We start from the raw sequence: 136316 nt of genomic DNA on the forward strand, positions 1-136316 counted from the left end.
CTTTCTCGTCGGGGAGAGACCTTCCTCCTTGCCTCTTACATTGACATTGCTCCAGACACCCCAAAAGCAGGAGCTGCTCTCCCTGCACTGCAAGGCAGCAGTGCCACCTCGGGGCGCTTCCCAGAATTGGGAAGCCTGCTAAAATACGGGTCAGCATTCACATTTTCGCACTCCTACAGCGCTATCGGGTTTACGCAACCAGGGTAGCTTTCCAAAACTTCAACTGCCTGCTGTGCTTTCTCCAGCTTATTTGTCATGCTCCTTGAGAAACTCTGTTCAAGTCAAAACGCTTCTCCCAGCACCCCGACAGCCACTTGGTATCAGCCAAAGGTGAGGACTTGTGCCATCTTGGTTTCCCCAAGAACATGAGTCTGCCTTCTGGTGATGTGCACAGCTGCGTACAGCCGTGCTTGTTCCTTCATCTAGGTTAGCTCTGAGAACAGGGCCACTGCAGCTGTTTCGGTTATTTAATACTTTGCACTTAAACCACTCTTGATATGTTCCCTTGATTGCTGCTCAGATAGGCAGCAGCTGTCGTCATGAATAAAATCTGTTGTCACTAGCAGCAAGGGCAAACATTTTGTTTGAAGTTTAGAAGGTGAGCGGATGAGCACTGGCTTAAACTCTGTCTAGGGCTGCCATTAAGGCCAAGATTTTCCTTTTGTACACGTTCCAGGTATTTTACATGTTGCTAGTACTGGTACTTCATAGCAAACCAGCACCACATCTGAATAACACAGCCCAAAATAACCACAGTCACGAATCTTTGTTAAAGCCCCCTTCTGTATTACACTGATACCGACTGCTATACAAATAGCAAACTGTGTGGTTTATCATTTGGATGCCATCGATAAGCATTCAGAAGGCTGAACCAAGCAGAATTCATTTCTTGCCCAGAGCCAGATATTCCCCCTGCTCCTTAACAGCCCACCAGCAGAGGCACGATGGGCAGTGCTACACAATTCTCACCAATATTCTGTCTGCAACTCCAGAGGAACGCAGGCATCAAGTCTACTTCTTAAAGCTGCTTTTTTTCTTTTGAAAGTAGTAGCATCAAGAGAACTGGGAAAAGCTTAGAGCCTTCTCCTATGTTTAAGATCTGTTGGGCCTCCTCTTCAACAGCAGACGGTAGACATTTCGTTCTTGCACGCTTAAGATGAGCAAGAGCTGCACAAAACCCGTGCTGACAGAACACCTACTGTGCAGCCTTCATTCACCTCATGCAGGCTGTATCAAGCCTCAGGAATACAGTCTTGGCAAGACACCATGGTGCTTACAGAAGGAAAATTTCCCCAAACTTAAATAAGAATATTGCCTGTGACCAGTTCTAGCAAAGGGCAGCAGCCACTGGTGCTTCCAGTAGCAGTACCTGGCACAAACTGCTCAGTTTCTCGTTTCTTGTCTTGCACTTCCCAGCTGGCTCCAGAGTGAAAATGACAACTTCTGGTCAGCTGCATTTGCTGGGCAGCTGTGTGGACACATATATTCAAACAGGAGAACTTGCTGTATTTCTTTTTATTGTAATAGAAAAAAATCCACAAATAAATCAAAACATCACTTTCTGCCTAAAGACATTATTAACATTTTTTAAATGGCACGGGAGAACCCCAGCAATACAAGACAGAATAGTAAGTGTGGGCAAAAGGGTTCTGTTCCCTTTCAGTTCAGTTTCCCTGCCCCTTTGTCAAACAGCTGGCTCAAGTTTGTCACCTATATACACTTAGGTACACTTCTCAGTCTAGTTTATATTCCTATGAGTAGGTTATGGCTAGGTGGAATGTTGGGGGCACAGTCCTGCAATTTACACGTAACCATCTTTGGAGAAAATGGGTTTCCTAAGAGGCCTACAGGGTACAGGGGTCTCGTTACCCAGTAAGACCAAGCAAACAGGATTCCCTCCTACAGCTCTTTTGCCATGAAACACAGAGTAGGTCCCGAGCCCAGGAGACCCTCTAGGAGCTCCTTGGCTATTGCAAGCAGTACCTGGCAGAGTGAAGTTTTACCCAGTGACAAAGTAGCAGCATTATCTCTGCAAAGGGGCTGCTCAGGAGGGGAAAAAGGCAGACTGCAAAATGCATGGGGTAAACATCTTCCTTTTCTTTCCTGCTTCCTGAAAGCATGTAAAAAAGTCCTGAAGTAGACAGCCAAGCAGAAACCAGGCTCAGGACCTCTAAAGTGGTGGACATTCAAGGGGGGATATCCTCATTGTGCAAGAGTGTGGGGCAGAAGCTGTGGCACCAGTGTTTCCACCATGGGCAGCTTCGCCTGAAGCAACAGTTTGCTGAAAGACAAGCAACCACAGCCAGGCTGCTTGCAGGCACCAAACTACCATACCTAGACGTCGGGCTGCACTCTGTCAGCCTGAGTATACCTGCTCAGCTGAGGAAGCTCCAAGACCTCTAACATGCTACAACATTTTGTGGCATGGTCATGTGCGCAACGAGAGACTAGTTACTCTTCACGGAATAGGTGTGGGAAAAGACTGGAGAGGATATACATACTAAACGAGAAAACTAAGCTACAGCTTAGCAAAACCCAAACATTTATCAATCCTTCCTCCAGGAGCACCAAAAGCCATTTTTAAGTGATTTATTATAGAATGCTTTCTGCAAACAGGATGTTTTTATGGGGAAAGATTGAAAGCTTTTGTATAAACTGATCTGTACTAACTGCTACAGTTGTCTCCAAGTCCAGTCCATCAAATGAAATGCTTAAGGAGAAGCTAGTGGCACAAGCAGAGACTGACGAGGCAAAAAAAACCCAACCTGGGCTACAAGGGCCACTGCTGTGCACTGAGAGCAGGTAAACACAAAACCACACAACGGACTGACAGTACCCTGTTTCCACTTGTGCAGGGACTCCACAAGGTGCAGGGCAACAGACTGTTTTACAGAGTGACTGAACTGCAGTTTTCCTTCATTCCACCCCCTCAAACACATGAACCATTATAGTCCGCACCAAGTAACAGCACGAGAAACTTCTCAAACTGTGTAATCCTGGGAGAAAGAGCCCAGCAGAGGAATGACATCTCCTTTAGGTGTGCAGGAAGTCTCCAGCACAGGAAGTTTGAGATGTAGGACTGAACTTGCAGCAATACTTTTCACGACAAAGCACTGGACAAAGGGCTGTACATTTGCATAGATGCTTTTTCAGCAGCATCTGGGATGTGCAATCCCCATTTATGGAGCATCAGCAATGTTTTGCTGTTTGTCTGATGCGTTTCTTGTGTTCCCTCCTAAATGAAACCGCTATAAAATTGTTCAGGAAAATACTGTATATGCATGCATGAAAAGAAATCAGCATGTCAATTCTTTCATTCCCCTGATCTTTTTCCACTGCAAAGAATCTTGAACTAGAAGATGCAGTATTGATACAATCTAATGTCAATCTAAGGACAGGACTGCTTCTGCATGTATCCCAATCAACTCAATTGCTCCATAGAACAGCTTAATTTTACTCTTCCTCATTTTCTTTACATTTGGGGAGACCTACCACCTATTTGTCTTACATTTAAGCAGAGCCCTCTCTGATGTGCTTGACAGCTTTGGAAAGGATAGCAATATCAAAGAAAGTTGGAACTCCTACTGTGTCTCCAACTAGATACTGAAGGCAGAATTGGTCCACCTTATATTGTCATGCAGTTGCCATGCTATTCCTGTCTTACTGTACTGTAACTCTGGCTTGGTAATGAAAAAAACAAAACCACCAGCTCTTATGCAAAGGTAAACAGTTAACAAGGTTCTGTCTATCTGCCAATAAGCTTACATGCGAGAAAAGGAAGCATTAACTTCATTTTACTGTCACCTGAAATTTGTTTCCACCACTTCTGCTCATGACATTCTGCTCTTTCAGCTGGTTCTTCCCATAACTCTTGGATCTAGCATCACCAAGCTCTTGGTAACCCTCAGTTCCAGTCTCCCTCCCACACACAGCTAGTCCCATTGAAAGTTTCAACTATGGAGTGTGACACGGACACACAATTCAGCCTGATCACCTTTCCCACGCAGCTGTGCCACGGCAAATATTCTGATCAGATGAGTTCAGCTTCTCCCCTGAGCAAATAACATCATGTCAATGAATTATGCAGAAGACTAATCCCAGGACACCTTTGCTTCCTAAGCTACCAATACTTCCTTTGTCTTTTTGCTGCAGACTTCAGCAAAACCCCCCATAATATAGGCAGTGACAGGAGAAAGAGATGCAAGCCTGTAAGGGATGGCTAGGACATCCCCTTATTTACTGTAAATTCTATAATGGGCCCTTCAATGCTCTTGGAATGAATTCCCTCTTACCAGCATGGGAGTTACTCAGAAAGTGTCAGCCTACTCAGACAAGACAGCCTTTATAAATTAGTACAATACTATTAGAAATTATGGCAATCTTTTTGGTAGCATTGTCTTACATGCACCCTGATAAATCCTCTCCCTAAGAAATTTCAAAACTTGTCTTATAACTTCTGTAGAGTTAATTCTGATGGGAAATTATAAAATAGAAATCTGGTAGATTCATGTTTAAAAAGGAAGAGGCCTGGTGAGGCTGGGCACACTGGGTCACTCCTGTTAGCTCTGTCCATTATGTCTGCTGAAGGTATTTCCTCCGGGTGGCTGGATCTGGATGGAGTCCAGGAGGGGCCTTAAAGCTTGTCCAAAAGGTCTGAGAAGGTAAAGAAATAAACATCTCAATTTACTTGATGACCAACTTTTCCCATTTACTGCTGAAGTGCACTCACTTCCTAGAGTGCAGTCAAACCAACATTGTAGAAGCAAATTTGAAGAACAGACTTCTGCTACAAAGTATAGCAATCTAATTTAACCTATTAAAGAGAGTTTACTGTTCAATAACTAAGAATTTTAAACGTGATTTCATATAAGCTAGTTTCGAGTCCTAACATGTCCAGACTGCTGATGTGGTAATACTGTGTCTGAAACTGGCTTTTAGTAATTCAATCTACTTAAGTGCGTGAACGAAATCCCTGTTATGCAACGGCAGTGCTCCATTAAGATCAATATTAAAGACTGCTAGAACAACAGTCTCTATCTCCCTTATAAGGCAATGGTTCAACACTCGGAATAATTTCTGTTGCAATCTGTATAGCACCTGGTTTATCTTTCAATATGACTCACTTTGTTATAGACTTTATCTGATTTTGAGATATCTGAAGCTATAAGAGCCCAGGGAAGAAGACAAGCGTCTCCCAAATAATGTGGTATACCATTGTTACAAGAAATAGGACCTAAATGATGGAGCTCAAGTCATCCCACTGGGATCCTCACTAGCTGAGTTAAAAAAAAAAGTTGAGCTGAACTACCAGGCAGGAATTTTTTATATCCTCTTTTTACATCTAGTCCTAGCTTTAAAACTGCAGCATTAATTTTAAAATTACATCTCCCCTGCCTCTTCACAAGCAAAGCTGACACCTCCACTGCAATCACAGTGCTTAGAGTAAGAGAAGTGACCTTTAACAGATACTGGTTTCCTAACACAAAAACACTTGCACCATTTTCTGAAACTTTCTATGCTTGTCTGGTGACACAAAAGAGACCATCACAAAATAACTTAAAGGCAGAAGAATAACCTTCGCCTGTCGTCTTAGTGACAGTCAGCACTTGTTGCACAGTGTTGTAAGTGTTGAAGTAAAGCAAACAGCATCCACTCCTTAATCTTATGCTGATTCTCAGAGACAGCAGAAACCGGTACCGCTGGCTCTAGCAAATGTTTAAGCGTCAACATGAAGCAGGACACTAGAGAGGAGCAGCACGCGTACTCACGTGGCAAGAACTTCAGCTGGGAGGTCAGTGATGTAGGAAGGGATTTTTCTTCCTGTCAGGAACTGTGCCACTTCATTACTGAAGGTGTTGCAGTTATGTTCAAAGAGGTTATAAGACTCTCCTCTGTGCCATGGGAAAGGAATTGAAACTTAAAAAGACAGACTCAGCAATAAATTTAACAAGCAGAAAAACTTAGACCCCTAATGAGGAACATCTGCTTACATGAGCACTTTTTTCCCCACAAAGAATTCTAAGGCAAATAGGTAAAATGCAGACATCAATTCACCTTCAAATTCAATTGAATCAGGGTGGAAAATGACATCTCTGCATCACTGACTTTATACAATGCTTTTTTGGAGGATAAGTGAGGTCAGGTTTGGCCAATTAAAACCACAGAAGGAATAACAAGAAATCACAGAAATTACTGACATTGAAATATAGCCAGAACACTAAATGCTACTGTTTCCTATTCTTGTGAGAAGGAGACTAGACTTTTTAACAGTCAAGGCCTTGCTTTTATTCATCTGAAAGCTGGCAGCTTTACTGCAACACTTCACCTATGACTCATGGGGCAAAGCACTGTTTACTGAAATATTTCATACAGTGCCTTCATTTTCCCTGTGATTCTTTCAAAGGCATTTCAGGCATTATTCCATTTTACGAAAAACAGTGTGAAAGACTTCCTGGCAGAATGCTTTCCCAGCCTAGCTCAAGGCTTGCACACCACAGGGTTGCCTAGCTGGCAGCTCCTTGCATATCGGTGCATCAGTTCCAGTTTCATATCCGAAGAGGACCAAATAATACACTCGGCAGACAAAGCTTTGTGAGCGGGATTGGTTTCACAATACCTTCCCCTCCATTCTGCACCCCTTTCGCTAAAGGTTTTTTGTTATACAGATTTTATAGTACAAGCTGCTACTTACCGGAACATGGATTCCCCCAAAGAGGAAAGATATTCCAGAAAAATTTCTTCTGTGACTTCAGTGTTCCCCAGGTCAACAACAGAGTCTGGGGGGCCAAGAAGTGTCCCTCCCTGTAAAGATTAACAGCCAGAAGACAATGTTAAATGGACAGACTGAATTATTTTGGAGGACTGTATTGAACAGAGCTATCATGGCTTGTCCAGGCACAAAAGGAGGAACATTTGGTACTTTTGTCAAGCAAAAAGCCCTACTGGCCTCCCCTGTTCTGCACTCAGAGAATGAGAAATAACGTGCCATTTCCATTTCAGCTTGTATACTTGGCTCTTTGTGCTGAAAGCTCTACGCTATGGCAAAATTCTGCTTTAGAACGGTCCGTCAGTTTTGCCTCTCCAAGAACAGAAAGGTCTGACAAAGCATCATTAATTTTTTTATTAATCTTAAAAAAGATGCCTTGATTTGACAAGTTTGCACGTAAAACCTACTGATACAGAATGAGACAAGGTGTCACTGGCAATGCAGCTGTAGAAAGTGTCTTGGATAGACAGACTCTACAGGCAGAAGGAACCCCCAACCTGTATTTCGTTGGGCTTAAACCCACTGTTTGTGCTCCCTTTTCCTCAGATGCCCTGGGCAATCACGGCAAGCAGCCACATCTGGCTGAATTCAGAAGCCTCTTGCTGCTTTTCTAAAAGACAGTGACACAAGCAACTCCAATCCGGTAACCCTATCGCAAAACTATCTTATCACAAAAATAAGTTTAACTTACAGGTGCACAGCTGGAGATTCCCCCACTGCCATAGAAGAACTCATCCTTATGGACTATTATGGAGGTATGCCTGCCACAGAGAACAGAAAACAGGTGAAACAAAGGAAATATTTAACCTAGCACATAAATCACTGGTAAATTTATGTGCTCAAGGACATCATGAAGTGCATAACCGAAAGAAAAGGTTAATGTGTTTCTGTGAGTAGGAACAGGATCTGCTGGGACATGAATGCATATGGAAGCAACGATTATCACGCCTACTGTAACTCTGTAAGCTGTTGGGAAAGGACAGGCTTAGCTAGGTGCCCAAGCATGAAAGAACATCGGAAGAGAGGGACTTCCACACCAGTATGAGATCTCCAGCAGCCTCTTTGAGCTAAAGGGTCGAAGCTGAAGTCACAGAAATAGAGAGGCAGAGTTAGCCCTGCTACCACATTGACAGAAGTGCATGTCTGATAGACACCAACTGAGAAGGTCAGACAATCACTACAGATGGATCAATAGAGAGGAACATGGATGGAGAAGGGCTTGGGGTTTTTTTGCCTTTTTTTTTTTTTTTAAAAAAAAAAGTCTTGATATTAATTATAGCAAACTGGGGGATGTTTTGTAATCCAATGCAGTAACTGCTCTTACATGCCAGAAGGCCTGATTCTGTAATACCTTCTTCCCACCTACTCTTTTACTCTCATGTTTAGTCACGCCTGCAATTAGCAGACAAAGTGCTTGGGCTAAGGACAACATCCTACCCTTGAAAAAGTGTACAACTGCACTAAACCACAACGAACTACTACCAATACGTTTTTTCATGGGGTCCACTGAGCTTTGAATGGAGAAGCTCATACATCATCTTACTGTCAATCTGTATTCAGGAACAAAATGTGCCTTGGTCTCTCTTCAGCACCAAAATGTTCCTAAGATCTGAAGCATACACAATCTCATACTGAAAATACTTCTTACACCACACAGTGTTTAACGCACATTATGCAATTTAAATCTAGTCACTTACCAGATGCCATCCAGCTGCTTCCCTGTATGCAGAGAAAAGAAGAGTTATTAGCAATGTATTTTGCAGATTTCAGCCTACTTTGTGTCAATCACTTAGGAACCATGATTATTATTTCACCATGACTGTAATACCAAAGATTTCATCCCAGAGTTGCTTCTAAAGAAACAGAATGTTTGTCTTTCAAATGAACTACTCCGTCCACACTACTGCTGTACTTTTTTCCTCCTGCACGCAGAGGTGGCAATGCCATCCTATCCTGCCAGTGCTTACCTTCCTTGGGCTTTTGTCTACAGAACAAGGAATGTAACCTTTTTCTAAAATTAGAGTCCTCAGTCAGGACCAGAAGAGTTGAATTTTGCACTGATTTCCTAACTGCAGACAGTTCACCAGCACAGAGTATTCATTTTCTTTTCCAGTAACTGATCAGAGTTCCAACTTGAACATATGATCAGTGGTGACAGTTTCTGTAATCTATTCCATGGTTTCCTCCTTTCCCTCCCTCCCCCTGCCCTTAAAAATTATCAGTTTAAGTGGGAGCTGGGTGGGGGGAGAAGCGCAGGGTTGAAATTTATGCAAGTTATAAAGACGTGTGTTTTGTAGAACACAGCAGCAAACCCTTGCTTCAGGCACCACTAAACTGATAATATCATTGTTTCAAAGTCCCTTCTAAAATGCTTTTCTAGTTCCCTAGAAGTGGGAAACCTAAACCTCTCTCTGTTCATGGCAGGATTTCAAGATCAGACCTCTCTTCAAAGGGTCACCAGCTGTTACTGGTCTAGGTTCAATTATTTTATCCACCATAACCTAAAGGCTTGGTCCCTGGTATCATACCCCTTTGTAAACTTGGGGTTTGAGGGGGTAAACTATGACAGACGCACTATAACTTTATTTTGCCAAACAAGGTGCACAACACCCAGAAAAGTAGATTTAGAACAACAACAACAAAACTGTGTGCATACCAACATTTGGTATTCTCCTGAACCCAAGCAGCAGACTGAGTGCTTCTCTACCATAGCTTCTGCTTGCATGCAGCAGGCTCCTGATCCTTTTAGTCAGCTTCCACGTTTAAGTGCTCTTCCCAGCAGTCCACTTCCCACACCACTATCCTTTATAACCAAGCAGCACCTCTTCCAAGATGTTTTGTTGTTATCATTCAACTTTTAGATACCAGAATGCGATGTGATTATCTGCTAAGGTCATCTGCAGGTTTCCCAGAGCTAGATAAAAACCACTGTAGACGTGATAAAAAAAGCCACCTGAATAAAAAAAGCCACCTGAACAAAAAAAGCCACCTGAACAAAAAAAGCCACCTGAACAAAAAAAGCCACCTGAACAAAAAAAGCCACCTGAACATGGAAGGCACTGTTCTAGTAAAAAATTGTTCAGAAAGCACTGATGGGTTAACTCCCGGCCAGCAAGCTTTGCTCTGGTTTGGACACCATCTGTTTGCATCACACCAGCCTCACGCCTCCCAGAGCTAGTCACTGACCTTCTTGCTTCCTGAATTCTGGGGCATTACGTCTAGATATTATTCTGCTCCTTTAAACACAGCCTCAAAACTGTGGTCTTTTTTTTTTTTTTTGATGTTTTACTCAAATGCATGTGACATTCAGGCTTTTCTTTGCTACTGGAGAGAGTCCAGCGGAGGGCTACGAGGATGATGAGGGGACTGGAGCATCTGTCCTACGAGGAGAGGTTGAGGGAACTGGGCTTGTTCAGCCTGAAGAAGAGAAGGCTGCAAGGGGACCTTATAAATGCTTACAAATATCTGAAGGGTGGGTGTCAGGAGGATGGGGCCAAGCTCTTTTCAGTGGTGTCCAGTGACAGGACAAGGGGCAATGGGCACAAACTGAGGCACAGGAAGTTCCGTCTGAACATGAGGAAGAACTTCTTCCCTCTGAGGGTGACGGAGCCCTGGAACAGGCTGCCCAGGGAGGTTGTGGAGTCTCCTTCTCTGGAGATATTCAAGACCCGCCTGGACAAGGTCCTGTGCAGCCTGCTGTAGGTGACCCTGCTTCGGCAGGAGGGTTGGACTAGATGACCCACAGAGGTCCCTTCCAACCTCTACTATTCTGTGCTATTTTGAGGGCCACTGCCTTAACTGACCTTAACTCAGGATTTGGCTGCGTACCTTACCACCCTGTCAGCCTTGCCTCTCCCTAGCAACTATACCACCCTGCTTGTATTCCCACAGCTTATGATGCTGAAAGCGCTCTGTGACTGCTTTTCAAAGGCTGGAATCGGATACTCAGACTAACAATAAATTATTCCACTCATTTAAAAAAATGGTTGGTCAAAAGGAAGCTCAGCTCCTTTGCATTCCCTGCTCGTCCCCCACGATTCCCAAAGAGGAGGCAGAACGCCACACACTGGGCCCCAGTTAGTGTATCAGGGGCCTGAAGCCAAACGGTACTTTGACAGAGCAGTATTTTGTCCCTCAGCCTCCAGGATGCCATCTTCTCTGCTGAAACTTTAGGGGTCACTTCTCCTGTTGGTGTCCAGCTTCTTCTAAGACACCTGGTGCGGCAGCAGTGATGGGGTACATTGTCCTTCCACAGGACAAGTGGAACTGGGACATTCTCCGGTTGTCCTTACTTAGACCAGTGCCATGGCATCAACGGCCTACAGGGAGGCAGAGGCACTGCCTTTCACTTTCTACAGGCAGAGGGTCTTGGGGTATTTATCCGCTCCTACTCCTCTGTCACTGCTGGTTTGGTCTGCAACTGCCAGGAGTGAATACGCTACTTCAAAGAAGCAGTAGATCTTCACGAGTTCTTTCTCTTGGTCAAAACCAACTTTCTGTCATCATCAGGACTGGGTGAAACAGAGGAAAACAACTGATGACGATAATCCTTCAGAAAGAGTTCTTTGAAAAGGATGTTTATGTGTGCAAATCAGGACTAAACAATCCCTACCTTATTTTTTCTGCTCAAGTCTGAAACAAAATAGACATAGAGACAGATACCCACTTCAGATCAGGGTTGTGTAAGAGTGGAGGCAGAGAAAAGGTTGTTGTGACAATAGAGACATCAGTCGAAGCGAGCACACGCAGTAGTAGGTGGACTGATCTGTCACTACCATGGATAACAGCCAGACAGCGAGCATATTCACTGTCAACCCGTCGCACAGAAACATAGACATGGAGTAGGATGAAGGCCAAAAGACAGTAGCAACGAGAGAAATGGAGCAATGTGTTGCAACATCTCAGGAGCATTTGCTGCCCTTTTAGTGTGTCCCACGCTGTTGTGCTCCTTAATCCTCCAGCCCTCGTTCCACACCTTCCCCATCAGAGCTTTCACCTTGTGCTCTAGAGCTGCCAGAAACCACTGACACTGCAGGCTCATCAGCAATACGTGGGGTAGGGTATAGTGCACTGCCCTAACTTTAGCAGCTGGCCTACGATAGGCTCTACCGCTTGGCTTTGCACAGTTAGTGTTCTGCGTATCTGTTAATAAATTACTACATATTTGTTCACAATAAATCACTGTTTTCCACTAGAAACTTGAACTTTATCCTTCAGGGCAGAGAAATGAACCATTGCAAGGCAGCACATACTAGAATTATACCTGCCCTTTTGCACACTAAACGGAAAAAGAACATCTGAATATTTACTGTCACACACATTTCCAGCAACACTGAAGAAAGGCTTTCCACAAAGTTGCCGCTTTGCACCTAGATTCTGCGTGCAGGTAAAAGAGCTAAAGCAGATGCTGACAATGTCACAGGTGCCGCGGGGAGCCTGCTCGTGCAATTACAACACCTGCTTGAAAAATCCTTGCAGCAAAGGCTACCACACATTGGGCTGTTCTAGCAAGACTGCGGCCAAAAGCACAAGGGAGGTGACTCTTTCCCCCTATTCCACACTTGTGAGACCACATCTGGAGTGCCGTGTCCACTTTTGGATCTCCCCAGTACAAAAGACACCGACATACTAGGCTGGAGCACCTGCTGTATTGAAGAGCGGCTGAGAGAACTGGTCTGTTGAGCCTCATAAAGAGAAGGTTGAGAGTCCTTGTTGCTGTCTGCAACTACCTAATGGGTATGGAGGAAAGGGAGCCTTGTTCTGCTCAGAGATGCACAGTGAAAGGCAACAGGTCCTAGCTGGAAAATGGGAAATTCCCAGCTTGGTAAGAGGAGAAAAAAAATCACCATGAACGTAGCCAAACAGTGGGGCAGGGGTCCAGAAAGCATGTGAATTTCTGTCCTTGGAGATACTCAGAATTCAGCTGCCCAAGGCCCTAAAGAATCTGCTTTCACTGGATCTACCTTGAGCAGGACCTCCAGAGGTCCCTTTTCCACCAATGCACTTCTCTGGTTGTATGAACAAAACCCAAACAGAATTCAGGAAAGGGACTTTACATTAGACTACGTTCCAGCCCTGGGGGGCTCCTGTCTGGCTGCTACAAATGCAAATCCGTAGCCAACAACAGGCAGCAACTGCCAGGGCAATAACAGAGCAGCTCTTGGCAAGAGAAGCTGCCTTTGTTCACAAGGCAGGTCTGTCTGAGGCTGCTCAGCTAGGTCAGTTTGTGCCAAGCACTGGTGTGATGATGTTAACAGAGCTGCTGACCTCCTATTTTTGCTTGGCTCCTGTAAGACATTAACCAGGCTGGCACTGTGGAAAACGCACGCCAGATCTGCAACGCTGATGACAACAAGGCACCCATAGTAGCTCTCCAGCCTGCTGCAGACAAAATAAAATGCCTTTCTGCCACTTCTGGACCGTGCTTGGTCAGAGGCAGTGCAAGCCTTTCCAACGAGAACACCACTGGGGAATCCCATGTCTAAGAAACCTGCCATTATAGGCCACAGGCATCATCCAGAGACATCCAAGACCAAGAACTTCTGGTATGCTGCTGCAGCTTCCCATGCTGCACAACTGGCTGTTGTCATCTCAACTCCTGACTGACTGACAGAGGAGTAAAACAACAGCCACCAGCTTCTGTGGAACATGGGCAGCTCCCTTTCCTGCTGCTCAGCAAGAATCTCAATGTTGTTTGTTGCATCGTGTAAGAGGTTCTACACAGACCTTCATGGACATCATCTTCCTTTTGAAGTTTTGCCTCTGTTGGTGATCCTCCTATATGAATCTTCTTGCCCTTCTCTCAAACTCAGACATCGCACAGAAGAGGTGACAGCTCACAACCACTGCCACTCCTGACAAGCCCATGTAAAGCAGCTAGAGCAGCCCGCACTAAGGAGTTATGGCTTGCCTTCTGCTGGACTTTGTCCACTATGTACAAAATACGTTGCTCACGGCCTCTGCAGGCTTCATACACACACCAGCCCCAACAGTGTGACCAAGCAAGGATAAGAACTGCTCTGTTTCCACAGCCAGCTGCCCAAATGAGAGCATGAGTACAGTTCTGCTGCAGCAGTGCTAAGGCACAAGTTGTATCCAGGCCTTGCAATGACACTTTCCAACAAAGCTGCTTCTGGCAGCACTGTCCAGCTTAAAAAAACCCAGAAGGTCAAGCTTGCCAACAAGCCTCCCAAATAATCCTACAATGCAATAGAGCTTACATCACGTAGTCAGTTGAGTGGTCTAGAAGAAGGGACTGCAAATATCACCTGGGATACTGGCAGGCATCATCACGTTTCATGCTCTTCCACTCCTCGCCTCAATACTCCAAAGCCCCGCAGCATGCTGCAGCGTGGGCAGAACTATGTGCTGGTACTGCCACTGAAACCAACACATTTAGTCATAACCTGAAGCTGTCTATAACTACAGAGAAAAATCTGATTTCCATTTGAGCTGGAAAAGCTTTTAAATTGCAGGCACTAGCAAAGCTAATCCAAATGATGCACACGCATAAAATCCAGAACAGGAATGTCCTGATGGGATGACACTCTTCTGGGCATCTACTGTTCATCCAGGTAAAACAGAGTAACAGCAAGATGCCGAAAGAGTTTAAATATTTCAAGGGACAGAGGGATGCTGAGCAGGAAAGCGTGTTCCACATTTAGATGTGCACAGTCATACAACCATTAGTGTACATGGTCAAGTTGCTGGGTACCAGCTGTCCCACAGTAATTGCCTGTGTGCAAGCTCAGCCTGAGGTAAATGTGAAGCAATTCAGCTTAATTCGGTCCGCTTCCATTACGAGCTAATGCAAGCCAAGCTACCTTGCGCTTGTCACAGACATGGACATGAAAGTTACCGTGTTTTATCTGTGAGAGTTTGGGGTGACAGCTTGTCAGTCTTTGGAAACCTGATCACATACCTGATCTTTAAGGGTTTTTTTGTTTTTGTGGTGTGTTGGTTTTTTTTTTGTTGTTGTTGGTTTTTTTTAACTTGCTGAAGTGCTTATATGGATCTTTCCTAAAAATACTCACTAGAACTCAGGAGGAGATGCCAATTCAGCACAGATCTGTGTGCTTCAGCATCTCAAAGATTCACATTGTTTGAATGAGGCAAAGTATCATCTGGCAAGTAAACAAGTTTTTTTATTTGCTGTTTTTTTTCTTTATAACATTCATAGCTCAAATACCTTCATGGTGCTTACATAAGCCAGAAACCTATGAGAAAAACACACAACATTCAAATGCATTGAACAATTCCAGGACCCTCAGCCTAGTCACAGAAATGTGGAGAACAAAGCAGTTAGATTTGTTTGTTGTGCAACTGATTCAGGAGACTGTCACTGTTAGGACATGAGGGTATTTTGAAAGAAGCAAACCAGCCCATATAGTTTTAGAATACAATCAAACAGGATTATTTCCATGCTTGGATTTATCTGGAAGGCCAAGCAGAAGGAAGATTAGGTGCTTGCCAGTCTATTTTACTGGCGCAGTTCATTTGTTAATCTTGAGGGCCACGCGATGTAGTTTATTCCCATGCATTTTAAATATCAAATGAAAGTAGCATTTGTATATTAATCCAAATTATTAGACTGAAGGGCAGAAGAGTTCTGAGACATGAAGGAATTACATAAGGAGACAGGCACTTAGTTTACCCCATTCAGAGCTTACGCCATCCATCCCTCAGCACAAGAACAACACCTGCTCCTGAGCCATAAAGTAAAGAAATAATAGGAAGTTTAGTATTTTTAACCACAGATAGGGCTTTGCATTGGCTATACAGGCCCCAGAAGACCCCAGAAAAGTAGTGAACTGGTCTCCTGTGGAACTGGAAGTAGCATAATTTGGTCAGCCGGCATGGGTATTTCTAGCAGTGCATTGCTTTGCATAAGGTTGCAATTTCCTTAGGCCAATCCATTAAGATTCCTGCCCTTTTTGAACTGAAAATTATCCTAATTAGTCAAGCACTTGCTCCCATGTGTTACCCAAGGTGCTCAACTGAAGTGAAAAAATTAACAGAGAGGGAGGAGCCTGCTTCAGTTCCCTTCTCCTTCAGGTGCCCTGAGAGACCAAGAAGTAGGCTAGACTGGGGGAGGGTAATGAACTTGATTTTCATGAAATCCCTAGCAAATGCTCTGGAGCAAAGCTGATGGAATCTCACGCTGGAGCAATTCAAAAGTCTTCAGAACGGGTGGAGGAGAGGCAGAGCAATGTGCTGGGTCTGGAAAAAAGGAACAGAGCAGAAGGTACCTCCTTTCAGCAGTTACCTTTTCCTCCGATTCCTTCTGGGCTGTTAAGTCCCTACACCTGAATGCACGGCTTAAAAATTTCAACCAATACATACTCCCAGTCAACTCACCATTAATTTATACTACACTAAGCCAAAGCTGCTGTGGTAAACTAAGCTCCTGCCCATTCTGTGAGTCATGTGAGCAATAACTTCAGTCACAGGACATGAGAACTTTGAGAGCTGTAAGACATTTTTCTTTAAGTCCACGATGCAATAGGATTTTAATCTTCCTTAAAGATTTTTCTGCCTTTGGACAGCTACTTGAAAGACAGCACTGCAAGGTGAACTATTCTGTTTTCCTCTCTACCTTCCACAGAATCTGGTGGATTACATTTTCTGTCTTGAAACCACAAATCTCATTGCATTCAGGTTAACATTTATTATTACTAGATCACATAGCTGGACAGACAAATGTAGTCTCACAGACTGAGAATGGGGGAGTGGGAACAGTACCTGTAGAGAAGATGCAGGTAGAGCAACAGCACATATCCCGCTTCTGATATCAAAGGCAACTGAACTACAGTATTTGGTCATGTATACTTTTGAATAGAAATATTTACTGAAAATTTACAGGAAACTCACTGAAAAGTAAGCAGAACAAAAATAGTCTGGGTACAAAAAGAATAAACTTGCCAAGGAAAGTGAATGTGTGTCCAAGGGGCACGACTCAGTCACCCTAAGGCCTGCTATGAACAGTGCTGTATAGCTCTGCCTTCCAGGTTCATCACTCAACAACAGAGAGAACGGATATTGAAAAAGTTTGGCTAACATTTAGTAGCGACAGCTGATCCTTGAATGCTGTACTGACATAATCCATAATACCTCTGGATCCTATTAGCACAATCGAAGACACCATGTGGCGACGCTGTCGCAGTGGTCAGCCCCATGAGAAGGGATTCACCCCCCTCTGGCAGGGGGATCTCAGCTTCTGTTTTTGAGCATGCTAGGAATTGATTTCAGAGCAATCAATTATCACATCTGTTTCTTCTAACACACATGCATTTCAATGTAGGTGATGTTATGGAATTACCACTCAGAGCAAAAGCATTGTTTCAGTCAAACTTGGCATCTATGGAAAGAATACCGTTAAGTAGAGATGACAAACATTTAGCATTAAATCATCTCATAAATCCTTTCCTCTTCAATTTCTATGGCTTTCCCTAACGATGTACAGTTTATGAATGTGACTGAAATAAAGGAAAAATAGCTATTGACCATCTGCAAGTTGATGTACAGAGAAGTTTTTGTTGTTCTTCAAGAAAAAAAAAAAGGCGCTTATGTGAGGCAAGAGGAGTATTCTCTCCATCACTTTGCTCTTGGGAAGGTTTCTAAAATAATTTGGAAGTACGACAGAGCTGAGCGAAAACGCACAGAAGACACTTAAGTCGAAAGAAAAAAAAGGAACAACCAATGACTTGTTTTACAGACAATCCAGTTGCTGGATCCACACAAACCCAAATACTCTGCAGTCTGCGTTGTCATTGTGACCAGGCAGGCCTAGCTGGCCCTGTTCCATGCACATGACTGAACTCAGCTAGTTACCAGGCAGTACTAGTGGGCAACACTTCCTACACTACCGAGACATGTGTTCAGATTTTTAAGTTTTCCTTTTCGTTACTCAGACTCCTAGAAACTTTGCACCAAGCTGTCTCTCAAGCACAAAGTTTTTAAGCTGCTGTTTGGATAGCATAAAAAGCACCAAAAATTAAGTCACGCACTGTTTTTTATGCAGAAATTCAGAAAGCGACAAGGTCCCAAGGTTGATTTTGCAGGTAACAGGAGAGCTAAAAAGCCATCACTTGATCTGTGCAAAGATCAGCATGGAGATATGTACAGAAATAAGTTGTCACTATATAAGTCTATGTCTGGACTAATGCTTTGAAGTAAGACTGGTTAAAATCAGCTCAACTCAAACCCAGGTAAATCATGCACAGGTGTAATCAGTATCTTAAGATTTATGACTCTTAGCACAAGATAAAACATGGGTGTTATGAACTAACAGGCAAAAAGTTACTTCCACGAGGGCTACAACAGAAGCCACTCTGACCACATGAAAAGTTTTGAGGTTACCCAGTGTGGGAAACACACATCTCCCAAAGCTGTTGTTGCTGTCTGGCTAACAACAGAGCACAGCACGTACAATCTCTATAATATTTTCTTCTCAAATCTGCAAGCCTATCGTTGACGTGTACAAAAGCTCACGCTAAGAATTCTTTGGACTTCCGTTTTAAGCTTGCAAGGAAAGCAAAGAGTCTCCCTGTAGAGCAGACGAGCAAAGTGAATGCCAACAAACTGTAAACTGAGATTACACGGAGCCATCTGTCCAGAGACTGAGCCTGTTGAGCAGCCTCATCTCACACAGATGACGGTCTGACATGGCCCAGAGCCTACACCTAACAGGTATAAACCGCTCTCTCGATGCATTCCTACCTCACACTTTCAAAACTCCAAGCAAAACCTACGCCTCCTCCGCACCCCGGCCCGAGGCTCAGCTGGAAACACATGCATTCCCGCTAAGACACAGAAGTGGCCTTCACCGACTCTCTGGAAGGAGCCGGCGGCCAGCCGCAAGCCGCGAGCCGCGCATCGCCTGGACCCGGCTGGCCTCGCAGCCCCGTGAGCCTCGCCGACGGCAGCCGGCCCTCTCCCAGCCCAGCCCTCCTGCCGAGGCATCTGGCAGCACGTGGGGTGCCGGGAACCGTGCTAAGCGATGCTTCGAAGGAGCAAATTAAATAGACGAAGCGGCAAAGGGCTGACCGGGGGGAAAGCAGCCGGGCCCCGCTCACCCGGGGCTGCCCGGCCGGCAAAGCCCGTCCCACTGCGGATGGAGGCCGGGAAAACCCCGCTTTGTCCCCCCGCGCCAGGCCCACCGGTCCCGGCGGGCCGCTCCCCCGGGAGAGCGGTACCGGGCGCCGGGGTAGCAGCCACCCCCGAGGCTGGAGGAAGGGGGGGGGCTGATTTCGGCCCCGCTCCCCGGCCGTCGGCCGGGGGACGCGAAGCCCCAGGCCGGGCCATGCCCCCCGCGGAGGCGGCGATCCCGGCGCGCTCTTACCCAGCATGAGGGGGCTGAGGCGCCGTGCCATGCCCTTGGACAGGTCGTACACGTAGAGCTTCACGGGGTGCAGGGCCAGCGGTTCCTCCATGGGGGCTGCGGCAGCCGCAGCCCTGGCAGACACCCGCCGGGAAGCGGAGGGGAAGGGGCGTCCCCGGGGCCCGTCTTGCCGCCACTCCCGGGTGAGGCGGCACCGACCGTGAAGTGACAGACGGAGCGGAAGGGGCGACGCTGCCTCTGCGCATGCGCAGCAGCCGGCGGCCGGCCGCGCCGCCCCGTCACTGCGCCGTTATGAGGCGCGGGCGGTTCCGGCCTGGGGCGGGGGTCGCCTCGGGGGCGGAGCTAGAGGCCGGTGGGCGGGGATGGGGAAGTCCCCCTCTAATTGTCTGAGGCTCGGCGCCTCTTCCGGCTTGCGAGCCTGACCCACGCGCAGGGCGGGAAGAGCTCCCGCCTTCTTTTCCCCTCCGCAACCAATCCACTCGGAGGGGAGGCGCGGCTTCTTTCGCCATTGGTCAGAATGACTAAGGGAGGCGGGTCCCTTGATGGTCGGCATGCGGCGAGATTGGTTGAGCGCTCGGCGCGGGTAGGAGCGGGCGGCGCCCCTCCCCCTCCGCCGTCGGTTCTGCGGGTGCTGGGCCTCGCGGCGCGCCGGCAGCCATGTCGGAGTGGGTGTCCTACTACCGGAGCGAGGGGCCGGCGGAGGAGGAGGACGGGGAGCAGCAGGAGGAGGGGGCCGAGGCAGTCGGTAAGGGCCCACCGCCCCCCCAGGGAGGGCAGCCCGGGGCCCGCCGCCCGCGGGGGTCGGCGGGGGGCGGAGGGAGCCGCTGCTAAAACCGTTCGTTACCCCCCCCCCCCCGCCCCTTCCCCTTTCTGTAGCGGACTACAGGTTCTCGGGTCGAGACAGCCTGATTTTCCTGGTCGACGCCTCCGAGGCCATGTTTGAGTCCGCCGGGGACGGAGCGGCTCCCTTCGACATGACCGTGCAGGTGAGGTCCCAGATTATTTCTCCTGGTGAAATTTAGCTTAAAGCATTTGCTACAGTGTCTCTGCTTGTATAAACTGCTGATTGCCAAAGGCAAAACTTTTGCATCCTTAATACAACTGATGTTCTGCATATTTTGACCTGTGTGCATTTTTTTCAGTGCATCCGGAACGTGTATACCAGCAAAATCATTAGTAGTGACAGGGACCTGTTGAGTGTCGTGTTCTATGGTACAGAAAAGAACAAGAACTCGGCAGACTTCAAGCACATTTATGTTCTTCAGGATCTGGACAATCCAGGTAAAGGCAGTAAAGTGGTATGAAGGTTATGTGGAAAGACAGAGTAAGGACATCTGTGTAGTAGCATTGGTAGTAACTGACCTCTCTGAAAACAAAATGGTATCAGATAAATAAAAATGTTCCTGTTACTGAGAAGCATTGGTGGGGGGTAGGGGGGATAGTTTCAGAAATATACTGAAAGCTGAGAAACCTTCTAGGAGCTTAGCTTTTTGTGTTGTAGTTGGTTCAGATCCCTTTCCTATGTCTTTTCTTCTATTTTAACGTGGTGGTTCACTTGGTGTAGGCTAAAGCTAAGAGGATCTCAGCAGAACTCTTGAAAGCTGGTTGTGTCTCTGCTGTGGTTCAGAAAAGTGCATGTACGTGCGAAGGCACCACGAATTCCAGCTGATGGAGAATATATCAGAATGGCTGAGGTTGGGTGGGATTTCTGGAGGTCATCTTGTCCAGCGCCTCTGCTCAAGCAGGGCCAGCTAGAGCAGGTTGTCCAATATATTACCTGTTTAATGTGTTGTGTCTCTTATTTTCATAAGAAGTTTTGCAGTTCTTGAATTTAGCTCTTCTGTTTTCTTAGAATTTCTTAGAATTGCCTAGCGTGTGCTTGATAAAGAGTGTCAGTTGCTGAATTAGAAAAGGGAGGAGGAGGAGGAGTGCAAAGAACGCACACTAGTGGTGACAGGTTCTCTGACAGCGGAGAGTCTTGCGGGGGTTTTTGTCTACAAGCTTTTAATAGCAGCTGGTATCTCTGAGGAGGTTTTATTTTATTGTCTTAAATAGGAGGTGCAGGTTAGTGTTCTTGGTGTCATGCTTTAATAATGCATGGGATTATCCTGTAAGAAATGTGTCTTGTCCTAGTTTCAGAATTAATTACGATGGGGACCTGACAAGACTGCCCTAGGTTCTTCTGCCTTTTCTGTCAGCAAGCGCCTTAGGCTTCTCACTCATCCTTTTTCCTCCTCCTTGCTTGCTTGCCCTTTTCATTGCGTTAGAGGCAGGAGTTTTGCCATCCTGATAAAGGCAGTGCAGGTGAAAGGTGGGTGGTGTTAAAAAGGAAGAGAATTTGCTGCCCCTGGAGAGCAGCATGCTCTGGAGAAGGAAGAAATACTGTAGCTAGTTATTATGTGATACATAATTATGAACACTTATGCTGTTCGTTAAATGACACCCGAGGAGATGAAAATAAAATAGTAAATGAGGGAGAAGACATTTTCAGATGAGATTTCAAAAGTGCTGTAGAATTTGAGTGAAGGACAAAGGAAGAAGCTCTGCAGAATGCAGTAGCTGAAAAGCGAAAGCTTGTCTCCCTTCGTAGAGTTATGGGAGAAGACAGAGAATCTGGTGTTAGACAGGCAGGGAAAGAAGTCATAGCTGGGCTGGAGTAATCCGCAAAGCTTTAAAAAGGCCACGGATACCTGCCCTGAACGTTGCTGTGCTCCATGTGGTGATCTGTGGGCTGCATCTGACCTCTAGGTTGATTCCATCGACATGAGGGGCAAGGGAGCAGGAGGAATTCTCCACCTTCCGGATGTGCCGTGGAGATGCAGGATGTATTTTGAGCTCCTTTCTCTGGTGGCACAGCAGACTGCCATGCCTCTGCAGCGGGTGCAGCTCTGCCTTTCCCGCCGAGCGCTTGTGCCTTCGTTGCAGAGGGTTTGTGATGCTTTGATCCCTGCCCGTTTCCCTTCCGCAACAGGAAGAGCCCCACATTGGTGCCAGGGCACTTTGTGTCCTCTGAGCCCTCGTCGGTGCATTCAAAGGATAAGCAACTTGCAATATTGCAAATGTTGGGCTATGCTGAGCAATTTTCTCAGCCAGGTGTTGGATGAGCACCGCCACAGAGGTGCTAGGGGATGTTACTCAGGCGCCAGCTGCAAGGGACTCTCGCTACATGTTTAGAAGAGTTTGCGATGGTACTTTCAGTATTTCTAATGTGTGCAAATGCTGTTATCGCCCCTAGGTGCAAGACGTGTTCTAGAGCTGGACCAGTACAGGGGAGATGAAGGACGAGTGCTTTTCTGTGAAACCTTTGGCCACAATGCTGACTATTCGCTGGGTGAAGCACTCTGGGCCTGCTCGAATCTCTTCAGCGATGTCCGAGTCAGACTGAGCCACAAAAGGATCATGCTCTTCACCAACGAGGATGACCCTCATGCCAATGACAGTGCTAAAGCCAAGCTGGCCAGGACCAGAGCTGGTGATCTGAGAGACACAGGTCATTGTCTTCTCCTTTAATTTCAGGCAGAATAGAAGTGATGTATCCTTGCAGCAGATGCTAACTGCATTGCAAGTTTGTGATGGGAAGAGAATGTAAAATCATCAGAACTGGGGAATCTTTCTGAAGCTTTCGAAATTAGAAATTTGCTGTCTAATGTAAATCAGAAAATCTGTTATCCAGCAACTAACACTTATTTTCTAGGATCTGTTTTTCTACTCTGATAGCATAAATCAGAACTTGAGAGGGTCATGGAAAACACACCCTACTTTATTTCATTGTTCTACCATTTTCCAGGAAGGGAATAATAAGGCTAAGTTAACACAAAAGGAAAATTACTTTAATGACTCCATTTTGAATTAGCTGAAGAGCAGCAACCTGGGCTCAGAGACTGGGGAACAAATGCTTCTTTAGGTCAACTATATGGCTGAGATAACCAGTGTTTTTGGAGTTCAGCAGATGTGCTGAATCTAGAAGCTGTGAGGCTTGCGTAGCCCACTAGCCTTTGTAACTGGGAAAGGGGAATTTCTGAACGTACTGCTACCTTCTGTGCCTGAGGTAAGATTAGGTTTTGTAGGAGCGTGTCAGACCTGTTTCATACACAGTGTTGTCCAGATTCTTAATTAGGGAGGGAACATTTTCTGTGCTAAGTTGTTGTGAGAGAAGTTGAAGAATGTCTTTTGCCTCTTTCCCTAGAAACTTTCACATCTGGTGCAGGTGACAATTTGGAGCTTATTCTTGCTTAAATTCTTTGCTTAGATAGAGAAGTGCGAGAGTGCTGAGGAACATGCCGATGTGAGAGAAAAGCAGTTTCTGTGATTCTCCTCCTATCTCTTACTTTGTTTTTAGGTATCATCCTGGACTTGATGCACTTGAAGAAGCCTGGAGGGTTCGATATCTCTTTGTTCTACAGGGATATCATAAACATAGCAGAGGATGAGGACCTTGGGATCCAGCCTGAGGAGTCAGGGAAACTGGAACATCTCATGAAGAAAGTACGAGCAAAGGAGACGAAGAAACGGACTTTAGTCAGGTTTGTGCCTAGTTACGGTATTTCTTTCAATGGAGGCACCTGATGTTACTTTTAAACTGCATCTCGCCTCCCTCCTCTGGAGTGATGGGTCTGTAAAGGCATCAGTGCTTACATTCCTCAGTCTTAATTCCTAAGTCCAAGATTGTTGTTTCTTCTGTAGATTCCAAGGATTTTTCTCCTTGGTGGGTGAGAAGAGCGGAGAGTGAAGCCAGGCCTCCTTTTTTGCCTCTGTGTGACATCTCCTGTATTGAGCTTGGCCAGAAATGATGATTTTTTTAAAAAAATGACATCATTGCCAAGTAAAATACTTACCAAAAATCTGCAACATGTAAAATGGTTACTTTATAGTGAGATCTGAATGAAATGAAGCTTTTCTTACTAATGTTAGCTTAGAAAAATTTCATCTCAATGTGACTGATAGGCATTTCGGCCTATTATTAAATGGTTATACGCAGCCAGTCCATCTGGGCACTTGGTGTGGATTCACACAGCCTTGATATTTCTGGTCTCCTACTGAAAGATGAGAGATACTTACAGAGAGATTAAAGGGGTCTTGACAAAGCAGATAGAAGGTATTTTTGGAACCACGTACTCCGTAACAGTTGTTTTTTTTTTAATGAATGAGTTCAAAGCAGAATGATGTGGAAGCACAGTAAGGCAAAGAACTTCACAGCCTAGTGTTTTTTTAATGTATATTTTAAAAAAACTCAACCTGAGCTGTTGTCGCTGAAATTCTTGCTCCTGCTTGAAGCTGTATTTTCCTCTTCTGGGAGTGTTCCTCAAGTTTTCTAATAATTGAGGAGGAAGAATCCCATACCGGTGATACCTTTTAGAGAAGAGGAAGTAACATTCACAGTAATTCACTCTTCTACTCTCGGAACTTGAAGATTACCTCCAATTTTAAACCTTTACTTCTGAATTTTTCTCTAACTTCTGATTATTTTTCGAATTAAATCATGGTATTGTTTGTCATGATGAGGTTCTTTTGGGGAATTTTGCCTTCTGGGTGAACAGCTGCGTGAATTCAGAGGTCACATTGCATTAAGCACAAGTGGAGTGTCCAAATGTGATCTTGACCTGTGCTCTGCTTGAGTGTAGCTTCCCTTCGGAGTGAAAAAAGGTGAAAGAAATATGGTAAATTATTTGTGTGTAAATTATTTTTATGACCAGAAGTGACAGCATTGTAAGAATGTTTTTATACAAGTGAGATTATGAATCAAGTACTTGTATGTTTCCAGAGATAAATGTGATTTTTGGGGAGAGAAGAATAGGAGAAGGTCAGAGAAAATAAGGTATCTGGGGAGGTGACTTTCTTTTGCAGAAGTGATCCTTTGGAAGTCTGAAGTCTGTATCTACTTTTTCACACAGGTTAAATCTGTATCTGAACAAAGATCTGTCGCTTGCTGTTGGTGTTTACAACCTTGTTCAAAAAGCTCAGAAGCCATATCCAGTGAAGCTTTATCGGGAAACTAATGAACCGGTTAAAACAAAAACAAGGACGTTTAATGGAAAAACAGGCAGCTTGCTCCTGCCTAGTGACACAAAAAGGGCTCAGGTAACGTCTTGATTATGTGCCTGCTTTTTCCTGCCTCTGTGATGTGTGGGGGAGATGCTGTTTCTCTTGCTGCTTTTGTTTGTATTTCACTTTCAAGATCAGATGCAGAAATATTTACATCTGTGTGCCCCTAGAGATAGCCTAGTCACTTTGTAAGCTGTGCAGAGTGAGAGTGGGCTGTTTCTCTGGCACAGCTGTCAAGGGAAAGCATTGCTGCTGGTGGAAGTGCACTCAGGAAGACAGGTCGTTTCTTTCTGTGAGGCAGAACCAGGTTGTCGGAGCCTGACCTTATGTGGCCTTGTGCTATTGCTGCTGGTGTTGTCTTTCGATTCATTAGAAATAGATTTTGTCCATTTTATTAAACATACAAGTGTGAATCATGGGGGGAGGGTGTTGGACCTCTTTTCCAAACAAACAAAAAAAAGGCTTATTACTTTTTTTTTTTGTTATTTTGTTCTTTGTTTTGCCTTCCTGCTTGATATTTTGGCTGATGTAGATTGAATGTCACATTCTGTTCAGGCACAGCCTTATTTCAAAGCAGGATATGCAGTTGCTAGGTATATCGTCACAAGCGCAATTTGCGTGTCCTTCCATGACAAAGGCTCTTAAACTTGTGGTCTTAGATTAAATATTAAGTTTACTTATACTGGACATCAGTTTCTTGAAATAAGGTACAGGAACTGGACAGAAAGCTGAGCCCTAAGCCCTGATATCTGACTTCAGCAGCTGGACCACAATATGTTTTCGTTTTTGTGACAAAGGAGTGGTGCTTCAAAAGCATTGTTTCTCGGTCAATGTTTCTGCCAGGAGTGGGTAGCTGATGTGCTTCTGCTGAAGCAAGTTTAGAATCAGACAGGACCTCTAAAAACATCTGGTCCAACCCAGCCCAGAGCGAGACTCACAAAACCAGATCAGGTTGCTTGGGATTTGTGTGGGGCAGCTCTGAAGAACTCCACAGATGAGATGTGACAGCCTCTCTGTGCCAGGGCTTAACCATTGTCTTAGGAAAGTGCATTTTGCTAATGTCCAGGTGGAATTTCCCTTGAGGTAACGGTCACAGACTGTGACTTGGCATTTCATTGTGCACTAATGATGAGAGTTTGCTCTGTCTTGACTATAACCCTCTTTTCAGTAGTGGAAGACAGCAATTGCATCCTCTTCCTGCCCACTCCCCCCACTGCCTGCAATTTTTTTTTATGCTGGCAGCACAACTATCTGCTCTTCCCTGGTTTAGACATATGGAAACCGCCAGATTGTGCTGGAGAAAGAGGAAACAGAAGAATTGAAACGGTTTGATTCTCCGGGCTTGTTTCTGATTGGCTTCAAACCACTATCAATGCTAAAACAGCACCACCATATCAAGCCCTCCCAGTTCATCTATCCTGAGGAGTCCCTAGTAAGTGGTAAGCAAAGATGGCAAGAGAAGATTCATCACCTTACGTTGGAGTAACCAGCTGATTCATAGTGTGTTTGAGTGGGGATCGTTGAATGTAAAATCTTTGTCTAACTTAAAAACTCGCTAATGTTAAAAAATGTAGAATTAACTGTTACTGCCCCTCTTAGCTGCAGTTAATTCTTGTTTTCTTCACTAACAGAAGAGCTGAGTTTCGTGTTTTATCCATCATGATAAGCAGCTACTCAAACTATGCAGTAGTCCCAGAATATTTGGTTGTGTCACTCATGGAGGTGAAAGATCCTAGTACCTGGCAAGAAGGCAAAGGTGGTTAAAAAAAAACAAACAACCCAAAAGAAATGAAAACCAGACCCCAGACCAGTGAAGATAATTGCTGGTTTTAAGTCCGTATCAGCTAGAAGTGGAAACACAATACTCGGGAAGTACAGTTGAATTAAGCACTTCATGGGCTTGTAAAGAGAAGAGAGGATGCTTAAGACTGCTTTTTCTCCCCTTTTTGTGTGTATATTTAGGTCTACTTATCTAGAAATACACGATTAATCCATCCCAAGCTGTTATAGTAAAGAAAAAGCTCCAGCTTCTCAATCTACTGGTGGATAAAGAGGGCTGAGTTATGACCAGATGCTTTGCAGTGTCTGACTAAAGAAGAACCTTTACAGTAGCTTCTCCAGCTTAGCAGTTTCCTGAATCAAGCACCTTTATATGTCAGTCTTTTCCTGACCACCATATCTGGTAAAATACAAAGCAAATGTGTGCCTTGAGAGGAACATTGCAACGTGAATTCTTAGTGTGTTACTTCTGCAAAAGGTCCTGTGATGGCTGCTGCTGTAATGTCCCACCAGACCAGAAAGAGGCTTTGTAGATACCTGTTTCCAGTTTTCAACCATATTTCATTGCTTCAGATGCTAGTGATCTAATTTCTTTCACCAGAACTCTCACTGCTCTGGTCAGAAGAGACATTAACATTGTAATTTTTGAGGGCTTCCCCTTCCAAAAGTTGCTGTTTACCTCTGGAATATTGCAAGTATCTCAAAGAAGTCACAGGTATTGAAACTGTAATATCTAGGGTTACGTTGCTGAACAAAGGAGCAAAGCTGTCAATCTGACCCATACAGTCTTTACTTTGCAGGGAGCACAACGCTATTTAATGCCTTGCTGATGAAATGCTTGGAGAGGGAGGTGATGGCACTGTGCAGATACACAGCCCGCCGGAACACTCCCCCTCGCTTCGTGGCCCTGGTTCCTCAGGAGGAAGAGGTGGATGAGCAGAAAGCGCAGATAGTCCCTCCAGGTATGGGAAGAGATGCTGCCTTTCCCTGCATGACTGGATGCAGTCAGCATAATAGCCTCCTGTATTGCGTAAAAATATTCTTGGTGCTGCTCACCTTAAAACTGGGGAGAGTGCTTCCCAACATCCCTTTTCTTCAGTTTTGTCATTGGAAGCATCTGATGCTGAATCTGTTTGTACAACTCCAGTTGCATCAGTGTTTGCTCAGGTGTAAGACCGCTGCAGTATTTTCCTGCCACCTATGTGTTTTTAGCAGATTCAAGTAACTGACCTAAAAACTAAAAGCCCATTTTTCTGTTTGCTGACTAGATGGAATGTTTTTATCTGAATTTTATTGTATCCTTGGATACATTTGAAAGCCTTAAATAAATAATCTCACATACCGAGCCTCACACTGTAACAGCTGAGTGGGGAATGGTCAGGGAGCAAAGGCAGACTCTTGCTCTTTTCCATTTTCTTACCTCCTTAACTGGAAAATCCTCTTCTGGGAAGGATGTAAAGTAAGGGAATAACACTGCTTGTGTGCAATGTAAAGCATTTCAGAAATAAAATGTGGGCATTAACTTAATTTTCAAACAAGCCTTTTTCAAGCTCATATCCAGTGAGAGATGAGGAAGGTGCACAAGCTGATCTCCTGTATAAAAAGCAGGCAACAAGTTTCCCGCTCTTAGCTATGCATGTAGTTTGAATCTCTTTCAAAAAGCCAGTAGTGATGTTGGTTATATACATTGAGATTGGGATTGAGTGTCATGCTGTGGATTCTAGGAGGTATTATGGATTGCCGTTGGTTACAGCAAAACAGTAGCTAGTTTGGGGAGTCATCAGACCTAGCTATTAAGCATCTTGGTCTTTCCCATAAGTTATTGTTTTGAGGCGATGGTTCTGTATAACTGTTCCCTGCTCCCTCCCTCTTCTGCATAGGTTTCCACATAATTTTCCTGCCTTACGCAGATGACAAACGGAATGTTGATTTTACAGAAAAGGTGCCAGCTAGTCGAGAGCAGGTGGACAAAATGAAGGAAATAATTCAAAAACTCCGGTTCAAATACAGGTACATGGAGATAAATAGTGTACGCGTGGGAGGTGGCACGGGGAAGAAAACACAACGCTTTTGCTTGCTCTGTTGTGTATGTTGTTCAGCTGTGGTGCCCACAAGATGGGATTTTGATGCAAATTGCTTCCCTTTGCAGTAGCTTTGTCCAAACATTGCTCTTAATCATTCTGAATACCCAGGCAACACGTGCAGTATGTAGCACGTTCTGGGGTTCTGCATAGAATTGCTCTTGCTCTCTGGGCTGTTGTCATGTGTTGCAGAGGTATTACATTTTATTGTGGTTCTGCCAGTCTACTGCAGATCCAACCTGGATCATTTAAATTAGAGCACTTTAGAAAGAACAGTTAGGGCTTTTTCATTATAGATAGGATAAATTTTATGAAGTGCTTTTATGGGAGATTTTTTCCTAGGTATGTGGGAAGTAGCATAACTGGTATTAAAATAGAATGCCACTGTCTCCATTCGTCTCGCACAGCTTTCTAAGTCTCACACAGCTTTTGAACGTGGTTGATGCATGACGGGTTAGTGATTCAGCAGGTAAATTGAAAAGAGGAAAAACAGTTCTGCTGATGGGATGGATTGTTATGTGGGAAAGAGGGAAGTTTTACTTTGAGCTAGGTTGGTGGCAGATCTTGTGTATCTTGTCTGTCTTCGTGGCAGCATGCATTGACATTTTGGGGGATTCTTGACAGGACTGACAGCTTTGAGAACCCAGTTTTGCAGCAGCACTTCAGGAATCTGGAGGCCTTGGCACTGGATATGGTGGAGCCAGAACAAGCTGAGGATCTTACAAGTGAGAGTTACTGGTGGGTGCGAAGGGAGGTGGGGTAGAGGGCTCTTGACTTTGTTCTGTCAGAGATGTGCTACTACAGAACCAAAAGCCTTTTAAAAAAATATTTCAGTTGTGTGCACTTCTAAGCTGAAGAATTCTGGATGTATCCATTCTGAAATATTGAAACCTTTCTTTCTAATGCTTTCTCTTTTAAGATAAAGGAAAAATTGATCACTTTACCCTCCAAAATTAAAAATGAACTACCTTTTTTCTGTGGTGACAACTGTTTTCTCTAAAATTCCTCTCTTCAAGAGTCTAATTAATATTTCAGTCTGATAAATGGACAGAATTACTTAGTGAATTATTCTGCTAGGACGTAATGATGCCACCCTGTGGCTGAGAGTTTCTGTATAAGAATATCTTGTCGAAGGATAGAAACCTACTCCTGATGGAGAAGTTCCATTTTTAAAATCGTGTTGTACTCCAGGAGTAGTGTTAGAGTTACTATTTCCTAACAAATAATCTAGATCCCTGTGCTAGATATCATACAAATACATGACAGAAACAAGCTGTTCTGCCTCAAACTACTCACAAGCTTAGGTAGTAACCTGTTGTATTTTAAAATGTCTGACATTAGACTTGGGTAACAGTGCAACCAGGTAGGAGATCTTTTATATCACTTCCACATGTCAGTTTTGTTCTGTGTATATATTTCCTCTTCAGGGATATGTGTGAGTCCATTACGTACTTAGAATACAAACTCTTGGTATTACCAAGAGCTGTGTGTTTCTTATTTGTGAACATCATAACACATTTTTTGCATTTTGCATGCTTGCAAGACACTTGCGTGCTAGTTCTGTTGATGGCCTGATTTAGACTTTCCTGTGATTGCTTTGGTTTTGAGAGAGCAAATTGTTCTCTTTTACCAGTGCCAAAGGCTGAAGAGATGAACCGCAGGCTGGGCAGCCTGGTGGAGGAGTTTAAGCAGCTGGTTTATCCCCCTGACTACAATCCTGACGGGAAGGCTGTAAAGCGAAAACAAGGTAAGTCATGATGGTGCAGACATGCAACATGGTGTCTGCGCCCTTTGTTTCGAGGCTTCTGTGTTTTCAGTTTGTCTCACAGCTGAAAGAAGCTGCTTGTGCAGTAATTCTTTACTCGTCTCCACAACAAAGTTGACTTATATCCAGTGGTGATTCTTAGAGAGTAGAGGATATTGTGGTATCCAGCTAGAGAATCATTGGAATGAGAAACTGCATAGTGAAAAAACAGACAAGTATAGGAAGAAATTTGGGTAAATTACTGCAAAATATGTGTTTATTAATAATTATAAAAATAATAATAAATAACTTCAGGTTTTCTACAACTCATGCTTTCAGTTTGTGTTCTTGGTGAGGAAGCATGCTTTTATGCGTGGACTGTTTAGCAAGTCCAAGATATGCTTCTTTAGGGCTAAATGTCAAAGTAATGCTGAAGTACGCGTGTAGTTTGGGAGTCCACGAAACTCTGCATAAAGTGGGAGTGTCAGTTAGCTGAACTCCCTGTGGAATAGTTGCATTTTCCTGCTTAGATGAGAATCCCTTAAAAGTTTCGTTTGGGGGTGGGTGATCTTTCCATCAGAATGCAAAGTCATACTTGAGTTTGAGATCACTCCTGTCGATGTAATATACTATATGGCTTACATAGCGAGTGACGGCTACTTCATAAAACAAAATATGGAAACTAGGTCTGTCAGTGTGTAGATAACTGTTAAAGTACCGTGTGCTAATGGCCATTTACTGTGGCATGTATAAGAAACATTGATGTCTTTCTATTAAGAAACTTTGTAGAATCTTGGTGATCTAAAATTTATCTTTCTAGCTTCCGATGGTCAAACTGAGAAGCGGCCCAAGGTAGAGGTCTCAAAAGATGAGCTGCGGAGTCACGTGCAGAAGGGCACTCTGGGCAAGCTCACTGTACCTGTGCTGAAGGACGCCTGCAGGGTTTGCGGGCTGAAGGGTGGGGGGAAGAAGCAGGAGCTCATGGATGCGCTAACTGAATACTTCAGTGAGCACTAAGCAGGAGCGGAAGACCCTGGTTGACTTCCATCTGCTTAAAGTTTTGGTTGTCTTATGTGGATGCTGTGTCTGTTTAATCTTGCTGTGGAGGAGGAGGCGACTAAATGTTGCTGACTAGCAGTGGAGAAACTTTTTACTCTTAGTTGTGAAACATCTCTGCAAAGTTGGACTCTGTTCGCAGTAGCCAAAGGCAGCATTAAATTCCCTGCTAACTCAGGTCACCCACTGCAAGTAAACACAGCTGTGCCTTCCTGGTTTCTTAATAAAAGTTATTTTGGACTTCTTTCTTACTTTGCAACATTGGCTATACCGTCTTTGCATCATAAAGACAGCAGCCCTTACTTCAGTGTAAGAAAACAGAAAGATCTGTGTTAATGGCACCGCACGAATTCAAGCAGCAGGTCAAGTCTGTGTGCTAACAGAGGGTAAAAATGTGGTGTATTACTCTCCTGCTCTCCACAATACTCAGTCGGTATCAGTACTTGTAATCAAGTTGGGTTCTTTTCCACCATTGGCGTTATAAAGATTACCGGCAGATCATAAAGGAGAAAATAATTTCTGGGAAGCAGCAGACAATCCTTTGGGCAAAAACCCAGCACTTCAGAAAGCTGCACAGCCGGGTCTCCCATTTTTAAATGGCAATAGCAAAATCTGGTTTTAAAAAAGGGAAAAAAAAAAAGTTATGTTCCCTGGAAGGCTGCACGCACTTACCCCAATTAAATTGCTGAGATGGCATAGAGCTTCTCCACCTCTGTAGCGAGTATGAGTCAGACTATTGTGCAGGCTTCTGCACTCAGATCTGTGCCTTAAAACTAGAAAAATAGCAAGTTGTGGAGAGTAGCCCTTCTTTCTTCCAGCGTTTTTATTTTTTTAATCATACTTCTGGAGGGTGCAGCTGGAGCTGTCTATGTTTTGGCTTTTAAACTTCCACCCCTGGCATGCCCCACCTGCTTGCAGTGCAAGATGGCGAAAACCAATAAATAGTCATTGCCCTTGCTCTAGGAAACAGTACTAATTTTTTAGCTAAACTGTAGTTTTGTACAGGATGCAAACATGGGATACACGAGGTATCCATTTTGGTCCATACAGTGTTTTTTGTGTTCAGGAATTCCTGTGTTTGGCACGCAAACTCTGAGGCAATTTGTTGAAGAATTAGGTGATATATTACAGTTGTGCTGCTGCTGTAGCGTGGCACACGTGTCGGAGCTGCCTGTGACCACTCTCTTGGCACTGTGGCTGCCCTGGCCATGCCACCACGCTGCTCCTTTCCACTCCACAGCTCCTCTGGGAAGAGCAGCCAGCCCGTGTTGAGCTCTGCAGCGCTGAAGCTACGTAGTCTATTATACTTTCAATCAGCCTGCATTACAGTAGTTATTTGTAATAAAGATTTGTCTAAGCAATCATTTATTTGCCCTTAGGCAAAGGAGTTACTGTAGATGCTTCTGTTAGCGAGACTTGAATGCAATAAAACAGCGAGACTATTCTGTCCTTAATTCTGTGAATTTTCATTCCCCAAATGCCCTTGTTAACTTCTCTCCTGGCTTGCTAACCCCCAGGCACAGTATGTTCCAGGCTTTGGATGATTATGGTATGTTTTGTCTAGGTTATTAGATTTTGCTCCTGGCTTTTTTTGGGTTTTTTTCATAGCAGGCTATTGCATTAAGCTGAAGTTTAACAGAGATAGTGATGGAAGTTTTCAGAGCAGAAAATCGGACAGTTTTGCTTGCTCAAGAATCCTTTATTTCTGCTTCTTATGTGCTCTGTCTTACATCAGCCGTCTTGACATGGTACCATAGGGCAAGTCCTTTGTGAAGTTGTGGTTACGAATGTGACTAGTTAAGTCAGTATCGAAGGGAACAGCAGCCTTTCTAAACCTCATACAAATGGAAGGACTCTAAATAAGTTCACCTCAGCAAGGATGTTAGCATCCATTTACAAAAACAGGTAGAGACATGATTTCAGTCTTTGGTGAGTTGATTTCACCTGCCTGGGATGTGCTTACTGAAGTTACAAAGTCAGTACCTCTGTGGAAACACTACAGAACTTATTTTCCCTTCTGCTGTTGCGCCTGTTGGTCTTCCCATGCTAGCTTTGCTTTGGCAACTTGCTACATTAGACAGGTTTGGTATGACCCATCCCAACATAACAGCGTAGACTCTTCTGCTCAGAGCAGTAAGTGGATTTATTATACAGTATGCATTTAACTAAAGTTAGCTCCATAAACCCACCACTAATCCAGAATGCTGGTGGTGCTTCATGCTTTTCCAGAGCATGAGATTATCTGACACTCTCTTCTTGAGGCACAAGTTTTACCTGAAAAATGACTTGCTCTTTGTTGCCTTGGCCATGATTGAAAGGGTTTAAGTCAGATGGCCACAGTACAGCAGCTTCCCTAAAAGCATGAGATAGCTACTTGTCAGCCACAGCAGGCTGCTCTCTACCCTGTGTTTTGTAAACACTGTAGGAAGCCCAAGCTCGTTGATGCAGCCCACACAAAGAAAGCTGAAGGAGTAAGAACTACTACACTGCAGCAGCCCTCAGACAATCTCCAAGCAGTTCTGCATTACAAGCAGGAACACTTCAGTTAGTTGCAAATGCTTCCCCGAGGGAAATGACAATTATATTTAGCTGTGTTAGCAATTTTATTTTTCTTTAAAAGTTAGTATTTAAAAATAAGTGAGATAAGAGATTTCCCCTTATGCACTGCCGTAAGATTTCTGCTCCCCATTACACCTCTTAACAGGAGTCTTGTCTGGTTTCAAGAAAAAGGGTTATGCTTGGTGTATGACCCTGGCTCCATCCGCTGCTACAGAGGAGCCGCTGCCTGCCTTGTACCTGGCCTACGCTGCTCCACCATTAAGGCAGCAACTCCAGCAGCCTGCACACACACACCGAGCGGGGAACCGGCACGCCTTACCCGCAGTGGACTGAACCATCCAGAAACGCAGTGTTGCTCACACCTGTTAGAGGCTGAAGCTTAGCAGAAATACTGCAAAACACAGAGGAAGCTAACAGGGGGGTTAAAAAAAGCCCTAAGCAAGCAGACATGGAGATAAGGGCAGGGTAGATTTTTTTTTTTAAACATCAAACAGGAAATACAGTTGTACAATCACTTTTGAAGAAGTAATACAATGAGAATGAATGTGTTGGAGTGGAGTAATACAGAAGAGGGGGAAGGAGAGGCAGAAACACTAGAATTAAGCCATTATTAAACAAAAATGTGGTGGTTTGAAATGAAACACTGATATCAAAATTATCATCTCAACTGAAGCTAGACATTAATTCCCCTGACTGCAACCTTCCTATTCCACAGACACTTAAACTCATGGGCAGTTAGACCAACAGTCTTTCTATAGCTTGCTGGACAGACTGGATCTGAGGCTTTAGCTGTGATCCCTCCTTGATGGTGATGGAGCAGGCGATGACCGGCCGGGAAACACCACAGGCCCGGCCCAGGGCTTGCTTGGAGCGCACAAACACGTAAGGTACGTTCTTGTCCTCGCAGAGAAGAGGGAGGTGCAGGATGATCTCCAAGGGCTCTGCATCTGCCGCCATCACAATGAACTCCGCTATCCCTCGGTTCAGTGTTTTGGTGGCTGTAGAAGAAACCGAAGGGTAAGTCTAGGCCTTTCTGGAAAGCACATCTAATGAAAGACAACATTAGGAGATGCCGAAACTGGCACGAGCAAGGAAGAGATCTAGTGGTAGCAGGACAGGCCAAAGGAAAGTGGCAGCTCCAGGGCCAAGGCGGTGGTTATTCACAGGGCTGCCCCTGGTGTTCTGAGCCCAGCAGAGATTCAGAAGGGAGCAAGGCCAGCCCAGGGCTGCTGACAGGGAGGGGACTGGGGCACAGCACAGGGGAGGGGAGACTGAGGGCAAGTTTTGTTTGTTTAGCCTGGGGAAGAGAGCCAAGGTGGGAGCTGGGGGGATGTGGCTGCTGTCCTCTACTCCTTCAAGGGGACTGTAGAGAAGACGGACCCAGACTGTCCTCATGAGCGCATTCGAAAAAGGACAAATTGCAGACCGACTGCTGCCTCCAGGAGATTCTGGGGACACGGTGGAATTTTATATTCCCCCTCCCCCCTTATGAGAGTGGTTTAAGCCATGGGAGGTAGGTCCTGAGAGACTGTGCAGTTTCTATCCTTAAGGATTGCTTTTTAAAAAGTCTGACCAGGCAAATTCCTGAGGAACCTGATCCAGCTGCGAAGGGAGCCACTCCCTGAGCAGGCTGCACTACAGACCTCCAGGGGTCCCCTCAAACCAAACCTTTTTGATTCTAAACTGGCTAGGCATCTGGTAATCCCAGTGCCACACCACTAAAGTATGCATGATCACAGGACACGCACCAGGAACACAGTCTGGGCATCTACCAGAACTGTATACAAATGTTGGAAAAGATTACAGCTTAGTTCTGTCCCTGAGTATTGCTTAAGCAGGGTAGGAGAGGGACACTCGCAATATCCAGATCCATGTAACATTAGTGGCCCACCACTGGAGAGAAGCGACAATCCCTAGCCACAGCTTCTCACAAAATCCTCACTACGATTTCTAGCACGCTTCGCAACACAGAGGTCTCACCTTCATTGGCTCCCTTGCGTAGCTGCTTATAGTTGCAGGATTGCTGCACAAGGTCCAGCAGCGTTTTGGTGAGCTGCGCATCAGCCAGGGGGTAAGCTTTGGGATTCACTTCGGCCTCACTCTAGAGAAAGTAAAAAGTAGAGAGTATTAGAAGAGGTGCAAAGGGGACTTTGTGCTGAACAACACTGCATAGGCATCATGGCCACCACATACTGACTAGTGGAGTCACATTCTTGGCTGCTCTGCACACACACTAAAAATCCCAGTGCATTTTATTTATAAAAAGAGATTCTTCTCATATTCAAAGCAGACAGCACCTCTGCTCACACAGGCAGCCAATTCTGACCCTACAAACCAGTCACAGTGAACTTACGGGGCAGTCTCCAGACATTTGCCACCACGGACGCTACACAAAACGAATTGCTGCGGTGCACGAGGAACAAGCTCCTGACAGCAGCAGACCGCCAAGCTCAGGCGCAAAGTTTTCAATAAATCCCGAGAAGAGCACGCACCGGGCTTATTTCCCCAAAGCACGAGCAGCTTATAAAGGCTCACAGCAACGAAGCCACAAGCAGCGTGACGGACCAGCACCGGCCGAACGGCGGGGGCACGGCGGGAGAGCGGGGTCCCCCCCACCCCGGGCACCGCGCCCAGCGCGACACCCGCAACCGGCCCCAGCCCTGCCCGCGGCGCCCGGCCTCCACGTGCTCCCCGCCCCACAGCCGCCGCAGAGGCAGCGTCGCGGTGCGGCCCGGCCCTCCCCTCCGGAGCGGCCCCAGCGCGGCGGCGCCTGAGGAGGAGGAGTATGAGGCCGGCGCCCGGCCGCACTCACCATGGCTGCGGCCTGGCCCGGGCGGCGCGGCCAGCTGCTGCTTCCTGCCCGAGCGCGCTGAGGGTAAGGAGGCAGGAGCGCCGCTGCGCGTTTTGTCGCCGCCGCCGGAAGTCAGGCGTTCGCGCGCTCGGGGGCGGGGCGCAGGGCGGGGGACCCTATAGCAGCGCGCAGCCACGCGTGGGCGGGGCGCAGCCTCCTTGGGCTCCCGCCCCCGGAGGAGCGGGAACCCGGCCGCCGCCGCGCATGCGCAGGGCGCGGCGGGCGGGAGGGAGGGCGGGCGATGGCGGCGGGGTGGGTCGGTCCCTGCGGCGCTCACGGGCCGCGCTGGGCCCTGCTGCTCCGCCCGCCGCTGTGCCTCGCCTGCGTTGTGGAGACCCTGGGCGACGGCACGGCCTCGGTGGGCAGACGGAGCGTTGGGCCCCTCAGCGCTCCCCACCCCGCCGCCTCGCCTGGGCCGAGCTTGGGGCCGGGGCCATCACGGCGCTCGGGCTGGCGTGTCGCCGCCCGGGCTCGGTGGCCCCCTGCCCCGGGGCGCTGGGAGCGGCGGGGTGGCTGGGCCGCAGCGCTCACGGTGCTTGCCTCTGCTCCGTAGCTGGTGCGCAAGAAGCACGTCCTCTCCCGGCTCCACGACGCCCTGGCCTGGCAGGCGCTGCCGGTCGTCCAGCTGCTGGCTCCGGACGAGAGGGTCTGCGGCCGTTTGATAGGGACCCTCTTCGGTAAGGGCTCGGCTGCGGCCTCCCACGGCTGCTGCGGCCTCCCACGGCTGCAGCGGCAGGGGGAAGGCGGCTCCCTTCTTTTCTGAGCGGTTCTGTACGTGTGAAACTTATCCATGTTTGAAGAAAAAACCCCAAAAGAATACTGAGGTATCCAGTTCCGTACTCCCAGCCTTCTCTGTTAGGTGTGTTATTGCTCCCTCTGGAGAACGGCCTGGCGTTCGATTCAGAACAGGTTAATGAATTTCCTTATTCCCCAAGAAGTGGGACTGGCACGTTCTTAAAGCCCTTGCAATTTTCCAAAGTATCCTGACATATCTTTAAAGTCTTTTTGGAGAACAGGGAGTGCCCGTATGGCTCTTCGCAGAATGCCCTGCATTTCATGCCTTCGTGCTCTCTCGTCTTGTTCAGCTGTGGCATTGTATGAAGATTCATACAGAAATGTGAGCTTAAAAAGGTGTTGCTGGATTTAACAAGTGTGCAAAATATGAATCTGCATAGTGGGTTTTTTTCACGCCATCACCTTTGTAGAAATCCCTGTAGCCACGGGACTGGAATACGTGCTTCTTTCTGGTGGGTCAGCCTCACAGCAGAATACAATCTTCATCGGGATGTCAGAAAGTGCCCTCACAGTAACAGTGTCTGTGGTCTTGAGCATCTCTTGCTGGTTTCTGTTTGCATAGCAGTGCTGTGGCAAAGATCTTCAAAATGTCAAAAATCTTAACAGAGAAGAAATAATGGTCTAAATGAGGGGACAGTAAGGCAGGAAGGGAACGGTGGAGAATATGAACGCGAATGCCTTCAAAGAGCAAATATACTGGGTTCTTTTAATTCCGTGATCTCAGTTGCACATCGCATATAATTCCTGTTCTTTGGGGGAAAGTGACTTACAAGTCCCTTCCCTGCCTTCACACGTTGAATAATTCAAACACTTTTCCCAGTTCATTTCTCAGCACAAACTGTGTTGTGTGCGTTTCGGGAGCAGCTTTATTAGAAACAGAAATTTGTGCAGGTTTAGTTCGCTCTGTTGCACAGATTTTTACTGAGTGCTATCTCTGCACATAATCCTGTACAGATGCGGAGGGAATGGTGCTTATGGCCAACTCAGTCCTGCACTGTATGACACTAACACAAAATACCCTAAAAGATGGGAGCTGTGCTTGCATTGCAGTGCTCTTGCCTGTTTTTAACTAGTAGTTCTGTCTCTCTCTGTAAGAAGCTTTACAATCAGATGGTTTGGGGACAGCTTTGGGATTTTACTGTACTAGGTGTAACTCCTGGAGCAGCTGGAATCCCAGTCTAAGCTTGGGCTACGAACATCAACGTACATTTTGGATAGAGCTTGCATGAACTAAAGATCGTTTGGTGCACAAGTATAAGAGGGACCCTCAAAGGTTTGAGCAATGCTGTGAAGGAAGTGTTCATAATAAATTCAGGAAGATGTGCTAATTTTTGAAGAGAGAATACTGGGACCAGCACAGGTAGAAGACAGAGGATTAGGAGGACAGAGGTGTAGTGTGGAGTGTTACACATGAAGAGGTGGTGGATTTTGGGTAAGCCAGAATTTCATGCAGCGAATATTGCAGTGTTCACTAATGCTGTATGCAAATCTGTTCCAAAGTGTAAGGAAGTTACTGAGGATTGGACAGGTGAGGCAGGATATAGGTGATTTCTTCACCTGCAATGTCGTAACATTGCTTTAGTTGGTCAAATTTCTGAGAGGTCATAGAGTCTCCGAATGGGAGGTAATTTGACTGAGTATGTTGAAACGACTGGTTTGGTGTGGCAGAAGTGGGAGTCTGAACCAGATGCCTGATGCTGCGGATACCTGAAGTTGGAAGGAGCTGGGAGGTAGAGTTTCTCCTCTGTTGTGGTGTAGTAGAGTGAGACAGTGGCTTATTTTCATATACCCGATCTTACGCTCCAGTTGTGCAAATGACTTGTGAAATGGTGCCTTCAGGTTCTATTTAACATTGGAATAGTTTCCATATGTTTTAAACCTGGTGTTTAAATTTAGACTCGGGATTTTCAGTACAGTGGAAGGACAATTCATGGTAACTGTTATGAATGGAAGATAGGCAGGTAGCTGGGCTCTGACTTCTGCATTCTGGAGTGTTGTAATTCACTGTATGTGTAATATTGGATACATGCAGTGAGATGTGGTGATGGTAGCAGTTACATATTTACTTACATAGGTGGAGCCATTGACTTCAGCTATAAAGTATGTTAAAAATTTGCAAGAGAACTGAATGCCTTCATGTCCCTGTGTCCTGCTTATGGAGGTGCCTTTTCTGATACTCCCTGAGAGTATCCACCTCACTCTGACAAAGTCAGGCTGGCGTCACATGAAGCAGGGAAAAGAAAACAAGTTCTGAAAAAAATTTGCAGCTCTTTTTACAAGAAAGCATTACAGCACTGATGATCACAAGCAGGAATGAGTTCCATGACTGATAGTGGTTTATCTTTTAGGAATGTTGCATACTGTGGAAGACGGCGGTGCCCTCGACCTGTTCGTAGAAGGTGAGAGACAGATGCCACGTCTCAATTACTGACACTTTGTGCAGGGAGGCTCTGTCTTGTCTGATAACTGTAGTGAAATGCTCAGCTTTTACACAGCTTGAATTGGGAAGAGCATCTTTTTTCTGTCAATGCAACAGTGATGAGCAGACTGCTCCAATATTTTGGGGCAATGGAGTGCATGCAGGTTTAAATATTTAGCATCTTTCTCACGGGTTCTGTGTGTGCCATGAATGTAGTGTCAGCTGGATAACAGTGGTAAACAATGCCTCATCTTTGGCATCTTTGGACCTGACCGAGGTATCAAAGCAAATGGAAATCTTCCTGTAGGCTTCAGTGAGCTTTGGGATGTACTGCTTTCTCCTCAGGAGAGACAGTATTTGGGATCTACTTGTACAGGCGGCAGATTCCTCTTGGTGAGCAGCCTTTCATTTTAAATCTGAAGGAAACGCCTGCAGAGCTGACAAAGGAATCTCTGCAGTGCAGTTAACCTTGGGCATCTGTGCTGATCCTAGTGATATTAGCAATGCAATGATTTTCTCCCGTCCAGCCATGAAAGATGAAAGGAGGTGTGACCAGCTCCTTCCAGAGGGGTTTCAGTTGTCAGGTACTTGCTTGAAATGGTGTTGAAAAGGTGAGAAGTCTTTCTGTCATATTACCAGTCTGTTGAGAGATGGATGCTCTCAAACTGAGGAATTTTAACTTAGTGTTCCCTAGCTCTTGAAAGTTTTTAGAGATTGTGAGAGTTCAGGGCGAGAAAGGGCCATTAAACCATCTATAAATCACCTGTCTCAAGATAAGCCTCTGCTGAGATGCGTAGCTCTTCTGTTAAAGTAGGTCTCCTAGATAAACCTCTGGTATTGCCCTGGATATACCAAGACATGGTGAACCTAGAAGTCTCTGGTATTTTTTTTGGTGATGCTTTTCTAGAATACAAATCAAAAGAGTGTGTTTTTCAGACGAATCGTGCTATGACAGCAAGATACATCCAAGACAGCCTTACCAAATCTTGTGGAACAATGTTCTGCACAGTGTCTCTGTGAGGGGGTCATTGCCAAAACTTTATCTGCTGAACATTCAGCTGCCCAGGTTCTAAAAGTACGAGAAGAGGAACTTTGCTTCCTGAAACTGGTCCGCCGGTATACATGTGGAGGCAGAGGCAGCCTGCCAGCATCAGGCAACCCCCTTGTGATTCTGCTAGGGAAACCCCAGGTGATGTGCAGCCAGTGCCTGGTAAACATAATTTCTTGTTGATTCCTTGTATTAGGACAGAGCGGACAAAATTCTTAAAGTTGCAGTGAACCAAGAATAACAACACTTACTTGGGGCTGAGGAGGTGAACAGTGCCACAGAAGTGGCTGGCAAGGTATATGGCATGACTGCGGTGGGGAGGAATGGCTGGTAGACAGCTCTGTTACCTCAGGCACAGCAGCAGATGGAGAGGGAGCTCTCACTCTGCAGCTAAGGATAGGCAGCAGTTTCAGTTCTGATATCGTCTCTGGAAAGAGATGTTTTTAAAGGCCAATTTTCATACAGTAGGAAGCCTGCTCTATTCGATTACCAGAAATTTTTATGCTTTTAAGCTAGGGCTTTGTTTCTTCCCTTCATGGTTCCTTATGTTTGCTTGGTGTCCTGATGCTTGGTTTGTCGCTTGCAGTTCGCTTCCATGCTTGGTTTGTGGTGCAGGTAGAACAGGGCTGCTGTAACGTTGCTGCAGAGAGCTGGGGCTGGGCTATCAGAAGTAATAGTGCTGGGAATGCTGGTGCTACACCTCTGTGCTCATTTAATTTCTAAGCTCTTTGCTCACTGGTTTGCTGAAGCCCTGTGGAATATGGATTGTGAGTGCTCTTGGGTGTGAATTACTGTTCCTTTTTCTTCTGCCTAGTTCTGGTGCGGCTTGTAGTGGAGCTGAAGTCAGAACAGTACTTACGCTGCATTTTGGATGAAAGCCAAAAAGAGGTCAGTGAAAATGCATTTCCCTGCCCTTCCTTTCAATCCCTCAGAGGTTGAGGAGATGGGAATGAGTGGCCCTGCAAGACTGCAGCTACTGCGCTGGGATGCAGCCTCTGCTGCAGTGGGATGTCCTAGTGCCAGCTCCCCTGCTGCGATTTTGGCAGTGTTGGGGGTCTACCCTGGAGTTTTCCTATAGTTCCCATGATGTCTGGCAGCCACATGGCTTTGTGATGCTCTTGTGAAGCTGTGTGGATTCCTCAGATTCTTCTTTTCCCACCTTACTGTTTCATTGATATGAGCAGTTTTCCGAGCCTCTGCCGTGGGCTCTTGCTGTCTTCATTCCTAAGTTTGTGATGGTCCCATGGGGTACAAAACATTGGGAAGTAGTGAAAGTGGGGAGAAGTTCAGCTGCTTCATCTGCTCGTGTAAGAGCTGGTAGAGAGAGACAGGAAAAGGAGCATCTAGCAAGAGATTTCTTGGGTTAATTAAAAGGCATTTTTGAGATTTAGTGGTGTGTTCAGTGTTTTCCTGTGGTTTATACTAAGTGGTGAAGAGGACCCAGCTTAGGAAAAGATCCTATTCTGGAGGATTCTGCATCACCGAGAGCTTGTTGGTTTGGGTGCATTTTTGCCTTTGGACTGTGTCTTCACCAGCAAAACATTTTCTTTCTCTGTCTCCTCTACAGCTGTGCAAAGCAACTACCATGAGAGGCAGCCTGCCCACATTCATTCTCTTGGGCAAGCTGACAGATGCCATCCCAGGCTTTGCTGATGTACTGGTGGTAGAGCATAGTGAGTAAAGTGTCATGCCCCACTGAAGGGTGCTAGCTGCAGCCCTAGTACACATATGCATGTGTGCTCTCTCCTGTCCCCTGTGTGAATTCATGAAGGTCACAGAAGAAGCCTGTTCAGAAGTCGGAGTGGCATTCAGGCCTCCTGGGTTGCAGGTCAGCCACCTTCATAGCAGGCTGGTCATTGTGCGCTTAGCCAGCCTGACAAAACCAACTTCTGTCAACTGGAGTTGTGAGTCTGTCTCACAGGCAACATAGATTTAGTTTTTCTTTCCTTGGTCTAGCCGCTGGCGGTCTGGTGAGCAAGCTTAGCTTTTGTGAAAGTAGCTGGGATGATGGATCTTCACACGGTGAACAGCGAGCTCCTCTAGCCGTTTATTACTGTACCTCTGCTCAGAGGGACAGATGGTGGTGAGCACATCACCTGACTGTGGCATTCATTAATCTGCATACACCAGTCTGTCCAGTGGGCTTTTGCAAGTTTTCAAGGGAAGTAGGTTGGTGCTTTTAAAAAGTCAGTTCATTGGTGTGAATGTTTGCTGTTTCTGTTCCTCATGCTAGGTAATTTAATGGACCATCTGCTGATGGGCTTGATGTACCCAAATGAAGGTATAAAGGCTGCTGTCTGCTACTTGTATGGCAAGCTGTACTCCTCTCCTGTTGGCACGGAACGGCTCTCAGCACACTTTGAGGAAAGGCTGTGTGGTCTCTTCTTGAATACCTTGGGGCGTGCGCAGACAAAGGAGCTGCAGATTAATTGCTTGGGTAAGGCATTGCCGAGAGAAACTGCAAGGTGCAAGGGAAGGCTTAGAATGAGGAAGAAATCCTTGGCTGGTTTAGATGCTTGAATGTGAGTTGTTCCCTAGAGGAGCTTGTTGCTGCTTGTCTGAAGCAGTCGATCCTTTCTGTTACTCTGTAGCAATCAAATGTCAGACTTGCTGCTGAGCTCCCCCAGCCCTCTGTTGTCCCTCCAGCCTCACATTTCCCTAGCACTGACTAATCTTCAGAGCTTGTGCTGCGGCCTGGCCTGTCTCAATTTGATTTTTCATCCTAGGAACAGACCATCACTCAAAGTGTTTGAATGCAAACACTGTGCACAGACAGGTGGGTTTTGTAGAGCAGTGGGATGAAGTCTGACAAATACGGTCTTCAGATGCAGGGCATCATGTTATATAGGTTAGAAAGCCAATGTGGAAGTGGTGCTTTCTTGCATTTATGCTTCCAACTGCATGTATCAGCTGTTGCCAGGGAGCACAATTTGCTTGTTTGTAAACCATCCAGGGAATTCCTTTTTCTTGTAGGAGGTAAGCAGGAACTGGATTGCTCCTCAGATCATCTATGCAGCTGCTAGAAATGGGTGATGATTCCTTTGAAAGTAGAATTCTATACCTCAGACGATACCGCTTGTGAATTTGTACTGACATGTACTGATAATTTGCATCAATACCTGTGGCGATACTCTATACTTTTATATTGAGCTTTTTTTTGTGTGTGTATGTCTTTTTGCTAAACACAGCTGTTTCAGTAAGAACCTCTAAAAGTACAAGGGGAAGATAAATGTCAGTTCTCTAGGAAGTATTCCAGGGAAAATGTCTGGTTATTGTTGGGTCACTGACTCTAGCTTGGAGAAAAATGCAGGTCAGGAGCTCTCCCAAGAAACAGTTTAACGGGTGGGTACTGGAGCACAGAAGATGATGCAAGTAGAGTGCTGCTGAGATCATGCACAAACGCACATGTACGTCTCTGAGCGGAACAGCGAGCAGATCAGACCCAGCAAAAAGCATCAGCAACAAGGGGTTGCAAGACGTGGGGCCAAGGCGGTATCTGGGGACACAGTGAGAAGCAGCTCCCTAAACTGGAGGTGAGGGCCTTTGTTAGGAGTGCAGGAAAGGGGAGGAAGTTGGCAACAAGCCTTAGTCTGTAAATACTCCTGTGTTAATATAACCCTTCCCATGCCCAGCACGGTGCTCACCCTTGCTCCCCCTTTTACAGGTTTGCTAAAGGAGCTGCTGAAATCTGACCATTTGGTATCCATTCTTATGAATAATTCAAAGACTGAGGAGGAGTCTGAGAACCCTGACTTTTTAGAAGGGGAAAATCCATTGCCACTTGTTCTGAAAAAGGTGATTGCTGAAGTAGTAGTGAATTGTCGGTAGACGTAAAGAATTTGCTGGCCTGTATTGAATCTTTATCTGAGGGACTTGAGTATGCTGTTGCCAACACGAGCAATAGAGGCTGCAGTGGTAAATGGGGACATCCCCATAGATCACCTCCTTGTTCATTCCTGCATCCTGGAAGGGGGAAATTTTACTCCTGGCCTCAGCTGATTTTACTCACTCACACCTGAGGTCTGATACAGCACTTGCAGTGCCAGCGTGGCTAGGCACAGGGGCAGAGCTATTCTTACTCACAATCTTCTCTGTTGTGGTTCTCATTTTGCATTTTTTTGAGTGTATTTGGTCCAGTGTTTTATGTTGCCTAAGCAGGTGTAATCGGTGAAATGCATGCCAAAAGAGAGATCTTAATTTATGTTTTAAGTTTGAAAATGTAGAGGAAACTGTTTCCTGCTTATATCTGCATAGCTGACTTCCTCTCTCATTTTGACTTTTGTTTTCCAACAGCTTTTGTTGACCAGAGATGAGATGTTACAGGCAGCAAGTTCTCACTGTGTGGCTGCAGTGCTGGTTCACTCTCCCAGCAGATATGCTCCTGCTTTTATCCATGCGGATGTCCCAGGTGAAGAAATGCAGTAGCATCTTACTGTTCATCTCCCAATATCAAAGCACTCTCTGGCTGTTTGTTTTAGGAATCAGTCTGGCTCCATGAAATCCACTGGTGGCATAATGTGTACGGTGACCGTTTGGTACCAGTAAAAATGGCTAATGGGATTTTAGGAATAGGAAAGTAAGTTTTCAACTGAAAGTATAGAAGCAGCTGTCAACAGGCAGAATGGAGTTTTCACAGCAAGAATTTGGACAAGTCCTTGAGGTCAAGGTCCTTCTTGCAGGACCTTAGATACAAGCCTAAATAAACTGGGGTTCCATCTTATCCCAATAAATATTGTAAGTTTGCGCAGAATCTGGTTTATTATTTCTCTGTAATCCCAGAGGACAGAAATGCTTTCATTTTACAAATTCTTTGGGAGATGTAAAAGTTCTGAGGAAAACAAGGATCACTGCATCTGTGGTAAAGCTTGCTTTGTGGCTTTTCATTTGTGCCAAAGGCTAGAGCTACACTTCAGCTCTAGCCTGCTGAGTTTGTGCTGGGAAGATGCCTGCCTGCGGGACTCTGCTCTCCAGTCACCTTGTTTTGAAGACTCGCGTACCCCCAAGCACCCACTCCGTTCTCCGTTCCTGCCATTTGATAATACAGCCGTTCTCCCTGTGGCTGTTGCTACGCTTCCTCGTTTCCTCCTCCTTCCTCTGCTCTGTTCTAGGAGCAGCTGTGCCATGCTGTGAGCAGACTGCCTCTTACCAGGGCGATCTTATTTGTGTGTGTGCGTGCGTGCCTTTGCAGAATTCCTGTTTGAGTGCCTCTCGTGCAACAGTGAAATTCTCATCTGGTCAGTGTATTGCTGCCTGCTGCTCCTAACTGAAGAGCGTCTTTTCTTCTCGAAGTGTCACACTGTCTATGGTGAGTCATCAGCCTTTCTGACAGAGTGACTGCAGTAATACTGTGGGCATTTGTTGTGCCTCTAGCTGAATTTCAGTGCTTTACGCACAATCACAATTTCCAGTCAGGGTGGATAAAGGACTGAAAATGAGTGCCTATCAGATATGTTTATGATGTCCAACATAGCTTGAATTTACAGTGTCACTCTTCTAATGAGTTCCCAATGAGCATGCATTCGTTATAATAACCAGTTATCATGACTGACAGTAGCTAAGTCACTATTACATGTTTCTGTGGACATGCAAAGAGTGGATATAGGAAGAAAGGCTAAATTCCTTCCATTATTCTGGACTTACCTCCAGCAGTAGAGGTTGGGTCCTGCTATTAGCGAGCTGAGTGAAAACTCAGCAGTTTTGGGCAGTTGTCTCTGTCAGTGGCTCAGAAGAATAGTTGTTCAAATCTTCCTTTCTTTTAAAAAATAATTTTGCGTCCATTCTGGAATTTGGTGTGTTAAAAGCCCTCTCTGTGACTTCTCTTGAACGTGTGCAGGCATTGAATCTCTGGTGAGGAGTCTCCGAGATGTCCTGCAGCTGAACAATCTGGAGCTGCACAAACAAGGACTCCTGCTCTTCACCGAAATACTGAAACGGTAAGGGAGTACTCCCGTCAGGCTTGCACAGGCAGAGTTTGATGCCCCAGAATTGAGGCTGTGGTGCTTTTGTTTATTAGGTTTTTGTCTGAGAGCAAATATCTGCACCTCTAGAGCCTCTGCATATGAAAGATGTTGCTGAACAAATGCATCTCCCTTATTCTTGGGAAGAAGGGCCTGATGGTTGATTCCGAACCTCCCAGCTTGTCCTCTTGGCACGTGCATCCACCAGTATATCTGCCTCTTCCTGCTTCCTTCCCCGTCTGGGAGGTGAAAGATAGACCAGGAGGGAAGGCTAGGAAGGTCCAGGCATATGTGCGCAGGCCAGCTCCTGCTAAGTGCACCTCTGTGACAAAACAGAGCTTGCAAATTCCATGGTTTCTAGTCTTGTACCATCATCTGAGCTAAGTTCAAACAGCAAAAACAAATTCTAGGCTGAAATATTAATGTCTTCTGTCACTTTTTTCCTCTTGCTTTCTGCTGAGGAATAACATACCCTGGCTTGTTTTTATTCTGTGCTTCCTGTTCTTGCCTCCATGATCTTGTTCCCATCCTGTCATGCTACTGACAGAGTCTTGTTTTTGCTACTTAATTCCCCCAAGAGAGCCCTTGAGCTGAATTTTGGAAATGTCATAGTCAATTCTGTAGCAAGTGGCAGGGTAAAAAGGAGAAGGAAAAACAGCAGTGCTAGAACAGTGTGATGCTGCCAGTGTGGGATCTGTCAAAAAGAGAAACCAGGATGTGGGGAACACTAATTACAGCATTTATGCTTGTAAAACAAAGAGAATGCTCTGTGCAATTACTCTCATTATCTAGCACACCCGTTTTGTTTCTCTGAGCTTTGCCTTAGAAATGATGTTTTATTTAAAAGTATCTCATAGTGGGGAAAGGGGTCTCGACCTGGAACCTCTCCTTTTGGTTTTTCCTTGCAGCTGGATTCTCTTGTGTAAGCGAGACCCACACTCTGGTGTTGTGCAAGCAGGATGTGCTGCTCCCCATGGCAGTATGTCAGGAATGGTGGTAGCTCTCCCTGGGGTGCCCCTTGTCTCTCCCAGCACAGCCGGAGTGGCAGGCACAGTTTGGGGCTCAAAGACGAGAAGCTGCAGGAAGCTGCAAGAGTGCTGTCCTTCACGCTTTTCTCTCAGGCCCCGAAGACAGCATAGTACACCATATTGCAAGTGGGTTTGTGCCTCTTGAGTGAGTCAGCAATACTCCTCCATCCCTTCCTCCCTGCATGAGTCAGTGAAGACTTTTTTTTTCCCTGAAGTGTTTTAATTCAGAAGGTCAGTGATTAAAGAAAGGAAATATAGAGGATTAATAGAATTACAGTATAAGTAGAAACAATTTGGGAGTTTAGCACATCACTCATGGCTTGGGCCAGAGGCTGCTGCTGGTGCCCGGGTTTCACAAGGCCTTTTCCTTGCCTTGCACACCTCACAGCTTCTTCTCACAGCAGAAAGTGAGGTGACTGCCAAGCTGGGTTTCATCCCACTGAGTGACTAAAAAGAGTGGTTCTGCCTCTGTTCACTTTTTGCCCTGTAGCTGGGATACTAGTATAATTTCTACTGAAGTTCGCTTTCCTCTCCCATTTGTGCATGGGAGCATGTGCTCCTATCTTGCTTTAGTCAGGCACATCTGTGAAAACTGAATAACAGGGAATACTTTTGGCTCATGGGTCTGGCTCCTGTCACGCTGTGCTGCTTTTCTTGTTTCACTTCGGAGGGGCCCTCTGGCAGGCCATGAGTGCCTCTTGTCTGCTTGTAGCTGCCTGTATTCCCCCTGCCTTCCTGACTGCACCTGACTTGCCAGGAGCCAAATGAGGACAGTCTGCCATTTACATAGCTCTGTCCAATAATGGGATTAACGGCTTGTCATCCTTCCATGCTCTCGTCCTGAATGCTCAAAGGTGTTGGGCCACAAGGTGATCAGACGACCAAAATGGTCATTATCAAGAAGAATTGTCAAAAGAGTTGGGTTGTGTTTATTTTCCTGATTACATTTCAAGTTCATGAAAATCCTTGTCCTTCTGGCGGCATCTGGCATTAGAAGTGCCATAGGACTATGAGAGAAGCTGTTCTCATGGCATCGTCCTTGTTCTAGGATGGTGGTGTTTACTTGTTTACTCAGAAATGTGAATTGCTAGATGAACCTGCAAATGCAAGAGCAGATGGCCTCAGCATAAAGTCCTAGGCAGAGATCACTGTATTTTGCAAAGCCTGTTTTTCTTGTGCTTTTCATGTCAGTGTTCACTGGTGCAGTCACATAGTTACCCAGACTGTGGGGTTTTTTTTATCACAGTGGGGCTCCAGACCTGCTGAGGTTCACTCTTTGTAGCAAACCCTCCACCTGCTCAAGTTTGAGACTACCTTCTTGAGAGCAGCTGGCTCTGAATACTGAAAAGCATGGCTGGAACCACATGGCTCAGTAAAATGAGGAGAGGGCACTATGGTTACTTAACTCTGACAATTTTCTCCGTGTTTACTGTTTCCTCTTTGCAGGCAACCAGTGGAAATTAAATTATTCACAAACCGAGGTGTATGTATAGAAGCCATTGAAGTTTTGATGGAGACAGTGAACTGCCCAGTGCTGGAGGTGGTAGTGGAGGCTGTGAGAGCTGTGGCAGCTTTCCTGAGGTAGGCAGGGAAGTATTTGCAGGCTTTTCTTCAGATAGATCTGTTGAGACCGTGCCGGTCTCTGTGGCTCCCCTGTGGCTGTGTGGGTGAGTGTGCCGTGTGGGAGGGCTTCTGGCTGAGACAGGCGTGGGTACAGCAGAGCTAGCTTCCCACCCGCCTCAAAAGGCTGCCAGGGCGATGAAGCTGTGGTAGGAAGCAAGTCGCTGCAGCAAGGACCTAGCGTCCCAGGCAGGCTTGCACTGCGGCTGCTGTGGCTTTGTCACTCCGTGCCCCGTCTAGATAAGAACAAGCATAAGGCTCTGTACGGTCGTCTGCTTCCTGACTGTAGTGGGAGCGGACAATGAATGCAGTGAGGGTGTGTTTGGGCACACAGGTGGAAGAAGGCACCGTTCAGATACTGTGACCTTAGTATGCTGTGCTGGAGAGAAGTGGCAATGGCATATTGCTCTCAGAAAAGCAGTTATTTCTGCTGGTGTTGCCCTCCCAGTGGAATGTCCCCAGCAGGGAATGTGCATGCCATCTTCCTCTCCACCTGTTCAGGAAGGACCATCTGAGCTCCCCTCCGGTCCCATATGAAGAGCTGCAGAAGCTGCTGGAGGCAGTGCTGAAGCGGTGTGCTGACCTTTCCCCACCACAGAGTAGCAAGAGGCATACAGTAAGTCAAAAGTTGTTGTTGCTTGTTGGTAGGACCAAGCAGGACAGGGACGATCCTCCTAGCACACTATGTAGATGTTGTGTGTATGTTCCGTCCCTTACCCTGGGGCTGTTGTGTTCTCTGGTGCTTCTTTTGATCCTCATGCCTTGAGACGGTTCCAATCTTTGTCTTTGAAGTAGCTGAAGATGGATGCTGGTGAGTGTTGTCTTTCTAAATCAGTGAAGATTTGTGGGGCACCACTTGAGCACGCTGCTCTCTTTATGCGTCCAGTACTCCAAAGTCATTTCAACTTCCCCTTCTTCAGGCCCCCACCTTGTATGCTGTGTTGGTCAATCTGTTTTTGTGGCAGTGAACATCTCTTTCTGTGCCTTCAGACCAAGAAGGTCATCATATATGCACTGTGATGCCTCAGCAAGGGAGCTGTTAGCCACTCTTTGAACTGCAAATCCTTTCCTGTTCCTGGGATGAGTAGTTAGTGTGATGCGCTGCTGGGACCTACGCACTTCTGAGGAGAGCCCCCATTACAGATGGCTAGTGAAAAGACAAGGGCTGAGCCTTCTTGCTCTAGGGTTAGAGCGACATATGTTTAGATCGTATGTCTGTAGTGGCAAGAGCATCTTGCTGGAGTACCAGAACTCCAAATGCCTGATGAACTATCTTTAGGCGCAAGTTCTGTGGTACCAGATGTCTGTCTTCTCTGCCTGGAGAAGGCAGAACTGCTTTCTTCCCCATAGGCAGATGTTGGTCAGTTTGCACACACACAGAGCTTGGTGTCCCATTCAGAATAAGGAACATCACAGGAAGGGAATTAGGCAGATAGTAACGACATCCAGGTTGTCTTTCAAGGGAGAAAAGGGGAAATGATTGTACCTGTACTAAGATATCTAAGCATCAAATGGAGGAGGAGTTCTGAACTTCCAGGCACCGATGTCTCGCCGTGCTCTGCTCTGGTAAGATTTGGAGAAGACCACTGCAACAGGTTAAGGCTTAAAGGCAGACTTGGAATTCCGAGTGGTTCCCAGTTTGGGCAAGTGATTAGCTCTGATGCTGCAGTTCACTTCTGGCTGAACTCAGTAGGATGCTGTGTGGGAACAAGAGCTAGTACATGGATAGTTGCTTACTAATCTGAGCCAACGTAGAGAACTGCTAAGATTTCAGTACTGAGCAAGGAAGGGAATTCTTCAGTGTTGTCTGAAGAGTAATTGGAAGAAACAAAATTTTTAAAAAATGCCAAATTTTCCTAGAAAGGTTTGAAGATGCATTAGCTGAGCTGTTTAAAACTCAGATTAAACCAAACCATGGCAGTACTGACTGTAAAGATAGGGCAGTGCAGAACTAGTAGCTCTGCAACTCCATTCTCCCTAGGAAGAGCACAAAAACTCCCTAACTGCCTTCCCTGGCGAAAGCACAGTAGTGAAAAAACAGTTATGTGAAAGAAGTGAAGTGAAATCTGTTGTTCCTCTTGCTGCTGGTATCAGAGAAGAAAGCTATTTCTCCAGCAGTAAACAAAGATTTTAAAGACTTCTCTCCTTAAACAGAGTGATCGCCTATTTTCAGTGTCCCAGAGTCACCCAGCAAACAGAAATCTCAGCAGAGTTCCTCAGAGACAGGGACAGTTGTTGCTCAACACCCTGGAAAGTTTCAGAAATGCTTGCAGGTGAGGGCAAGTTGGGGGGGGGGGGGATGGGTGCTGTGTGTTTGTCCCTGTCCATCCATCCTTCTGTCCTTGTAACTGAGTACCTCTACACAACCCACCACTGAAATATCACAGGTGAGTTCAGTGTATGGCACTTGTCTGCGAAACGACAGAAGGAGGGGTATGTAGTGACAGTGAAAATTTTGTGACACCTGTGTGTCTCCCAGTAAATTTGCCTGGGACCTATCAGTTAATTTCATGTCTTTGGCCTTTGAGGAACAGCTTGAAGATTAGCCCAAGCTACTGGCCATGTAAGATCTGTTGGAAGGTATGTGTGAAACCATATTCCTGTGCTCTGGGGTATGTGGTCTCACTGTCAGGGGGAATTAACCATTTTACAAGAGTGTATCTGCTCCAGATACTGGCCTTGGATTTGCTCAAGTCTGTGACCTGTTTCTGCAAGTGGGTTTATAGGCACCAACTTTTCCTGTTTTGCTGGAGGAGAGCTGTCTGTCACTCTTAGCTGCACAGCAGACGGTGGTAGATGAGTTTGTGTGTGAATCTGGATGTGTTGATAGGGAGGTCTGGCCAGCTTAGTTATTTTGCCTTGCATTGCTTGCATTGGCTTGGCTGAGATAATTCCGTCAGCAGCAGGTGTCCCTGTCTGCACTGATCCAGTGTCTTGGGGTGGTGTTAGAGGGCACTTGGGTTCTGTCATGGTTTTCAGATCAGCTGAATGGTTGCCTGGCTGATTTTCACGACGTTTGCTGTGTTGTGCTCCAGGCACTTTGACCTGGCTGAGAACCTAGCCACACTAGGGCTTCCCACAGCAGATACTTTCTTCACAGAAACTAAGCCTTCCTTTCCCAACTTGTATTGTTGTGCAACATTGCTGGCTTCTAATAGCTTCACTCAAGAGGTAACTCTGTGTGATTGCCAGATTCCTGTATTTCCAAGCCATCAAGTGTTTGTGGAGTCCTTAATGGTGAAAGTTGTGATGGAAATGTAGTATCTCCTGACTTCCTTTACAGAGTGAGGATAATTCCTCACTCCTCTGGTATCCACTGTGTGTTTGTAGGTTAGCTGTGGAATTCCAGAGTGAACCCATGGCCCAGGAGAATGCTTTCACAGCCCCCAACTCTGAGAGTAAGGACACGCTGAGCAACTTCTCTGAGTTCCTGTTGAGGATTTGTGACAGTCTCCTCATCCCCATGGTCGTGGTAGGGTTTCTTTTGAACTTGGTCTGTTCCTTGGGTACCTAGAAAGGTGCTTTCAAGCACCAAGAGTGGGTTGCACAAGTGGGGTTTTTCTGGGGGAAGAGAGCACGTAGAGTAAACCAAGAACAGCTGTGGCATTTGCCACCTCTTCAGAGCCAAATGTGGCATTATACAATTCACGCAAAATGGGAGTGTATGGTCTCAGAGGGTCGAGGAATTCATAAAGCTTCCATGTAGGTGGCAGTGTCTTTCTTCAAACTGTGCAATCCCCGTAGCCTACCTGCCATGCTATCTATTCCATGGCAGTTCTGGATGGTGCAGAAAATGAAGAGTGCCTGAAGTTGTTTCTCCTTCTGCCACTTTTTCAAAACTTGCCTGTGTCCCAGGCAGCAGCAGTGTTTTGTGCCCGCAATTTCATTTTCACAATTCCTTCCAGAAGGCATTGAGGAGGCTGCCCAGTCTACACAGCCAGGGCAGTACTAAGCATTGTGCCTTAGTAAGGCCAGGGACACGGTTTAAAAAGCAGCCATGGAGAGTTGTGTGTGCTTTAGTGCTTCATGCAGACCTGTCACTAAGGCACGTTGAGCAATTGTCAAAACAATGGGGCTCTGGTTGTGGTTCTAAATGTTGAATATATTTTGCTTGTGCTTTGCCACAGGTTCAGGTGTATGGATTCTTGCAGTTGTTGGGAGCTTGGAGATGTTTTGTTTTGTATTTTTTAACCAATCTCTTGGTAGGCAGCTGCAGTGGCATTGGTGTTTTCCTCCCTGAAGGGAGAGTGCAACGCATGTCCAGTTTCGCAAAGCTGGAGTCAGTGTGCTGTTTCTTGCTCGTTGAACTTCAGTAAAAATTAATGGGCTGTGAGAAAATTGTCCAGTGACCTTCAACAAGAGTGGATTGAGTCGTTCTAAACAGTTTAGGGCTGGACTCTGTAGAGAGCTAAAAGCCTGTGTTAGCCACTACTCAGTAAAATGGTGTTAAGTGTTACTGAAGTCAGCTGCACTTAAGCATATGTCCTACGTTGCATGCCACGCTGGAGAATTAGCCATCTGACCTGTGAGAGCAGTTATGCCCAGGGTAGTACGGGCAGTAGTGCCAGTTGCTGTGCATTGGGGCCTAACTGGTTGCCAACTGGAATCGGGAAGAAGTTGCTTGTTTGATGTAATGTCTTGCAGAGTTAGCAGCACAGCTCAACACTGGCAGAGGGGAGTGTTGGTTGCTTTCAAAGTGCTCTGTAAGCCTGTGTATTTGCTGCCAGGCATTTTGGTAGAAGAACTGTTACTCCATTTGCGTGGATTTAGAAATCTAACTTTCTGGATGGGCAGGAGGCTGAAAGCAAGCTGTTGCTTTCAGTGTTTGTTGTGTATCACGCACCTGATTCTTTTCTTCTCTCCACAGATCTACCTGGAAACGGCTGTCAGCCCGTCAGTGATGGAGGTTTTCATCTCAACGCTTAATACCCTCTTTACAGTGGTGCCAAACATGCGGAATAAGTTCTCCAAAAAGCTGGGTATGGGGGTAGTGTGGGATCATGTCCTCTGTGCTCTGAACTGATGGAACTCGCTGCTACTGCATATTATTGAGGCAGTTATCTTAACAAGACTTTATGTGGCACATTATATTACACGTTTATATGAGTAGGAATAGAGTGCACAGTCATGTTTAGCTGGATGAAAAAGTTATTATTTGGTCTCGCAATGGTGATGGGACAGATTTTATCTGAGATCAGTAAATGGTGTCAGCTTTACCCTTGCCTCTGCAATATTCAGAACTGTCTGTTCCTGTAGACAGGGATCATGCTGGAATTGTTCGTAGGATTTTACTATGCAGAAATCCTATTTACTCTGTATATCCCTTACTCTTTGCACGTCAGAGAGAAAATGTATAGAATTCCTCTATTCTAAACAGGGAAGCTGGCAAATCTTCCCTTCTTCTCTGGAGAAAACAAACGAATCTCAGATACTCCCCTCCAAACCAAACTCGGAGTAGTTTGCTTTGGGAGAGAAAGCCTAACAAATGTGTTCTTACTGCGATGGCCTGCCCTGTTCACCAGGTTTCCACGGAGATGCGTGAGGGTGGTTATGGGACCTGCCTACTCTTTTCCCTCACTGTACATGTTCCATGCTCCTTCGACATTTCTGTCTCGCTTTCTGTCTAGCATCCTCCTCCTTCATCCGACTGACTCTGGAGCTGAAGGCCAGATTTTGCTCTGTACAAAGGTATTGTGATGTGTGTGTATTGTGAGTCAAAAATTTCCAGATGGGAAAGCAGATCGTGCCTTATCTAATGCACCTGATTAGGCAAGACAGGAGGCTGAAAGATTCAGGAATGGTTGTATCTTACTGCGAAATGTAAATGGTAACTGGCAATGGAAAAGCTGGATGTGGGAGAAGGGCGAAGCAGTCAGGTAGGAGGCAAGTGGATTTACACAGTGTTGTGAGAATTCCGTGCTCCATTGTCAGATGTGCAGATCGAGATAAAGCAGCCTGATTTTGGAGTAGTCAAGTCAGTGGGTGTTTTGAAAAGAATTAACAGTAGCATCAGTTCCATCTGAGCTCTGGCTTCCTAGGCACATATTACCACTGTCTTTTTTTCTTGTAGTATGATAATGTGTAAGAAATGGGAGGGAGGAGGAAGACTTCAACAGCAGACATTGCAAAGGGTCTTCTGTAGCAGAGGCTATGATTTCTAGGTTGAGGAGCACTTGGGGAGATTCTCTGTGGGTCTCCAGAGATGTTTTACCTCCTGTTTCCTGTGACTGCATCTCACTAAAAGAGTAAACAAAATACACGGCACCCCTAGTCCATGTTACCACTGTGGAACTTAGAGTGGGGATGTTTGCGCCTGTGAATGATGTGTAGGAGTGATCTTTGCCTCTGAATACAGTAGCGTGAGGCGCCAAGGGTGGTGTGTTACAGTGCAAAGAGGTTTGGTTATGTCCTATTCAGCAAAGAAATCAATTGGAGAGAAAGAGAAATACCTGGAAATAGAGCTCTTCTCCCCCTTTTAGTTAACATTTTGGCATTCTTCATCTTCCTCCCTGAAAACACATTGCTCCAAAATCTCCTTATTGGTGTTTGCCAGTGGAATCAGGTATCGGGAGCCACCCCAAACCCCTTCCATCCTCTGGACTGTTAGGGGTCCCGCCCTTACAGGACTCCCTTTGTATACCAGGCATGATGATTGTGAGAGGACCCCCCTGCATTCATATTGTCCCGAGGTATGTGGACACGCTCACTGTCGTCATGGCGCCTGCCCGCCACGTCTGTGAGCTGACTGTGCTTTGAGAACAACTCATTTTCCTGCAAACCCAGGTTGGTTCCTGGAGTCTTGTTGCTTGTATGTGATCATTCAGTAAATGGAGGTTCTGGCAGAGAGCGTGTGATATTAGAAGTATGAAGAGGATGCTTCAAGCCTTCATCACTGTATGTTTCTGCTCTTCTTCACAGTAATCCTGCCTTGAATCAGGCCTGTTCCAGCTTCCTCTGCAACTTGTGCCTGAGCCTTTACTCTGCCACAGAGAAGGAGAGAACTTCTTCTCAGGAAGGCAAGTTTGGGGAAAGAGACAAGTTGCTTCATTTAATTTCAGGCCCTCCCACCCTCTATTTAGGCAGAAGGTGCAAAAATAATTAAAAAGAAAAGCGACAAAGGAGAAGGGAAGAGAGGACAAACATAAGCTTTATTTAGAGATATTTTTTCCCAGCTTTTTTTTTTTTATGCTGCTCCACCAAGGAGATGACACTCAGAGAATGCCTTTCGAAGAGTTTGGAACCCTACCTGCAAGAATGTCTTGCATCTGCCTATGGTTTTGTTTACATGGTGACATTTATTAGCACAACTGTGCGTGGCTTAATTGAAACAATATTACTTGCCACATGGTCACCCATATCTGCAGATTAAGGTAATTTTTTCCTCTGGCATACTCTATAAAACTTTCCTGTCTATACCGTAACTTTCCATAATAGGTAAGTGCCAAACAGATAAGATGAAAGCTTCCACATCACAAAAGCCACTTTTCCCACTGGCAGTGGTTGGTCACCATACAGGCAGCATAAGCAAAGAGCTGGGAACCTCAAACAGAAGTGTCTTTTCATCCTCAAAGCCAGCTCCATTAAATCAGATCTCACACCTCTGTTCATGCCTAATCACAGAGGTGCGCTTGCTGTATGCAGAGTGTGGGGTAGTAGGCTGGCTCTGATACTTCTTACATTAGGAGCTTCCCTAATTTAATGTGCTTGAGGTAGGGCAAGCAGAGGCTTCCATCCCCCTGTTCCACTCTGCTTTGTCATAGACATTCCACATCACTGCCTGCCTGCTCATATTAGTGTTATTTCTAGAGCAAGAGATATCTGAGCTCCTGCAGAAGGATCTGCCTCAATTAAACTACACCATAGCTGAAAGCGTTCTCCTCCTGGCTGAAACCCCTGAGCCCTTCTCTTTGGATCAGTCCCTTTGCAGTCACCAACACTGCTTCATACTCCTCTTATACTTTGCCTACACCCTTGAGGACAGGTGAGCCAAGAGTATACAAGACAAGTAGTTTTGTGGCCATTATGTACCACGTATCGGTGGGTAAGGCATGTCTAATGTTATTGTTTCCACTTGAATCTCCTTGAATGCAGGTTTGTCCCAGAAGCAGAATTATTTTTAGCCATAAGAAATTTCCTCCTGTCAGCACAGGACTGTGGAGACTGTCCACCTCCATACATACTCAGAGCTGCGCTTTACCTCCTTGCTGTCTGTCAGGACAAAGGCAAAGCCCTGGACTCGGTAAAAGAAGATTTCATTCCTACCTCTTGGACCTTTTTTGTAGAAACTAAGGTTTCTCCCCACTCCCATAAACCCTCTTGCAGAAAGTATTTTGACATAGGCGGCGTGGTGAGCAGTGAATGAGTGAAGAGTGTGCAGTGCATCCACACTCTGGAAAGTTGACTGTGAAAAGCCACTAGGGAATATAGATTTGACTGAGTAAACTTGTGTATGTGTGGGAAGTGTAAATGCTTTGGATAGGCTGTGAATTCACGTACGGAATATAATAAAATTCATAGCTTCAGTCTCCTGAACACATCCACAGCCTCTGCAGCAGGCTTTCTAGTGTTCTCATATGGCTCTTTGCTACTGCACAGCTTTGAGCACTGTATAAAGCCCACAAGTTTCTTAGCCTTTGTGATGCAAATGGGCTTCACAAAATGATGTTTAACTGATATATTTGATTGTCTACTTAGAAGGCAGTGTGACTGTTTCTCACAGTAAACTCTCATCGCTTCAGCTTTTCAATATTCCGTATCTAGTGATTATTTTGTTCTCTCTCCCCCTCCCCCTTTCCCTCCCACATACTTACACAGAGGTCGTTGTGTACCATAAGGAGGATCCTGGATAATCTTCCCAGTCTGAGCTTGGTGTACGTTCATTGTCCTCTCCTGGTGAAATTCTTCCTGCGCTACCCTGAATTTATGGGGAGATTTGGACACCAGGTCCTCCAACTCTGGTTTTCCTGGGGAGACTGTGAGCAAACTGAGACTGAAGAAGCTGGTTTTGGTGTGTCTGATCAGCTGAACAGTGCTAACCCGTTACTTCCCATTCTGAAGAGCAATTCCAGCATTTTACTTATTTTACTGGTACGTGACACTCACAAGAACGGGATGCTGTCCTGGTCCTGATTTAGGGGGATTTTTGGTTCTTAAAGCACTTAGTACTGTTATGAGGCCAAGGATTCTGCCAGAAGGGCCTGTGGGTCTTCCACCTCCCAAGGAAGCCTGACATGGAAGATGGGACTGTGTACGTGTGTTAGCTCTTTCTCTGTCATCCATCCACTGCAATAGAAAGGGATCTTTTGAGGCTTGGCTAGGAAGGGATCTGAAGGGTGCTACCAACGCATGCCATGAAAAACCCGTTCCTTTCTCTATCCGGGTATACAGCTGGGTACTCCAGATTCGTCTGTGGCAGCCTTTTGAGAAGCTGTTTTGCTAATTTGGGAGCCATGGTTTACTACTGATAGATGAGAAGGGAATGAGGAACAAAGAACTTCGAAAAAGCAGCGTGCAGAGAACAGGTTTTGCAGGCACAGCTTTCTGTTTGCTTGGGGTTTGATTTTTGTTGATTTTTCACTGGAGAGTCTTGTCGGAGATTTTTGCAGTACTCTTGAGTTTTCAGGACTGCAAACAGCACGTTTTATTGCTCTTAAAAGATAAAATAAAAATCTTGGGACAAGGAAAATTAGTGCAGGGGAGAAAGGGGCATGGAAGTCGCAGGACTAGTGTGTTTGACTTTGGCTGGCGTAATGAGCTCTGCTAACCTATGTAATCCTGACAGAATCCAGGTCCTGATGGCTGCTCAGAGGACTGCTCTCACTTCCACCTCTCCCAGCTGCCCCATCACCCTTCCCCATCAGTGGCCACTTGTCCCGTGACTGCTCAGCCAGTCACATAGTAAATAGTTGCTAACATTGCCACACAAGAAGGTCAGATTTGCCTGTAAGCACAAAAGCTAAGAGCTCTGATTTTTCGTCTACAGCCTGTTAGAGAAATTAAAACTATGTATCATTGAGAACAGAAGCTCACGTCAGCAGACAGTGGAGAAGCAAGGTCTGATTCTGAGTGGGCAGCCGCTGGGCGTTACAGACTGGCATGTATTTGTTCTGAACTAAGAGGCTGTGAAGTAAATTTTAATATCCCAGGTTACTGAAATGACTGACAGGAGGGCTGTCGCGTAGGGCAGTTCTTTCACAGTTAAGGTGTTATTGCAGAGTAGGTAGCAACATCCAGGCATTTGATACCAGTGCAGACCATTAGTAAAAGTGATCAGTGAATTGAAATATAAGGACAAACTAAGGAGAAGTGTCCCATGAGACTTGCCTATGCTGTTACCTTTGGCAGTAGTTCTGGAACCTATCACTCCATAAACCAAAGCAGATGCATACATCACAGGTCTATCAATAAGCAAAAGAGAAACAGTGGCTCCTTCCCTGAATGGTACAGCATTCCCACTTTCCCTTTTCTGTCTTGCTGTGTGCTCTTGCAGAAATAAACTAATTTAGCTCTGTCCCGGTCTTTAAAGTGAGTTGTAATAAATCACAGGCTTTGACAATTCACCTTTCAGTTGGGGAAGCGCATAATCAATCTGAATTTAGATGGGCAAATAAAACAGTGCAATGTCCTGGGATAAATGTACTGTCAGATATAAACAAAACTTACGAGGTGAATAACCTCAGCCTGAGAATGCACTAGTAAAATGGAAAGGCCTCTGCATGGTACAGTGAAACAAGAATTAATGTCCTTCCAAGGATTATTTATTTGCTTGTCTGCTTTTAATAATTGTCTGGATTAGATAGAGCAGATGGTTAGTGGCTTCGTCTGAGACCTTGAGGTCTTGAGTAGGAAGGAAGATGTTAACACAGCGATGTATTTACCAGGACCAGGAATGCTGTGGCCCTTCTTTAGTGCCATTTTGTGCTGTGTGTTCATCTGGGTGTGAATGTGCTCGTGATCACACACTGTCCCACTTGTCTTTGCCACGCTCCAGATCTGAGCTGCTCTCTCAGAGAAAGGAGACAGGCTGACTGACGTTAGGTTACATTCCTGAATGTTATATGGAGCAGCTCTATGTCAGCAGAGCCGACTGTGCAGACAGCTCCCTGCCCCTTCTTTCTGAACATCTCAGGTGTGAGCAGGAATCAGGCTCAGAACTAGAGAGGTTTTTCTGGCACAGGCAGCCTGTTCTTACCTTAACTGCTTTCCTTATGTGTGGGGTCCCACAGCCACTTCCCCTCCGTGATCCCAGTCTGTATGCGTGACTGCTGTGTGATGGGGGCAGGCAGCTGGAAATGGCTGTAGGCTGTCCTGGCAGGCTGTAGGCTTGGTTGCTGAGGCCTGTTTTCTGTTTACCTCTTTGAGCTGTACCATTGGCAATGCAGTAGCCAGGACTACCGGAGGAGGAGAGAAAAGGTATTGCTGATCTAATATGCTGTTGAGACGACCATATTATGTCAGCACTACCAGGCATTTTCTGCCTGATCTTTATGGAACTGCATCTGTACGTGCTGTGCAGATGAATTTAATATTACACACTTTAACAACAAAAGTGTGCCCAAATTAAGGCTACTGGCTGTGGGATTCAGCTCAGAGACTCCAGGCAGAGCTCTGTAGTCAAGAGGCAGGTTCGTGGGCTGAATGCTGTGTACACGACTCTTCCATTTTCTGTGACTGAGTGATTGCTTGTCTGGTTTATGTACGTTTCATGCAGTTTAGCTGTTATGTTGCTACTGCAGATACAGGGCTGCCAGCCTTTTGAAAATGAGTAACTATGAACTGACTCATAAGCTTGATTTTAGGTAAGCATCTTCAGTATGCAACATGATTTTTCAAAACAACAAGGAGAGAAGAAGTGCCAGAGGCTCTGTCCTCTTGGAAACAGGGTCCTGGCTTTAGGATCTCACTTCTCCAAAACCTTGACCTTAAATGTATGTTACCCCTACAACTGTGTGCTGGATGGGAGTTAGACAAATGCATTCTTTAAATGGGATGTTACTCAGAGGCGCCTATCAGATGAGAGTTCAGTATCAGATGAGCTTTATTCAGTTCTGTATTTAATCAGGACATACTTCGTCTGAACGGTGCTTTATTAGGCTGTTTCCCAAGGCACCAGATTAGCAGAATAGTATTAAATAGCAGTGACTTCTGCCTGATCAGAAGGTAACAGATCAGAACAGATCTGCCTGATCAGAAGGGACAGAAAGGTAATGTGTGTCCTTCTTCCCTCACAGGACCTGGTCTGCTCAGGCTCTGTGGAGGTGGCTTGGAAGGTGTTGACAACTCTAAAGACCTTTCTGGAAAAAAATGAAGATGTCCTTGTCTGTGACCTCCTCCGAAGTCAGTTCCTACAGATTCTGCAGCAGCTGCTGGTAGAGAGCAGCTCAGCCTCTTTACAAGGTGACTGTCCTCTGTGACTTGGTCTTGCTGTGAGATCAACTAGCAGAGTAGACGGCTGAAGGGATGCAGTCTGGGATAAAGTGGTTTTGAACTGCTGATGAAGCTTCGGTACTTATCTGCATGAGGAAATTCACGGGCAGAACTGTGATGATTTAGTTTCCTGCTCCAGAGATGCTTGTTCTGAAGTGAGAGAGTCCTTTGCTGATTTAGGTTGTTCTGGCTTCAAACTGTGATTGTTAAACCAAGGCAAGGTTTTCTCATACTGTCGTTAAGTGTTCAAGTGGAGAGCTGTGCTGGTAAATCTCCCAGCTGGAACAGGGGCTCAGCTGGTGACTGAAAGACATCCTCCTTTTTCGCCTCTTCTCTGTGCAAAACGGTTCGGTGTGTCTGAGTACACTTGGTTCCCAGGGCACAGGGACCAGAAGACATTTTCTGGAGGCCATAGTTGCTTGCTGTAGGTATGGCTATATACAATGCAAAATCTTTACCTGTTTACCATGCTGCAGAAGAGTGAATAGACTAGGGAAGGGCTTGCCCTGGGGAATTGGTGGTCTGAGCTGCTTCATTCTCCTCACGTACAGACATGCCATGGGGCTCTCACCTCTACTGTCTCTGCTCTGCCCTGTGGAGCGGGATAAGATGGACAGCATTTTCCGGGCGCACAAGATGCTGGAGAACAAATGCTGTGCAGCTGAGCGCTCTGAGGTGCTGGGCTGCTGTCAAAGCATGGGCTGCTGGTGATGCTCAAGTAGATGGGAAGAGGGCAGTCTGCAAAGGGCCCGGTGGCTTCTAGCTTGTTAGAGCTGTCAATCTGAATGTGTGGTGACCATGCCCCTTATGTGGTTCACTAGGGGTGTAAAAGACCTTAGCGTCCTTGTCTCCCCCTCTTTGCTAGTTGTTCCTAGAACGGTGTTGGTAGGATCCAGTGTGTAACTCAGGCCAACCGACGGTGGCAGAAAGAGGTCCTGATCCAGAGGGGACTGTAGAGATGAGAATTAAGCTGGGACTGTGTGTGTGCTTGTGTTTAAAGGGGGAATACTTCCTCCCTTAACCCACCCTCATTCCTGAGCTGGAAGATGAACAATTCTTGGCATGCTTTAAGGTACAACAGTTTAGAGTTCACTGACAACCTAAGCTGTCTGCGCCCTTCTTAGCTAACAGGAACCTGCCTGTTTTGCTGAGCCTCCTTTTCCTGGTGCAGCTGCGGAGCAAGGGTGTGAGGGAGCTGGACAGCACAGACTTCAAGCTACTTCACCAGGGTGAGTCTGTGCATCCATCTTCTCCCAGGGGGCTTTGATCTGTGTTTGTTAATTGTTCCATGGGATCATTAGGGGCTGGCTCTTTGTCCTTTGAGAGAAGGCGTACCTTGCATTGCAGTTATGGTTGCTTTGAGATACTTTAATAGCCAGAGCATTGTAAAGAGCCCTGGTTACCACCTCGGTCAACAAAATGCAGGTCTCTGCCTCTTGCTTTTACAGTACATTTGTTGTCTGAAACCTCACAAGGTGGCCAAAGTATTCTGCTGTCGTGACATGATTTCAGGGTTTGTGACTGTTGTTGACTTGGCACGTGACAGTATTGCTGATGTGCTTCCTGAAACATCCTTCCCTGTCCACACTCGCTGACGGGGTTCAGGCCACAGGGGTGTCCTGTGAACCAGCCGTCAGGGACCAGCAGCCTAGTAAACCTGGGCTCTCCCTGGGGTGTGAGTGTAGTGCATATGGGTCTGAACCAGCTGCAGGACTTGCCTGCTCCACCCCAAAGGCGCAGAAGAGCGGGCTGTGTTTGTTTACTCACCATACTGTGACCTGCTCTCTTGTCTGGTGATCCTTACTCGGAACTAAGAACTTAGAATCATAGAATCATTAAGGTTGGAAAAGACCTCTAAGATCGTGAAGTCCAGCCATCAACCCAATACCACCATGCCTGCTAAACCCTGTCCCAAAGTGCCACATCTACACATTTTTTAAACACCTCCAGGGATGGGGACTCCACCACTTCCCTGGGCAGCCTGTCCCAGTGCCTGACCACTCTTTCAGTAAAGAAATTTTTCCCAATATCCAATCTAAACCTCCCCTGACGCAACTTGAGCCTAAGAAGGGACTTCTCCTTTCTTACTTGGCTATTGGAGGTTCATGCAGGCTGTGAAAAAAGAATTGATACTAGAGGGAAGTTCTGCTGATCCATCCTCTCATCTCTTCCCTAGTCTGACAAGTTGATCTCTCCAGCAGACTTTGAAGGACTGTCCCCTTGAAGTTGAAATGTTCCATGTCTTGGGGCTGCCTGTGTTGCCCTTGTAAAGAAGCAGTGTTTCTCAGACATTCATTAGCCAAGGGAACTGGGGGTTTGGAAGAAGCATGTCCTCTTTATACCAGCCCTTTTTAGCTGCTGTGGTTTCAGAGCACAGCTCAGCTGCTTCCAGGAGTCACAAGCTCCTTCTGCTCTTGCTTTCTGCTCTGTGTTTTTCAACACAACTCTCTCACTGCCCCAGCCACCCACCTGTATTCCCTGGTTGGCTCCCCAGGCTATGTTCTTCAGGGGTGGGTGTGCAGGGCGCTCTCCTTTGATGATGAGAAACCAGCTTGTAGATGGAAGGGATGGGGGGAGGGGTGTTGATATGTGTTTTTTTGAGAATTGCTCACTCAGACTTTAAGATCTTCAGAAGATCTTCTGTGACAATTTTGCTGAGTCCTGCAGTCCTGGATTTCCCTCCCAAACTCTTGCTAAACACTGTTCCTAAGTGTTTGGTGCTGACAAGAAACATGGCGCGTTTATTCCTGGTGCGAGCAGCGTTGGTGAGAGTGGAGGAGCGCAGCTCTCCGTGCCATTCCCCAGTCTGGTCACCATGTGAGACAGGTGTTTATGGTGACCTAGTATTAGGATCAAACTCGCTCTGTGGAAGCAGGTAACTTACAGTCTGTTGCTCTTGGATTCATTACTGCCCAGTGTGATATGTGCCCTTTAATATACCCTTCTCTATTCCCCCCTCCCCGTTATCATCCTCCCCTGTACTGTCTGGTCTAAAGCAAACACTCTAGGGCAGATGCCTATTGCTTTGTCTGTACCATGCTCTGTTTATTTTCACAACAGGTTGTGTTGCTTTTGTGCTAATTTTCTCCCTGCTGACTGACTTCTTTCTTGTGCTGAGGTGCTCTGTTATGTTGGTGTCTGTGTTATGCACGTTCTTTTGTTTCCAGTCAGTAATCTCTGTGGGAAATGCAGGCCGAGGGACACTGACCTCCTGCAGCCATCCTTGAATTTTCTGTACTGGAGCCTTCATCAGACAACACCCTGTAGTCAGCAGAGAGGTGAGGCAAGATTGTATTGATTGCTAAATTAATCTCAGCGAGATTGTAGCTTGGCCATCAGAGACTGTATTCTAACTGTCTCAGCAGGTAAGGTGGATTTTTCCCCTTCCAGACACAGCATTACAGTTAACAAAGGCTATTTTGTATTTGGGATGAGGTTTTTTAGGTTGAGAGATTTGGTTTGTTTTGTTTTGGTTTTGCTGCCTTGTGATGATTCAGGAATTGGCTGCTGAGAGACAGAACCACTGTATTTTTCTTGTTCATAAAACACAGCAGTGGGGCTTTGGTGCGTTGTTTGAAATGTCCTGGTATTGCCATGGTTCAAAAAATTAACAATAATAGAGAACAGCTCTAGCCAACCTTCCAGCTGTGTTAGCTGAAGGCTGGTCATTTTATTAGCTGGCCGAGCGGTCGCTTGTGCTGTGGGAGATGAATACCAGTGTAGCGGGACAGCCTTACTCTGATGAGCCGTGGCAGCTGGGGCTGCCTCACTGCAGCAGGGGCGCGCTCTGCACTTCTCTTCTGCTTGTCAAGCTGGTTTAACCTGTGCTGACCCATCAGCCTCTCTGTTTATGTTTCTCCCTCACAGCAGTGGCTGTGCTGCTCTCCAATGTGTCCTTGCTAGAGCTCCTGCAGAAGGTTTTGGAGTGCACCTGGTTGCGGTCCCCTCCCTCTGAACCTGCTTGCCTGTCGTCCGAGGATGCCTTGCTGTGCTCTGCATGGCTGTTGGTTGCGTCCCTCTTACTTTATCAGCATCGCTACAATATCGAGGTTAGAACCAGTCTAGTGTTCAGATCCAGGGAATGGCTAAACCTTAAAAAAACAAAATTAAAAAAAATAATGATTATCAGAGGAAAGTGGTTTGCTTTGGTCTGGAATCTGCTTGCCTTGGTTGCTCTTTTGTTATTGTCCGTGAGTTATTCCCTGCTACACTTCTCCAGCAGGACTGGAAGCTGGCATGTTGCTGAAGGCTGAGACCCACATCATTGGAGAGTTAGAGTGGGGCAGAAATCCTGGGGGTAAAGTGCATGCCCAGCCCTCCTGATCCGAATCACTTTCCCCTTCAGGACAGAGCTAAATACATTTTAAGGCCTTCCTTAAGGGAAGGCTGGGAGTGGGAGACAAGGTCCTATGTTGTAAACTGCTTTTTTGATACTAAAATGATCAATAGTGGAACCGTCACAATCCAAACCTATTATCGGCAAGTCGGTGTTCAGTATTAGCAAGCCCTTATGAATGTGGGCAGCTGTCATTGTATTTGATGCTTTGCAGTCCGACAAGGAGCTAAGCTGGAGTTGTCAGCTGATACTGGAATTACAGTTTTGAGGGAAGCACTTTCTAATGCCAACACAAGGGCACAACGTTCCCTTTTAGAGTATCCACCCAGGCCTCTGTCGCTCTCTTGGTATGGAGTTGAACAGCATGTCCTGAGTTGTGAGCTCTGCTCTTCCAGTGATGCCCAGCACGGTATGTGCTTTGGGAGTCAGTGCACCTCTTTGCAGGTGATAAAATCACATCAAGGACATGCGTGCATCTGCACAGAGAAGCAAGGGTTGGTTTTCTAATGCTGAGGGAAGACGTTTTCGAAAAGGCCAACCCAGACCATGTCTACACCTGTTACTTCACAGGTGTGCTGCCTCTGCTTAGGTCTTACAGCATGGGACTTGTACGGGCTGTCACCTGTGTGAATGCATAGCAAGACCTGCCTGTCCCTGCTCTGTTAACTGCTAAGCACAATTTACCTGCTCAGCTTCCAAGGCAGGGCTGTGTCTGGGTGGTCAATGTTGTGCCAGTCCCTAGAAGGATTCAATTCTAGTGGCTAGTGTTGAGCTTCATCTTTTGGGAGTGGCGCTCTCAGCTCGTATTGACCCTTGAAATGCAATCATTTAGTGGCTTATAAACATGTTATTTGGCTTCATCAATACCTTACTGGCTCGGCATGCTATGATGTGCAATCCAGAATCCTTCTTGCACCAGAGGTGGGGAAAGAAACTACAGATACAGGTGGCAAATGGAAGTGGTTCAGGGCTGCTTCAGCGTTTCTGATCTTCTGCTGAGAGGGAAGGAGAGGCAGTAACAGGAAGACTCACTTCTCTTGCTGCTTTCCATTGCTCAGTATAGCTGAAGCTGCACAAAGCATCCTGGAGGCCCTTGTAGCTCAGCGTTTGGCCTTTGTGGCTGTGAATGAGAGCTGATGCCAGGCTGTCTGCCCAAGCCTGTGTTTTTTTAGAGGGGAGCAATGGCTCCGAGAAATGGCCACATTCATCTCAGGCTGATGTTAATAGTGAGGACTTGTCTGGCAATAGCAAGCATGCATCTTAACTGTGTTGCTGCTACTGGTTTTAGCACAAGCCTGTGGATAAACGTGGGGCGTGGATGGTAGGCTATTGAAGGCTTTGGCTTGTCAGTTCTTAGACAAGTACCCACTGCCACCCTGTTGCAGCAGGTAGTCCTAGCTCTCCCGTTGAACATTTCAGAAGATGGTTTGAAGGAATCAGCCCTGTGGCCTGCCCTCCCATGCCGAGTCTCTGCCTTACAGAAAGAGCTTGAACCCTTCTGAGGCTCTGTGAGGCCTCATGCCGTCGTTGCTGGATGGCTGCTCTCCGAGGGAAACAGTGTATTGCAAACTGCCCTCTCAAGCCCACGTTTCCCGTTTCCCCTAGCTCCCAGGTCCCTCACCTCCTCTGCCTCCTTCACCCCTACCGTAGTTCCTAGCCCTGGGCTCTCTGCAGGCTTCCCAGCCGCAGCAGGCAGGGACAGATTCTTGTCACTGCTGGCTTTTGGCTGCCTGGCTCCTCAGTCTTGCTGACTGACTGTGTGGCTAAGGTACGGCCGTGTTTGGTGGTGGCTGTTCCCGCTGCTGCGAGTGCCAGAGGCCCTGCAGGGAGCGGGGACAGAAAGACAGGCAAATGGCTTGCACTGTGGTTTGGAAGCTGCGCAGGGCTGGTGAGTGAAACTTGAGGGCCCAGTGGTGTGACTCTCCTGTTGCTGTTCCCGTGTATTTCAGTGGTCATCATGGGGTAGTGTCTGAGGACTGAAAGTATGTAAAGGAGCTTTTTACCTGGTCCAAACCAGCACCGTTTTTCCCTCTTCTATTTCATTCTCCTCTAGGTTCACCAGACGCTCTCTCTAGACCTAACAGAAGTCCTGAATGCAGTCATCTTCAGGAAGAAGCAGCCGATCCTGCTGTTAGGTATTTTGCATCCGTTACAGGGATTTGACTGGAAGCAGCTGCTAGTACCAGGTTACAGGCAGCGAGGGAGAGCTGGTGACTATGGGATGGATGGGATGGTGGAGGTGCTGGTGGGAATCTGGAAGCTTTGGTGCGTTTGGCTTTGAGAGTACGTAACTGGTGGTGAGAAAGGGCAAAAGGGAACTGCCTGGAGTCCTGCTGTGTTTGCACAGATCTTCCTTGTAGGATGGTAGGGACATCTGGAACTGGGTGTGAGCTGGGATACTGTCTCACAGGGAGGAGATGAACAAGGGAAATCATGTTGCCCTTCCTGCCTGCAGCTGTTAGCAGCTGCTGGGCAACTCCACCGGGCCCTGAAGTCCAAATTCTCTTTCCTCGCTTCTCCTGTGCTATTGCATAGGCACCAACGCGTGGGGTAGGGGGGACAGAAACCCTGACACACGCTAATAAGCGGCTCCCTGTCTAGTGAGCATCATGCAGTTCCTGAGAGCTGTCCTGCGACAGAACTTCTCCTCCTCTCTGCTGGTGATTGTTGGCCAAAACTCAGCCCAAGGTGCTACGCAGCCACAGCCATCGTCGCTGCAGGATGCTGCGTTGCACCCGCTCTCCACGCAGCAGGTCTTCTCGATTGTTGTCAGTCTGCAGAACCTTTTGGTGCATGTCCAGTTGCAGGTATACAAAATACGACTTTTTGGAGTAACACTAGCGTTGGGCTTCAAGCAGGTACACTAACCTGAGGAGAAACCACCCTATTGCAGAACCTAAGGAGCTGCCTTTTTTTTCTTCTTCTGCGTGCATTTTCCACCCCTTACAGACATGTGATGAGGGGGAGGGAAAATGCTCTTGCTGCAGCATGGTACAGTGAGAAGGAAGGTAAATCAAGCTATGTGGTACTCCCTGCTGCTGAACTGGATAGCTGAAATTCTGTGTACTAATGATGGTCTCTGTTTTCCCATCTCTTGCTCTGCAGGAACACCACACCCGTTGGGACAGAGGTGGGAAAAGTGTAACAAATCCCAGTCCTTCCCCCACGCCCCTGGCAAGGTGCTTTTGGGGGGTAGTATGTCAGCATACATTTAACTTGCTCAAGTGATGTTGGGCTCCAGGGGTAGTACGTTGGTTTACATTTAACTCAAGCGATCTTGGGGTCCCAGCTTTGTTCTTTGGAGGATGTTACTTAATTATTTTATTTTTAGTCTCAGAATAAGTAGTCGTGTCTTTGTCTGGCTTCTTGATGTGGCAGATAATTTGCAGCATGTTGCATCCCGTGAAGGAGATGAAGGGTGTCATTTGCCTGTGCTGCATGCTTTTCAGATCCTGCCACTTTATGAATTTTCCTCTTGCAATAGCTGTTGACTGGAGTTTTTTTTCCCTTTTTTTCCCCCCTCTTGATATTCCAGAAACACTTGCTGCTCTCTCAAGCTGTGGTTGCCTGCCTGGAAACCTTAGTGGAATACCTCTATGTGAAGAACCAGGATGTTGGTAAAGTCTTTCTGCTCTTTCTTCTCCTGGGTTTCCCTCCTGCAGTGATTTTGAGCTCTTTGATGTCCATCCAGTAGTGCCCTGGAGCAGATGCTTAATGAGTTTATGCCCAACAAGAAAAATTATTTGTGTGCCTAAAGTTAATCATGTGCTTTGTGGCATGAAGTCACAGTTCTTGGCTCCCCTGTAGGCATGAGCCCTCGCTTTGGCTCTGGACACCAAGATGCTTTCCAGACGGAAAAAAGTCATTCCCCACCCCCTGATATGGTAAGAGTGAAAGTTTTAGGAGTGGAAGGAGTATAGGAATAGTCTTTCACTTCGAGGCCATTTGCAGCAAACCTTTAGACCATAAATATAGGGGAGAGAGGATCTGAATATGATGCGTCTTCCACACGGACAGCGTTGGTCACAGTTTGGCCCTGAGGGACGGGAAGGGAGAACAGGGTCCCAGGCAGCCTTGAGGAATGGAAGCAGGAAATTCTAGATTTCCAGGGGCAAATGCAGACCTTGGTTTCTGGGAGTCCATGTCAGACCTAATGTATACCATGTTAGCAAAATAACATCATATGACAGTGTTTTACAGGCAGAGGGAAGAATAAACCCTTCTGTTTATTGTCAGCCTCCTGCCACAAAGTCCAGGTGCTGGCTCTGATCTTAAAACAGACTGAAAGTGCTCTGTACCCTGGCCTGTTCAATTCAGTCATTTAAACACTAAGAGAGAAGGGGATGGAGTGAATGAACACCAGACAAAAGGGACACTGGTGGGAGAGAGGAAGCGGTTGAATGAAGATGTAATACTGCAGATGAATGACAGCCAGTAGCTGAAGGGAGGCTATTAAAAGGCTGGGTAAAAAAAAAAAAAAAAAAGAAAAAAAAAGGTGGCATGTGGAAGGAGGTTCTGCTGATTTGGGATTAAGCTAATGAAATGCTGCTTCAGCCAGAGCTGAACCTATCGCTTTGGCTGCCTTAATTCTTGCTGTGGTGCAGAAGTTCACAACAACGTTAACAGGAGTCTCCTTATCCCAGGCAGAGTGAGGGTTGTAGCTATGTTTAACTGAAAGATGCAAGAACACTGCAAAGAGTGTGGCCTGGACTCTGCCTCTACGAGTTGCCTCATTTGAGGCTTTCTAAAACCCTCTCTTGGTCCAGAGATTTTTCCAGATGTGCAGAGCAGGCTCAGTGCACAGTGCTGGTACTTTCTCATTTCCACCAGCTAAAAGATTGCCTCCAAACATTTTACATGATTATTTTTTTTAGTGTCATTTTCCCATAGAAAAGATCCTTGTAGTGGCAATAGGGAGGTTACGTGACTGCCAGTGGAAAAGGGACCTTTCTAAAACCCTGGTGAGTTGCCATGGTATAACAAGTTATATCAGCTGACCTGTTGTAGTTGTCCATCCCATGCTCCTAACCTGCAATAAATACAAGGTAGTAACACTTAACTTTAGCGTTCAGTGAGACTTCATGCTGTCACAGATGGTGACCTTGAGCCTTGCCTCTGTCGTATGTGTTCCTTATTAAGAACATTTTCTCTGCTGATGGTTTGCACTGCTGCCATCAGCCTGGCTGGTCCCCATAGTACGTGCTCTGATGCAGATCCAGGCTTGGTTTGTGCAGCTGATGTTGTAAGGCTTTCTTCATTCCCCAAAGGGTATTCTGCAGCTATATAAAACCCGTAGTCTGGAAACTTGTCCTCATATTGAAACCAGAGGGTATTATTTTTAAAACCCTAGGCTAAATATATCCCCTTACTGTTTTATGACATGCACCCCAGGAGAAGGTTTCTCTTCGCTCTACCAGCACAAAGATGGACAAAATCTATTTTCTGCTTTAAAAAGCCACGAAATTTTTGTCCTCGTGACTAAACTCTTCCCCAAAGAGTGACAGATTAGAAAGCAAGTAAGAACAGAGCAAAATATTCCCTTAGTGTTTCACAGCGTGGGGTATAGAAGAGAAAACTCGGGCTCACTGTTAAAGACTGTCCTTGTCCGGGTCCAGCCTGTCACTTGGCCAGTTTTAAAGCTGTCTTCTATTGGCTTCTCCTTCTCTCCCAGCTCTACACGTTGCTTCACAGCCCTGGCACCGATTCCTGCTCTTCACGCTACTCAATGGGGGCCAGAAATCCTTTCTGCAGCCAGAAGTTCTCAGGCTGATGACTTTGGTGAGCAGGGGAAGGGCAGGGTGTTCTCCATTTTTTCCAGTGTGTTGGTACAGGGCATGTGGGTCGGTTATTGGGACTTACCCCCTACGCACATACCATCTCAGATAATGCCGTGGCTTTGTCTGTCAGCATATTCGTGGCCTGTAATAGTGATACTTGCAAGTGAACTTCCCTTCCACGCCCTGCAGCAACTGGCTGCTGTTAGTGAGCACGTCCTGTTCTTCTGGTGTTTGCAGCATTTATTTATATCATCTAGGACCGCTGGGGAGGAGAGGGGAAACCTGCAGGGAACATGCAACTGCTGTTGCCAGTCAGGGAGCATGCTGCGGCTCCCTGGAGAGCAGAGCTCTGCTTGGCTTCACAGCTCGTCTCCCCGTCTTTGACCTCACAGACCTGTCTTTTCAGGGCAAGGAGTACTGCGACCTTCTGCCCTGCTGTACCTGGGGCCTGTGAGCAGGAGATGGAACGTGGTCCTACCCGGCAGAAATACTGGACATAAACCCCTTATGGGAGTGGATGAGAGGAGGGGGTTGTTAGCGTCAGCCTTCCCCCTCCAAATACATGATGGGCCTGTGAATCTTTATTTCACTTTTTAAAGGTTACCTGTTCCATTTCAGCTCCTTCCAGACCTAAACCAAAATAAGTCTGGATATAAATCAGAGCACTGTCAGCCCAGATATTTGCACTGGTTCTATTAGAAGTGATATAAAAATCAGGCCTGTGGTTAAGGTGCTGCAGCATCCCATTACATAGAAGAGATCTTTCCAGGAGATGAGTCACTGTTGGAAGTCTGTGGGTCTTTCACTATTTAATGCCTCTATTTTTTCCTTTGTTCAAGTTTCTGAGGTATCAAAGCAGCAATATTATTTCTCAAAAAGAAATTAGCCAGATTCTGCAGGAGGCAACAGAAGCCAACTTAGCAGAGCTGCCTGAGGCCACGTCTCGTGCTCTTCACCTCTTCCTTTGTCAGGTAAGAGAATGGCGACTGCCTAGGAGAATGAGAAGGGGATCCCTGGGGGGTTGCTTTAGCCTTTGATGGGGAGCCATAAACTTCCTTTGAGGAGATTGTAGTAAGATGAAGAGGAAACCTGCAGCTGCTAGCTTGGGCTACTGCCTTGAGGGATGTATGGTGAAATGGGAAAGAGAGTGATGCCAGCAGCTGCCTACACTGTGTCATCGTATTGGGCGGCCTCTTGATTGTCCCCAGATCAGAGTTTGAAGGTCTTATTGCCCTGTGTGGAGATGAAAGAGAGAGGTGTGAAGGAACAAGCCCAACAGTTTCCTGTTGGTCTGGAAGTCATTCTTTCTTCTGACTGACTGCTCAGGTTCAGAGCAGTGGTTGCCAGGTGGAGCCGGTGCAGCCAGGGACCGTTCAGACCTTGCTGGAGCGTCTCCTGGGACAGAGGAGCCCTTGTGTCAAACATCAGGACGTTGTGTATCCTTTGCTGGGCAGATGCCTTTGGTAGGTGATGTGAGGGTGGTAGGCTGAACAGAGGTGCAAGGCACACTTAATCCTTCCCGTGTTCCGGCTGAAGGCAAATAGAAGTGGAAAAACTCCGAGTGGTTGCTACACTTGGCTAACTTTGGGGATGAAGGGCTTCATCATCCCCAAATTTGAGAAGACTTTTGGGAAATGAGTAGACATTTGGGATGAAAGATGGGTTTTTGCTGGGATTGCATTCAGCTGTGTGGCAGGGGCGGTCTTATGAACGGGGAGCAGGCCAAGGAGCCTGGGACATCAGAGCAGTCGTGATCCCTGGAGGGATTGATTTCCCCGGAGGACAAACAATCATTTAACCTCTGTCTGTGTGCTGACATAGCGCCAGGGTGCCTGCGAAGTCGTGGAGACCCAGAGATGAGCACTTTGAAAGTACAGCGAGCGTTCGGCAGCTGCTGAGTGGAGTTACCGAACTGCGTTCTGCCTGGCCTTAGAGCCTTCTGCTGAGAATTGAGTCCTCCTCCGTGGACGGGAGGCAGGGCCTGCTCCCACAGAATCACAGAATCACAGTATGTTAGGGGTTGGAAGGGACCTCTGTGGGTCATCTAGTCCAACCCTCCTGCTGAAGCAGGGTCACCTACAGTAGGCTGTAGAGGACCTTGTCCAGGCGGGTCTTGAATATCTCTGGAGAAGGAGACTCCACAACCTCCCTGGGCAGCCTGTTCCAGTGCTCCGTCACCCTCAGAGTGAAGAAGTTCTTCCTCATGTTCAGATGGAACTTCCTGTGCCTCAGTTTGTGCCCATTGCCCCTTGTCCTGTCACTGGACACCACTGAAAAGAGCTTGGCCCCATCCTCCCGACACCCACCCTTCAGATATTTGTAAGCATTTATAAGGTCCCCCCCCTCGCAGCCTTCTCTTCTTTTCACTTCTTCTTTTCTCTTCTCTTCACTTGTGGAGAAGGAGGGAGCCTGGTGCAGTATTTCTTTCTCAAACTGCTTTTGCCTTCCTGTTTTCATCATGCCACACTGCCTCTGCCAGGTAGCAGTGATGGAGGCGGCCCCGGCAGTGATTTCCTGCCGGGGTGGGGACTTCCTCCACTGTGGGACGCTGTCGTCAGCCACACGCAGGGTATGTGCTGGGTGAGGTGTTTGTTATCTCCTTGTGCTTACGCCCAGGGTGATACTACTGCTCTGTGGTGGGATGCTCGGAGCGCAGGTTGTCCAGGTGGAGACCCTCCAGCCCCGTGAAGTTCCTCTCCACTGCCTTTGCTTGTGTGTACGGGGCTGAGGGAAGGTGTACAGGAGGTCTGCTTATGTTGCTAAAGTGCCTCATTTATGCGTTTTCCACATAGGAAGAAACCTTCAAATCTTGGTTGCTAGGAAGGGTTTTGGATACGGTCAAAGAGGAGCAGCGGTGGCTGCTTGAGTAGGATAGTCATGAGCATGGAAGACAAAATCCTCTGGTCAGAAAACAAGCTCTGACATCAGTTTTGTCAAGAAAGGACTTTCTTCAGGTTCACCCACACCGGTGTCTCTCACACATGTTGGGGTGGGGGGCTCCATGGCTTGGGGGAGGGTTGGTTTAGTGATGGGAACATCCTGTCAGCGGTGCGTTAACTGGGAATTCCCGCAGCACGCTGGAGTTCCAGCCATGCCTTCCCGTGGGTTTCCGCTCATGCTGCCAACGCCAGGTGCCTGGGAAGCGTGGCAGTGTCCCTCTCCCACGTTGGAGACTGAAAGGAGCAGACGCGGAGGAACAAGGCGAGGTGGCAGAGGAGACCCCAGCCCGCATCCCATTCCCGGCGGGGAGAAGACGGCCGGAGGCAGGGATCTGTAGCTGCCGTTCAGCAGAAGGTTCCCCGGAGCGCGTCGATAAAGCCCCGTTACTGCACCGGCTCCTCGTGTCCTTCTCGCCGTGGGATGGGGCTCTTCCCCGCCACCGGCGGGCCCCGCGCGCTCCCGCTCCCCCTCGGGGTTTTCATTAACGAGGTTCCTCGTGGTGGGGGGGGGACGGACACGGAACCCTCCCGCAAGGGGCGCGGGTGGCCGCGGGAGCCCCGCCGCGCCCGGGGGCGGGGCCGGAGCTCCGGAAGTGACGGGGCGGGGCGGCGGCATGGCAGCGCGGCGGGAGCGAGCGCCCGGCCCGGCACCGGCACGCGGCCCGCAGGTGAGGCGGAGGCTCCCCGGCCCCTCCCCGGGGGTCGCGGCGGGGGGCGGCCCCGCGGTGTGACGGCTTTGCCCTCACCGGCTCTGCGCCCCACCCCGTGCCGCCCGGCGTGGTTCCGTCCCGCCTAACCGGGGCTGCGGCCGGGGGTGCCCAGCCCGGCGGCGGCCGTCCCCGCGGTGCGGCGGCCGGGGGGGCTTTGGGGGGAGCGGGTGCCACCGCCCGCTGCTGTTTCGCCGAGGGGCCCGATCCCGCGGGCCCCGCGCGTAGGACCCCCGCGGCGGAGGAAGCCCGGGCAGCCCGCCTCTCGCCCCCGGAGCGCCGGGTTCGGCTGGGACCGGAGATCCGTCCTCAGCCGGCTGACGGACGCGGGTTCGCGGCTCGGGGAGTTTTGGTTCCCTCTTTTGCCGCGGTGCGGTCCCGGGGCGGACTGGCGGCGCGTTTCCCCCCGCACCTCGGTGCCCCAGGTGCGGCCTCGGGGCGGGCTGGCGGCGCGTTTCTCCCCGCATCTCGGTGCCCTGCGGAGGGGAAGGGGGGGGTCCCGTGAAAGTCCCCCCCGGGATCCGAAGCGTGGCGGCTTGGCGCTGCTTCACAAGCTCGCTGAGTGAATGAGTCCCGCGGGTGGCTCGGTTCAGGAGGGGCTCCTGCAGGAGGATTTATAAAGTCATTAAAAACGTTTTAATGGGAAGCGCTAACCGTCTATAACACAGCGTCTGCTGCCGTGGCTTTGGAAAAACGCGTCTGAATTAAGAGGACGGGAGACAGCGAGACAGACTGGTGGGCTTTCTGCTGAAGCAACCAGCTGGCCGGGGCTGCGAGGGAATAGCGGTGGGAAGCCCTTCCCATCTGTGGGGTCAGGCCAGGCCCTGGCTCCCCTGGCTGCTCAGAGTGCCGGGCAGAGCTGGCTTGGGCAGGGATTGGTTCGGGGAGGAGCAGCTCTGTGGCGTTTCTGTCTCGTCCCTCAGCGGGTGTGAAGACGCGAGGGAGAGTTCATGGGAAGGCATGGAGGAGCATCTGCAAGAGGCTTCGGCATCCCTGCGCTTATCGTGTGGCCTGGAGAGGAGGGAATGCCCCCTGCTAGGGGTGAAGCGGGCAGGGCAGCGAAGGGCGGTGAGCCCAGGCTGGTCCCACCTGGCACCAGCAGCCTTGCTGTCCCTGCGGGTGAGGGCAGCAACTGGCCCCTGCTTCGCTTGCGCTGGGGTGTTTCGGCCCTGATGGAAACAGTGGCTGCGGTGCGAGAATGAGCGTCGGCAGGGAAGGGGGCAGGTGAGAAGGTGATGGGCTTCTGGTGTGGCGTGGTTCTCTGGCCGCCTTCTTCCGACCGTGTCCCGTGGCGCAATCTGTAGGGCTGCTGCGGGAGGACTTGTGAAGTCATTAAGAAATTTTTCACTGAGAACGCTAACCACCTACGCTGCAGCATCTGCTGTTGTGTCTCTGGAACAGCCCGTCTCCGTTCCGAGACTCGAGGGCAGCCGGGCAGGCTGGTGGGCTTTCTGCTGCAGCAGCCCGGCAGGCTGGCAACGGCCAAGAGCCACGCTTTGCTCCGCTGCTGTGCCTGAGCGGGTTTTTTAGCAGCTCAGCGTCTTCCCCTCGGAGCATCCTCCGATCACGCGGCTCCTGTGTCAGAAGCGGGGGACCCGGGAGCCCCTGCCCTGACCGGCCGTGCGGGGACTGCTGTGGGCAGCGTGGCAGAGCTGTTGTGGGCAGTGTTTCCGCTGTTTGCCTTTCAGCCTGGTCTGGAGGCCACTGGCTGCTTCCGAGGTCTCTCTGCGATTCTCCAGGAGCACGGCAAATAGCCAGCCTGGTCCTTACGGCCGCGTGTCCGATCCGAGGGGCAAAGAGGAGCCCCGGTGCCAGGGCAGGCGCAGTTTGTGCTTTTGAGTTGCTGCTCTTCCTCCTCCCTGAGACCTTGGGAGAGAGTGAGCAACTGTGGGGGGGGCTCTGCAGAGGGGGGGCCTGCACCCCATTGCTAAACCAGGCCTCAGGCCCTTGGGTCGTGGTTCGCAGGGTCAAGCAGTCTCTTGGAAGCCCCAGGGTGGTGGGTCCAGCAGCGCATCTGCTTGCCTGGGCTGGAGAATTTCTCCTTACAGCCTCAGCTTGTCGGCATGCTTTGCGGCCTTCGGGGTGGCTGAGAAACGCCTTAAGCCTCAAGGAACAGCGGGTGGAGGGGACAGACCCCAGGCCCGGCGTGGGAGGCTTGTGCTGCCGTCCCGGCTCTGCATCGCGTCCGAAACGCGGGGCGTGATGCTGAGCCCACACCGGGGACGGCTGTGTCTTCCTCTGTAACGCTGGCTGTGGTGACTCTGATCCGTTCCCTTCCAGGGGTTCTGCAAAGCACAGCGTCAAAATAATGCCGAGGGTTTCTCGCGTTTGCTTGATGCCATTTCCCTGCCTGCGCCGGGGTTGCGAGGGTGCTTGGCTGGGTGGGAGCAGGAGCTACTGCTGCTCCTGGCGGGGCTGGGAGAGCTGCCGGTGCTGCCCGCTTTGCCCCACTCCTGGGCCTGAGGTTGAACAAATTGTATTCTTTAAAAAAGAAAAACAACAAGAAAAAACCCCTAGATTTGGTGTGAAGGACGGATTTACTTCTGTTCCAGTGTTAGGGCATCGCAGAGAGTGGCTCGGCCGGGCAGGCGAGCTGGGGCTGAGGAGTGGAGCGGGGCAGCAGTGTGAGGGCAGCGCTTGGTGGCTCGACACATCTGCTGTTCCCTCGGGAGCAGGAGGTGGCTCGGAGGATGCCTCTGAAGGAGTTGCTGCTGCTGCCGCCGTAATTGCCGGTGGCCGCTGCGCGGCTCCGCGGAAGCCTCGTCCCCGTGGACCGGCCACTCGAGTCCTGCTGCCTGGAGGCCGAGGTACTGCTCTCCTTTTCGAGGTCTAGGCTGTCCCACGGACCAGGGTCCTCGTTCCCAAGGACCTTCTCCTCTAGCATCTCTTCTGCACGGTGGCTCTGTCAGAGGGACCCCGCGAGCAGGCTTCACCTGGGCAGGGACGTGCTTGGGGCGAGGAGGGAGTTACCACCAGGTCACCCAAACGCTGCTTTTTGGCACGGCGTCCGGCTTGTAGCGAGGGGAGGGGTCCGGGTACCAGCACCCCAAGAGGTGAAGTGAGACGGCTGAGCTGATCAAGCCTGGTGCTTGAAGGAGAGGTGGACTTCAGCCCCTGGATGGTCCTCCTCCTCCTCCCTTCGGCCCTGCTGCTTCGGTTGCTGGGCTGCTCTATCTCTAACCCCAACTGCCTTGGGGACACGGGAGAGGCAGGCAGGGACCCCGGTGGCGAGGGCAACGTGCTGTCAGTCCCGAGAGGCTCATGTGACTTCTCCCTGTGTGACTTCTCCTCGCTGGTTATTGGTTTTCTTGGTCCATTTTGTTCCAGGCTGCGGCAGCCGACATGGGTTTTCTCTTCATCTGCCCCTTTCTGCTGGCGCTGCTCCTGTCCCGGGGCAGCTTTGCAGACCTGGAGAAACAGAGGGTGGACTCCGGCTTGGAAATCTGTATCCTTCTGTGCAGCCTGCCCCTCGCTGAGGCTGGAGGGAGCTCACGCGCCGGGACAGAGACCACGGAAGGGGGCATGGGGGGGTGGTGGAAGAGAGAGGACCCTGAACTGCTGGGCGGCTGCCTCTCTGCTTTTCTGTAGCAGGGCTTTAGCTGAGCTCCTGGGTTTGCTAACCAAGCGCCCGGCTCGGGGCAGGAGCAGTGACAGGTTTTTCGGTGCTGCCTGGTGTTCTCCTGGGCGCAGTGCTTTTGTATTCTGCTCCAGCACGCTGGGTGTCAAGCGTGTTTCCCGGTCCGCTCTTGGGAGTGGCGTGGCCAGCCGGGTGGCAGAGCACGCCTGCGGGTCTCGGTGCTTTGGGATCACCGCCGGGATGATGGATGAGGGCTCCCGGGCTTGTGGCACTTGGTCTCCTCTGTGCCACTGGCATTTATTGCCCACGAGGAGGTGGGCTAATGCAAACCCTTCTTAGCACATAGCAGCATTCCCTGGTGAAAGGCAAAGTATGAAAAGATATTTAGCATGTGTGTTCGCGGAGGCACATGTGAGGAAGGTGGGAGTTCATGTTCCTCCTCCAGCCCGCCAGCTGGAGCAGGGGGCTGGCAAGCAGAAAGCTCCCCGTGAGCACCCAGTGTTGTTAAATGCCTTGCTGGGGTGTCCGGGCAAAGGGGCTTGCTGGAAACCCGTGTTTCATCCTGGCTCAGGCGTCCTCAGCACCTCGTGGAGAAATGGAGGGGCTGGGGTGGTGCCTGGTGGAGGGGGAGCGTGGGGGAAGCGTGCTGGCGGTGCCCTTGACGGTGGTGCAGATAAGAAGCTGTTCGAGGTGAAGCGCAAGGACCAGATGAACGCGCTGAAGAACCTGATCGAGCTCAATGACATCAACCAGCAGTACAAAATCATTGACATCATGCTCAAGGGACTCTTCAAAGTGAGCCACAGCGCGGGCTGCCCTCGGGGCTCGGTGTGCCGTGGGGCTGGGGAAGGTGGGTGGAAGCGGGGAGGGCCAGGGGTTGTGTGGTCAAAGAGAAGAGCTGGGTGGGCAGGTGGGCTTTGGGGCCCGAAGGGAGGACACCGTGGGGCTTCCAAGCAGGGTGGCTGGGGCAGCACCCCCGGGCTACAGGGAAGGGCCGGCAGGACGGGCCGGTAACGGAGGGCTCTGCAGGTGCTGGAGGACTCCCGGGCCGTGCTCATTGCTGCCGACGTGCCTCCCGACGGGCCGTTCCCTCAGGACGAGAAGATAAAGGATGGTAGGTCCTCTTCGGTCCTTGACACCCTCCCTTTTCCGGCGCTCTGGTGCGTCCCTGACATTCCTCCTGCGGCCTGCACCGGCATAGGGACGAACCCCCCGTGTACCCAGACCAGACCTGGGCTGGTCCCCGTCTGTTGGAGAGCCTGTTGTTGCCTCTCTGACCAGTTCGTACTGGGGAGCCCACCCATTTGGCCTCAGCCTCCCCGGCTCCCGGCAGAGCGGTGGGCACCGGTGTGCGCGTAGCGGCGTGCCGACGGGGCGGGCGGCTGTCCCCGCAGCGTACTCCCACGTGGTGGAGAACACGGCCTTCTTCGGGGACGTCGTCCTGCGCTTCCCCAAGATTGTGCACCACTACTTCGACCGCAACTCCAACTGGAACAGCCTCATCCGCTGGGGCATCGGCTTCTGCAACCTGACGGGCGTCTTCGAGCAGGGACCCCACTCCCAGGTCCTGGGGCTGGTACGGCTCCTCGTCCCCCCCCGCCGCATCCCCTCTCCGCTGCTGGGGCAGGGGGGTGAGGTTTTTGGGGTAAAAGGAGGGCGGGCAGAGGGCAGGGGGAGCGTACCCCACATCTGAGGAGTGTCCTTGGGCTGAGGGATGGGGGGGGAGCACAGAGGGGGCTGGTGGCAGGGAGGAGACCCCGGTCACAGGGGAGCGTGGTGTGGGAGGCACCGCTCCCCGACGAGGTCTCCGCTTTGCTCTGCAGATGGCTCAGGAGCTGGGGATCAGCGAGAAATCGCCCGATTACCGCAATCCCTTTAAAACGGACCACTCTGAGGTAAGATGGCCCCGTGGGCTTCCCCACCCCGTTGCGGCTGAAGGGAACGGGCGCCTTCGTGGGGAATGGCCAGAAACCCCCTGGATGGAGGATGCCTGGCTGAATTGCGTGCGTCCCGTTCCCCGGCTGGGCTGCGGCTGGGTTTGGGTGCCGGGTGCCCTCCTCCCAGGGGAGCGTCAGGACCCCCCTTTGCCTCGTGCCCCGTCCGACCTCAAGCCGTGGCACAGCCTCGACCCCTGGCACCGCTGGGCTTGTGCGATGGCTTCGGTGGGTGTGTGTGGGGGGGGATTGTGCATCCAGCTCCCCCCGCGCTGACCTCCCCCCGCTGTCACCCCGCAGTTTTTCCCCAGTGCCGACACCTTCCAGAAGGCGCTGCGGGAGGAGGAGAAGCGGCGGAGGAAGGAGGAGAAGCGGAAGGAGATCCGCAAGGGCCCGCGCATCTCGCGCTCGCAGTCGGAGCTGTAGCGCGCGGGGGGACGCTGCAGGGACCGTCCCCTCTCCATTTGTGCCGTGGGTTTCGTTTTGTTGCCTTTCCCTTTCGTTCGGCGGGGGCCGCGGGGTTGCCCCGGCGGGGCTGGGGAGAGCTGGCGGGGGGTACCCCTTCCCCAGAGCCAAAGCCCAGGCGGGAAGGCAGCGGGGCCGTCCCCCGGGCTGCTCGGGTGCTCCCACCCGCGGTGGGGTAGGGCGAGGGGGACACGCAGCGGCTGAGCCCCGCGGGGAGCCCTCCCCGCCGCAGCACAGCGCGCCCCAACGTGCCTCTTCCGTTGCAGGTGGGCTGGGGAGTGCGGCACAACAAACAGCCTCATGAGCAATGCTGCTTTTCTCAGTTTTTGGGGGGGATTTTTTTTGGTCTTTTTTGTTGGTTTGTTTTTTTAAGCTGGTGGTCTCCTTGGCACCCCCCGCCCAGTCATGCCTGGTCTCTGCCCGGCCGCTACCTCTGCCAGATCAGCTCTCTCCTCTTCCCAGCGGCGGTTTTACCAGGCAACGTGCGTTTCGTCGGTCGGCCGTGTTTGAAAAGGCCGACGGTGCTGGTTCCCGGCCCGACGGCATCCCCCTCTCCCGGGCCGCTGCCGCAGGGGGGACAAACATGCGGTGAATTTTTGGGAAGGAGGGATTTCGGTTCTTGCCCCTGTTTGCGGCCGACGCGTGCCCGTAGTGCGAGCCCCACTGATGCTGAAGGTGCCGGGGAACCAGCCCTGAACCCCCGTCAGCGTGTTCTACCCCCGTCTCTCCCGTGGGGGGCCGATCCGCTCTGATGTAGTCCCCCCAAACCCCCTTCGTCGGGGGCAGCCAGCGCAGGGTGTGCGGGACCCCGCACGGGACCCTGCCCATTGTCACGGTCGCTGATGGGCTGACGCTGGAGGAGCTGCTTCTCCCCGAGCAGCGGGTGCTCTGCGCCGGGCTGGGGGCACCGTGGCCCTTGGGAAAGGGGGAAATATCCTGAATTTTGAACTGTGGAGCCAGGTCTGTCGGCACGGGGGGGGGTGCCGTGGGCGCGCATTTTGTTTTTCTTGAATAAAATTGACTTTTTTTTTTTTAAAGTAAGAGAAGCCTGGCTCTTGCTCCTGTTCCTGTGGGAGCGGGCGTGGGGTCTGGCCCCGCAGGAGGTGCGGTTCCGTGGGGAGCTGCGGAGGGATGGGGATGCTAACGGGGGGGGGGAGGGCGAACCCCATCCTCTCACCTCCGCCTTCCGCCCGGCCTGTCCCCGCTTCAGCCGCGCCGGGGGCCCGGGGGTGGCCGGCTCTGCCCCTGCCAGGTTTTCCGCGGGCGGAGGGGGAGCCGGCGCCGCTCCCACGCGTGTCCGCCGCTCCCCGCCGGCACCGCCCCCCTCATGAATATTCTAAGCGGGAGGGCGTGTGAGCGCGGGGCGGGGCGCCCTATGCTAATCGCAGCTGCTGATCGCTGACGCGCCATCACACCACGCGCCGCCGCGGCCGCCGATTGGCCGGCGGCGACCTGGTCTCATTGACAACAAGCCGCGGGGGGTGCGCGCGCCGCTTGCCCTGGCGGCGGGGCAGGTGGGGGCGGGGCCGCAGGCCGGCCGGGGCGGCCCAAGATGGCGCGGGGTCGGCGGCGCTCGCCGGCAGCCTCCGCTTGAGCGCCCGGGGCGGCGGCGGCGGCGGGCGGGGGGGGGCGGGGGTTGATGCGCCGGTGCGCCCGGGCGCGGCGCGATGGAGGGCGGCGAGCTGGGCGCAGAGAACATGGAGACCCTGACAGAGCTGGGCGACGAGCTCACCCTGGGCGACATCGACGGTGGGCGCCGCGGGAAAGAGGGGGTGGGGTGCGTGGGGGTGGGGGTCTTGGGTCGTGGGGGGCGAGGGGGGGGGTGAGCGGGGAAATCCCCCCCTCCCGATCTTCAACGGCCGTCGTGGGGTGACCCACGCCAGGGGGGCCGTCGGGGCGGTGACCTCCCACTCGCGGCTGCTGCCGGCGCGGGGGGGGGATGGGGGAAGCCATGACCCCGCCTCTCCCCTCTGCCCCAGGCCCGTGGGGTGGCCGGGGCTCCGCGTGTTTCCTCGTGGGTCTCCCATGGCCGGCCCCGCGCCGCCACGCGTGGCCGAAACACGCGTGGATGCTTAAATCCCCCCTTTTTCCTCCCCTCCGCGTCGTCCTAAAACTTCGCCGCCTCGACGCCGGAGCTCGGGCCCGTGTGAAGATCCCCACTGTCCACCGAAGCGCCCGCACGCGACGCCTGGATCGGCGTTCCCCGAACGGCTCCTGAAAACCCAGCAAAACCCGAATTTCTCGAGGGGCCTGGCTCAGCCCCCCCCCCCCCCCCCCCCCCCCGCTCCGCTCCGCGGGGGTCCCGGGTAGAGCTCGGCGGGGCGGGGGGGTGCCTGGCGCATCCCTGCTCAGCAGCTACAGGATGGGGTGGAAATCAGCGCTTTGGAGCTTCCTGCTGGGATTGGTTTGCAGCATAGCTAGGGGCAAAGTTTGTACCTGTTTGGGTTTTTTTGACTGTATCGTGTGTAAAAGTAGAATGTGGGAATGGAAGGGGGCTTGGTTGCCACTCGTAGAGTTGCCGGTGGGAGTCGAGGGTGGTGTTTGCTCTTGTTTAAGCACCGCGTAACGACTTCTCGGGGTCCGTATGGAAGTGGAGGTGAGTTCCGATGGACCCGGAGCTGGCTCTGAGCTGTGGCGTGCCGGCGGAGGTGTGATTCGGAGCGATGAGTAACTCGTCGCCTTCCTCCCCAGCTCCCGGGGCGGATTTTCCCCGGGGCGGGGGAGATGTGTGACAATCCTGGTATTTTTGTGCTCCGACGTGGATGCGTCTCAGGGTTTGAAATTCTGCAAGTTTTCGCTTTGGCTTTTAAGGCTCCTCATTGGCGGATCTTGGCGTTCCTCTCCCGTTCGGGCTGAGGGACCCTCACCGCCCGCTGCACGGCTGTCGATGTTCCGCGGTGGAGGAGGAACAGCGCCGGTCCGGCAGATGAGCCGACTGCTCTGGGATGTCGGTGCTCACCGGGGTCGTGCTCTGGCTTGGGGGGGTCCTGGCGCTGAGCCTCCTGCCGGGGGCTCAGGCGCTGGGCCGGTACGGGCAGCGGAAGCCCTTGATGGGCTCAGTTTCACAATACCTGCTTGGCATTTTTCAGCCTTGGGCTGGGCTGGGCTGGGCTAGTCTTCTGTGGTAACATCTGGCTCGGCGTTAGGGAGGGAGACCTCTCCGGCGCCGAGGGAACGGGTGGCCTGGCGACGATGGGTTTGGCGCCGAGGGCTGTGCTCCAGCAGCACCCAGGCTCTCTGACAGTCGGTGCAGGCGCTCGCTCTGCTCCCTGCGTGGGCGAAGGTGTGTTAGAAGGGAGGGATTTGGACTGTGGCTGCCGCTGTTTCTCCTGCTTTTTATTTTCCTTGTGTGGTTGCTAGGAAAGCTCTGGGGCACTTCAGAAGTGGGTTTGATCCCCTGGCAGTCTCATTTTTAAAAAGTAATCTTCAGACTTTTTGCGTTTAGTCTAAGTTAGGTCTATGATAGAGATGTGATTTAACTTCTGAGAGCAAGAGTGGGGATTTTTTTTAACAACAGGACATCTGCTGTGTTTGAACACAACATTCTTTAGAACGCAGTACTTGAAATTTGGCTCATACACTGGAATTTGCTCTTCCAGAGCAAATCTTGTGCGATCTATGTTTATTCCCCACTTGCGGTAGTGCCGTCCAGTGAAGGGTTTGAGAACTACGTGGTTGGGATTATCAGGTTTATTGTGTTGGAGGTTATCTGGGATGGCCTCAGCTGCAGTCGGTTGGAGGGCAAAAAGCTGTGTAGTACCCATCTAGATGTTATGCAGAAGTGTTAATCTTTAAACAGCCCTCCTTGCTCTGGTGGTGTTTTGTGAAAGTTTGCTGAGGCATTGCATAAAAAACCTCTTTCGTTCGTCTGGTTAAAAGCAGAGACAAAGGTTTGGTCGGGCTGGTCCCCGAGGGCGGCTGCCACTCCGTGCCGGGGGGATCTGTGCGTCCCCACGTGGTGTCGGGTTGTTAATAGGTCAGGAGGACACATCTCCTCCCAAGCTCCTCCACCCAACAGACTCGAGTTCTGAAGAGCAGTGGTCATGGTCAATGCTCAAATGTGTGTCAGTGTGGGGAGAGATTGCTGTCGGAAGGGAAAGAGAGTCGTATCGTAGAAATACTGAAATATGGCAAAACATTTGTTGAGGGAGCAAGAAACTTGGAGGACGATCCCTTTGCTCTGTCTCAGGAGTGTCAGACAAATTAATGGGATAATGTGTGGGTGACATTTCAGAGAAGCAAATTAGTAGCCCTCTTGCTGGTGGGACAATTTCCACCGAAACGTTTTGTGAAAAGTTTTCTTCTTCGACCCCCCTTCGTAAACCAGAGGCGCGTCGTCCTTTGGGTTTGTGGATGAGAGGGCTCCTGGTGTAAGGAACCCTTTGCCGTATTTCTTCCTTAAATCAGAAATCTGTTTTCTACTTTCTAAACCCAAACTTATTATTTAGTTATAAACACTCCGTTATGTTTGTGGGTCCCCTCCCTTTTTTCCTGCTTCCAGAAAGGAAATAAATAGGACTTTGTGAGCGCTGTGGAGGAGCCAGTGTGGCATGGGCAGACCCTGGGGTGGGGTGGGATGTCTGACTCCTCACGCCACCGCCCACACGTGGATCAGGGGAAGCACGCTGGTGTCTTAAGGTACATAACTGGATTAAATTGGATTAGACGGAGGGAAGAGGAAGCTTCGCTGGCGAACAATGATCTCTTGGTTGTGAAATTTGTTCCTCTGCGGGGGACAGCTATAGCGTTGTGGTAGGAGCCTCCTGATGTGGGCTGACAAAACCCTGGGGAAGGTGGGATGGAGAGAAACTGGTATGCAGTAATTGCAGGCAGGGGATAAATAGGCAAAAAAAACCCCAACAAAAAAGTTACTCGGGTGGTTTAAACACATGCATGGGTTTCTGCTGCTACAGTTCTATAAAGTGTTGTTTCCTGTAGTGTTTTCTTCCCAGTTTCTGGTACGCTTGAAAGTAAAAGAAAGTTAGGATGATTTCTTATCCCATTTCTTTGTTGTCCAGGTACTCAGTGAGGCAGGAGGGATAGGGGGCTTGAAACCACCCTAAAAGCTGGGGGGGAGAACGGTTAGTGCCGGAGTCATGGAGGTGCTTGGTTTCTTCCTTCTGCAAGGATTAGACCGGAGCGGTGATGGAACAAGACTCTCAGATTTTAAATGTATTGGAGATGGCTTTAAGTTCTAGCCTGTGCTTGGAGCCTGTAGTCTGGGAAAGTGTTGTAGGAGAGTCCTGCCTTTCCCCCTGAACAGGGGGCCGCTGGCCACCTCTTGGTTTGTCTCTGGAGATGTTGGATTGGTGTGATACCTTCTCCTAGACGTTCTGAAGGACCCAGAGCTCCCATGCCAGCATTCGAGTCCTGACCTAATGGCAGGTAACAAAGTGTCTGGGCAATAAAATAGCACTGAATGTTTTTGGTTTTGTTTTGCAGAGATGCTGAAGTTCGTCAGTAACCAGGCAGGGGACTTTCCGGATCTGTTTTCGGATCCCTTGTGTGGCACCTTCCAGGGTGGCGGCAGCGGTGGGACCCTGGAGCCGCAGCGGCCGTACAGCCAGGCGCAGCTCCAGCCCTTCCCGCCACCCCCCGCGACCCCCCAGCTCCCGAGCCTGCCGGTCAAAGCGGCACAGGCAGCACCCCCGGCCCCGCCGCGCTCGGCCCCGCTCCTGCAGCCCCGGCCCCCGCTCCAGCCACAGCTCCAGCAGCAGGCCGTCATGATCGCGCCGACCTTCAGCTCCGCTCCCCAGACCAGGATTATCCAGCAGCCGGTGATCTACCAGAACGCGGCCACCAGTTTCCAAGGTAGCGGTCGTGGTGTGCGGGGTGCACTCGCGATAAAAGGTGTCGGTGCTCGAGCTCCAAAAGCATCCTCGGCCGCCACGACCCTGACGGTCCTTTTCTTGCGGGGTGATGGAGTTGAGTGAGCGTGAGAAGCAGTCGTAAGCGAGATCTGAAGTCTTCGCGTGACCTCTTGCGATAGTTGTCATCTTTCTGCTCTTCTCTGCTGTGGCTCTGGGGAGGCTGGAGAAGAGCGTGTCTCAAAAAATGTCGGTACTGCTGGGTGCGGTGGGCAGATCCAGTCCTGGAGCTCCGGTCTGTCCCCTGCGGCAGCCCGGAATGAAGGCGCATTTTAGCTACCAAAGTCTGGAGTGCAGTCCTTGCGTTGAGCAGAGACGCTTGTCGGGATGTTTAGCAGTGACCGAGTCTGCCTTTGTGTCTGCGAATGCCAGTTGTCTGGATCCTCCTCAGCAGGTGTTGATTCTTTACGTGGTAAATGGGATCCTAGGGTCCACCGAGATCAGCGGGGGTGGGTGAGTGCTGGCTGGATGTGCTGCTTAAAGTCACTGAAGTAATGAGTCCTGTGCTATCCAACCAAAGGTTTTTGACTTTTCTCTTAGCTGATCCTCTGTGCCTCCTGGAAAGCTGCTGTTCTAGGTGCAGCATCCTCTTGCAGGAGGCACCAGAGGAGCTGGAAGCTTCCCAACGTGTGGGATGCGTTAGATGAATGCTCCCTACCGAGAAGCTCTGGGAAGCTGAGGAGTGAAGCTAGGAGCGTTTGCAGGCTCCAGAACGGAGACCTGTGTCTCTGGACTATTGCTGACATCCCTTCTGCTTTTCAGTTCTCCAGCCTCAAGTCCAGAGCCTGGTGACGTCCTCCCAGGTCCAGCCGGTCACCATCCAGCAGCAAGTGCAGACCGTGCAGGCGCAGCGCGTGCTGACGCAGGCTGCCAACGGCACCATCCAGACGTTAACGCCAGCCACGGTCCAGACGGTCGCTGCACCGCAGGTCCAGCAAGTTCCAGTAAGTAAAAACATGGAGCGGTGCAGTGAAGAGTCTGGTGTCCTGCCTTGCCAGGGGAAAGGTGGCGGGGCTTGTGGGGCTGGCGGTCCTGGCTAGGATTGCTTCTGCACAAACGTTTTTGTGTGTGAGAGGTGCTTCAAGCCAGCCTGTGTTCCGGAAGTGTTTTACTTCACGCAAGTCATGCGTGAGAGTCCCTGCGGTGAGCCGTGATGTGGCTTCAAGCAGTGGGCAAAGTTCAGAAATCGTTTTCACTAGAACACCTGCGTAACTAAACTTGGTCTAAAATATTTTTGTAACTTGGTGCTGCCAAAACAGGTTGGAAGCCTTACTTGAGCAAGCTTTCTCTGACTTTTGCCTGCTTCTTTGCAAGCCCATGTTGTAGAAGGGTTGAATGGTACCAGAATGTTTTCTTCCAATTCTTCTGCCACGGTTCTGTGATCTTTTTGCTGCTACAGTGTTATGCAGTTTTGTTTTAAAACATACACAAGAGTGAAAGTCTTGTGTGTCTTTGTGTTGGATAAAAATGGTGACGGCTAGGGGACTTGGTGGCTCTGGTTCAGCTGTACTGTGCCATCTATAGTGTCCTCTGTATTTGAGAGCCAACAAGGTATTTGAAAAAACAAAGCCAAGCTGTGTTGTGGCAGAATAACTTAGAGCTGGTTTTGTTCTGTTTGATCTTCGTGGTACAGATCCTTTCAGTGAAATTGGAGGGGGGGAAGGCTGCCACAGGTATTTGCCAAAGCAGGCTGTCCTAGCCATGTTAGACTCGGAGTACTCAACCAGTTAACACAGAGAGCTAATTATAGGTGTAATTGGAGAGGGGAAGGGAGCTTCTCCGTCAGCTCTTTTGTGTTTTTACGTACTCGTTTACTTCTGGTGACTGATTTGAAGATCAGTGTCCTGGCGGTTCGTCTGCTCCCCTCCCTCCAGCGCTGTTCAGGCTGTCTCATGGTCACAGTGTGCATCAGGGGCCAACAAAAACCACCCAGGTGACGCAGGGCGCAGGGTGGAAGAAATACTCGCCCTGCTCTTTTGCCATCCGCTGAGACGAAAAGTTACAACTGTGCCATCGCTTACCTCCGGCTGCTGAGATCAGCAGAGAAATGTGTGCCTGCTCTCCCCTTCACCTGTGACTCTTTCCAACCTAGGTTCTAGTCCAGCCTCAGATCATAAAAACGGACTCGCTTGTCTTGACAACCCTGAAAGCGGACGGTAATCCCGTCATGGCCGCAGTACAGAACCCAGCACTGACAGCGCTCACCGCTCCCATTCAGACCACAGCTCTGCAGGTACTGTATGGGGGTTCTTCTTCCTTCCCTCTCCTCGCTGGCGTCCTTTCCTCTTAACGCAAGGAGGAGATCTGGGCTTTCCTACTCTGCAGTGGTGCAAACGGGAGGGGTTTTGAGGGCTGCTCTAGACACGTCCAGAGTGAGTAATACCCTGTTTCTGCCAAGGCTAAGCACACAGATTGTACTTTTTTGGCAGTCTCCCATGGCCAGTAAGCAAAGACCAAGGGCAAGTTTCTGTTTACCTTTTTCTGGTATTGCAAGGAGAGGGATATGACCTAAAAAATCTGTCCAGTTTTTAACCTCCGGAAGATACTTGAAACCGAAGCTAACTCACTCAGAACACGTGTGGAACTTCTTTTCCCCCCTCAGTAGTGTCTAACAGCGATATGTTGAATGTGAAGATTAATTAAGCTACTTTTCAGAGGGCATTTGCAGTGAGGGTTCAGTGTAGTCATTGGAGATGGCAGCTGTGCTTTCTGGCCTCCGCTTCTTATCAGCTCGGAGAAACTTGTGCCCCAAAGACGCATTTATTACGATCTTGTACATTCTGAACAGATCTCTCTGTTCAAATATTTACTGGGGGAGATAATCTTGTAAGGTTGGGCTTAAGTTTTGACTTCTGTTGCATAGTATGGTAGGCTGCTTACGTACTTGTTAGCAACCAGGCTAAAATCTTCCATTAACCTGCTTGCTTATAGGCGACATTTTCACATAGAGTTGAGGCTTATGTGATTCTGTCTGAGACACATTCAGTGAAGCGTTTTGAACACATGGAAATGTGGTGGAAGATAGCCAAAGAAAAGTACAGGACTTAAATTCATTTATTCGTCAAGTTCCAGCTTGAAATTAAACTAAGTTAATTTCTAATATCCCAATTAGAAGACTTCTTCAGAGTCAAAATTATTCCTAACGTTGCTCACGGCTAGTTTATTCTCATTTGTGTTAGTCTGTCTTTTGACAGAAATAACTCCTCCTCTCGATAACCTCTTCCCTGATCCTTGGTGTACTTTAGAGAACAAGTGTGCCCTGCTCAGTCTTGTTTTGCTGGGTTAAGCAGTCTAAACTTTCTTTACTCCAACTGTCCTAGAAGCCTCTCTGTGCAACTGTTCTGGTGGGACTCATTATCTTTTAATGCAGAAGTACATACTGCTTCAGTTTGGTGTGGATGGTCTGCCCTATATCTAGATGTCCAAGTTTGACCTTTTCATGCCAGTGTATATCACTCATTGCCTTAGCTCCCCATCTTAAAGGCATTATTATAGCTTATGGATAATTTTTTTTTTCCATTTACTTGGATTTGAATGAACTGCACTGCTCAAGCCAAGGTTTGTTTTTCCATGGTCTGGTCCTTTCTGAGGTGGCTGTTACCAGTTTGGAAGTAGCATTGCCTGTTGCTGATTTGATGACTTTGTCTAAAGAAGAGGTGGATTTGGACACCTGGGGTGCAAGGGTTGTCAGGAACAAGGAGGAGCCTTGGTCCGTTTCTCTGAGTAGTGGATGAGCAGAGCACGGTATTGGCAGAAGAGTGTTGATGCTCTTGGAGAACAGGAGAGGTCCTTACTCCACAGTGACCAGTGTGGGAGGCAGAGTGGCAGATTTTTCCTGTGCTGCTGTGCCAGTGCTCATGCCAGCTAAGGAAGACCGGAGGAAATTGGCATATCTCCTCTTTTCTGAGCTGTACAAACTTTTCCTAATTCTTCTTCTGTTTACTCCTTTTATTTTATCATCATAAAATGTATCTAAATTGGCTGATTGCTTGTGACGCTTGTTACCCATCGTCTTTGTAGACACTCGTTGGGAGCAATGGGACCATTTTGACCACAATGCCAGTGATGGTGGGACAAGAAAAGGTGTCTATCAAACAAGTTCCTGGGGGTGTCAAGCAGCCAGAACCACCTAAAGAAGGAGAGAGGAGAACGACTCACAACATAATTGAAAAGCGTTACCGGTCATCCATAAATGATAAGATCATTGAGCTGAAGGACCTTGTCATGGGGACAGATGCCAAGGTAAAGATATGGAATAAGAGCAAGTCTAGTGTCATAAATACTTTGTCTTCGGGTGCTCGTTGCTCTACCAAACGAAGCAGTTGGGTACACGCAACTGTTAGCAACATGCACACATGTATTGGGATAGGACTGGTGAGAGACAGTTGTGCGATGGAAAGCTCGATAATTGTATTCAGGAGAGGTCACCTGTAAAATGTTTATTTTACTACACTAGTGGTACTGTTTCTTTGAAAATAAGGTATACCTTATGTATTTGTTGGTGTGTTAGGTCTAACTTAAATAGGCCCTTTAGGTAGAACATCCAAGTGGATCTTTTGAAAACTCTGCCAGACCAGAGCTTGCTTAACTCAGGCTTCCTTTTCCACGTGACTGCAGTAGGGACGAGGGTTTACAGAACTTTCCAAATTGTTTCCTTTAGATACTGAGTTGTAAAAACTCCTGCTTGCTCGAATATTAGAAGCTTTCTTGCACCATGTATTCAGCGCTGTCCTCTTCACTTTACCTCATGCTGGCAGAGCAGGGAGTAGTACTCTTCATACCTTTGCATGGTCTGTACAAACACGAGTACTAGTGAAGCCACCTCCTATCGCTGGATGGAATCGAAAGCTTACATTTTAAAAACAGTGGTAATGTCCAGTGGCTTCGTAGTACTTTGGGCTTGTGTTTACAAGCTAAACTTGTCTGCTGGTGCTAGAAGCAAGTATTTTTGTGGGGATGGCCAAGGGAGTGAGGCAAGGAGAGAATGAATTCCCTGGGAATTAAACAGTGAACAATGGGCAACAGACAGCAGCTTGTTCCATCCCAGAAGAGAGCCACTTCATTTCAAAACTATGGTGCTTTCAGAAGACTAGTTCTGGCTGAAACCTAGATGTGAACTCTGTTGTAATTTGGATGTTGATCTGTTTCCATTGTACGTTTTTTTTAAGGTCTTTGAGAGACCCCAGTCCTTGTGTGCCTTTCAAAGTCCGATGCCTTGCCCACAGAGTGTGCCCCGCTATTAGTTTCTTTGCAGCTGCTGAGTGATCCTCTGCACCCTTTGCTTTCTGTCACCACATGATGCAAAATGTTGCGGTATCCCTACAAGCAGGAGTGACCCTGTGACACTCTTCATATAAACTGCTTTCTGTACGTCTTAATTCCTTGCAGATGCACAAGTCTGGAGTCCTGAGAAAAGCCATTGATTACATTAAATACCTACAGCAGGCCAACCATAAGCTGAGGCAGGAGAACATGGTGCTGAAGCTGGCTAACCAAAAAAACAGTAAGTTGTGGAGGCTGTGCAGCAGGGGGGAGGTAGCCAGCATGAAGGTAGGATGCCTCTTGCAGGTTCTTATCCTTGACAGAGGTAGATGACATGCACGCTGCAGCGATAGTGGCCAGTGTTACTCCAGGTGACAGAGCCAATCTGAGCGACACTGGCAGGATGCAGGATCGAGAAACGTGTGTAACGCGCTCTGATTTTTTCCAGAGCTGTTGAAGGGCATTGACCTAAGCAGTCTGGTTGACAATGATGTGGATCTGAAGATAGATGACTTCAACCAGAACGTGCTGCTGATGTCTCCTCCAGCCTCTGACTCAGGATCCCAGGCTGGCTTCTCTCCCTATTCCATTGATTCGGAGCCAGGAAGCCCACTCCTTGATGATGCAAAGGTATTTGTGGCTTCAGTTGCCAAATTCAAGGCATCTACTTCGGGGACACGTCAGGGCCACAATTTGAATTTTCCTGATTCTGAAGAGTGGAACCAGCACATGTCTGTTAAGTAGATCTGTAAGAGTCAGAGATCCTTTGTGAGGATGAGGAAGGTGCATGGGTGTGTTTTATCTTTTCTGAAATGATTGAGACTAGTTGCTAAGCTGTATTATCTGAGCCATACCTTAGCTGCTAGAACTGCTGTACTTAGCCTTCGGCCCCTGTAGAGTCTCTGTGGACTTACAGTATGTGTTCATGACCCGGGGAGCCCGTGGTTTTCTGGGGGTATATGTATCCAGTGAATAAAGCAGGAGAACTTGGAAATGGACGATTACATCAGTGTGGTTAATGACAATGTAAGTGACCACAGTAACAGAAAGCTGTTAGCTGTTTTCAGCTGACAGGTTTGTTTTGAGGATATCACAGCAGTGGGTCTTCTGGGAGATCTTCAAGAGTAAGGGCAGCAAAGGTTAATCCTAGCTTAAGCCAGGGATCAAGTTAATAACTGAAATGACTGGGAGCAGAAGGAAGGTGAAGGCACTCAAATACTTCAGCCTTATCCTACTAAGCTAGGGAAAGCTTCACTGGAGTTCTTGCTGATCTTGATCCTTAAAAGAAAATTTTAACATGTGTTCTGTTTCTCCTTCTTCCCTACCCCTCCCTTGGCACAAGAATTTTGTGTTCTACAGAATGGTAAGCAGGGGTTTTTTTTTCTCCTCTTACTTTTCTCGCCACTTGTGTTCATTTGAAGGTTAAAGATGAGCCTGACTCTCCTCCTGTGGCCCTTGGTATGGTGGACCGCTCCCGAATACTCCTCTGTGCTCTCACATTCCTTTGCCTTTCCTTCAATCCTCTGACATCCCTCCTGGACGCCCGAGGAACCCCGGAGTCCGAGAGCCTGGTACGCCATGGCTCTGGCAGGAACGTGCTAACCATCGAGTCGGGTAAGGAACTACAGTAGTTTGGACCACAGAAAGTGGACGGGCTTACTTGGTCTCCCTAAAGACCATCTCCAGCTGTGGCAGCTGCAGGTCACGAGGTGGACTGTTGGTGTGATTCAGTAGGATGGTTTTGTGTGTTCGCGGAGTCGTACAACCTTTGTTTAATGTTTTGGGAGGGGTGGTAACCGCAGGGCAGGGCCTGGGAGGAGAGCCAGCCCTGGGTGCTTGGACACGGCTCCAGTTTACAGCCACAGCCAGCGTTCTTCTTGCACAAAACCAGCCATTGCTTAGCGTGGTGAGGTGTAGGGGCACCCGCTTGCAGCCCAGCAGCTTGGGCTTTTGGGTTAGACCCTTGAAAAGTAGCTCAGAGTAAGGGGTCCTCCTGTCCTTACCGATCTCTGAGGCGTGTTCACTTCATATTTGTTTTTAAGGTAAGTGATTTTTTTTTTAACAAAGTGATAGGTGAAGAATTGCTTCAGAAATACAGTTGCTATAGGGTCTTGCAGCTGGCTTGTTCAATATGCTTATTCTGTAATATTCATAGTTTAGAGTACAGTAGCATAGGGGAGGGCAGGGCATTCTGTAAGCGTGCTGTCATTTCCCTGGCTGGTAAATGTGCTTCCTCAGTGTTACTTTGTGAGCTTAATTAAGGCCGGAAAAATGACACAGAGGTGTCGAATACCCATGGGTGTATCCGATAGTTTTCTTAGAGTGCTTTGTATTCTGTTTTTTCCGAGAACTGACTCAGTTTTTATAATCAGTTTTGTAAAAATAACTGGTTTTATTTGGTTGGGAATGTTGTGGCTTGGTGTTTGGATGACAAGCTGTTTTTTCAGGTGTTTCCTGATCAAAATGCAATGTCTGAAAAGTTGCTACTACATGTGGCAAGCATTGCAAGATGTCCTTCTGGGTCTGTGCTTATCCTGTTGCTAGGTTTTTGGTGCCCAGATTAACTTCTGACTTTCCTTTGGGATATCCGTTGCAGATGCGGGCGGCTGGTTTGGCTGGATGATGCCCACGCTGATCCTGTGGCTCGTGAACGGAGTGATTGTACTGAGCGTGTTCGTAAAGCTCCTTGTGCATGGAGAGCCAGTGACCCGGCTGCACTCAAGGTCATCGGTCACGTTCTGGAGGCATCGCAAGCAGGCAGACCTGGATTTGGCACGGGTAGCGTTGACTTTTGTTTAGCATCAAACACATCTTCTAGGAGGGCTGTGGGTAAATGTGGCCTAGCGAGGCGGTGGCTCAGCACTTGCAAGAGCATGGTATTCCTCGAGTGGATTATCCTGTCTCATTTCAGAGAAGCTGGTGCTGCTAGGTTGCCTGGAGTGGATTGTCGTCCTCCCTCAGCCTAGATTAACGAGGAGCATTGGAAGAGGCTCCTAACTTCTGTCCTTGTTCCTTGCTGCTGTGTCTTGTAGCAATCTTTGGCAGGAAAGCCATGTTTTTTGTCCAGAATCTGGCCTCTGCTGTGTCTGTTTGTCTGCTGACCTCCAGCCTCTTGGAAGTCTTCTCCATTGATTTGGCTTTTGATGTGGGGACCCTGAAACTTCCATGGTGTTTGAGAAGGCAGGCAGCTCCTTTCACCTGGTGCCGATGTGTCTCACAGGCAGTGCAGGATCAGAGCCATGTGTGGAAAGAGATGTGTAGGGCCAGATCTGAAGCTGGTGTAAATTGCCTTCATGTTTACTGGGACTGTGTTGACTTCCCTCAGCTAAAGATCTTGTCCTAGCTTGCACATCAGTTTGTCTTGCTCCCAATGCCAAGGAGGTCCTGAGATATCTCTGTGATCGTGCTTTTTGTTGTGGTGTTTGCAGGGGGATTTTGCTGCAGCCGCGTCAAACCTGCAGACTTGCCTGTCGGTTCTTGGCCGAGCACTGCCAGCTTCTCGCTTGGACTTGGCCTGCAGCCTGTCCTGGAACGTGATCCGCTACAGCCTGCAGAAGCTGGCGTTGGTGCGGTGGCTGCTGAAGAGGACTTCTCATCAGTGGCGGGCGAGGGAGGCCACCGCAGGCTTCGAGGACGAGGCCAAGACCAGCGCTCGAGATGCTGCTCTAGCATATCACAAGCTCCATCAGCTCCACATAACAGGTAGGAGCGGAGGTGGCCGATCTGCTGTCCTTGTTTTGCCAAATGAGGAGGCTCAGAGCTGATCCTGGGGGTAGCAGGAGAGTGCTGTCGTCTCCCTTCTCTGGAAGGGCTGCTGCTGGAAACAGCCTGACAAATTTCAGGAGCCGTGTTAGTAAAACACGGCAGGCTTATGCAATGAAGGAGCCCTGTAAGAACGGCCGAAGCAGCAGCAGTGTCTGGAGTTATATGTTCCGGAGCCTGTGGAGGTGGCTGAGAGTCTTTCCCGTGCAGCAGCTGATTGAGTCCTGTCACTTTTTTCTGCTGTGAAGGGCTTGCTTCATCCCTGTTACTTGGGAACGCGATGTGGAAGCAGGGGCTGGGGTTAATTGCTGCAAGAATATAAATTTCCGAAGCTGTGTGGAGCGCAGATTGCCAGTTGGTGTTGATACGCTTTGAAAACCTGGGTGTGTGCGCATGTACTGAGGAAGTGCTTGAATGTTCTTTGTGAGCGGTTGTTTTTGCCGTTTCCTTGGCAAACCAATTTGCAATGTTAATAGGCTACGAGCACACCAGAAATCCAAGCTAAACTTCCTTCTGCCTAATTATGCTGTGTGAATTGCAGCCATGCCACCGGGGATAAGTTCTTGTCCTTAATGTTATCTGTGTAGGTACAGGGGTGGACTGCAAAGGAGTTCAGTTTTCAGATAGCGATGAATATAACGAAACAAAATTTGCTGATGATTTTATCATAACTGGTTTAGCTATGCAGGGCTTTCTTGCAGAAACAGCTGCGGATGCCAGCCTTGGTATCTGTGGAGGGAAGACTGGGTTACAGTTCTTGTGTGGCCCAAATACAAAGTAGACATACAATGTTGTAAACGTCTCTTGTCAACAGGTTCTCATTTGTCTCTTTAGGACACAAAAACCGGTTTCTCATTTGTCTCTTTAGCCCTGCAAATCACGGTAGTATTTAGTAGCTGGTACTATGGTGTCAAAAGTCAGCCCCTTTCCTTTCCTTTCTGGTGCAGGTAAACTTCCCTCCAGCTCGGCTTACTCGGGCTTGCACATGGCCCTGTGTGCTGTCAATCTGGCTGAGTGCGCGGAAGAAAAGATCCCACCCAGCACAATGGCAGAAATCCACCTGACGGCTGCGGTCGGCTTGAAAACCCGCTGTGGAGGCAAGCTTGGCTTCCTCGCGGTGAGTGGTCGTCTCCCTTCCCGTCACACATCCGAGCAGAGCTCTAGGAAGGCCTGCAAGCTGCCGTTGCCGTAGCTCAGGGCATCTGCTAGCACTACAATTGCAATACGACCTGCAATTATGGTACAAGCTGTAATTATGATATGACCTTTGTCCTCGGTGGTGCGTCTCTTTCCCTGGATGCCGCTCTCAATCTTAGCCTCTCCTTTCCCCAGAGCTACTTTCTAAGCCAGGCTCAGAGCCTGTGCAGCTCGGAGCGGAGTGCCATTCCTGACTCACTGCGTTGGCTGTGCCATCCCTTGGGACAGAAGTTTTTCGTGGAGCGAAGCTGGACGGTGAAGTCTGCTGCGAAGGAGAGCCTGTACTGCACCCAAAGGAACCCTGGTGAGATCCGCTTGTGTCCCGGGCACGTGGTCTCCCAGCACTTCGAGCCTGGCAGTGTCTCCATCTCTGGGATAAAAGCGAGTGTCTTTGAGCATGTGCTCTTGTATGCCCACCCTGCTTGTGGTCTTGATGGGCGAGAGGGGCTGTGGAGCTGAGAGACATCTCCTCAGCCAGCAGGAGCTGACTCTCTGCTCTGTGTGTACTGTGCTGCGTTGTCCTGCTTGTGTCTTTCTATGCTGGAACACAACCTGGATGTGGCCCTGAATGTTTGGGGGGTGACTTCGGGGTGACCAAGGTTTATCCTCCACAGAGCAGGGTCATCGCTGTTTTGCTGAGTGGCTGAAGTGCCAGAGGGATGTTTGGCCAAAGGCTGCAGCTTGCTAAATGGATAAAAGGGTTAAACAGGCCCTGAAAACTTAGTCTTTAGAAATCTTTGCATTAGTTCTTCAAGAATTCCCTTCTACTGCTCTTCCTCTTGCTGCTATACGTTGATTCTTCTGTTTGGTTGTATTGGAAGGTGGCTGTCGCTGTATGCAAGTTAAACGCTTTGGTTTTTTTCTTCCTCCTTCCTAGCGGATCCCATTGCACAAGTTCATCAAGCATTTTGTGAGAACCTGCTAGAGCGAGCAGTGGATTCGCTCGTGAAGCCTCAGACTAGGAAAGAGCTAGCGGGACAAGAGGAGGAGGAGCCGTGGTGAGTTCCTGTGCTGTGCTGGGGACCGCTGGCTGCGGCTGCAGGCTCTGGGGCAGAGCTCATAGCCATTGACTAAGCGCTCTGGGGCACACTGGGTGGTTAGTCCTTACTAAAGACCTGAAATGACAGTGTAAGTCTGGCCACCGCAACTTCTTAGAAGAGCAAGCTCTGCCTCTTCATGTTAAAACCTCTGAAGACAAAGGTGAACCCAGGTGGGGAAAGGATTTCTGGTGTCTGCTGGTGTAGTACTGGTTGATTCCAGAACTGGGTGGATGGTATTGTCTCTGCTGATGAAGTTTAATGTTTAGGAGCACTCAAATTAGTGTGCACCTACCACTTCTATAGACCAGAACATATGTCCAGGGCTCAAAGAGTGTGGAGGTCTGGCATGTCGGAGAGTGACCCCACCAGCTCGCTACCTTATGCATGAGTATGCTTGTAACTGAAGTGCCACATCTACCAGCAGTGAAAAATCAAACTGACGCGTGGCAAGAGGGGCAGAGATGATGTTGGCCGAAACTGTCATTGCCTCTAAGCTCTGGGACCGACTGAAAGGGGCTGGTAGGTGGGAATCAGAACAGCTTTTTGTACTGAACCATGTCCAGCTCTTTCCTGGACTCCACGGGAAGAGGAGCCCCAGCCTTTGCCAGCAATTCTGCGCTGTTTCTAGCTGATCTCCAGATATGCTGGTGCCAGGCAAACACTATGTAAATACATGGGAAGCTTTGTAAGGATCTTGTCCCCAGAAAGTATGGGTGAAAACCTCAAATGGGAAGATAACATGGTTTCCCTCCCTGTGTAGGGACAATATTATATATTTAGCTTTTTTTTCAATCTTGTGTCTGTTTTCGAGCATGGTTGTAGAGCATGAGCAACAGCTCAGTCTAATTGCTTGCACAATACAAATGCTTGTGATCAGAGGCTGCTGCTGGTGAGAGAAGGAAGCAGGATTGGTGTAAGCGAGGTGGATTGTAAGTGTACTTGTGGGAGTCCTGTCTGCTGGTGGAAAGAACTCGCTTTACTGCTGCAGCAAGCCTTTTTGTCCCCCTCTAGGGGTAGGAGCTCAAGATCTTCCTCTGTAGCACGTCCCAGGAAATTAGATCATTGCCACATATGCTACTTTCTCTGACCAAGGCTATGAACACCTTGTCACTTGCGTTCATATTTGCATATATGCAAATAGTCACTTGCAGACCTGTAGTTCTGCCTCTCTTGGAGGCAGTGATTGAAAAGGAGCCTGTAATCAGCTTGTAACATATATCATGTCTGTCAGCGGATTCAGGACACCGGAGGGGATGCTGGTGGCTTCTGTTTAATATTTGTAGAATTTGGGGTGCTGACTAAGTGCTAATGCAGATACTCTTTCACTTTAAATACGTATTACATGGCTTAATCTGCTTCTCAGTCCCTTCCCCGAGAATGGTACCACCTTTTTCAAGGACTTGAGTACAGCCCGCTCCCCTGTCCCCTAACTGGAGAGCAGATGTCCGTGACACACAGTCCACAGTAAGTTCCAGCATCTCTTTAGTTGAGGTGAGAGTCCCAGGGTTGACTGCGCTACTGCAGCGGTCTCCTTACACGGGGAGATGTAAGGCCACTCCTCGCTGAGTGTCTGTAGGGAGGTCTCTCCAGTCCGATAGGGTTGTGTTACTTGTGGAGCTTGAACTTTCTGCTGGCTTAGTGGGTCAACATTGTTTAAAAATGCCTGGTGACTGAGGAGAAACTGCTTCAGGCTTTGAACTTAACTCCTGTTTGACAGCATAGCGAAAGGTCTGCCTTGCTTCTTGTTTCAGCGAGTTCTCCAGTGCCATGGAGTACCTGAAATTGCTCAACTCTTTCTTGGACTCGATGGGAAGTGGAGCCCCACCCTTTGCAAGCAATTCTGTACTCAAGTCCGCCCTGGGTAAGTCCGGCAGAACCGAAACTCTCCCCGCTGCAGGAACTACTGCTCTGATATGTGTTCCTTCTCTCTCCACCACCTCTCAAACTCCAGGCAAGGAGAAATGCAGTCCTTGGAGTGAGACTTCATTGCTGAGCAGCAGCACACCACAGTGTGGTACGGCGGCTCAGACTGGAAGAGGGTGGTTGGGAAGGCTCGAAAGTTTGGCCGTGTATCGTAATGCTGGGTGACCAGGTGGGACTGCTGTTATTTGTATTGCTGGGCACGTCCCAAGGTGAACCCCGTGCCCTCACCTGAGAGCTTGCTCCTGGCAATGCAAGACGAGAGGAAGGGTGTAGCGTATAAACAAGCACAGCAGTGCTGCAGCTGAGGTACAGGAAGGTTTTTTTCCCCACCTAATTACCTATTGGACCAAATAGAGGTTGACCTCACTTTCGCAGCAGCTGTTGTGTGTATTCCTCAGTCTCCAGAGACCTGCAGCCTGTGCTGTAGGCAAACTCTGGGCGTGTAATGGGAGGCGCTCGGTTTGGTCCCTTGGTGTATATTTAGTGGGACAGGGAGGACTGTAGACTCCCTCTGAGCCATGTGCTCATCTGGGCTTGGCTGGTAGCAGGCTGCTGGAGTACTTGTCTGTACCAACACCAAGCAAGACAGCACCTGGTTACTCACTGGGATGCTGCTGGAGCTTTAGACACAGACTAACTGTGCTGTACCTAAAATGTGTAGAGCAAACATAGAAGGAAAAATTTCTCATTTCTAGGGATTATTTTCTGGTATAAAAGGAAGTCTGTATTTGGGTCAATATTGTCGTGAAATTTAAAAGCAGACCAGCATAGCAGAGCATATGTCCTTTGGCCCTAGGTAGGCTTTGGGAAGTTCTTGAGGGGGTGTTAAATAATGGAGGAAATCGTATAGGGAACCTGGTTTACTGGCTTGATGGAGATTATTGCCAAGGCATGGTATATACAAGTGGAGTTGTTATTTTGGGGTGGTGAGTGGAGATCCTTGTCAGGAAGGAAGTCAACAGATTTCTAGACAAGTAGATGGCATAAGTTCTTGTTGACAAGATACAAACTTGGCACCCAAAACTCTGCTTGCAGTCAGATGTAGAGTGTTTGCCTACTGGCAAGTTCATTTGTGTTCCTGCAGCATGTTTCAACCTTTGCCTGGATGGCTGCGTTCCCGTGGGATCAGTTTGGGCTCGTTAGCATCGATCTCAGCAGAAAGCACTGGCAAGGGCACATGACACCTGCCCGCTTCTCCGAGCGGGAAGGAGCCGGGCTGCACCTTCTGATTCTGTTTCGCAGGCCCCGACGTGGTGTGCAGATGGTGGTCAGCAGCGGTGGCTATGGCAATCGGTTGGCTGAGAGGGGACGACACAGCTGTGAGGTCACACTTCGCAGAGGTGGAGCGCATGCCGAAATCCCTGGAGATGTCAGAGTGCGTAGGCCTCGTATGACTCTCTCGCTCCTTCTAACCTGGGGTGTCTCTTCCCATAACGCTGTCCTGGAGGGCTGCCCCTGCCTGTGCTCTGGAGTCGCACGCCTCTTGGCCTGTAGGACGCAATAGCGTGATGCACAGGTGTGCTCAAGCGGTTCATGTGTAGGTCAAGGCTTGCAGGCTGGTATTAGAGCTGTGGACTGGAAGTGTCAGAATTGCTTCTTTGGGGATGCCTTTTGGCTTTGTTCTAATTGCACGACCTCCTGCCTTCCAAAATCAAACAACAAAACTCATACCGATGGAAAGACCAGCCTCATCATCTTTGTTATTTTGCATTAAAGCTTCTTAGCCAGTTTCCTTCTATTTCTCTGTGCAGTCTCTGTAGGTGAGGAAGAATTTCCATCCTTCTTATCTCTAAGAAATGATATCTCTGCTCTTCAAGATGGGAGGGTGAAAGCTGGTGCTGGTTGCTGCTTGAGCTCAACTCCTGGGGCTGCCCTGTGGCAAAATGAGATGGTACTGCTAGAAAGCAGCACTCTCTCTCTTTCAGGAATGCCCTGGTGAAAGCCACCTTCTACATGTGTAAAGCCATGCAGGCCTCGCTGTCTGGCAAGGCAGATGGACAGCAGAGCTCCCTGGGTCACTGCGAGAGGGCCAGCAGTCACTTATGGAACAGCCTCAACATAAGCAGTGGCGTCTCCAGCACCGTCCTCAACAACGTAAGAGCTATAAGCCCTGGGATAACGTGCGGTCTGTCTTGGTTGTGAGGTTGGTCTTGCTGCAGGTGTATCACCTCCCCATTGCGTGTATCGGCATTCTCCACCCATCCTGTGTCTGATGGGACTAGAGGGGAAACTTCCTCCCTTTCCTTCCAAAGGGCATTGATGTCTTTCTGCCTCTGCTGTGTGGAGGAGCAGAGCTGCAAGTACAGCATCATTTGCCTGGGCATGGTCTCAGCTGAGCTCCTGCTCCTCTCCTGTCAGTAGCTGTCACACCTTTCCAGTGCTTTGGCCGCTTTGAATTTGGCCCACAGCAGGCATCCATCTCCGTCTTCGAAGTGAAGCTGCTAACAGCTGTAAAGCAGGACCTCATTCAGTGGAATCTGTTCTGTTCCAGGCAGCGCTCGCGAGTGTTTGAACCCTCTGCCGCACAAGTGGGACTGTGCCGTGCTATTCCCGAGTTTGTGTGGGGCTTGTTTCTCTTCTTTCCAGGATAACCTAGAGCTGGCGGTTCCCTGCGTGGCACACGGGGGACAGTTCTGGTCCCTCCTGTCGCTCCTGGGTGGCAGCCGTAGTGCATTGTAGTTGCATTGCATGTAGTGGCAGTACCTGTGCAATGTTTCTGCAGTGCAGTACGGAGGCACTCTCCGCTTCGGCAGCGCGGGTGCCGTCCCCGAAGAGCCACGGGGACAGCGAGCGATGCGAAGGGGCAGCAGCAGATGGGGAAAGGGATTTGGGCAGCCGGCATGGGCTGCTGCATCCACGCCTTTTTCTTTACCTCTGCAGGCAGTAAGGCTGTCGTTGCCATTTCCCACTAGTTAGTGCCGCTATTTGAGCAGGAAAGCCTTTGCGGAATGCTGGGGCGTTGCTGGTGCTGTATCCCCTTGGTACCGCGGCGCATCGTGGTGGGGGTGGCTCGGCTCGGGGGGCCGGGGAGCCCCACGGGGCGGGCAGGAGGTGCCACGGCTGCGAAGCAAACAGGCTGTTCCTCACCCGATGGGTTGTGTTAACAAGCGTGTGTGTGCCCGGGCCCCCTGGCTCTTGCAGATGATCCAGCTGCTGGCCTGTGACTTGCTGCTCTCTCTCCGCACCAGCCTGTGGCAGAAGCAGGCGAACGCCAGCCAGGCGCTGGGCGAGACCTACCACGCCTCGGCCCCCGAGCTGACGGGCTTCCAGCGCGACCTCGGCAGCCTGCGCAAGCTGGCCCACGGCTTCAGGCACGCGTACCGCAAGGTGACGGCTCGGGTCCCCTGCCTCCAGCTCAGCTATAGCCCTTGCCAGGGGGGCGGCGGGGAAGCTGCGGCCTTTGGAAATGTGGGGTGTAGGTGGGCTTCAGCGGTTCGGACAGTTTGCGGGGGGGTGGTCTGCTACCGGCAGCCTCCATGCTTTCTTTCGGTGGGTGAGGAGGGAGGTTCCCATGGGAGTCCCGTGCCTGTGGGCAGGCATCTGCCTGAGTTTCTACCTAGAGAACCATCAGCACATCTGTATTGCCAAGCAGATGCCATGGCATCCTGTCCCTTCACGTGGCTGCAGACCGGGCCAGTCCCTCCAGGGAGTGCAGAAGGAGGGTGCCCCGGCCACGCTGGCTCTGCGGGTAGCTGGGGTCCGATGCCTTCTGCATCTGTAGAGCACCAGGTGCTTCTCTGGGGGATTTCCCTGCCTGCCATTCTGTTTAGTCTATCTAGTTTCAAGCCTCTGTAGAGGAAACGTCGTTTAATACTTGGACAAGAGAGTTGTCCTGGTATTGTCCAAACTCTGCGTTCCCAAGTTTGATGCTGTTACTGGAGTGCTGCACTAGCAGCCTGGGGCGAGATGCCCACCTAGGCCACAGTGCCGGGGTTTGCCCTCCCATTTTCTGCCCTGTTCCCTGCTCTTGTTCTCCAGCCTTTCCAGGCCAGTCACAGTTACACGTCAAAAGCTTTTTTTTTTTTTTTTTTTTTTTTCTTGTCCTGACCTGCAAACTCCCCAGAGACAGGTGGGAAGACGAGTGAGGAGCATGGAAGTGGGTCTCTTGTTGCCGAGGTGTCAGCGCTCCGCTCTCGAAATGTGGCGGCTGAGGGATGACGCGAGTTCAGCCGCAGCATCACCCCTGTGTCGGCCCACATCTCACCCCCCCATCCTGCCTTCCCTTCCAGGTCTTCCTCCATGAGGCCACCGTGCGCCTGATGGCGGGTGCCAGCCCGACCCGCACCCACCAGCTGCTGGAGCACAGCTTGAGGCGACGCACACCCCAGAGCACCAAGCAAGGTCGGCCCCGGGGCCCGGGCAGCGACCCACTGCCCGTGGGGCTGGGAGGGGGCAGTGGTCGGGCAAGGTGGGGGGCATAGCTGCACCCTGCAGCGTCTTCCCCATGTCCGAAGCTCAGGATAATGAGCTCCTGTCAGCCTGTGGCTTGCTGTGATACTTCTGCCGTGCTTCTGTGAGCTGGCTAACGTGAGCTGCCGGCCCTGAGCTGGAGGTGTCAGCAAACAGGCTGGAAAACATTGGCCTTCGTGCAGCCATGCATGCTGGAAACTTGGCAGGCTGGAGTTTGGGGCAGTCACTGAAAGAGCAGAAGCCAGGAATCCTAGCAGGGAGAGTCAAGAGATTCACTGCAGATCGTAAAGTCCTCTGGAGATTTAAGGAAACAGGCAGGTGTGCACACTGGTGTTGGGATGAGCCCTGGGAAGTGAAGTGAAAGGGACCATCGACATAGAAGACAGGATTGACAGTCCGTCCCTGACTCCAGCTCAGACTGTTCTCCACCAGCCTAAAGGAGCTGCTTGAGGGTCCGCAGGGTGTCCCCCATTCTTGGCACGGCTGGGGGACGCCAGCCAGAGATGCCTGTGCTCACTGGTGCCAGTGGAGGGGCCGGCGTGGCAGGATTTCCTTACGCAGGTGGTAGCTTCGTCGCGAGCTTTCTCTCTCCTCTTTGTGCCTAGGTGAACTGGACACCCTGCCAGGCCAGAGGGAGCGAGCCACGGCCATCCTGTTGGCCTGCCGCCATCTCCCCCTCTCCTTCCTCTCCTCCCCGGGCCAGCGAGCCGTCCTGCTGGCTGAGGCCGCCCGCACCCTGGAGAAGGTGGGGGACAAGCGCTCCTGCAACGACTGCCAGCAGATGATCGTCAAGCTGAGCGGGGGCACGGCCATCGCTGCCTCCTAACGCTGGTGCGGAGGCTGCCTCGTGCAAAGACAGCCTGGTCGACCATCAGCCTGGACTTCCCTTCTGGAGCTCAAAAAAAGAAGTGCTAGGTTAGGGCTGTGCTGGTGGGATCGTGATGGGGTGGGAGGGTGGGTTTTGTTTTTGTTTTGTTTTTTACCGTGCCCCAGGTTTAGCTTTATTAGCCCTCTTGCTTGTTCTCAGGCGCTGCAGCAGGAATCTGTCTAGTTGTGGGTTTTGTGACTGTGCCTGGGGCTGTTGGGAAGCGCTGCCCCAGCCCGGAGCCCCCGGCCCTGCTGGGGGGAGAAGCCCCCAAGGCATAGAGAAGGGGCACATCTCGTGTCTGTCCTCAGGGGCATCTTGCTCCCTTCCCAAACACCTCTGCAGAAAGAAGCCTTTGGGGAGGGCGGAGGATCTGCTCAAGCCTTGCCCTGTGGGGCTGCTGGGGTCTGGGGCCATTCCTGAGGGTGAGGGGGAAGGCACCAGCTTCCCGTGAGCTGTGTGTCAGGAAACTGAAGCCCCCTAGACCCAACTTAGAGGTGCTCCGGGAGTATCGCTTGGGGCCAGTACCGCCCTGCAAGTTTCTCTACAGTTTTTATACAGGTTTTTTTATAGGAGTGTTTGTGGCTTTACAAAAGCGTAGGGAATGATGCAGCAGATTTCCCTTCCTCTCCGCTTCATGTGTCTCCTTCCTGTGATAGCTGCCTCCGGTTTTTGGCAGGGGGCTGGGTTTGTGGCAGCCTACAACAAGCGGAGCCTTGTAGAAGGCCACGGAGTCCCTGGTCATCTGGTGCTGGGTGGCAGCAGAGGTGGACATGCAGCACCCTGCGCTTGGCTTGGGGGGTGAATGCTTCTCTGGTGCCTTTTTGTTGATGCAGAAACAGTTTTTAGAAACAGTTTTTTATTTTACCCGAGTCCCAGTCCCAGAATTTGTCTTCAGGTGTTTCTCCTTCCCTTCTCCAACTGCTCGACAGCTCCTGCAGGGACTGGGAGGCACTAGTTCCAGGTGCGAGTCTGCCAGCTCTGTTACCATCGCTGTTCAGAGCAGTTGGACTTCCAGGTGTTGAATCGCCTGTGACTTTCCGAGAGGGGGAGGCGGATTGGGGACGGGGAGGGAACGGTTTGCCCTCTTGCTCCCTGCCTTTCCTGTTACATCTCTCCAAAGAAGCGCAAAGCGGTTGCCCTCTCAAGGTGTGCAGATGTGGAACCCGGCCTTTGACAGGCAGGTGTTGCTGTTTCTCCCTGTGCGTAGCCGGCGTGTGCTCCGTGTCGGCAGCTTCAAAGCACTTCGCTACAGGCAGCGGCCCCCATCCTGTCGTGTCCCCATCAGGTCCTGATGGACAATGCGGCTGCGATGGCCGGCAGCCTGTGCGGTTGGAGAGGAGCTCGTCCGTTGAGGGGGAGAGGTTGCTCTCGCGTGTCATCGATCGGTGTGGGGGATGCTCTGGTGGCAGCCGCTTTGGCTCTGAGCGGGTATCCTCAGCGTGCAGAACAGCTCGGGGGCTCGGGTGGGGTTTGATTGCCCGTTCCCGAGTTTTCTGGCTTATCAGTGGTCCTGTTTTGGGGGGTGGATCGCATCCCTCTACTTCTTCTCCTCTTAAGTAGCTTTTGCACTGTCGTCCTGGTCATGGGTTTTTCCTACAATACAGAAACTGCTTACCTGTGGCAGCCTCCGAGTTATTTCACATTTCCCCAGGTCTGCCTGTGACACATGGGAAGTTCTGTGCTTTAGCAAAAGGGGAAGTGAGGCTTTGGGAAAACAGAGAGGCGAAGGCTTCACTTGGTCATTAACAGTGGACCGAGTCCTGGGGGCTGGGCCAGGGGCTGGGAGGCTGCTGGGCTGAGACCCCGGTACCTAATGGCACGATCCATGGAGGGTCTTAGCGCTGCTGGTACTTCTCTCCCCTCCAGGGCGAGGGATCTTCACCCCGTTTTTTCTACACTGTTCGTAAATTTGCTGCCTCTCTGTCCCTACAACTTTTTTTATATGTGTGTGTATATACTGTAACTTTTTTTTGTTCGCGGATGGGAGGAAATTGTTTTATGGATTATGTGAAGAAAGTCTATTTATCCACATGGAGTTGGGAGTAGGGATGCTTTGTGAATCGAGGTGCAACGGGTGGTGGGGAGGTTCCTCGGGGAACATATCTGCTGTCTGAAAACCCTGTTCCAGGGCTCATGAGCGTCTATTACTTAATAAAGGCAAATGTTACCACCGCCTCCCACCTGCCCTCTTTCTCTTCGCCCTCCATCCCACCCAGCAGCTGCTCTTAAGCATAGGTGAGCCCGAAATGTCCTTCAGAGACATCCAACTACGCAAGCGTCTCGGGAAGCTGTCACCCCTTTGTCCGGATAACCTGGAAAATGGAGCTGTACAGCTTGCAACGAAAGACGGTCCCTTGGTGGAGCAAGTGTGGTGTCTCTGTGCTCCTTTAGATGCAACCCAAGAGGCTGAGGGCTTGGGCAGAGCCAAGCAAGGTAGAGCTGGGCCAGAAGCTGGCAATTTTAGGAGCAGCTCTATGGGAGGAAAGCTTTTACCTGACCTTGCTTGGAACAACGTCCTTTCGCTCTGTCTCTTTGTTTCTCTGCTCCCCCTGGTCAAACTCTGTCAGAACCATTAAACTTCAGGCAGAGGAGATCTCTGCGGTTTTTGTGTAGCTGCTCCGAGGGTTTTGCGCTTGGCCGTGGAAGCTGTGTCCCCACTGTGTCCCCCAGCGGGGAGTGGGGGGTGTCCCTGGGCCCTGTGGGAGTGGGTTTTGCTGCCGTGGGAAAGGGGCTAGGTTTTTGGGAGCAGCGTGTGGTCCCCCAGCCAATCCATACTGAGGCCATACAGTTTATTGTATTATTTATTGACGAGGTGGAGGATGGGGCTGTCGGGGAAGGGGAGGCTCTGCCAGCGGCAGCGGGATGGTGCCTTGAGTCCATTGCTCTTCCCCCACCTGCTCACGGGGGCTAGGTGGGGGTGCCCGGCCCCAGCAGGACGTGTCCCCCCCATCGCTGGGGGCTGCAGTCTGTCTGGCGTCGGCCCCCGTCCCTGCAGCAGTGCCCCGCTCCGGCAGTGTGCCCCGGCTCTGAGAACAGCTGAAACTCATTGTCTGGAGGAGAGGGACGGTCTGGCCTCCTCGACGGTGAGGCGCAGCCGGCAGCCCCCGTCCCCAGCAGAGGAAGGACGGCGTCTCCCGCCGCGGCCGGCTGACGTGGCTCTGCGATGGGCCTGCGATGCTCTGCTCCAGCGGGGCCCACCGCGGGGGAGGCCGCCGGCTGTGCAGGGGGTCAGCCCCAGCCCCGGTCCCCGATGGCGGCGGCCGTCAGACGGTGACCTCGGTCTTGCTGTTGGTGGCGAGGTGCCGGGGCGCCTGGCCGTACGGCGGGGCGGCGGGGCCGAAGGCCTCGGGCGGCCCCTCGGGGCGCAGGCCGGCCCGCCGGGGGCCGCGGGGGGGGCCCCCCTCCCAGCCTCCCTGCAGCTTGGGGCAGCCCGCGGGCCCCTCCGGCCCCCCGAACCGCCTGTAGAGGTCCTCGGGGGCGCTCTCTGCGGGGACAGGGGCGCGGCGTCACCCCGCGGGGCGGGGGCTGCGGGAGGCACCCCGGGTGCTGATTGGCCGGGGAGCGGGGGGACCTCGGCCACGGATTGGCTGCGGGGCACTGTGGGGTTTTGGGAGATGCTGGGCACTGATTGGCTGGGCGGTGCAGTGTGGCCAGGGGGGATTCCTGAGCTCTGATTGGCTGGGGAGCAGGGGGATCTTGGCCACGGATTGGCTGGGGGGCGCTGTGGGGTTTTGGGAGATGCTGAGCACTGATTGGCTGGGCAGTGCAGCGTGGCCAGGGGGAATTCCTGAGCTCTGATTGGCTGGGGAGTGCTGCAGGTCTGTGTGGGATCTTAGGTACTGATTGGGTAAGGAGTGCCGTGGCTCCGTGGGGGATCCTGGGCTCTCACTGGGTGGCGGTGCCGCAAGCGTCTGTGGGATCTTGGATGCTGATTGGGTGGGGAGTGCAGTAGGTCTAGGGGGGACGACTCTGAGCTCTGATTGGGTGGGGAGTGCAGTGGGTCCACTGTGGGGGACCCTAAGCTCTGATTGGCTGGGGCGTGCAGCGGATCCATGCAGGACCCCAGGCACTGATTGGCTGGGCAGTGGGGGAGGTGCGGAGCTCCAGGGGACCGGGGCGCTCATCCTGCCCACGCCCCTCTGCTTCCCCCCGGCCGCCCTCCCGGCCCCGCGGCGGCAGCACTCACCTCCAGCCTGGAGGGCGGCGTAGGCGGCGTAGGCGGGGGCCGGCAGGCCCAGGCCACTGGCCAGCGGCAGGTGCTTGCCGTGGCCGCGTGGCCGCCCCAGTGAGGAGGCAACGGCCACCGCGTTGTTCAAGGGCGGCTTGTCTGTGGGGGCAGAGGCAGGCGGGCGGGGGCTCAGCCACAGCCAGCGCCTCCCCGCTGCCAATATTCCCCCAGGGGAGCTCGTTTTCCCCCCCCACGCCGGCACCTTACCTGTCCCATTCCTGGGGGGCCCCCGGGCCGGCCCCTCGCCCAGCGGGACCTGCATGCCCACCATGAGGCCGTCCGCGTGCTCGGAGGGGCTGTGGCCCGGCTGCTTCAGCAGGTCTGTCAGCGTCCTGGGGAGGGGGCGAGGGGCCATTAGGGCGATACCCAGCTCCCCCGGCCCTGCCAACGCGCCCCAGCCCTGAGCCCCCCTCTTTGGAGGCAGAGCCGTGCAGCCTGGGGCAAGGAAATGGCTGCTGGGAGCAAGGAGCGCACCCAGGCTCCCAACCCAGCTTTTGCACGGAGCTGGTGAGCTCCTCCCCAGCAGTGAGTCGGGGTCTGGCAGGGGCTGGGAGTGTCAGCAGGTGAAGGCGGCAAGGGGGATGCGTGGCTTGGAGCAGGCTGTAATGGTATGACGAACCGACCCCGAGGAACCCGAACTGGCAGCAGCTGGAACAACACCTCTGGGATGCTCCCCCCAAGCGAGAGCCTGGTGAAAGGGGGCAGAGGAGGCGACACCTCCACTCCAGTCCCTTCAAAGCGAGAAAGAGAGACCCCGAGGAAGGGATTAGAGATGCCGCTTGCGCCTCTTCGGGGAGGAGGATGAACTAGTGGCGGCCTCCGGCGCACGCGCTGACCGTGCGTGACGCCCTCCTTATAACTAACAGCATTAAACATTAAACACCATTACATAAGACCAGGCCCTATTTCGTTTAACATTCATGGACGGAGACGCTGCAGTCCCACCATGGCGCACCAGCTGGCAATGCCAGCGCGGGGCACACCGGCGGTGCTGGCACAGGGCATGCCCACGCGGCATTGCAGCCTTCGGCAGCAAGTCCTGGGGTGGGACGGGATGCTCCTGCTGGCGTGGGGCTTCGCGATAAGGAGACCCGCCATTCCCCCTGCAGAGATCGGTCCTGCACGACTGCAAGGGCGCAGGAGTGTCCACGCGGGGCTTTTTTTGGCTCCCTAATCCCTGGCTCACTGTCAGCGTGCCGCACACCTCAAAAGCTCTAGCTGGCTCTTAGACGCACGCCGGGAGCCACAGCAGGAGCTTATGGTTGGCAAATGGCTGGACGATAAAACAGCAGATGAAACTCAACGCGCATAAATGCAAATTGGCAAGGAGGGTGGGAATAATCCTGACTTGGTGGATGTGTCAGCTCCAGAGCGCTCAAAAGCCCGGCGAACCCGGTCTGGGGAATTGCCAGGGAAGGCAGCGAGAACAACAGGGAAAGCAATGCGTTACGCCCAGGCGTGCAGGTGCTCAGGGGGTCTGGAGGGCCGTTCCCAGGACATTTTCCCTCCCCGTTTGCATCCAGTCAGCATCACAGGGCAATGGCAAAAGCAAAGCTGCAAGGGAGGGTCGCTTGCCCTTTGGGTTCATTTCACATCGTTCTTGGGGAGCGTTGCATAACACCCCCCTGGGATCACTTAATCTCCAAATGGGCCAGCAGATCCCTCACGGAGCCAAACAAGTTGAAATAAGCAAGGAACAACCCCTGGCACCAGTATGTACTGGGGGCTGACCAGCTGGAAGGCAGCTTGGCAGAAAAGGGCCCGGGGAGCCTGGTGGACACCAAGCTGACAAGGAGCCAGCAATGTACCCCTGGGACAAAGGCGGTGAATGGCCTCCGAGGCTGGATTAGGCAGAGCGTTGCCAGCAGGTCCAAGGGAGGTGGATCGTTCCCCTCTGCTCAGCACTGGTGAGGCCACACCTGGACTGCTGGCTCCAGCTCTGGGCTCCCCAGCAGAGGAGAGACATGGACATACTGGAGAAAGTCCAGCAAAGGGCCACGAAGATGATGAAGGGGCTGGAGCGTCCTTCCTGTGAGGAGAGGCTGAGAAAACTGGGACTGCTCAGCCTGGAGGAGACAAGGCACAGGGGGATCTTCTCAATGTATGCAAATATATGAAGGGAGGGCGCAGTGAGGACAGTGCCAAGCTAACAAGAGGCGACGGGCGCATACCAAAACGCAGGAATTTCTGTTTAAACAGAAGAAACAGCCCTTTTTCCTGCAAGGGTGGTCAAACGGTGGGCCAGGCTGCCCGGGGAGGCTGTGGCACCTCCATCCTGCAGCTATTTAAACCCTGCACCTCTCCAGGAGCCCAGCTCTGGGCCCAGCCAGGCTTCTTTGGCCATGGGTGCTGCACCCAGAAAAGCTCTGGGCACAAGCCTGGCCTGGCGGCGGGCTGTGCCCAGGCAGGGCAGGGGGTCAGGTCCCCCGAGGCCGTGGGTACGGGCTGTCAACCCGAGGAGCTGCCGTCCCATCAGCTCCCAGCTGCCCCGGGGTGCATTGCTCCCCGGCCCCCTCCCCACGGGCCGCTGCCTGCTCTCCTGTGTCCCCGGGGCCCAGCGCTCAAACAGGCTCGTTCCACCAGGAATTTCAATCCGATTTGACCTATTTTTTTAAAATACTATTTTTTTTTCCTTGGGTCTATTTATGAAGTTCGAGCTTTAATCCTTTATCTGTGCCTTTTCCTCTCCAGACAAATCCGTCAGTGGTCTTTCTCATAAGCCTGCCCTCTGCGCCAACCACCCAGGGGGTGTGGGCGATAATAACTAACGGTAACAGTGTGAGCAGCTCTTAACGAGCTATTTTGCTAAGGTGGGAAGCGTGCACAGGCCCTCACTGGCTGCTGCCGGCAGGGCCCCCAGGGGCTGCAGCCCCCTCTCCATCCCCGTCCCCAGGTGGTGCGGTGCAGGGGAGGTGGACCTGGAGGGTGACACTGTGCTGAGGAACTGCTGTCTCACCGTACGTTTTTGGGGGGGTTTTATGAGCCCCAGCCTGGTCTTGTGGCTGGGGGGGCTCAGGGGAGGTCCTGAGTTATAAGGTCACCCGGCAGTCTGTGGCACCGAGATGGTTCCAGGGTGCAGCTCGAGGTGGGGGACATAGGGCAGATGCAGCTTTAAACCTGCACCGCTTGTCTGCAGCAAAACACTAACGAGCAGCACCAGTCAGGTCCCGGTCCACCCCTGTGTCCATGGGTGCTGAGCACACAAGGCCATGCGTGAAGGTTGCTGCGGCAGCATCCTGCTCCCAGCTACTGCCCAGCTTACCCACGCATGGCCTCACCCGCGTGGGTGTGCAGCCACCTCCGCGGCAAGCCTGGTTGTGCCAACGGGCAACATCTTCCATGGCTTACAGTGCATCTGCTCCGGGCAGGGGTGCCCACCTGTGCACCCGAGCAGTGCGGGCACTGCGGACTCGTGCCCCCCGGGGCTGGGACACTCAGGGATGCTCAGGAAGTCTCGGGGGTAGCAAGGTACCTTTGCAAAACTGGAGTTGCAGCGGCGGGGTAACGGAGCTTGGGCAAAGCACTGGGCGCTGGGAGTGAGCCCACCTGGCTGGACGTTGCATCAAGTCTGGGGACAGGGGTTTGGGTCTCCCTCCGTGCTGGAGCTGGGTCCTCTTTCTCGTCTCCTCCAGAGCTGGGGTGGCACATGATGACTCCGCCATACTGCCTGCAAACACCTTTTCTAGTCTTCACCACCTGCTATCGTGGGCATGGCCACAGACCAGAGCATGGCCAGAGAAACACCCAGTGCGGTCGGACACACAGTGGGGCCGGGTTTTGGGGCCCTGAATAACACAGGGGGACCCAGAAAGCGAAAAGCCAGCATCGGGGGCTCGGCTACTGCAGCTGCCAGGGTACCTGCACCCGCTGGCTGCTTTGTCCCTCCCCAGCATCCCCGCTGCCCCCCAGGACGCTGCTCCTCGCCCAGCTCTTCCCCCAGGGATGTTCACCCCAGCCATAACCTCCATAACCTGCAACACCCCCCCGGAGGTTTTGGGGAGAGGTCCGGAGCATGTGCCTGCTCTCAGGCGAGGGGCACAGCCAGATCCCGGCGTCCCCCAAGGAGCCGATGTCCCCGGAGATCCGGGGCCTGAAGAAAAACAGGGCCAGGTGTCCCTGACTCAACGCGGGGTTTGGCCAGGCTGAGCGAGTGCCGGGGACGGGTGCCAAGCGTCAGCCGAGCCGGAAGGAGAGGGGTTTGTGAGAGCCGCCATAAGGCCCTGCGGGAGGAAGGCGGATGGGGAGGGGACACACACACCAGGTAGCTGCAGCTGCTCGGGCACCTACTCCCCTGGGTGGATGAGCAGCCAAAGCCGGGAGAAGCCGTGCTGGAGGCAGCCGAGGAGTGAAGGTCTCAGGATAAGCTGGACGAAGGCTCAGGTGTCTCCATCTGGGAGGAGCGAGTGGGGTTTCTGCGCCTGGTTGTTCCTCCTGGGCTCAGACCAGGACCAGGACCATGACGAAAGACCTCTGGAGGTGCAGAAGTGGCTGACCTTCCTCTCTCAAGTGGGAAGCCTGCAAGCAGTGGCGGCGGGAGCCGTCCCAGGGCAGCAGGCAGCTCTCCCCAGGAGCGGAAAAACCCCATCGGGAGCGAGGGATGGGGATGGAAACCAAGCCGGCCGAGCAACAGGGAGCTGGCCCGAGGCCACGATGCGGTGCCCGAGGAGCAAATGAGAAGCTCCTACCTGAGGCGCTGGGAGGGAGGGAGGGGAGGTGGCACTGCCCGTGCCTTGGGTCGTGTGTGGGTACGGAGGCGAGACAGCTAGAAATAGCCCCACTCCATCGGAGGCACCGAGATGAAACGTATCGCCCGGGCCGACCGGGTGCACAGTGGGACAGAGGTGACAGCGTCCCTTTTTGGATGCCCGTGCCACGTACCCAGCCCCTGGTGCTGTCTCCATCAGCCCAAGACCCGGGAGGCTGTGCTGGCCCGGTGCCCGGGGCTCCGTACCCGGCGCACCGCTCCCACCATGCTGTGGCTTGACGGTCACCATCCCCATGGAACCGGAGCTGCTCGTGGCTTATGCAGCAGGACACGGGGCACGGGAGATGGCAAGACCTCCCCCAGCTTCTGCAGTGATGGAGGTGCCCTTCTCATTTTGTCCCACAAAGGTGGGCAAGAAATACTCGCCTTCTGGTCTGTGTGCCAGTGCCCGAAAGACCTGCGGCTTTGGGGAGAAAAGGCACCCATCTCCCCAAACTCATCGGGAAAGCATGGACTTGCACGAGTGAGAGGGAGGGGGGACATGGGGAAACACGTGGCTCCGGCCACACAGAATGGGAGCTACCTGCAGTAAACACCCCCAACGCGAGAGGCAGCAGTCCCGCGGGCTGCTGGTGATGGGAGAAGGCAAGAGCCACCAGCAATGGACAGGGACCCGGGTCCAGGCGTCCCGGGGGCCGACCCCTCCCCAAGTGCAGCATCTCCTTCCCAGGAGGTGGGGGGAAGAGCGAAAAAAGACGCGGCGGCGGCGGGCGAGTGGAAGGGGAGCGGGGAGGCAGGGAGGCTGGCGGAGGCCGTATTGATCCTGTCAAGGTGCCAGCGCTTCCTCCGGTGACGCGGGGGGGAGGCGCGGGCTGGCAGCGGCACCCAGCCAGGCTCCTCACCAAGGGGGGGGCCGCAGCATGGATCCCCCCAAAACTGCCTCCCGCGGCTCAGGAGGGCCCCGTGACCCCCATCTATGCCCAGACACTGCCCTCTTCCAAGCAGGGGGGTCAGCCTCTGCTCCCCGGGGTGGGTGCAAGGAGCGGGGTGGGTCTGGGGCGCAGCAGGTTCGGAGTTGGGGTGCAGCACCCAGCGGATGCCCAAGCCCTAGGCGGGCAGGGGGAGGTGGGCGCCTCAGGGGAAGGAGAGAGGGTCCCTGAGCTGGGGGTGCAAGCAGAGCAGCTCCCTGATCGTCCCGGTGAAACCATTTCCTCTGGCCCTGCTTTCTTTTTTTTTTTGAAGCTAAAATGCCTGAACAAAATGGCATAAAAGTGGGTTTCTCGCCAGGCTCGATGGCCTCACTGGGAAGATGCGAAGCAGAGCGTGCACCCCGCTGCTTGGCCAGGCGCTGGCTTCGGCTCAGCCCGCAGCCCCTCTCCCTGCCCCTGCAGCCCTGGCTGGGTCCCCTCTCCAGCCCTCCTCCTTCGGCTTGGGGCGGCCACGGAAGAACCCCGGCACGACCACCTTGGTGAGCCTGCCCCGGCCCCGCTCCCCTGCGTGTGTGTGTGCGTGCACACGCGTGTGCACACGTGTGCATGGCCCGCGTGCCGGGGCGAGGCCGAGGAGGGACGGCTCTGAGTCAGAGCTGCAGGGGCAGAGCTGTGCCGGGGAGGCTGGGGCTGCTGGCAGCCGCTTCCAAGTGTTAAACTCATTGAATGTGACCGGTAAAAAAATAAAAGAAATTAGAAAAAAAGGAGGGAGAGGAAAAATCTACCTAGGGAGGGAGAGGGCAAGATGCACCGACGGCTGCGGGAGCCGGGCAGGCGCAGGGGGTCCCCGACGCCAAGGAGTGCCTGACACCCCAACCGTCCCCCCCGCCAGCCCCCCTCTCAGCCCCGGGAGAGGGCCGAAAAGCCAGGGGCTGGAGCCACAGGGTGCAGGGCCAGGGGGAAGCTGCCCATCTTTCCCCTGGACGCCGAGCTCCGGGGGATGTGCAGCCCGGTCCCCCCTGCAAGGGTGATGTCCCACCCCAGTGCACAGAGGCAGGTGCCCATGCACACCCACACGTGCACACACACACACACGCGTGTGCACACACACACCGAGGAGATGCAGCAGCCACGGCGGAGCTGTCTTCGCCATCTCCTCTCCCCCCACACTACTGGCGAGGCTGAGCCCAAGGGGACTGCGGTCCCCGCTCGCCCCGCGCACAGCCAGACCCCGTCTCGCTTCCCCCGCGCACTGGGAACCACAGCTTTTGTTTTGGGGGGAGGGGGGAGCCACGTCCTGTAGCTCACATGTCACCCACCCCACGGGCTGGTGGGGACGGCTCTCCTGAGCCTGGGACAGGCCTCCTCAAGGGACGGAGCAGGTAATTTTGAGAGGGGACGGGTATGCAGCCGCCCTTTCTCATGGAGGCTGTCCCGGCTGGCAGCCCTGCCTGCCGAGAGAGGCTGGGGGGCTGCAGCCAGACCTCCCCCCCAGCGTCTCAGCATGCCAGGACCGGGGTTTTGGGGATCACTTCACCTTCTCGGCAGCTCCAGGGCGAAGCTGGGGCTCACCCTACGCAAGGGGCTGGGGACACGAGCCGCTGCCCGTGGCAGGGACCGAGCGGGATGGGTGGGGGGACTGGACCCCTTTACCTGGAGACGGTCATCTCCGTCTGGGGACCCTGCGCCTTCTCCAGGCCCAGCTTGGTGAAGATGCCCACCAGCACCATGACGGCCACCACACCGCAGATGATGTAGACGATCATGTTGGTCTTGTCGCGAGTGGGGTCCTCGGGGGTCTCGTCCACCCGGGCGGGTGGCTGGCCCGTGTTGACCCAGTTGGGGGTGTCGTAGTTGGAGCAGCCGCTCTGGTCCAGCCGCCGGGGCTTGAACTGGCAGCAGAAGCGGTACCCGCAGGTCCCGCAGCAGTACTGGTAGATGCCGGCGTTGCAGTTGAACGGCGGGTCCCACTGCCCCATCACGTCGTAGTAACCGCGGCAGCGGTCCCCCCCCGCCGGTGCCGCCCCGGTGGGCGCGGGGGCCGCGCTCTCCCCCGCCGGTGCCTGGCTGCCGTTCCCGCTCTCGCCGGGCCCGCCGGTGACGGGCTGGCCGCTCCACACCCGGCCGGGCTCCAGCAGCACCAGGCAGCAGATCCCCACGACGTAGCTCGGCTCCATGCGGGCGGCCGTCCGGGCCGGGGGGCGAGTCAGAGCCGCTCGCCCGGGACCGGCCGCATGGCCGCCGGAGATCCCCGCGGAGGAGAAACGGGCTGGGGGGGGGAGGAAAAAAAGGGGTGGGGGGAAGAAGCGCGGGGGGAAAAAAGTGCGAGGGGCCGTACCCCCCTCCCCGGCTGCGCCCGGGCCGGCCGCCGGGCGGGGATTCAGCGCAGGAGCCGAGGCGGGCGGTGCGGGAGGGCGGCCGCGTCCCGCCGGCCGGGGAGGGGAGGCGGCGGCGGGCGGCGGGGCGGCGGCCGCCCCATCCCCGCACCTCCCGGCACCGCGCTCGGCGGAGGGGAGGGAAGAGCGGCGGGAGCCCTTCGCACCGGGGCGGGAGGGGCGGGAGGAGGAGGAGGAGGAGGAGGGCGGGGGGCGGCGCGGCCGGCGAGGCGCGGGGGGCTCGGCTCCCCCCCCGCCCGACAGCCTCCCGAGGAAACCGGAGAAGGTCCTGCAGCGAGTCCTCTGCCAGGCTCCCCGCCTCCGCCCTCCCCGTCGGGCCGCCGCACCGGGGGGCCGGGCACGCGTGGGACCCCCACGCTGCCCGCCTGCCCCCTTAACAGCCCCCACCCCCAACCCGACCCCCGGCCCGCCGGGAGGGAGCTACCAGGCGGGGACCTTGGCGTGCCGGGGGGGGGGTCGCGGCCCCCGGGGCGGGGGGTGCCCTCCCGCAGCCGGGCCCCACGCGGGGAAGGGGGGGAGCAGCAGCCCCAGCCCCGCGCAGGGATCAGAGCATCCCCCGCAAGGGGAGCTGTGCCCGAGGGGGCGATGTGCAGGATGGGCAATGCAGGGGGCTGCTGGGCACCACCCCAGAGCCACGATGGTTTCCAGTAAGCCCGCTGGCCAGCCCGTTTGCTGGGCTCCAAAGTCTCGGCCTGCTGGGTGACGCAACACGCACCCACTGCTCCGCTCCCTGGCCAGTGGCACCCACAAAGACGGCCTTAATCCCCGCTGCCAGGTCCTCTCCCCAGCAGGGCAGGATTGGCTTTCCCTGCTCTGGGGCTGCTGCGGCAAGAGCAGGGTGGGGGAAACTGAGGCGCCCGTTGAGGCCCTCACCCAGCACCAGCACGTTGTGCAGCCTGGGACGGGGTGGCCGAGGCGAGGGGCCGCGCACACGGGACTCGCCGACGAACAGTCCTGCATCCTGCCCCAGGGAAGGGCAGCAAATCCGGCACCAGCACTGTTTCCTTCGGCAAATCGTTCCCGCCATGCTCCGGGAGAGAGGAGCCTCATCCTGCCTTGCCCCGTCAGTAGCCTAACCTGGGGGACAGGACTGCCTCTGGGCTGCGCGATGCTGGTACGGGAGACCCCAGACGGTGATGCAGATAGACACTGTAATGATGGAGGTGGAATTAAGCGGGTCAGGGAGGCTCCGCTCGCTCCAGTGGGTGTCTTCTTCAGGGCAGCGCTGAAGTGCTGCGGACCAGCCTGTCCCCAGGACCCATCCCTTCCCCGCCCCACCGTGGGTGGCAGGCTGAGGATCTCCACCAAAGTGGAGCTCCTGCAGAGACAACCTTGTGCACGCAGGGGCAGAGCTGGCCATCGCGAGCTGCTTGGGTGGGAGAGTGCCGCGCCATGTGCCGCGAAGGGGGATGAAACCGCGCCGTCATCATCCTCCCCGCGCATCACGGCAATGAGATGTTTCGGGCCAGAGATTTGCACAAACAATGTCCCTCGCAGCGAAGGTGAAATGCTGCCGTGTTTTGCTGTGGGAGGGATTTAGGGGATAAAATCTCCTCTCCCTGGTCACCAAGTCTGGGCCCTGCAGGCCCCCAGCCGCTTCCCATCTGGAGGCTGGCAAAAGCCAAAGACATTGAAAACATGGATAAGCAGAGCAGCTGGAGCCTGGGACACATCCGATCGGCCCCCAGTGCTGCAACCTAATAGAGTTCCATTAGGTAAGGTAGCTTGTAGCCTCCAGAGCTTCCCAAAAGAGATAAAAAGCCAGCGAGGCGGAAGAAAACTGCGTGTCTCCAAAAGCCATGCTTTTCCCGAATCTCAGTGGGGCTCTCCGACGAAAGGCCCCATCGGCTGGAAGTTGCAGACATGGGGGTCGTTAGCGCTAATAGCCAACAGCAGTGTCGGCCTTGAGAGAAGCTGTGCAAGCAAAGTTTGCTGGCTGCCCAGGTAATGCCAGCAATCGTTTCCCAGGCGCTGGGCGATCGCTCCCAATGTGCGTGCAAGCAGAGCTGCCTCGGGGGGCTGGAGGCTTTAGCAGGCTGTTAGCAGGCTGAGCGAAAAACTGGCCAAAATCGAGGAGTTAGCTGGAAAATGGTTGCCTAGCATGACCTGGGAGAAAGGGAACAATTTTCAGGAGGAGAGGATGTTGACTGAGTGTGAAGCAGCTGATTTAAAGGGTCTCTGGGAGCGAGCAAGAGGGAGGGAGGGAGAGAGGGAGAGCCACTCTCAGGCATTAGCTGCGTGCATCATCCCAGAAGGAAACCAAACCCGAGCATACGGCATGAAGAAGCGGCCCCCGGCATGTCCCTAGCATGCAGGGCAAGACCCCACAGGGGCTGGCTCCATGCGGTGCTGGCACTGGGGGCCTCAGCCCACAGCCCCGCTGAGCCATCAGCTTGTCTTCGTCAAATAAGCGTCCCAGCCACTCGCTGCATCCCAAAAGGGAGGGGGCTGCGGGATGGAAATTCTATGGCCCGGCACCCACACCTGTCACATCCCCGGGGAGTCAGTGGCAGGACCCATAGGAAAATTCAGGTTGGCAGGGACCTCCAGGGGAAAAGCAAAGGACGTGCTTGCAGCATCCACAGGCACTTCTGGGGATGGGGAACTGGGAGAGTAGCTCTGGTGGGCTTTGGACACGAACCTTGGAGGATGTCATGTAAATATCCCCTGTGGTGACAATGCCACCCAGACTACAGAAGGGTGTCTCTGTGCCTGCAGGAATAGGATACAGGCGGTTCAACGCCGAGCGGGGAGGGATACGCCGAGCGCTGACACTATAAACAGATTGCTTCTGGCAGGGCACAGTGATCTGGAGGAGATCCTCTCTGTCACGGCCAGAGAGCCCAACAGACCCAGATCTCCACAGACCGTGGGGGTGCAAGCCAGGCAGAACTGCCAGTCCACTGCCCGAGGAGGAGGAGGAGGGAGCCGTCACCATCATCAACAGGAAGCAAAGCCACTGGAGCCCGCCTGAGTGTGTGAGGCTTTGGGGTGCAATCAGCTCCCAGGAAAAGTGGCAGTGGGTGATTGGAGCCCCAAAGCTACCCAGGCAGCCTCTCCTAGAGCTGGGGAATCGGAGACATTTGCCCCCAAAAGTGCTTTTTGCCATGCAGGACCGAGCTGGCTCCAGGCCAAGGGGGTGAACAGAGGAAAAGATGCTGCTCTGGGGTGGATGTCCCACGCCGAAGGGCTGTGCTGGGGCAGGAGGGCTCCTACCATCCAGCAGCTCCTGCCTGTGTGCCAGGAAGCGCTGCTGGGGTGGGTTTTGCTGCTTGCAAATCAGCAGCTAACGCCCGACATCATCAGCTGGGAAGAGCTGAAGGCGAAGGAAGGCTGTCAGGACACAGCTTCCAGCACATGCTGCAATGCCATCCCCTGCCTGGAGGCAGAGAAGAAGCAGACCTCCTGCCACCATCCCTGAGGATGCTTGGGACGCTGGCATCCCCCGCACCTCCCACCATCCATCGGGACACCTCAGAGCAAACTGCTCCCCTCCAGAACTTTGGCTACTGAAGCTGGTGCCGTTCCAGTGAGCGAAGATGATCTCCTTGCATTTGTCTTCACTATGGGGGAAATTTCTTTGGCCATCAGCATCCTGCTGAAGACCCCTGAGTTTTCCCAGACCCACAGTCTAGGACTGGGATAAGGGATCTCTGGGGTTGGGTGTTGGGCTAACGCGCAGTAAGATGCTGCTCCCCTCCACATGTCCTCGTGGGCTCAGGAGATGAGGAAGCCCAAAGGAGATCTCAGGCTTCTGGTGTCAGTGATGGAGAGTTAAAGCAAGGGAAAGTTAAATGCACTGGGGGGTAGGGGGCACAGGGATGTGGCGGCAGAGCCCAGACCAGCCCCAGCCACCCGATTTCCAGTCTGACGTGCACAAGAATTTTATTCCCCAGCCTGTGCTTGATGTTCTGGCTGTAAAACGGCTATAAAAGAGCAACTGTGCCTTGTAACTGCTTACAGAAAACACAGAAGCATATGTGCCTTTACCATTATGATCATAATTGCAAACATTCAGAAGTCAAGATTTGCAGGCTCCCAGTTTCCCAAAGGCAGCTGGATTCAAACCCAAATGACATCCAGAGCAGTCAGGAGAAAATCAGCTCAAAGCAAGGGCTTATTTTTAATTTACGCTGCAGTATAGGAGAGCAGGACCCGGGCTGGCAGCCCAAGTTCCCCCAGCAGCTGCTGTTAGAGGGCAGCCGAGCCCCCAGATACAGCCACGGAGACCCCTGAGCATCGGCTGCGACCCTCAGGTGCTGGGATGCTGGCTGCATATGGATTTTGCATATAGGATTAATCCCGGAGACTTTGCTGGTGGCCGGGGCGGTGGTGGCAAACGCTCCTGCTGAGCAGGCATGCGGTACCCGGCAGCTCGCTGGCCCCAGGGTTATTGCTGGCACTGCCTGGAGAGCAGCCGGGATGAATGTGGGATCTTTGCAGCCACCTTTACACTCCTCTGAGCTTCAGGGCGCCCACCGGGATGTTGGATTCAAAACCGTCCCCTCACTGGTGCCTGCAAGCGGAGCGGGAAGACCCCAGCCCCAAACCTCCCTCCCAAGCTGGGCTTGTGCGGCCCGTCCCTGCCACTGTCCTGGGGGGAGCCTGAGCATCCTCTGCTTTCCTGCTTAAAGCAAATTTCCACCATCTTTTTTCGAGCATTAAAGGGCCCTGTAAGCACAGCTGGAGGTGGTGGTGCACAGCCCGGCTGACGCGTCCGTGCCACAGCATCCCTGGCCGCGCTGCCCCCGCTCCTCCTCCCGCAGCCGCTCTCGCCCCGACCACCCCTCATGCAAGGCGCCGATTCAAACCGCAGTGATTTAGGGTAAGACATGCCCAAACAGAGAAGGGGTGAGCGCAGCCGTCCCCATGCGGGGCATCCCCGGGGCTGGGGGAGATGGCTGCCTGTAAAGCAGGGCAGCCCGGGGGTGCTTTTGCCAACTGTGGAGCAATAAAACCCCGGCTGAGGCAGCACCAGAGCCCCGGCGCTCTGCCCCAACACTTCAGGACCCAAGATGGCGGCGGCGGCAGAGCGAGCTGTTGGGAGGGCGGATTCAGGGCGCCTGTTCTGGCGGCCGAGGCCGGCTTGGCGGGAGGAGGCCATATGGCCAGGAGCAGCGTGCGGCCTGCCGTCCCGGCAGCAGGGAAGGGGCAGCCATGCCAAGCGCGGCATGCCGGCCGGCTGCCACGTACGCTCGGAGCCCGCGGGGCGGCACAGAGCGGCACGGCATGGCATGGCGGGAGCCTCTGTGCAAACCAGCTGCCCCTCCTCACCCCGGGGCACCGGGGGACGTGTGGGGTCTTGTCACCCCTGCCCAGCACGGATCGGGGCCAGGCGGGTGTCACCGCGCCTGCAGTTGTGGCAGAGGGGTGCAGGAATCTCCTTTTCCTCTCCAAGGACAGCGTTTCCAGGTGGAAGAAGAGGATGGCTAGTGGGACACTGGCAGCAGGAGCACACCCAGCTCCTCTGCCTGCTCTGCCCATGCCAGGGTCAGGCTCCTCCAGTGGGGACGTGGAGGGGCTCAGCACCCTCCTCATCTCACGATAACCTTTTGCCAGCGAAGGCTGGCCCCAGATGTCTGGCTCCTGCCCTTGCTTGAGGTGCAAAGGGGCGAAAAAGTGATCAGGGATGTGTCCTGAGAAAGAGGGGTTTCGGGCAGGCATCGGGGAAGGTTCTTCAGCAGAACTGGGCAGAAAAGGTCCTTAACTAACACCAGGGAAGGGGAGATCAGTTTTGCTTTTCACGTGGCAGAGGAAGAGGGCGAGCGAGAAGCTAAAGAAAACGTGGAGGGGCGGATGTGCTTCCCCCTCGCAGTGCCTACGCACGGAGCAGCGTGCTGCCTTCAGGACCATCACCTTCCTCCAGCCACCCTTGCCCAGGCGCGTGCCGAGCTCTTCCCTCTCCGTCGGCAGACCACAGGCTCTGTTTGCCCTTGGCTTCCCAAGAGGGATCCTGGGGCAGATGTGTTCTCCCTTTGATGTCTCTTTTCCCCGGATTAGGCAGCAGGGAGAGGGCTTTGCTATCAGAGGACTGGCTGCGAGCAGAGCTCCCTTGCCCACTGGGAGCACTCCGGGCTCTTGAGCCATCTTCGTTTTGGCATGATCTGGCTTTGTGAGTGAGACCTGCTGAAGACGGCCCAATCCTATTAGCGTCAGGGATTTGCTTCAGGTCTCCTGTCGTTAACCTGATGACATTCTGCTGTGTAATAAGCCTTTGTCTTTTGGGACACCAAAATTCAAGCACGCTGATTTGCCCCCATAGGAACCATGCCAGCAGGAATCCTTGCTGCGGCAATCAGGAGTCACCTTGGTGCTCCCAATGAATATGGCATTTTCCTTCTGTGTCCCAAATCCCAGCCTGGGGACAGGACAGATGCCACCAGCAGCAGGACTCTGGGTGAAAAGGTCCTATGTTTGTCACCCAGGGACGCCAGCCGAAGACATCATGGCTTTGAGCCCCTTGGAAGGAAGGGTAAGAGTAGGCAGAGTCAGACTAAGGGGTTGTCCAGCCCCGGGAAGCATCTCTGATAGCGACAAAACAGAGATGCTGAAGAGGTAGTAGGAGGGAAAGCATTTAATGAGACTTTCCCCAGGCCATCCCCTCCCCTCCAGCAGGCTGGTGTGAGAGGACTCCTGACCAAGGTGTTGTTTCTTGGGTTTGGTACATCTCAAAGGGTTTCTCCTTCCTGAGCTTGTCCGGGCTTCCCTGGAACACGTGTAAATGCTCATCACCTGCCATAGCCAGGAACGTAAAGTCTCTGTTGCCAAGCATCAGCCACACCTTCCATCTCACTCCTCATTGCTGCAGCCCAGGAAAATGCAAAAGATCCACTATACCTTCCTGAAACTTGTTTTAAAATGCAATTTGCTTGCCACTGCTGTTGCACCATTTCTGGTGATAGCACAAGAGCCTCGGCATTGGGGCTGGCTTGCCCCCACCCCTTGGAGATCCTGCACCCCTCCTGCCTCCCTGTGTTGTCAGGGGGCGAGGGGCTGTCCCTTGACATGTGTGAGCCACTGCATAGAGCATCAGGCCGTTGCAAGCTGCCAGGGTGAGATTCAGCTTAAGCAAGTATTTCTGGGGATAAAAAAATCCCGTATAACGTGAGGAAGGGGGAAGGCTCGGTGCAGTCTAGAGGTGAGAGGAGAGCAAATTAGGGAGCGGCTTTGAGACGAACAGAAGGGCGTTGGGTGGGTACACACACCCTGGGGGAGGCAAGGGACCAGGGGATGGGTGACAGGCAGAAACTCCCATGACCAGGGATGCAGGAGGATCTGCGGAAAATCTTGGGGAAAAACAGGGAAGGAAAAGAAGGTGAGATACAGGCTCCCGACAATTTATTTCTGAAGATCTACGTGATATTTGCGAAGTTCCGAGACCAAATGAGGGGCTCAGTAACTACCTGGAGCTCCACGAAGGACAGGGTAAGAGGGCAAACATGCAATGGGAGGAACAGGACTACATTAAGCACAGGAGAAAACGTCAAAGTCCAGACAGTGAGACATGTGTGGCTATAGGAGCGTCTGAGGCTGGAGCAAGCCAAGAATCATGAAAAATGTGCCAAAAGCAGCAGAACGGGCTCAGGGTGGAGGATGTGACAGGTCTGCTCTCACTTCTGCAACTGCCCAAGCGCCAGCAGGGTGCGGGCGGAGGGGATGGTGAAGCCCATCGCTCCTCTTGGAGAGCTAGTTCACAGGCTAAGAGCTGCTGCAGAGGGAGATGTCCCCCCAAACTGGGCTCTCGGTGATGGACATTCATCTTGTGACGAGAGCCCGTGGACATCCCGTGTGGTCGCCCACCGGTGCTGGTGTCAGTCTCGCCGTTTGCTTTCTGCCCCGCGCACTGTGTTGCAGGATGTGCCACCGGCCTTTTGCGGGCAGAGGAGGATGATGATGCTCATGCCCTGGCTCATGCCGGACTTAAATGCAAGGCTGGGGCTGCCGGAGCAAGGGGTGTAAATGCAGAGCTGCAGCTGCCCTGCTAAATTTTAAAGCTTGCCAATGTTTGTCACAACGAACGGAGGTGGTGCGAGGAGAAAAATAAGCACTTGGCATCCACCAGCAATGAGTTTCCCCTCTACCGCCGGAGGCATGGAGAGCCCAGCAGTCTTGGGCCAGGTCCAAAATAGGTGTAAAAATTCCTGGCTGCCATCCTTTTTCAGGACTGAGTGGCCGGCAGGGATGGAGCAGCTGGCCCCGGCGCTGCTGGGGAAGGAGGGGCTGCCACACACCGAGCTGGGTGCTGGGAGAGGAGCTCGGCTGGTGGATCCCTGTGCTGGGGTCCTGCCTGGGAGGTGGGAAGGGGGAACCGGACTCTGGGCAGCGCAAAGCTGGCTCAGAAAGCAGCTCCCTGCCGTGCCCCAGAGCCGCTGCGTTATCCCAGGCGCATCGCTGAGCACAGTGCAGCCAGAAGCATCTCCTGGTTTCTGCTTCCTTGGCGTTTAGCAGCCTGAGATGAGACCTTGGGCCCCTGACTTTGGGAGGCGTGGAGGATGCAGAGTGCTAAGCGTTCGAAAATATGGGACCTGTCTCGCCCCAGTTTGCTATGCTTGAGTGAAGGCTGGAGCCCGCATGTCATGGGGAGGGCTGACAGCTCAGGGCTGCTCTACCTAAAGTATTTCCAGTGCTTTAAGGTGAAGGGGAGAACCCCAGATGCTTGCACCATCCTGCAGCGGGAAAGTGGTACATGCATCCGCGATGCCTCATACCGAAGGGCTCTTTGGAGGGGCAGGGGATGTTTTAGTTTGGACCTCACATTTAGGTGTTTAGCTCACGTTTCCAAGTTGTCAAGAGCTTTCTGGCTGCATGGTGATGGTGGCCACCGCGAGCCCCCTCAGCGGGCGGCAGGACCAGCAGGAGAAGGGGCAGCCGGGACAGTGGGGAAATGTCATGCCTTGCTAAGCAGTCGAACTGCAAAACCAAAAAAAGCTCGGTCGTAAAAATTAGCAACACCTGAGTGGCCCTTCTGCCATCTTCCACATCGTTGCCAGAGACATTTTCCCATTGCAGCAGCTTTACCTGGGGGGATGGATGCCTCCACAAGCCACACTGCCCTCGCTGCCGCTCTCGTGCCACTTCTTCCTGGCCATGCCAGACAGACTCAGTGGCTTTAGAAATCGAAGGGGCTGGAGCCCCAAAAAGCTCTGCCACGTTCCCCACCCACACAAGTGCCCGTGGAGCTCTGCCTTCATTAGCAAGGAGTGGGTTTCTAGTCCTCCGTCTCACAGAGAAAAGCCTTGCAAAGGTAAAACAAGTGTAGCCTGGAGGCTCAGGACCTGGAGATGAAACAAGAAAACTCCCCAAACTTTGCTCTTTTTTTTTTTTTTTTTAATCTCACTGTTTTTATGCCAGTTTTTGGCTGTCTGCAGGCCTGGCTCCCACCTCGAGGTGCCCGAGGGTAGCACTGTGCTGGGGCCCCCCGGGACGGTCTCTGGTGGCCTGGGAGGACTTTGCAGTCTCCTCCTGCAGCAAGGATGCTTTCCCATTGGAGGGGGCAAGCCGGGCTTTCAGCACCCATTCCACCCACCCCGTGCGTGGTGGGGGTCCTGGGCAGGCTGCCGGTCCCCCTCTCCATCCAGTTCAGCCAGGGGATGCAACCCCGATTCCACCCGATGTGCCTGGAGCTGTGGCTCCTCTCTAGTCCCCCTCTGCTTGCCTCTTCCCTGGGGCAGCCATGCCGTGTGGCTCTATGCAGGCACAGCAGGAGGACAGATTCGAGGAGACAGGAGGAAAATGAACTCCCTTAAATGTGATGGAGGCGACTGCCTGGTTCTGTCAGCCATCGCCCCCCCTACACCCAGCTTGTCTCCTGCTGTGTTTCTCTCTCTCTGGGGATGAGATGTCACAAGGATTAGGCCCAAATCTCCCCTGGGTGCTGTGGCGTGCCCCCTGCTCATCTCTTGAGGTCACCTTGGAGGCTAGCTCTGTCCCCTCCAAACTGGGTGTCAGCTGCAAAGGCGACCGCAGTGGGAATCTCACCCTCGAAACGCCGGCACAGGCAGATGTGGAGCTCCGTTGTCACCCTTCACGAGCAAATCCTTTAAAATGTCCTGGCCCGGTGACCAGCTGGCATTGCTGCTGGGAGAGGGACGCACCGCTCGCCGAGCCAGCCGGGCTGCACCAGCGCAGGGGGGCTGGAGCCAGGGCAGGGGGAGATGCTCGGGGAGAGCCCTGGCTCCAAACCCTCCCCAATTTCCTGCGGTTCCTGGGATGGTCACCAAGCGCAAGACCATGAAACATGGTGCTGGCACCGTGATCGCACGGTGCGCAGATGCGTGTGGCAGAGCGCGCTGGGACTCGTGGCTGTGAGCGGCACCGTGTCTCGGGAAGATCACTGTCGATTTGAGGTGGTTGATGTCAAACTCTGCCATGGTGACAGCAGGCACAAATCTTGTGGGCTCTCCCAGTGCACCTCATCCCCTTCCCAAAATGGCTCGGAGGGACCATATCTGCCCCCGATGCCCCAGAGCCAACCCTGCCACCCTGTGTCCACGTGTGCAGGCACTCCAGATGGACACAGTTTTCCCGTTGCCCCTTTTCCCCGCACATCCGTCCTCCCCAGCACGCTACCCCTGCCACTGTCAGAGCGGCCACCTTCCTCCCAGTATCCCGGGAGAGAGCCCTTGCCATCCTGATGTGCAGCACCACTGCAGCGTGGCTGCCTCGCCACCAGGCTTTTAATGAGTAGTTAATTGCAGCCGACACTGCCCGAGCTGGGGAGATCTCTTCTGGGCCTCCGGGTCAGTGGCAGCACTTGGCCAGGATGGAGTGCAAGAGGAGGGAGAGTGGGTGCTGCCAGTAAATGTGCTCCAAGACAGGCAGCGAGGGAGCAAGGGCTGTGGCATCTTTATTCCCTCTTGACCCATTTAAAGCAAGCGCCGGTGACTGAGGGAGCTGGCAGGAGGATAAAAATACCTCCTACATGTTCCCTACGAAGCCAGGGACAGAAATAGGGGTGCCATCACCTCTCCGGTGAGCGGTTGGGTCACCCGATGTTTTGCAGTTCCAAAGATGGAGTCCTCCAGTGTCTCTCACGACAGCAAACGCGACCGCATCGGAGACTCCTCTGCTCAGAGCCTCCTGCCACACGCGGCCCCAAGAGCTGGCTCCCTTCCACCCTCCATTTTCATCCCTGGGGCTGGAGCAATCAGCAAATCCCTCCCCAAAGCAGTGGTTCTCCCTTACCGCCAGCGAAAGAAGGAAAGCATCATGCAAGGACGTGTTCCCTGCAAACCTTGGCTGTGTGGGTCACCGTGCTGCTGCCGACAAGTCCGTGTCACTGCACTGCTCACCTCATCGAAGTCGCATCCCTGCGTGGGCTGCGGTGGCTGGAGGGAAGGATCCCAGGGCCCTGCTCACCTCCCTGGCGTGAGCTGCTCCAGGCACCGCATTGCCGTCTTATGGCAAACACACCCGAATTTCTGGGTTGGCAGTGGGGATCCCGTGCTGCCTTCCTGGCCCCTCCGTGCTGGCATAGCTGAGAGCTTTTGCGCTCGGAGTGGGCTCAGCACATCGATGCTTTGCAAGCAAGGTGCTGGAGACCAGCAACTGCACCTGGTATCTGGTAGCTTATTTGTTCTTCTTCAGGCCACGCAGCTGCCTGCTGCTTTACTAAACCTTGGAAAGCACCTTTTGCAGGCAGCCACCATATTGAATGAACTTGATTTCTTAGCAAACCAAAAGGTCTTAAACCAAGGAAACAGACTGCAGCAGATACCCAGGCCACTTGACTGCAGCTGGCAGTTCAGAGGGGAAACAGAACCTGTGCAGGAGGATGCTGTGGCCTTCAGGCAGGCTGCCCACGTCTCTGCAGCAGGTCTCCTCGCATGGGGTAGCGCAGAGAGGTGTCACAGGGAGACATCAGCTGCTTCCCTGCCCCGGTGGGTGCAGAGCCCACTGGCTGGGCATGGGGATGAGGGCTGGTGCAGGGCCTGGGTTCAAGAAGGTGACACTCAGCCCTTGCAGGGTTTGTTAATAATCTGTCCACAAAAAGCTCCAAGGACGGTGACTCCACCGCTTCACTGGGCAGCCTACTCCAGTGCCTGACCATTCTTTTAGTAAAGAAAATTTTCCTAATATCCAATCTAAACCTCCCCAGATGCAACTTGACGCTGTTTCCTCTCGTCTTATTGAGGCTCCCTTCCAGGAATGGAGAAGGTTTGTAAAGCAGAGAGCAAACAAGTCTCTCCTGCCTATGGCTTTCGTGGACCAATATATCTCAAAAATCTGGGTGAGGGTTAGCAGGAGTGAATGTCAAGGCAGAGGTTTGTGGGCACTGGCCAGTGGCACGGCGTGCTGACCGGGCACCACCAGGAACCCAAATATTGCTGTCCCTGAAGGGCTTGGTCTCTTAATATATCCACCCAGATGTATAGGCAGACTGTGTGGGGCAATGCCTTAATGCTCGAGAGGGTGTAAGTCAGCCTCCTGGAGCATCAGAGTTATTGGGAGAAGCCGTATATGCTGAAATAGGCAGTCCTGCTTACTAAATCAGTAATTCCAGCCCTGGCTATATTTTCGTCTTTCTAATAAGTGCAAATATAGTAAGGATGAATCACAGGCTACAGGCTTCTGGGGTTTTTTTCCCCTCCTTTCTCTGCAAATCCATCACATTAAGGACAGGGGCTAGTGCAGAAAAGGAGTTCAGACCCAGGGGAGATCCTGTCCCAAGCAAGTCTAAACCCATCCCCTTGCATGCTGTCAATCCTGGCCAGGAGCCAGCAGTCCCTCCTGCTTGAATTGCCTTCACCATTTCATCCTGCCAGTGTAACACTCCTGCCCAGCAACGTTTTCTTCCTGGGACGCTCCCGTACTGTTCCCAAACCAGTGGACCTGTCCCATCCCTGTCTGCATCCTGAGCTTGGACATCCCCACATCTGGATTTGCCTGCTGGGAATCTTTTGCTTTGTTGCAAGGACCTTTTGCAAATGTTAATGCTTTCCTTTCGCTGGAGAGCTCTTCGGCTGATCTGCCAGAACACATTTCACACGCTTCTCCTAAAATTATGCCCTTTGCTTTTCCCGGCGTTCAAGCTGAAGCAGAGCCCAGCGTGCCGGCGGCATGCGGGGAGAGCAGCTCGCCGGCTGCGTGCAGCTCCGGGGCGGCGGAGCAAGGGGTTAAGCACTGCCCAAGTGAGCATTCGTGGGCCCGTGGCTCTGGGGGCACAGGGTAGGAGAGGTGGGAGGGCAGAGAAATGCAGAGCTGGGGAGCTGTGGGGTGACAGCAGTGACCTGTGTTGGGCTTCGTGCGTGCCCTCACTGGGGAGAGGAGGATGGGTCAGAGCATCCCTTGAAGCAAGACAGGTTTCAACACTTCCCCTTCCACGGCGCACATAAGCCCCATTTCAAAGTACAGCACAATTCAGGCACGAGCATTTTAGCTGTGGATGGCTCTGGCTTTGGGCTGAAAGCAAGGGGTGAGCTAAAGATCAGCTGCTCTTCACACCTCCCAGGCCAGCGGTTCCCCCCAGATCCTCTCTACTGGAGCCCACCCGCACTGGGCTGCACACACTCCCTGCACAGCCTTCAGCCATCTCCTGCATTGCCACCACCACTCTCCGCTCTGGGAGCAGGGACACGGGACGTGCCCCAGCAGGTACCTGTGGCTGAGTGAGCAGAGAGGCCTCGCCGTAGCGCAAGAGGTGGTGAGCAGGGGGTCCCACAGAAAGTGACCCCCAGGGGCAAAGGGGTCTCTCCTGAGCATGGAGTCAGTGCCCAGTGGGTTGCGGCAGACACCCACCGTCACGAGGAGGTGATGTTTAGGGGATCTTTTGCTGTTGCTCCCATGGCCATTTGGCGTCAGGGCTGAGATAGGGCTTGGGAGGGCAGGGGAGCGCTGGGGACGGGTCAGCAGGGCTCCCGAGGAACTGGCCTGGCACACACCCCGCTGACCAAATCCCGGCATAGGTTTCTCGGCAGCCCCCGGCGCCGTGTGCCCATGCACATGGGCACCCACCCACATCCTCTGTGACCCGTGCACCCCCTGTGTCCCCTCAGTCCCCTCCATCTCCTGCACCCCTGCATGCCCTGCATCCCTACCTCCTGCCACATCTCCTACATAGCCCTGCATCCCCCTGCATCCTTCCATCCCCTGCATCCCACCACAGTTTCCATAACCTCCCATATCCCCCGCATCCTCGCATTCCCCCACTCCAGACATGTATGTGGGTTACGGGGAGATTACAATTGCCCCCCAACCATCATAAACTGTAAATGAGGACATTCAGGGTTTATTCTCCACCGGTAGGAGCCCCCCCAAATATCTCTGCTGGGAAATGCCGCCAGGGAATCCGGATTCAGCCCTGCCACTGGCCGTCCCCGGCCGATGCCGGCAGTAAGCAGCTAGTCATGACTATCGCCTCTGTGGTTAGAGCTGATTAAACACATCTTCAATGACTCATTGGGGAATTTTTTTTTTTTTTTTAATAACTCACGGTGTCACTACAGGGCATGAAGTTTGCTTCGCTGAGTTTGTTTCCCTGTTTCCTTGCGGAGATAAATAATTGAGGAGCTAAATAGCAAACCAGAAACCCAGAGAGACCGTTACTGGGAATATGCTGGGAAGCGTGTTGCCCCAGCAGCATTTATAGCTTTCATTTTCATATTTGTGTGTGTGTGTGTGTGGCACGGAGCAGAGACAAGGGGGAATTTGGGAGGAGGGGATTGAAGGGGCAGGCCTGGGGGGTTCGGGGAGGACTCTGTACAGGGCTTGGGAGTGGGGACATGGTTCTTTTCTTCCCCCTTATCCCAATCCACTGCTGCAGCCCTTTCTGCCTCCTTGCAATAGGTTTGCCCAGCGTCAAAACGATGTTCTCTCTCGTTTGGAATGGGAAGCGCTTTCAGCATCTCTCACAGCAAATAAGCCAGGGCCACCCTCAGGGGAGGGAGATGGCAGCCACGAGGGGCCAGCGAGGGTGACCAGCTGTGGCTGTCCCTCCTGTGTTTGTCCTTTGCCCCTGCTCTGCTCCGAGGAAGGGGACTGGGCCCTCTCCACGAGAGCTGTGGTCCTTTGTGGACACCCCTGGGGATGCTCATGGAGAAGGTGAACCTTGTAGCTAGGGGAAACAGCACTAAAAAAAGAGAAAAATTATTCAAATATATTAATTTACCCAACACCCAAATTTACCAGTGCTGTGTTTAAAACACCTGCTTTAAAATTTCCCTCATTTCATGAAGGAGTTAACAGCCTTGTAAATTCTTACCAAATGTGTTCTTATTATCAAAGAGTGAGACTCGCAGGTTTTTTCGGAGGAAGAAGAGGATGCTTTTTTGCATGTCACCCCTACTGTGAACTGCTATTTAAATGGGCATCCTGAGCTTGGTCTTGACCGCAGCTTTTGGCTGCAGGTGCCTTCATCCCGGAGTTTCGCCGCTCCGCGAAATGCCGGCGCTTCTCAAATCAGGAAGCGGCATCTGGGCAGCAGGATGCAGTCAGACTGCAACCCCCATAGGGAAGGAAACGAGAAAGACATCTGCATCATTGAAACCTTTCGGGGGGGAGGGAGGAGGTGGTGGAAGGATGGGGGAATCTCCTGAAAAATCCCACCTGCTCTTCCCTGCCCGCAGCCCTCCTCCCAACATGCCTCCTGTGGCTGTCACCCAAACCCTCGCACTTGCCCATCGATCCAGGCTCAGAATAGCTCCTGCCAGCAGCCAGCGAGCCGCGGCCGGCTGACACTGGAGCCGACCCATGAAGGACATGGGGCCTCGCCCCCACGGCACCCCACTGCCAGTGAACCCCCATCTCCCTGCACTCCTCCAGCCGCACCCTGGGCTCCCAGCACCGCCCCACACTCTGAAATAGGGGGGAAAAGCAGACAACAACATAAAGCAGGTGGAAGAGAGGAGGATGCAGTGGGGGACTGTAGCAGGGCGGGCTGTGCCGTGTGCTCCAGCTGCAGCACCGGCCACCTCACTGATCCCTTTTGGGGGCATCCAAAAGCAGACCCTTACTTTTGGAGATCTTCCACATCCCATGTCCACTTCCACAGCCCTTCAGGAAGAGCGCGGTGGGGCAGCCAGGCTCCTGGCAGGAGGAGAGCCCTGCATCCCTCAGAGGTGTCCCAGGCGGTGGGGGGATCGGTCCCTGTCACAGCAGCGCCGAGGCTCTCCCTGCACAATCTGCCTGTCACCAGCGATCCCTTCAGGTGTCAGACGGGGTTTGTGTCACTCGGCAGGGCTCTCCCCCCCCCTCGCTAGATAGAACCAGGAGAAAGAGTGGGCTTAAAACGACCCCACTTGCTGTGGGAGGGGTGGAAGTCACCCCCCAAAGCCCAGGGGACATGCAGTTTTGCCCTGCACCTGCCTTGAGCCCTCCTCTTGGAGCATCCCTGGAGCAGGGTCAGGCTGATGCCATGGCACGCAGCCGGCGTCGCCCCAGGGCTGGGGGAAGGGGCTGGGGGAAGGGGTTTGGAGGGGTTTGGCTGCAGGTGGGGTTTCTCCAGTGAGGTGAAGCTGAGAGCATCGCGGTCCCTGCCCTGACATCGGGTTTTGGGTGCTCCCCTGCCAACCCCGGGGTGGTGGCCTTGCTCTGCGGTGCCGGGGAAAGCAAGGGGCTGTCCCTTGGCCAGTCTTTTCTGCCAGGGGAGCTGCTGCCCTCTCACCACAGCCCCTCGGGTGGCTTTTGGCTGTCCCCTGCCCCCTATCCCCCTGGGAAACCGCTCGCCAAGCACGGCCAGCAAAGCGGGGAGCAGCGGGGGCGGCCCCGGGGGAAAGCATCGGCCCAGGAAGGCAGGGAGGAAACCCCCAGGCACCCGGGCGGGCACCGTGCCCCCTCTCACCGCTCCCCCGGCACCCTAAAACACCTGGAGATGGCGGGGGAAGAAGGCTGCAGTGCCGCATTTCAGCCTCTCCCCAGCGTGCCTGCGGACCACAGCGATCCTGACACTAAGCGAAGGAATGGGGGCTGATCGAAGCCGCGTGGTATTTTTTTTTTCTTTCAATTTTTTTTTTTTTTTTTTTAATCTTTCCTTAAGTGTGAACACCATCTGGCTCCCCCAACTCTGTCAGCGCTTCCAGTCCCCAGGCAGCTCTGCTCTTAGTAATTATTGTCATTAGGCAGTGGGTAGCAATTAAGGAGGGATGCTGACGAGCACGTCAGGAAGGCTGTGGTCCCCCGACAGCCTCATGCAGGGGACCGGGCGGCCGCTTCTCCCCAGCCCAGGGCCTCTTCCAGCTGGGGAGCTTGGCAGGTAGCACGGTGGTTTCTTTTCTGGTAGGGTCTGATGGGGCGGGGATGGGGAAGGGCTGGCAGGTCTGAGTCTTGAGGAGTTGCCGGGGAGGGCTGGCATCGTGGGGATGGGCTGCTCCGGGGAGCGGGGCGATGGCAGAGGCACTCAGAGCTCGCTGCATCCCAGTCTGACTCTGGATGCCCCACCGCTCCGTGCCTGCTCTGCCCACAGGTGACCAGCCACCAACGATCATTTGTCCCGGGGAGCCCAGAGGCCATGGTGATGGGCTTCGTGACCGGATGGTGTCAGGCCCAGC

General features: G+C 51.6%; 7 protein-coding genes and 1 pseudogene across 16 annotated transcripts; 5 read left to right on the forward strand and 3 right to left on the reverse strand.

Annotated features, from left to right (window-relative positions):
* Positions 1 to 1500: 1500 nt before the first annotated feature.
* Positions 1501 to 19305, reverse strand: DESI1 (desumoylating isopeptidase 1). The gene is made up of 6 exons (XM_075427747.1): positions 19107 to 19305; positions 8464 to 8485; positions 7458 to 7527; positions 6692 to 6801; positions 5769 to 5891; positions 1501 to 4653 (listed from the first exon to the last, which is right to left on the reverse strand). The coding sequence occupies exons 1-6, from the start codon at positions 19195 to 19197 to the stop codon at positions 4560 to 4562; spliced, it is 510 nt and encodes a 169-aa protein (XP_075283862.1). The 5' UTR covers positions 19198 to 19305; the 3' UTR covers positions 1501 to 4559.
* A 401-nt stretch (positions 19306 to 19706) lies between these two features.
* Positions 19707 to 33217, forward strand: XRCC6 (X-ray repair cross complementing 6). 2 transcript variants are annotated; one of them, XM_075428999.1, is made up of 12 exons: positions 19707 to 19851; positions 19983 to 20092; positions 20249 to 20387; positions 22342 to 22596; positions 23446 to 23629; positions 24998 to 25184; positions 26419 to 26587; positions 27728 to 27889; positions 28808 to 28937; positions 29633 to 29733; positions 30642 to 30755; positions 31573 to 33217. In XM_075428999.1, the coding sequence occupies exons 1-12, from the start codon at positions 19764 to 19766 to the stop codon at positions 31767 to 31769; spliced, it is 1836 nt and encodes a 611-aa protein (XP_075285114.1). In that variant the 5' UTR covers positions 19707 to 19763; the 3' UTR covers positions 31770 to 33217. The 2 variants fall into 2 exon arrangements, with proteins under 2 accessions (XP_075285114.1, XP_075285115.1); XM_075429000.1 differs by lacking the exon at positions 31573 to 33217 and having other exon boundaries at positions 29633 to 29746; positions 30642 to 30749.
* A 716-nt stretch (positions 33218 to 33933) lies between these two features.
* Positions 33934 to 37317, reverse strand: SNU13 (small nuclear ribonucleoprotein 13). Its single transcript, XM_075428107.1, has 3 exons — positions 37180 to 37317; positions 36348 to 36468; positions 33934 to 35365 (listed from the first exon to the last, which is right to left on the reverse strand). The coding sequence occupies exons 1-3, from the start codon at positions 37180 to 37182 to the stop codon at positions 35103 to 35105; spliced, it is 387 nt and encodes a 128-aa protein (XP_075284222.1). The 5' UTR covers positions 37183 to 37317; the 3' UTR covers positions 33934 to 35102.
* Positions 37318 to 37459: 142 nt separating this feature from the next.
* On the forward strand, positions 37460 to 75955 carry MEI1 (meiotic double-stranded break formation protein 1). Of its 5 annotated transcripts, none has more exons than XM_075428097.1 (33): positions 37460 to 37576; positions 37772 to 37895; positions 40362 to 40412; positions 42295 to 42368; positions 43048 to 43153; positions 43714 to 43917; positions 45145 to 45275; positions 45774 to 45888; positions 46669 to 46785; positions 47314 to 47413; positions 49912 to 50046; positions 50587 to 50701; positions 52240 to 52358; positions 53416 to 53557; positions 54953 to 55064; positions 55713 to 55773; positions 57004 to 57101; positions 57892 to 58066; positions 58177 to 58324; positions 58900 to 59172; positions 62316 to 62481; positions 63636 to 63740; positions 65679 to 65789; positions 66379 to 66560; positions 68901 to 68982; positions 69449 to 69654; positions 69741 to 69855; positions 69953 to 70026; positions 70383 to 70464; positions 72519 to 72625; positions 73464 to 73595; positions 73951 to 74060; positions 75756 to 75955. In XM_075428097.1, exons 1-33 carry the CDS (start codon positions 37460 to 37462, stop codon positions 75799 to 75801), a joined length of 4035 nt encoding a protein of 1344 aa, XP_075284212.1. In that variant the 3' UTR covers positions 75802 to 75955. The 5 variants fall into 5 exon arrangements, with proteins under 5 accessions (XP_075284212.1, XP_075284211.1, XP_075284213.1 ...); XM_075428096.1 differs by having other exon boundaries at positions 73951 to 74087; positions 74446 to 75784; XM_075428098.1 differs by lacking the exons at positions 69741 to 69855; positions 69953 to 70026.
* A 187-nt stretch (positions 75956 to 76142) lies between these two features.
* On the forward strand, positions 76143 to 83269 carry CCDC134 (coiled-coil domain containing 134). 4 transcript variants are annotated; one of them, XM_075428104.1, is made up of 8 exons: positions 76143 to 76231; positions 79598 to 79715; positions 80521 to 80642; positions 80877 to 80961; positions 81242 to 81423; positions 81671 to 81742; positions 82082 to 82252; positions 82513 to 83268. In XM_075428104.1, exons 1-7 carry the CDS (start codon positions 76178 to 76180, stop codon positions 82205 to 82207), a joined length of 759 nt encoding a protein of 252 aa, XP_075284219.1. In that variant the 5' UTR covers positions 76143 to 76177; the 3' UTR covers positions 82208 to 82252; positions 82513 to 83268. The 4 variants fall into 4 exon arrangements, with proteins under 4 accessions (XP_075284219.1, XP_075284218.1, XP_075284220.1 ...); XM_075428103.1 differs by having other exon boundaries at positions 82082 to 83269; XM_075428105.1 differs by having other exon boundaries at positions 81242 to 81411; positions 82082 to 83269.
* Positions 83270 to 83884: 615 nt separating this feature from the next.
* On the forward strand, positions 83885 to 108750 carry SREBF2 (sterol regulatory element binding transcription factor 2). Of its 2 annotated transcripts, XM_075428101.1 has the most exons (19): positions 83885 to 83995; positions 87689 to 88057; positions 88876 to 89057; positions 90206 to 90346; positions 92134 to 92355; positions 93502 to 93616; positions 93824 to 94005; positions 94797 to 94989; positions 95972 to 96153; positions 96804 to 97077; positions 98085 to 98254; positions 98470 to 98638; positions 99212 to 99332; positions 101126 to 101235; positions 102540 to 102672; positions 103223 to 103391; positions 104439 to 104624; positions 105527 to 105638; positions 106313 to 108750. In XM_075428101.1, exons 1-19 carry the CDS (start codon positions 83914 to 83916, stop codon positions 106531 to 106533), a joined length of 3333 nt encoding a protein of 1110 aa, XP_075284216.1. In that variant the 5' UTR covers positions 83885 to 83913; the 3' UTR covers positions 106534 to 108750. The 2 variants fall into 2 exon arrangements, with proteins under 2 accessions (XP_075284216.1, XP_075284217.1); XM_075428102.1 differs by lacking the exon at positions 106313 to 108750 and having other exon boundaries at positions 104486 to 104624; positions 105527 to 105632.
* LOC142362233 (uncharacterized) lies at positions 103557 to 104428 on the forward strand (annotated as a pseudogene).
* Positions 108751 to 109358: 608 nt separating the features above from the next.
* On the reverse strand, positions 109359 to 118699 carry SHISA8 (shisa family member 8). Its single transcript, XM_075428326.1, has 4 exons — positions 118091 to 118699; positions 111011 to 111135; positions 110762 to 110902; positions 109359 to 110059 (listed from the first exon to the last, which is right to left on the reverse strand). Exons 1-4 carry the CDS (start codon positions 118612 to 118614, stop codon positions 109839 to 109841), a joined length of 1011 nt encoding a protein of 336 aa, XP_075284441.1. The 5' UTR covers positions 118615 to 118699; the 3' UTR covers positions 109359 to 109838.
* Between the last annotated feature and the right edge of the window lie 17617 nt (positions 118700 to 136316).

The sequence above is a fragment of the Opisthocomus hoazin genome, chromosome 8 (genome assembly GCF_030867145.1).
Source record: "Opisthocomus hoazin isolate bOpiHoa1 chromosome 8, bOpiHoa1.hap1, whole genome shotgun sequence".
NCBI lineage: Eukaryota > Metazoa > Chordata > Aves > Opisthocomiformes > Opisthocomidae > Opisthocomus > Opisthocomus hoazin.

Bases quoted from the DNA above. Each gene is read 5' to 3' on its own strand.
- DESI1 (XM_075427747.1), bottom strand. From the start codon at position 19,197: ATGGAGGAACCGCTGGCCCTGCACCCCGTGAAGCTCTACGTGTACGAC. The intron at 7,528-8,463 runs GTAAGTGACTAG...TCTCTGTGGCAG, and splicing joins AAGCAGCTGGATGGCATCTG to GCATACCTCCATAATAGTCC. The intron at 4,654-5,768 runs GTGAGTACGCGT...TTACCTTCTCAG, and splicing joins CCAGCTGAAGTTCTTGCCAC to ACCTTTTGGACAAGCTTTAA.
- XRCC6 (XM_075428999.1), top strand. From the start codon at position 19,764: ATGTCGGAGTGGGTGTCCTACTACCGGAGCGAGGGGCCGGCGGAGGAG. The intron at 20,093-20,248 runs GTGAGGTCCCAG...CATTTTTTTCAG, and splicing joins CCTTCGACATGACCGTGCAG to TGCATCCGGAACGTGTATAC. The intron at 26,588-27,727 runs GTAAGCAAAGAT...TTTACTTTGCAG, and splicing joins TGAGGAGTCCCTAGTAAGTG to GGAGCACAACGCTATTTAAT.
- SNU13 (XM_075428107.1), bottom strand. The intron at 35,366-36,347 runs GTGAGACCTCTG...TTTCTTCTACAG, and splicing joins ACGCAAGGGAGCCAATGAAG to CCACCAAAACACTGAACCGA.
- MEI1 (XM_075428096.1), top strand. From the start codon at position 37,460: ATGGCGGCGGGGTGGGTCGGTCCCTGCGGCGCTCACGGGCCGCGCTGG. The intron at 63,741-65,678 runs GTGAGTCTGTGC...TTTTGTTTCCAG, and splicing joins CTTCAAGCTACTTCACCAGG to TCAGTAATCTCTGTGGGAAA. The intron at 74,088-74,445 runs GTAGGTGATGTG...GTGCTGACATAG, and splicing joins TTGCTGGGCAGATGCCTTTG to CGCCAGGGTGCCTGCGAAGT.
- CCDC134 (XM_075428103.1), top strand. From the start codon at position 76,178: ATGGCAGCGCGGCGGGAGCGAGCGCCCGGCCCGGCACCGGCACGCGGC. The intron at 79,716-80,520 runs GTATCCTTCTGT...ACGGTGGTGCAG, and splicing joins GGACTCCGGCTTGGAAATCT to ATAAGAAGCTGTTCGAGGTG. The intron at 80,962-81,241 runs GTAGGTCCTCTT...CTGTCCCCGCAG, and splicing joins GGACGAGAAGATAAAGGATG to CGTACTCCCACGTGGTGGAG.
- SREBF2 (XM_075428101.1), top strand. From the start codon at position 83,914: ATGGAGGGCGGCGAGCTGGGCGCAGAGAACATGGAGACCCTGACAGAG. The intron at 83,996-87,688 runs GTGGGCGCCGCG...TTTGTTTTGCAG, and splicing joins CACCCTGGGCGACATCGACG to AGATGCTGAAGTTCGTCAGT. The intron at 105,639-106,312 runs GTCGGCCCCGGG...CTTTGTGCCTAG, and splicing joins ACCCCAGAGCACCAAGCAAG to GTGAACTGGACACCCTGCCA.
- SHISA8 (XM_075428326.1), bottom strand. From the start codon at position 118,614: ATGGAGCCGAGCTACGTCGTGGGGATCTGCTGCCTGGTGCTGCTGGAG. The intron at 110,903-111,010 runs GTAAGGTGCCGG...CTGCCCCCACAG, and splicing joins GCCCCCCAGGAATGGGACAG to ACAAGCCGCCCTTGAACAAC. The intron at 110,060-110,761 runs GTGAGTGCTGCC...CTGTCCCCGCAG, and splicing joins CGCCGCCCTCCAGGCTGGAG to AGAGCGCCCCCGAGGACCTC.